Source organism: Trachymyrmex cornetzi, unplaced genomic scaffold (assembly GCF_001594075.2).
Source record: "Trachymyrmex cornetzi isolate Tcor2-1 unplaced genomic scaffold, Tcor1.1 scaffold78, whole genome shotgun sequence".
NCBI classification, from domain to species: Eukaryota; Metazoa; Arthropoda; class Insecta; order Hymenoptera; family Formicidae; genus Trachymyrmex; species Trachymyrmex cornetzi.
The window spans coordinates 200,190-339,831 of record NW_017300113.1 but is presented as its reverse complement, the minus strand read 5'-3'; the positions used below and the strand labels follow the sequence as shown (position 1 = coordinate 339,831).

The 139,642-nt window shown below is 33.1% G+C and overlaps 5 protein-coding genes and 1 non-coding gene across 14 annotated transcripts; 2 read left to right on the top strand and 4 right to left on the bottom strand.

Annotated features, from left to right (window-relative positions):
* Nucleotides 1–18,335: 18,335 nt before the first annotated feature.
* Nucleotides 18,336–46,126, top strand: LOC108768319 (uncharacterized). The gene is made up of 15 exons (XM_018518706.1): nucleotides 18,336–18,974; nucleotides 20,936–21,228; nucleotides 28,968–29,105; nucleotides 34,808–34,875; nucleotides 35,164–35,453; nucleotides 37,362–37,669; nucleotides 40,158–40,774; nucleotides 41,326–41,867; nucleotides 42,858–43,038; nucleotides 43,442–43,572; nucleotides 43,863–44,011; nucleotides 44,381–44,560; nucleotides 45,065–45,169; nucleotides 45,250–45,450; nucleotides 45,644–46,126. The coding sequence occupies exons 1-15, from the start codon at nucleotides 18,893–18,895 to the stop codon at nucleotides 45,803–45,805; spliced, it is 3,447 nt and encodes a 1,148-aa protein (XP_018374208.1). The 5' UTR covers nucleotides 18,336–18,892; the 3' UTR covers nucleotides 45,806–46,126.
* Nucleotides 46,127–51,126: 5,000 nt separating this feature from the next.
* On the bottom strand, nucleotides 51,127–55,401 carry LOC108768321 (MD-2-related lipid-recognition protein). The gene is made up of 4 exons (XM_018518708.1): nucleotides 55,230–55,401; nucleotides 52,422–52,550; nucleotides 51,541–51,707; nucleotides 51,127–51,280 (listed from the first exon to the last, which is right to left on the bottom strand). The coding sequence occupies exons 1-4, from the start codon at nucleotides 55,384–55,386 to the stop codon at nucleotides 51,197–51,199; spliced, it is 537 nt and encodes a 178-aa protein (XP_018374210.1). The 5' UTR covers nucleotides 55,387–55,401; the 3' UTR covers nucleotides 51,127–51,196.
* A 1,475-nt stretch (nucleotides 55,402–56,876) lies between these two features.
* Nucleotides 56,877–56,958, bottom strand: TRNAS-CGA (transfer RNA serine (anticodon CGA)). The gene has a single exon. It is a non-coding gene; the product is annotated as a tRNA-Ser (tRNA).
* A 4,316-nt stretch (nucleotides 56,959–61,274) lies between these two features.
* LOC108768323 (echinoderm microtubule-associated protein-like 2) lies at nucleotides 61,275–105,134 on the top strand. 8 transcript variants are annotated; one of them, XM_018518713.1, is made up of 19 exons: nucleotides 61,275–61,750; nucleotides 78,471–78,575; nucleotides 89,204–89,434; nucleotides 93,067–93,220; nucleotides 93,739–93,852; nucleotides 94,230–94,358; nucleotides 95,083–95,151; nucleotides 98,956–99,261; nucleotides 99,720–99,792; nucleotides 99,909–100,115; nucleotides 100,254–100,491; nucleotides 100,658–100,815; nucleotides 100,934–101,191; nucleotides 101,570–101,707; nucleotides 102,013–102,129; nucleotides 103,010–103,033; nucleotides 103,449–103,536; nucleotides 104,477–104,703; nucleotides 104,817–105,134. In XM_018518713.1, the coding sequence occupies exons 2-19, from the start codon at nucleotides 78,530–78,532 to the stop codon at nucleotides 104,940–104,942; spliced, it is 2,703 nt and encodes a 900-aa protein (XP_018374215.1). In that variant the 5' UTR covers nucleotides 61,275–61,750; nucleotides 78,471–78,529; the 3' UTR covers nucleotides 104,943–105,134. The 8 variants fall into 8 exon arrangements, with proteins under 8 accessions (XP_018374215.1, XP_018374213.1, XP_018374214.1 ...); XM_018518711.1 differs by lacking the exons at nucleotides 61,275–61,750; nucleotides 78,471–78,575 and adding exons at nucleotides 84,605–84,959; nucleotides 87,437–87,725; XM_018518712.1 differs by lacking the exons at nucleotides 61,275–61,750; nucleotides 78,471–78,575 and adding exons at nucleotides 84,605–85,291; nucleotides 87,437–87,725 and having other exon boundaries at nucleotides 93,742–93,852.
* LOC108768325 (gastrula zinc finger protein XlCGF8.2DB-like) lies at nucleotides 81,910–82,846 on the bottom strand. Its single transcript, XM_018518718.1, is given in 2 exon segments — nucleotides 81,910–82,264; nucleotides 82,266–82,846. Coding segments are annotated over 2 exon segments (879 nt in total). The 5' UTR covers nucleotides 82,790–82,846.
* Nucleotides 105,135–108,486: 3,352 nt separating the features above from the next.
* LOC108768294 (uncharacterized) lies at nucleotides 108,487–109,731 on the bottom strand. 2 transcript variants are annotated; one of them, XM_018518677.1, is made up of 4 exons: nucleotides 109,534–109,731; nucleotides 109,390–109,450; nucleotides 108,814–108,925; nucleotides 108,487–108,679 (listed from the first exon to the last, which is right to left on the bottom strand). In XM_018518677.1, exons 1-4 carry the CDS (start codon nucleotides 109,726–109,728, stop codon nucleotides 108,655–108,657), a joined length of 393 nt encoding a protein of 130 aa, XP_018374179.1. In that variant the 5' UTR covers nucleotides 109,729–109,731; the 3' UTR covers nucleotides 108,487–108,654. The 2 variants fall into 2 exon arrangements, with proteins under 2 accessions (XP_018374179.1, XP_018374180.1); XM_018518678.1 differs by having other exon boundaries at nucleotides 108,487–108,925; nucleotides 109,390–109,478; nucleotides 109,549–109,731.
* Between the last annotated feature and the right edge of the window lie 29,911 nt (nucleotides 109,732–139,642).

Below are 139,642 nucleotides of genomic sequence, written 5' to 3'. Positions count from 1 at the left end.
CCGGGGCCTCCGGGCTCCCCTCGCGACTCGCGACGCCACGACCCACGTTCGCACGGAACTCGCGACAACGGTAATCTGCATGCACGAACTAATTGTCTCTCCCGAAAGTGATTTTTATAAAATCGCAATCACATAATACTTTATACGGCACTTCCAATATTAACGCCGATATTAATAGCCGTGTACATCGCGCGGTTCTGCGAAATGTTCAACGTGTTTTAATAAACGATCCGCCGCCATTTACTTTTATACGATCCGGCGCTGTATATTCGTATATATTTATTCCGTTCTAATTTAGAAAGTCCGATACTGGACATATATTGCGAAGAAAAGCGCAACGCGAGAATTCGAAAAAAAGTAGTCGCTAAGAGAAAGAATAATCTAGAAAGAACGATATTGGACGTATTGTGCGTATCGACGAAGAAAAGCGCGACGCGAGAATTGAAATAGAAAAAAAAGGTAGGTCGCTAAAAGAAAGAATTCGCACGAAAATTACGGCACGATAAACTGAACTTCTCATTACGTAGCACACGGAAAAGCATAAACGACGGCGAGAGTTTAAAAATCGTAAAAATCTTGCATTCTCGGCTGTGATTGCAGTCGGTCGACTCGCTTATCGCTTGGAACGTGGCCATTTTTTCCTACGCCGCGTTTCTTGCCGTTTCGTACAGCGAATGAATAAATTACGCGGCGCGTCTGTTAATTCGGGTAAGAAGCCTCGATAAACTTACGTATCGTTAGGAGTGAGAGCCAATTAAGTTACCGCATGCGATATTATCTAATTTTGAGGAAGAATCGCGCCTCGAAAGGTAATAATGCGACGAGCACACGGAGCGAAGTGCAACGCTGCCGGCCTGCTCGAGCCTCGAGGCGAGAATGATAGCGTAGCTGCCGCGGCGACCTTCACACTGTACACACGACGTCACGACGCCAACGGTCGCACGCCCAACGGCTCGTCCGCGTCGTAAATACGAAACAAATATCTATCAAGGCTTTACGTTATTCGGCTTGTTAATTCTCGCTTCGAAATTTTCATTATGTGAAATAGATTTATGCGGAATATTCAGCTCCTCTTGGTTTCGAGCTTTGGTGAGTGGACTGTAAAATAACTACATAGTTTTTGGTTTCCGATGAGAGGCTTTTCTCGTTTTAAATGTAAGTATAAAATATTATGTGTGAAATTTCTCTCTCAAGTTACATGTACATATAATTACATATGTTTAAGCATATTATATGTATAATATATACATATATTTCTCTCCTGGCAATGTTGAACTTTAAAGGCACAGTCGAATCTTTTTTTTTGTAAAAGTCTGTGGTGTGGTGGATAAATTTTAGTTTAGAAAAAAACGTGAAGTACAACTCAACTTTTGTGATAGTAAAAACTCGTTGTTAAAGCTTTCACAAGAGTGTAAGAATTTTTTTCAAATTTTTATACAATCCTCGAAACAATATAAAAATTTGCACTAAAATTCGGAGACTCATGTTGAAGAATGAAAATTTTACATTGTCGAAAGAATATGTATGAAGAGTATTAAAGAGTGTTTATGATCTTGACTATACAAATACTTTTTATGCGTTCAAATGATACAATTTTTAATTTTTTAAATAATATAATAGTAAAATAATATATAAGAGAGAGAGGAGAGAGAGAAAGAGAGAGTTTAATTATTAGACTTTTAAAATAAAATAATTTTTAGAAATATACAATCTATTTTATTTTCTATTAGTGTAAAGTACTAATTAATGTTTAAAAATAAAGTATTTTAAAAGATATCTTTCTTATAAAAAATATTCGTACAATCAAGAAATTTAGCTTCTAAAATTATGAGACATTCTGTTGTTTATATTAGGACAAAATGTACTCATTGTATAAAATTTTTAATTAACGTTTCTTTTTTAAAAATAAAACTTTCTAAATAAAAATTTTTTCGATACGAATTTGCACTCACTGTTTATATTATATTTAGGAACATTAGGTACATTACGTTTTAAATTAATGTCGGTGGATGCGGTTTATTACCACTACATATTTCGTCAAAAGTAGCAATTAATTTCATTCGATTGCAAATTTTCAATAGAAAAGGATTAAACTATTTGTACGTAACAATTAAACTTAATTGAATTTCAAATTAGAAAGATCAATATTACGAGGAAATATTTTTACGTTCTATATTTAAGTCTATCGTATGTATATCTCAAGTGAGTGCATATTTAATTAATAGATGCCATGAAATGATACGTATATTGCATAAACATCGCATCTTATTCTGAGGCTGATATTTAACTATTTAATAGAACTTTTACCGAAGAACTCAGCCAAACCAGTTTTAATATGATTTGATAAACTTATTTTAAGAATTAATTTGATGTTTGTTATTCGCAATCGTAATTCTATTGAGGAACTCAAATAAAGTTTGTTTTGAGACACAAACTGAATTTTCTTTCTCGCGATTTAATATGAAATTGAAAAAAAAACCATATATATACATATATATAATAATAGCTTTTTAAATCTAACATTTTTCCAAAAATTATTTGAAAGAAATAATTGCTTAAATAAGTTTACTTAAATTAAGTGAAAAACTAGATTAAAATTTTTTCCAATAAATTTTTGAAGCGTTCAAATTGAAATTAATATTAACTGTAAACTATTATTCTCTATTATGACATTTTACGTATTATAATTTTAAATGTAATAGTTTTGTATTGTAAATTAACGTAGCAATTTCTCAGCTACTTTTAACATCGTATTTTAAAAGATAATTATGCGGAAATTATACGTGTCTACAAACATAGAAAAATATCTTTATTGTCTGTAAATCAAGTACATTTATTACGCTCTTATTAAAAAAAAAATTGCAAAGATTATTTTTTAAACGACAAACGTAATCTGCTAATAATTTATTCGGTTACGTGTGGAACGTTTCATACGAGCGATAATGTAGCATACTTCGAAACGAAGCAGCAAAATTGCTAACAGTGCCCACGGCGTCGATAAAGTGACGTTCTAAGCTTCGCAAAAGTCATTAGTTTCTCTATTCAATTAACTTCTTCGTTGGCGAAATTATTAACGTCGAAAATTTGCATTTTACTAGACAAACGTGCTTACGCGCTCATCCTCCGCGAATATAAGCGTAAAGGAGTAGTCGATGGAATTTTCATCCTACAATCTCTATTTATATCCTATTGTATTACTAACTATAGTTGAATGTATCTGATAAAAAATGGAGATTTTAAGGATATGGCTGGAAATGAATTTTGGACGGATTTAATTTATTCCTATAATATTTTCTATTATTATTAAAATTAAAAATGCACAAGTTAATGAATTTTTTCCGATCGAGTTTTTAACTAAGCAGCTTTTATTTCTGCTTGAGAATATTTCATATGAGTCATATTTAATATCGCATTTTAATATTACACACGCATTTTTGTGGAAAATATTATTTTATTTTTATTATTCTCTCTCTCTCTCTCTCTCTCTCGTGGCAGTATTATTTTTTATTATTCATTGCATTATTCTGTATTATATTACACGTTATTTCACTTCAACATTTTGAAAGTAAAAAAATGATATGATTCTGTATCTTTAAAGTAGAAGGAGGAGAATGTAATGTAAATTGAGCATAAAATATCCGTCTTTCCATGACCAGACCGCAGAATGACGTTCCAATTTCAAGAGAGAGATATTAAAATTCTCATATTCTTTTATAACGTGAATTTATACGAACATCATTCATTTTATATTAATTATTAGAATTAATAATTTCTTGTTTAGGCAATAATCTAAAATAATTTAAAAAATAATTAAAAAATAAAATAATTAAAAGAATAATTTAAAAAATATTTCTTAAAAATAGCTTCTTTAGATATTATCTTTTTACGCGTACTTCTTATACAATATAACTTATTTTTGTTACATCACATTATGCAAGTAACATTAAAATGTAAAGTTAAAATAATTATCTCAACAAAATTGCTAGAATACGTCTATTATTTTCTAATGTGATGTTGAAAAGCGGAGTATGTTTCTTAAGAATCCTGGTATGCATTATTCGTTTGTTCTACTTTCACGAGTGTGTCAACATTGAGTTACAAACGAGATAAAGTTTCAGAGATAATACGGAAACTCGCGCCTTCGTTTAACGTGATCATTAATTTCTTTACAATTTTCATACTAGGAATGTTACAGCGCTCCAAATGCCACGTGTATCGGAAAGAAACAGTCGGAGTGTAACGGCCGCTGATGATTTACCGCAAAATTTTATATCGAACGAGGCGAATTCACGCTGTCGTCGGTAGCGCTGGTTAAAGGGATCGTTAATTAACGTACTTCTTTAATGGTTGATCGATATTACTTTATAATTGGGGTTAATTTTCCCGCTTGTGGATTGTTGCTGCCAGCTATGGCGCAACTTCCGAAGGTAAAATATTAAGTAGGGACATGATTGAGGTGAGATTGCATGCTGGGAATACTTTTATAGTTCCCCCTGTACGATGTTCTTTTTATATTGTCGATTAATGCACCTTGTGTTTCAAGGTAATCCCGTTTTGGGATTATTACAGTCGATTGAAATTTATTCGTGTAACGCACGCGTAAAAATTACTACTAATTGATGCTTCTCTGCAGTGTAGTTTTACAATATTATTATTATATTATATATTCTCATTACGCATTAAAAAAGAAATAAGAAATGATTATCTTGTGAAACTACTTCTCTTTCTTTTCTTACTTATATCATTTTCTCTTTTATAATTCTGAGTGTTATATTTGAATCTGTAAACAAGAATTTGATTAAATAATATTAAATAAAACAGTATTTTGAATGATCAAAATTCTTCAAATTTTTAATAGATAAAAATTATTGTGATATGTACTTTATAACAAATAGATATATAATAATAATTTTGAAAAATTATATTACCATATATTTTCATATATTCTTTATATCATAATATATTTTACTCTTGTCTTGAATAATAATTTCGTAAAACGTGATCTCATACACTGAGAAAAATGGTCTGGTTGGATTAAACAGTAACTCTGGTGGAAAATGGATGAATCAGAATTTTCTGGTTATGTCTATTAGAATTCTAGTTGAGATAACTAGAATTCTGATTAATATAATTATTCTGGTAAAAATAAGAATTCTAGTAGATTTTACCAGAAATATATAGTATTAACCAGAATTCCGGTTATCTCAACTAGAATTCTAATAAATTTAACTAGAAATTTCTGATTCGTCCATTTTCAACCAGAAATTTTTTTCAGTGTACGTAACAAATATGAAAGATAATCAATAACTAATAACCATTGAACTGCGGCAGTTTTTGTGAATTCCGAACATCACATTCACTTTCGTTCGAATTTTACGGTATTGAGAGAACCGGCGAGATTAATTTTCATGGTTACTCGATGCGCTCGCGGATAGAACGAAGAATGAAAACCCCCGGTAAAACTAGTTGCTCGACAAAAACTAGACGCTATTCAAAGGCTGTTTGTAGCACTCAGCGGGACCGACGAGAGAGTAAGAGGACGGACGAGTTGCTCGCTCGCCTGCATTTCAGACTTCAAGAGTAGAATAGGAATAAAATAAAGCAGATGCGTGCGCTGGGCACGACTCGAAAGGTTCATTCCGTTCATTCCGACGAGAAAAGAATGAATATCAAGACAACCAGGGCAAAATAATTTTGCGAGGATAGACTGCACGGTAGTCGGCCTTAAGACCTTTTTTTTTTTATTAAATGTGACGCTCCTGCACTTAGAGAACGAAGTTCATCGCTGTGTTTACGTGCGAATCCTTGAAAATTGATATTATAGTTTTTTAAAGGTATATAATATGTTCGTAAAAAAGATTTGATGCTTTTAGTTTTTTGAAGAAAAGAAATATGCAGGACATGAATGGCCCAATCGTGTAGTGTTCTGAGGGTTTATACAGCCATTAAAGAATTGTGTATTTAGGAAGACTGCTGATTTTGAAGAAAATGATATTAATGTTCTCAAGGAAGATTTATGAAGTAAAAAATTAGCCTTTTTATGTCTGACTAATTTTCATCAGGTAACATCTGATCGGTATTAGTACTGCAAGTATATTTTTTTTAGATTATAATATTTTATTTATTAAATTATTTTATTCATTAAAAAGTCGGTTCTATAAAGAGATAAAAAAGTAAAACTGTTCAGGTGTATATTATCAGAAGTTTTTATTTTTATTTACAAAATGAAAATTGTGTTAAAAATCTTTGGATTAATTATTATGCGACATTGTTTTATGCACGCTCACATTATAATTGAATTATTCAAGGGGTGTTCCAATAATATATGTATTTTTCTGCATGCATTTATGAGAAATATATAAAATTGGATGAGTAATATTTTTTCACTACACATATCTGCCATGAAAAGCAAAATGCATATGCAAGTTCGTTACATTATATAAAAATACAAATAACGCGAAGGTTTATAAAAATAACTATATATAGGAATAATTTGCATTCTCTTCATGGTCCGTCATTTCTACCAGCACTTTCGCGATAATATTTGCCCGAAATAACACTGTTTCGAGGACGTCATAATCAGAACGCAAGGAGACCAGTTTATATAATTATAAATTAAATTGTAATATTATAACTTTGTAATATATGTAGAGTATATCGACGAATAGAGTAGCATTACGAAACGTGTTGTATTAATTAATCGTAAATTAAACAGGGCACGTATTGTTTGGAACAGATTCCGCTCGGAATTATTCCGTGTTTTCCTTAGGAAACATAATAAAAAAAAATTTTTTAAATAATGGAATAATTCCAATCGGAATCCATTAATTCGAATAATTACATAAATATACGTACTCAGAGCACAGTTTTAAAATGATCTTCGCGTGGATGCTGCGCGAGGCAATATCAGTCATCGTCGTTTTCGCAGCGACATTTGAATATACACGAGTTATTTAACCGGTTCGATAATACAGTAATATAACATAAAACAACGAGTCCAGATCCAGCTTGCGAGAAAACGCGTAGTTCTAGCAACCTATGTCTTGTCACGCTGCTTTTTAACTTTCGCGTCCACTCAATATGTCTCCTATCATCTTCGTACTCGCTATCGTCACACGCAATCTTGTTGATATGCTGAACGTCTTAATTATATCTCTACGGAATGCCAAAGACTCGCTGTTTCTTTTTCTGATAGAATCATTTACCAACCATAAAATTAATATTCTTATTTATATATTCCTCTTTCTAAATTGATTCTTCTTCTCTTGAAGAATCTTAAGAAGATCTATTTGGACGTTAATTTTGAATATCACGTTAAATATATATAAATTAAAATATCGCAAAAGTATATGTTAAATTTAATTTCAAGTGGTAAACGCATCGCGAGAATCTTACAATCGAGAATTTTTTGCGATGTTGCGATCTGCGTGGTCTAGCGGTAATTTAATTATCTCTTTGAGGGTATTTTCTCCCACATTGATAAAATGGTTACGATCGATACCTCGGCAAATCGTTATTGGCATCGTTACGGTCAGTTCGCCCGCCTTTAGTGCCTACTGATAGTATCGACACAGTTTCGTTCCTGCGGCGAAGAAAGACTGGGGCTTCGATTAACGATTGCACGAGTGCACCGTAGCGTGGAGCGATCTGTTTCCTCGAGCCAGCCCTGGCCTTCTTCCTCTTTGGCGGACTAATCATAAATCTCATATTTTCTTTTTGCCTCGATGCGTGTGTACTCACTTGTCGCATATTGCGCGATTGCGTGGTTGCGATAAGGGGGGGCGTGCGATGTTTCGAGAGAGGCAATAAATATCATAGAGAGAGACGAAGATAGAGAGAGGAATCAGCTTATTATTCCGAGGTAAATATCAGTTATATACAATAAGATGAAACGCGTTACAATAATAAAACAGTTACGCAGCATAAAAGATTCTTCAAAAATTTAGTTGATATTTAAAGAGCCATTAGGACAAAATGGTAAAGATAGATAAGCGAATTACTTATAACAAATATGCAAAGGATTAAAATATATCGTTTTGTACGTATTAATTAAAACATTTAAATGACACGTTAAATGTCATAATAGTAATAGTAGTATAATAATATATAAAATTTTATGTATATTGTATACGGCTTAAATTTGCTGAAGAAAAATGATATACATATAGTCATGCATCAGGAATATTTAAAAAGAACACGGAAAGAACGATTTTGCTGAAGCATCTAAAAATTTAGCTAGATATAGTAATCATGTAACTTTTTCCCTAAGGCGGAAACGAGAAAAGTGAACATTTTTATCATTGAAAGTAATGGAGAAATTTTTTCCTTTTTACATTTCTGCCCTAGGGGAAAAGTTACATAATCGCTATCCGGATCTGAAAATTATTTTATTGGGCTATGAAAACAATTATATAGGGTGCTCAAGCAAGTTCCTATGGAATATCAAAATTTTTTCAACGTTGCTTATATAGCTACAAATCTGCAAATTATTTTCAGATCTGTATCTATATAATTTTTAAATAATTATAGCGAAATTGTTCCTTTCGTATATCTCTTAAAAAATAATAAATGTTTCCTTTGTTAATACGCTGCGAGTGAATAAATTATTTTAATAAAATCGTAAAAAAGATGCAGAGATTCCTTAGGAAATAAAACCACCAGGAAAGTGCTTTTGTTGCGTCATCGCAGGTGTAAAACTATGTCAGAGCTGTCAGTATACGTAAAGGGTTAAAAACTGCTAGGGGTGGGCAATGAACCTTGGAGTTACAACCCCGTATGCGTGTTTTTTCTATCCCGGCGATTAGCGAGCGGGAAGATTGTTCTCCTATCTAGCCGTCTGTTTTGTTTCTTCTTTTTTTTCCACACATGCGCTCGCAGGACTCGTTTCGCGGCGAGCTTCCCTCAGCTCACCTGTGACGCTCGCGAGCGCGGGGAAGCACGCATGGTTGAGTCGTCTAAGTGCATCCATGGTGGAAGTCTAGTTCCTCTTGGTCGACCCACCTACCTACCACGTAAACTCTTCACCGTGACGCATCACACATCGGTTCCTCCGTTTCTTCCTCCTCCTCCTCCTCCTCTTCTTCTCCCTTCCTCTTCCACAACGTATTTTCTCACGGGCACCGTTGTGTGTCCACTGTCTCGTGTCCTCGGTCAATGAAATTTGCCCTCAAAGTGGACCCACCATTCGTTATTGCAAGCTATATCACTATCTTGTTTCCCATAGCGACGACGTACTTATGTGACCGCTATATTTCCCGGGTTTTGCGTGTTTCCTTTAGCGACTGTGTTACCGTTAGAAAAGCAGAGATGTAATTCGTAGATTTAATAGGATGTTATCCTAACGTGCACGCATGAGTCTCACGTTTATAATGGAAAGTGGCATTAGCACATTCTATTGATTTGAAAATCTGAAAAATTTTTTTTCGAAGCTCTATATATGATATACTTCATTCGATAAAAACAGGACAGTATAAACAAAATAGAGTCATTTTACAAAATATTTTTAAACAATTCATCTCTAGACTTAATACTCTTTAACACAGCTGATGCTAAAATCTGTAATTCACAGTTATTGACGTTAGGTCTTCACAACTGATTTAATTTATGTTAAATCAAGGCCAATAAAACGAGCAGAAATACATGTTTTAATATAAATAACGGTATATTCGATAAAATTTAATAGTGCAGACCTTGTCAATCTAACTAGGTCCTCATCAACCGCCAATATCAATTCAAATAAAACATAAAATTTTAATAACCGTAATATAAATATTATATAGGGAAACGCATAAATGACACTAAAGATCATCGGTTTTAAATTAATAAATTAAAAGATGTAGTAGCTGATACAGAGTTAATGATGTTGACCTAGTCAGGTTGAAACGTTCTGCATTAAATGCACTGTTATTAACATACCCATTTTTGTTTTTTTTTCTTTTTTTATTTTTTACAAAAAAAGCCACTTTAATTTTATTTAATTTATGTTAATTAAAAGAAGTAATTAATTAATTTCAAGAAACCAAAATGACATAAAAATGAATAAGTACTAAGTATATTTTAATAAGAATAATGCAAATTTGCAGTTGTAATAGAAATAAAAAATTAAATTATTTGACATTCTTGACAAAGAGATTTATAATTAAATGGGTCCAATAGACCCAGTTTCAGCTTCGGAGGATTAAATAGAGTTTCTAAAAATATCATTTTGATTTTCAAATTACGCGTATTATCACGAACGAAATGAAAGCCATCAGATCTCGCCGAATACAACTCCTCTGCCCACTCGGGAAATTTGTCGGGCGTTGCGGACGCCCACACGACGGTAACGACGAGAGTAAAGCCTAACTACAATAAAGCATCCTATCGATCCTCCAACGCAGCGAACGAAGCGACAGCGAGAACCGCGAGATACGAGACACGTAAAATCTGTCTCCGTGAAGCGTAATGCGACGTATTTTCGCGTCGTATAACGACAGCACTTTCTTTTCCCAACGTCGGATTATTATCTTCGCCAACGGACATTGGAACGACTGGTGAGTATGATCGCCTACATGAGTTTGCGACACAAGATTCGTAAACGGAGACTGTCTGTGTGACCATTGATGTGTGCAATGTGCACGATCAGGCATAGAGAATATAGCTGATGGTATACGCTGGTTTACGCTGCATAGCTAGGTATCTTTTTAAAAATTCCATGGCAACATTGTAAGGATTCCACAATCAATCTTTAAATAATTAACGTTAAGCTCTGTCTCTCGATGGTCCTCGTTAATCGTGTGAATCATCCTACACGACTTTAATGAGATTAAAGAAATTCCTGAATTCCAGGTGCTGCACCGCGTATCTTGTACGATCTCCATTATCATTTCTTTAATCCTGTGACCACTTCAAGTTTCCGAGCAAATTAACATTGTTCCTTCGACCACTAGCTCAATGAAGATCTTTTCGTATGATAAATTTGTTTCATTCTTGATAAACTTGTTTGTTCTTAAATTACAGAAATTAATTAATTAATTACAAAATGTTATTTTAGACTGACTCGAAATTGTGCATGTACAGCTAGGAAAATAAGGAAAAATGCAAATATAAATAACGTTAAGATAAAACAGATACCTTGGTGGTGCTTCATTATAGAGGACAAGAAGTATATCTGAAGACTGTGCTAAATTTATGGATGGAGGTTGCTCTATACTCTATAAGTATAAGCAACTTGCTTGTTATAACTTATCATAAGTATGATAATGAGACTACTGTTCCTTCTTTTTTGATAAAATAATGGCTTACTTTAACTTTCTAAAGACGTTCAATGAGCAAGAAGGGAATTTCGAGTAGAAAGTAAAGTTCATTACTGAGCACTGACTTAAAAATACAAATACCATTTAATCAGGATGTATATATTACGTATTTTTTAACAAAATTAAAAAATTATTAAAAATTACAGATTTTTTAATATTGTATCTGATATCTGAAAGTAATACAAAAAGTTTGGCAGCGATTTAGAACCTGAATCAAAAATTATTTTAATAAGTAGATATGTATTTTTAAAAAAATCATTAAGGTAAAATAAGGAAATTCTCATTTAAATTATAAAACTGTATTGTTAAATATAAATATTAATCTTATTAATTGTTTCATATGTATATAACATTTATTTTTATACGGAAAGAAAGAATTTCCAATTCCAGTTACTTTTTACAGAGACTATATATATCTAAAACATCTTTAATATATAAACAGTCTAAGATTTTCTTTCGAAGCATTTAATCGGAATTTTTTGATACACTAAAAAATATACTAAATATTAACAAATCATTTGTTTGAATAGTAATTGATTATTTAGTAAATATTAAAATATATTTATTTGATACAAAAACCATTAATTTGATTTAATAATAATTTTTTTACTAAGTAAATATTTATTGTGAGTAAATATTTAGTTGACATTATTCAAATATATATATATATATATTTATTAAAATTTAGCACATTTTTCTCAGTGTACGTTTATTCAATTTTCGTTCATGATAGCTGCATGTGTATAAAATTGGGTGATTATTTAAAATTTTTCCTTTATTCTTACAAGTGCTATCAATATTCCTCTATGTTTTAACCCTTAGTTTTCAGCATTGTGTATGCATCCGTGTCGCTTTTTCGAACTACGAGCGTCACGATGGAACGCAGACTGGCATTGGGAGTCGAGGTTTGCCGATAACTTCGACGTATAAAGTCAACATCAAACGCGACAGCATATAGTGGCGTCAAACGAATTCGCCATCCTAAAGCCTTCGCCATCCTAAACCGTCGACGTATATTTCCCACGTATTCGTCGTGCGTGCCGTGGTAACGAGCGGGCGATAAAGGACGAGAGGAGTGCGTAAAGCGTATAGAGAAGCGACCGACGACGACGGTGAGCGAGCAGCATAATGGGACGTCACGGCGGATCTTTCGATGACGTCGCATCGTCCGCTGATAGCGAACCGGTTAAATGGAACGCGAACGCTATTCCCGTGATATCTTGTAGGAATCAGGAAAGCCAGAATCTCGCGTAGGGTTTAATTCCAGCGATGCCCCGAAGAGAGAAGCGATACGGTGCGAAACTAACGGCAGTACCGATGCAAAGGATGCTAGGAATGTTGGGAGAATCGGTTTTGCATTAAGATCCGAATTAAAACTATTACACTTGCGTTTTAATGACGCGTTAATAAATCGGGAAACGAGAAGTGCGAAACTTATTGTTTTAAACGATATACAGCAGGATTTCCTGTACCCATTGTCTTGCCTTTTATTTAAGGATAATTTTGAATCATTTTTTTAATGTAGAGTTCAGGCTACCTTTTTTTTAATAATCTTTGAATTTTTATTATTGTTGCGCCGTTTTCTGATTCTTATTAAAATGCTCTTTGTTTTTAATTTATAACAAAAAAATATTTATTTCCCAACATTTTTATTAACAAAGACATGGATAAAAAATCTGCAAACAAATTTAATTCTAATTAACTGTAAACGGAATACTGTTAATTCTAATTAACAGTATTCTGATTAACAATTTGATGATACTATTTGCATTTCAAGAGAGATTACAACGTGAACACATTATAGCGATTATTAGCGATAACTTCTTCCATGATGAAGCACAAACAGCGAAACTTTGTGAGTGAAATGAAGAAATAACAGTACTAGGAAAGTTATATAAGGTCTGCATAATAACATGCTGCTATTATCGTGGAAAATGAAGCATTCTTGTCTGTTATAATATTCTTGTAATTTATATTCAAGGAAATGTAACATCGTATAACCGTACTGATGCTGAAAAACTTTTGTCATAAATATTTTTTTATTAGTAGTAGTGATTAGTATTGGAAAAAAACAAGATTAGTTTTAGTATATTTTACGTTATATTACACATATTTAACCTTTGACTAAAATTGATCATTTGAATCCAAAGCAAACATTTTTGACGATTGTATAGTCAGTACAATTGATACTATGAGATTCTAAAAAAATTGTAGGTAAAAAGAACGTTAAACTTTCCTTTCAATCGCTGTAAGGCGGAGGTTCATTCTGTATTTTAAACAGGAACATTATTCTGTATTTTAAACAGGACACTTTAGAACTTGGGTATAGTTTTTATGGCTGTAGTTGAGGATTAGCACAGTGTCAGACCGAGTTACTGCGCTCGAACTTGCCTTAGGAATATCTTCTGCTTGCATGTATAATGTCGGAGCACGTTTCACGCGCCTTCGCGCGAGCATAATCAGGCTCGATAGCAGAAATCGATAGTGGCTGCGAGCGGCCATCAAGTCGACCACGAAAGGGGTAAGCACGGCAGGTATATATGTGGTTTGTTAAAAATCTCAGATCGACAAGCATCGGCTGCGGAGTGGATATCGACTCGGCTATATTCGCTGCACTGAATCGTCGCTCGTCGAGGAACGGGTTCGCCGAGGAAAAGGAAGAGTCGAGAAAATAGGAAATGCGCGACTATAAAGCGCTTACGCGTGACGTCAGCTTTCTGCTCGACGCAACTTTCGATCGAATCACTCAAATCGATTCCTGTATAGCGGTACGTTATCATTCGACTTTACAACTCTATGCTAAATTCCGTATTTGAAGATAACGGCCGCCGGCAGGCCGGCATGATTCGCGCGTGTAAAAATCAACGTAATTATATACCATAGATCCCGGATCGAGCACGGTGAGCGAGAAAATTTATGTGAAAGGAAATTTTCAAAGTGCTTTAAATCGAAGCAACAGAATTGACAGGTGGGCGTAACTGAAATCCGCGTTCTACCAATAATACCCGCGAGTTCTTATCCGCTGATTGATCTCAGGAGCATCGAGAAGGAAGATGGTAATCCACGCCGTCGTGTCGAGGCGACGATCCATCACGGTGAGGTGGTTAAAACGTGACGGATAGGATAGAGCGAGTAGGTGGATAGTATGTGAAATTTTTCAGCCGCGGCAAGACTTTTATCTTTCTCGTTCTGTGAGTGAAGACGCAAATAACTGTTACGTTCCCTTGAGATGTCAGCTAGAAAATTAAATTACGCCACTGTATACCGTATATTGATCATCAGCATGTCACGCCAATAATCAAATTGCAAAAACAAGGTTGTTAGGAAGCTAGGTTGGAGCGAATAATTCTTTGCTAACATTGACTGATAAATAACACTCATTTATAAGCATTGAGAAAAATGCTTGGTATAAACTATTATTTTGCTGATATGTGTAAAATTTGGTTAGACTAATTAAATCAAATTTTTTTCATTAGAACAACATAAATTTTTAATTAAAAAATAAGAAAATTTTGTAAGTTACATTTAAAAAAATTGATTAGTCTCATGAAATTTTGATTAAAACAATACAATTTTTAAATTAAAAATAAAAAATTTTTGTAAATTACACAAAAAAATCATATCAAACATTTTTTTCAGTGATAGAAATTGATTATTTTTATTTCAAGCTCTCTGTTGAATCCTATTGGTCTGTTCACTGTTCAATATGATTAAAAAGCTCTAAGAAATAGCAAATAAAAAATTTTCACAATCTTGAATTAACAAATGAGATCAAATATTAGAGAAAAAATTTTTAATAAAATGCAAAAAAATAATAAATTACATTTTGGGTCAAATAGACACAGACCAGCAGGGTTAAATAATATCTTTAGATGCTATGAATGAATGGCTTATAAATCTTAAGACTGTGTTTAGAAAATCTGAACTATAAGAATCGACTATCATAGGACTATGAATATCGGGCAGATAACGAATAATGTGTGTTTCGTGAAATTACTAATTAAAATCTGTTATTTTCAATTGAAAAACATGAATTGTGATTGTGAGATCTACTTAATTCTGTATTATATAAATATACAATATAGAAATATATCGAGCGTGCAATGGGAATATGTTAAGCTATCTCACATAAAGACGATAATCAACAGCGTTTGGATATTGAGTTGCACGGCTTGATCAAGATAGAAATTAAACGAGTAGAATCAAGCTCTGTGATGCCTCTTCATCCTCGCCGGCTTTCCCTGATCACCGCGAAAGACCGCACGATTTGCTCTTATCTTCGCTGTGCCCCACATACCGATAATGATTCTACGCAATCGGCAACCACTAATCTGTGTTTCGATCCCGTCTTTTTTCTCCTCCCCGGCGTGTACCGCACCGTGTTATTACCGGCGGTGGAAATCTCGCCGAACGCATAAAGCAAGTGCTCGATGTTCAGACTTTTCCTTCTTTTCTTCCTTCGAATCAGGGGCTTTAATTCGCCCCGTCCTGCTATCTTGAATGCAAAGTTGTTCCCCATTCAAATTGTCGCTCGTAATTGATGCAAGTTTCGTTAATACAAGATCGTAAGAACGGAAGCGATGCGTTAAGTAAATGGGATCTTTATTTTACAATATGCAAAATAAAAAGTTTTAAATTGTTTTAAATTAGAACAATTCTGATCCTCTTTTTAAAAATATTTTTAATTTGTCGAGAGAGAAACCAACAATCGTTTTTATTTAAAAATTAAATAAGTTATCATTGCATTTTAAGTATGTCTGAGAATGATTAAACTTTGTCTAACTTCTTACGTTATGCTTCGTAACTTCGTTAAGTTATTAAGCTTACGAAAGGAATTATAAGAGAATTTCTCACAAACTCCTATTAATCCCTAAATCATAGCGAAATATGTTATAGCTAAGAAACTTTAGATCTCATCTCGATTTAATATAGGGAATATATTTAGAAAAGATGAATCGTTTAGTTGAGTTAAAATCACACATGCACTTCAATTCCATCACCAAGTCGTAACTGTACCGATCTCAAGTTCAGAAAATAAAAACTATATTTTCCTCTTCCTTACATATTCACGTAAAATAGAAAAAGATTATTAGTTCACTTGAAGAACACGATTGTCTGTGGTACTCAAGCGAACTCCAGGCACGAAAGGAACAAAAATTCGTCGTGGACGTTTGTTTCTCCAGTCTGCGGATCTAACGATCGGTGATCGAGAGATCTCGGTAGCGACGAGGCAGCTTGATATTCGTCGGATGCGCGTCGCGGAGCTCGGCCGCGTATGAGCACAGAATAAATTATCCCGGTCCGTCGGTCTGGTCCCTCCTGGTCCCTCCTGGTTCCTCCTGGTCTCTCCTGCGATCTCTCTTCGCCTCTCTCCCTTTTCACTACACGTCGTTCCCTCTCTCTCCTTCTCGACGTCTGACTATTTCATTCCGTCTGCTCCGGCAATCACTCCCCGTTGTCGTTCGTTCATCCCTCTCCGTCTCGCTCGCTCCCACCGCCGGAGTGTCTATAATGACTCCTCGTGGTGGGACGATACCGGAAGTGAAGTCAGGACGGCGGAACCACGACGTTCACTCAATGGAAAGTTTGAGCTCCACCGGCGCGAGCTGCTCTAAGGTGGCTACACATGCTCGTCTCTACTCCAGCGAGCGCGGAGGAAAATCCGCTTCTTTCGACCGGCGAGCCCGGCATTCGCGCGAACACGAGTCAAGCGCGAGCAGCTGCCGAGGAAAAGTCGCGAAGTGTCGATATTTCGTCCTCTCGGCGAGGATCGTTGAAAGTGCGACGTCTCTCGAGGAAAACTGATTGGATACTCGGAAGTAAAAGCTGCAGATTTAGGAATGTTAATATTCAGTTGAATATCTAGCACGAAAGGAAGATTAAGAGAAGAAGAATCGGGATAAAGTAATCCGAAGATTCAGGAATAATAATTTGAACTGATGAAGGACTGAATTACAAGTAGATTTGTACGACGTCAGTTCTAATTTAATGTGCCGTGTGTTGACTGACGGAATTTCATCGAGATCGATGAATAAGGAAGAAAATTCGACGTTCGCGGATTTGATTCGGAAGAATAAGTGAATGGTTGAATTCACTGATTGATTTCTGTTATAGTTATACACGCGAGACTTGTGTATGCCGATCGAAGAAATTTCGATCAAGTGATAGAGAGAATTTGAATGATAGATAGTTTAATCAGAAAGAAAATTTGCAGTTAAATTAATGAAGATAATAAAAAATCTAGGCATTCTTTGAAGTTGCATTATCGCGGCAAACAAAGTGCATTTTATTGTGAAGCACCGGAAGTCTCGGGGAGCAGCAAATAACATCGTCGAGTAATCAAGGCAGCGGTTGAATAAATTGGATCGGGGATATTACAAGAACCGTCGAGAGAGAAAAAGGGTGGAAGAAAAAGGACGCATAAGGAAAGTCGCCATTAAGCTATGGCAAAGAAAAAGCTTTCTCTCCGTGAAAAATAAGGGAAACGATAAATTGGCGAGAGACATTATACATTAACTCCCATTTCGGGAACGGTGCACGAATTTCAAAGTGTCGTATTTGTGATAAATTATTTGGAGTTTTATCTGGAAATTCAGAGAAAACGATCGACGTCGTTCTGTAATTTTCTTTTCGAAGCAAATACGCTGAAAATTTCGGTTCGTCAGCGCGAACTTTTTCGTGGAATACATAAAACTCACCGAACGAGGAAAGTTATTCCATAGCCGACTTCAAATGCGTTCTCTTTTCGTGCGCAACCGCATGAAAAATAGAGGAGTTTTCGCTGCGTCGAACAATAAGCATTTTCGCGTGAAAGTGACAAGATGATGACGGCTTTTGAGAAGAAAAAAAAAAGATCCATGTGATATTTTCGTGGGTGAAACAAAAGGTTGTCTGTGAAACGGAAGTCCGTCGTGTAGAAGAATGCTAATTAACCCAATTCCTACCAAAGTTGCGTTAACAAACTAGCATACATTTCAATTATGTTATCATCCTGAATTTCTTTAATTAAAGTGAAATCTTTGTCTGTGAATTACAAAAAAGGTGGGACCATAAATATAAATAAGTGTACCTTAACGAGTAAAGCGGTCACCGTTGCGAAGAAATTAGTGAAACTAATTTGAGATAAACTGTTGCAACGTCTTAATGGAGGAGAACTAATGAACTTTGTAATCTTGTAAAGTGCTCGGCATGTTCGTCGCGACAGCTGGCAGTCTGTCATCGCCGGGACTCCTTCTCGTGTAAAACAAAGAATTTGCTGATGTGCAACGAAAAGACTTTCAATTTGTACAAGAAATTGCGTCTTTGGTGGTCCCCAAACTTAAGTCGTCGTCAGTATAACATCTTTTCTCGTGATTAGTACGGTAGTATACTTTTTTATGATATGTCAGTTTAAATCTTAAATCATAGATTGACGATTATAGTAATCGGCCCCAACTATGGGTTGGAGGATTTCATCTAAGAATATCCATTATCCGAAGCCACACGCATTGAGTTGAGCAGACCCGGGGTCTGTCATTGTCGATAACTCGTTCGCTAGGGTGACCATCGAGGGTGAAAACAGGGGACTCGAAGTACATTTGTGAAAGTATTCGTCAGAGATGGTCAGCCAACACGCGATGGCCACTACCGTCCGTAAAGTTAAGCAGGAGAATCGTCTCAGGCGGCAGAATCAAAGCCAAGGTACACATAGACACGTGTTGATCTCATATTACTAGATGGTTCATGTTCCCTAAGAATATACATGAAAAAAAAGGTTTTGCTTCAGTATCTAAAAATTTAGCTAGATACATATCTAAAAATAGTTTTTGGATGATCAAAATAATTATGTAGGGGATGCTAGTTACTAGAATATCGAAATTTTTTGCAGCATTGATTATCATGCTTGAATTTTCTACATAATTATTTTAATATTATAGTTTAATAAAATTATATTTAGATCTGTATTTGATAAAAAAAGTTATTCATATAAGAACATATATAAAAATTACATATAATTATATGTAAACATAAAAGTATTCATGTAATTATGTACAAAATATGTTCATATATGTATTTCTTTCTTTTGCAAAATGAAATTATTTCTTGGTACAAAAAATAATAACAATACAACAAGAAGACATAAAAATGATTTAAAAAATTATTTTTGTGTTTTTTTTTCATAAAGGTCCAGTTTAAAAAATGAAAAGTTGCCCATACAGTATATATGTATATTTAATATATTTTAATTGTATATTTATATATATATAGAAATTTTTTTTCTCATTTTGTGTCAGACTTTGTATAAAAGAAACAATACAAAAAAATATCTGTTTAATTTTTCTATACGTTTTTGTTATTATTATTTTGCTTGCACCGCACAGAAATTTTATTAAAAAACATACATGGATACATTTTGTAATTATTTATTTTTATGTGTTTATATATATTTATATGTATATATTCTTACATAAAAACTTATTTTACTGGTGTATCTTCTTATATTTTTAGATACTTCAACAAATTCGTTCTTTTCATGTTGATTCATAATGTAACTTACACGTCCTTATCTCCAAGGGAAACCTTAATTACGATCTAGTTGCACCGAAATATATCACACCTCTTGTGGAATTAATGCGGACGTAGTTAGGACGTAGCAGGGATATAATATGACATTAATAATGCAGTACACATACGTGTGTAACTATAATATCATTACGATCGTTCTGTTGTAATTGCGTTGAAAATATTATGAGACTTTAGTGCATAAAATGTTGAAAACGAGGAATAAATTGAGTGAACGAGGAAAAATATATTAACAAATGTAGGTTTCAATTAACGCGCAATAAACTACTTTAATTAGTATCTTATTATTTTATTATCTTATTATCGAATGAACGATAGACTTACGTAAATATTACTGAACGAGCAATAGACTTACGTAAATATTACTGAACGAAATGATCTTTAACGTTCATGGTCTTTAAATGCAAGCAACTTATATTCTTTATTCACAAACAAATCTTCATCTATGATTACAAAATACCTTTAATACAGTTTTCAGTATACTTATGTATAATACATATAGCAATTTTCTCTCCTTAGGCGTCTTTCATTTGAATAATTTGTTTAACACATTCATGTCACAAGCTCAAGGATACTCCAGGATGCGCCGTGGCGATGAATATATTATCTACTACTTATTTCATATTTTTAATATGTACACATTGCACGTACATACATATTTTCTTCGCCGATTTAATTTTACGCCAAAGTATTACACGAAAAATTCACAATGTGTGTTAGGAAGATGTTTTTTTTATAATTATATTTATGATTATATATTCTATTTTGTGACTTATTTATTTTAATTTGACTAAAAAACAGTTTGAATGATCATTACCCATTATCATTACGTTTTAAAATTAAAATGGTTTTTTTATTTGACATTTTTTTATTATTTATCGTAACTTTTTTTTTCAGTAATGCTAATTATTATGCTGTATGAAAAAAGAAGTAAATGTTTACCATTACAATGTATAATTATACAAGTCGCTGCATTTGCATTCGTAATTTCTTTTTAAATACATTAAAAAAATTTTTAATTAATAAATTAACTTATATCGCAGTTAAAATATTAAAAGAGCGATTATGTATTTCTGCAGATGAAGAGGGGCCTTACAAACCAGTGCCACCACCGAAACCGGTGTCGAATAATCAGAAGAATCAAGACGTTCAGCAGGACGAACACCGGGAGCAGTCGGTAGCCGAGCGGCCGTCATTGCGAACGACTTCCGGTCCGGAAAGGACCAACGTCGCAGAGGACGGGCAGGTTCGAAGCGCAGCCGGGCAGCCCTTTGCACCGGAATACAGGATGCCACCCTTGTACGGGGAGGAGCAGAGTTCGGGTCAGGCTCAACAGGCGGCCAGTTTGCAGACTCACAGCAGCAAGTTCCCGGTAAGTGCGATAATGCACGTGAACGCTGAAATTATAGCACCATTATTCTTATCAATCACTTCCTCGCCGTGATTTTTGCCGTTTTTCCGGAAAACTACAAAGTAATTACAAAGTGTCTGGCTTTTTTATTATTTAATCTATCTGTCTTTCTTTTCTCATTTTTCATGTTTAGTAAGCAATAATTAAAACAGAATACATTCGTGCAAAAATATATTATGGAATCATTTTTACTATATAAATCTTATATTATATTTTAAAATTTAAAAAGTATGACGTTCAAATGTACTTGATAATAATCGATATGAAAATGTAAGATAATGATCATTATTGATATAAATAAAACTAAAAATAGATAAAACTCCGATTGAGGTAGATAAAATGGATACAATTTATTGACGTCGTCAACATTTTTCACTATTTTGATAAAGATGTAGCATTATAATATAAAATATTGATCAAATTACGATAGATATATATCTTCCTTCCTTTTAACGAGATAATTATGCAATATGGAAATTAACGTGCCATTAAGATTATGAAATTGAGACATAAAATGCTCTTAATATTATTAAAAATTAATGAAAATTCATAACTTTTTTTAGTTGGTTTAATTTTGCAAATTATAAAAAGAAATGTATTTTATATTGTCGCGTAAAATTTCTTTATAAATAAACAAAAGTTAATTCTACTTGTATGTACAATAAACGTTAAAAGTCATCGAAACCGTACAGGTTAAAATCTCTCTCTGCGTAGAAAGCTTCTTTATTCAGTTTTGGAGCTTACCGGGGTTAGTGCACCTTCGCTAAACGAACAGGTCACTAATTATCCTACGAGGGCGAGTGTGACACCTTGCTCGTTTCGTGTCGCCTCGTATATACTAGGAACAATGAGACGAAAAAGAACCGAGCGACGCCGCAACGCATAATGCAGACAGTGGTGGTCCTAAATCTTTGCTTTCCCGCAACGTTCATTTATTTTGTGCTTCTACCGAATGCATCTTCTCATATTCTAGTCATGTTTCTGCATTCTGTAATAATTTTTTTTCTTTCTGCCATACTCGCTTTCGATGGTTTTTTTAATCCTGCTAAAATTTTTATTAAAACTGATACACCGTCATGGCTGACGCGTTCACTTGTTTTAAACGTTGAAAAATTAAAGCGTTTATTTGAAGAATATCGTATATGTTGCTTTTGATAAATTAAATTTCGCGTCTGGTAAATAGAGGTAAAATTTCATTATTGTTCTTATAACTCTCCAGTTAATTATATTTATTTGTATAACAGATCACATATTATTTTTTTATAAAAATAATATCGACGACAATGATATACAATATCTCTTGGAATGGCGTTTTCAATTATTTACTGTATTGAATAGCCTGAATTGTGGTAATTTATATTAAACTGTCCCAAAAGTTTTTTTCATTTTTTTACTTCATGAATGACACAATTTACTGAAGTATACAAACCGTTCTACCATTTTTTCTAGCTCTCTAGGAGCCATTTTTTAAAAGTTTCTTTGATTTATTAGTAAAATGCTGATTGAGGTAGTTTTTTATATTATTTAAAGACCTTTATTTATCACGAAAAGAATTTTTTAGAGGTAGTAGGCAGAAGAGACAAAGTCTAAAAAGCAAGAAGGATGGAGCAGAACATCTCAATCAATCGCCAGCAACTTATTTTGAATGATTAAAGAGCGCATGTCTTTGGTTGTTCGAAACAAATTGGTGGTATTTGATTAGGATGTTTTACCCACATCCTCTTCATTCTTCGGATTAATCATCTTCCGATTACCATCTGTGTGTTGTTCCTTTTTCTAAAAAAATTCAGCTTTTTAAACGACTTTAAAAAAATGTTTCAATTAATATTTTTTACTTTGATAAATCAAAAAACTTTGAAAAAAAGATATTGTAAAGAAAAAGTCGTACTTTTTCTCATAATTATTGAAGTATTTACGAGTCATTGTGTACAATATTGTGTCATTCATGAAGTAAAAAGATGAGAAGAACTTTTAGGACAACCTAATATACATATAGTTATGCAAGTTAATTATTATAAACAATCATATTAATTTTAAATATAATCAGAGTTGATAAAAACTGATCAGAAGACTTGAATGTTTTTAAACTTAAATACATGTTTGCAAAAACTGTATAAAATTTAAGATAAAGGGTTTTAAAGTTTAAAAACTCTATTTGTTTACAAATTTAAAAGGCCAATTTTTTTATGAAAATAGAGAATATTTAGAAAATCATAGAATTATTAAAAATAATGAAATAATAATTTGTTTAACGGTATTATAAAATTAGTACAATAATAAAATACAGTACAAATTTAATACAATATACTATCTTATAGAAAATACACTGTTTAAATAAATCTTAATTCTAAAAAAAAAACTTTAATTTAGAACTTAATCATATCAGAATGTATTAAATATAGTAGATGACTATTTCTTTTGAAGCTCTCTAAGGAGAAAATCACTTGAGACTTGTTAATAAATTTGTTATTAAAACGAAAGTAACAGATTCTAGGACACCTAATACACGTCTGCGATAGTAAGTTAGACTTTCTTTCTTTCGAACGTTATATTTATAGCTATATCGTCGCTTGCGCTTTTGATTGGACACTCGTTAATTGTAGAAACTTTGGTAGTGTCAGGCAATTTCCCGCTGATGATTTCTTGTAATTATCAACCTGCTGCGCGCAGATGACACTACGGACACGGCTTTCTGAATAAGGAGATTCTACGCGTGCGTTTCGAAGCGTCTTCTTAGAGTTAAGTACAACGAGAAGGAACGAGTACAATTCACGCTTTATTCGGTATAAACGGTTAAGCTTTCTAGAATTATACTAGATTTCTTGGACACGACAAACCGGGCTCAATTATAATTCCATCACTAGAAACGTCGAAAAGAAATTTTATCGACAGACAGTTTTATACTTGTAACGAGATGAAATATCTATACACTATAGTTTAGTTTAAACGAATATTCAGTCACACATTTTTCCATCAATATAAATCTGGAAGCAATTAAGTTCTGCATTTGAGATTTTTTTTAAGATTGCATTATCTCGTGTTTTATCTCGGCCGACAATTATTATCGCGTTATTATCTCTCCATTGAGGCTCGTATACATTTTTTATTTCTAATTTTCTCCATTGTCTATCAAGATTTATCCTTTGATTCTCGTCGCCTGACCTTAGTCAATTCCGTCTAATTAGCTGAGCGTAATCACGCGGTACAAATGGCGCGCGTTGATCTTCCGTGTTTGGCGTTAAGAATTAGCACGCGGTCCATAGAGAAATCTTCGGTAACAGTTCGTTGTACGCTAGTTACGTTGTTCTTGGGAAGGTTCTCAGAGGTTCTCCATCAAGACAAAGGGGGCATCATACGCGCGTACCGTTCGCCGGAAGTCGGGTAAGGGGGCTTTATTCGCGATAGCCGTTTAGATACACACCACATTTCTCTGCAAGAATCGGCACAACCGCAGGTGAGAATAAATCGGGGCAATCCAGCGTTTTATAGTCTTTGCCATTTCAGCCAGCGCTTTTATCACCAATTCTTCATACCACGCACCGGCATGACGTCAAACATACGTACGCACGTACGCATACGGGCTCGCTTGATCGAAGAGGAAAATTTTAAAAGCGACACGGCCTATCGCGTTTATCGATTACGATAGCTGATCGCGAATCAATGTTAATTAACCCTTTTTTGTTAAATATTGTCACGTTGCGATCGATTCTCCTACAGCATTTTAATTATCGTGGCATAAAAGCCTGTGGACTCTGTGCGAATTAAATCTCCTTTGACAGAGGAAGAGTGACTACTACATTCTCATGTTTGAAATTATTGTTTTGTGCTTTTTAACAAAAACTCAATTAAAATACTGAGAATTCTGTCTAATGAAGCTATGATTTTTATTAAGAATCCTTTATCTTTTTATTTTATTTTAAACAGTATTAAATAAAAATATTGATAAATTTATTTTAGATTAATTTAATGTAATTGACTTAATTTCATTTAATTAACTACAGGATATCTCTAATGCGACACATAATACACATATATATTTAGTTGAGACTTTAAGATGTATTATAAGATTGAAGGATCCGGTCCACATGCGAACAACAATAGCGATTATGTTCGAGATTATTACCACTAAAAGAACCATCCTTAAAAGACCTCTATCAAAGATTCAATGTCTCTTAAGTGCTAGGTGCAAGAGCTATAGTTAAGGGAATCTAATATCAGGTGCAGTTGTGTTCGGGGTTCTATCACATCCTATTTTAACAAAAACTCAATTAAAGTACTGAGAATTCTGTCTAATGAACTAAGAGATGAAGCTATGATTTTTATTAAGAATCCTTTATCTTTTTATTTTATTTTAAACAGTATTAAATAAAAATATTGATAAATTTATTTTAGATTAATTTAATGTAATTGACTTAATTTCATTTAATTAACTACAGGATATCTCTAATGCGACACATAATACATATATATATTTAGTTGAGACTTTAAGATGTATTATAAGATTGAAGGATCCGGTCCACATGCGAACAACAATAGCGATTATGTTCGAGATTATTACCACTAAAAGAACCATCCTTAAAAGACCTCTATCAAAGATTCAATGTCTCTTAAGTGCTAGGTGCAAGAGCTATAGTTAAGGGAATCTAATATCAGGTGCAGTTGTGTTCGGGGTTCTATCACATCCTATTATCATCCCCGGAAGGCGCGAATCGATCGGTATTTTTATTCGCGAGCTTACGCCTCGACGCACCGCGTTACGCGCGTTCTCGTGACGCCGTTCCTCTATTAGCACGCTTTATTTCTTCCGCAAAACATCGTACCACTCCGTTGTACCTCGAGCTTTTTTTATAATCCAGCTTTATGACGCAATAAGTACACCGCCGCGCGTATGCGTGTGTGCGTGTGCGCTTGTCGACGAGTGACGTCACTGTCGACTACCCTGAGCAAGATGCCGATGTAACTACTAGGTCTTTTTCGAAAAAGAAAAATACGCAATCAAAGCAAAGCAAAGAAAGCAAGCAAAGAATGTAGCATGTTGTAAAAAGAAATTGCCATATCAAGAAAATTACATTGCGCTATTATACTTTCCAAGTTTTTCGATAAATCTTTTGGTCTTGTATTTTTGCTACGCGTTTTATGTTAAATATTGTCACTTTATTCCCATTATCTTTGGTCCAAACAATCCAAAGTCATATTTACTATTAAATGCGGAAATTACAAGCTTTTAACAAATATATGTCGTTATTATCTATTTATTTTATTAGTACAATTGGAAACTATTTTTGATATTGATTCACAAATTAAGTCTTATATAGAGTCATCTGACCCATTTTCTTCTTTAAATAACACATGAACTGTATATTTAAACAAGCAGATTTATCTATAAATTATTCACAAGAGAATTGAATAACTTATCTTCACATACCTATATTTGTATTCTTGTTAAAACCAGTCCTTGTTAAAACTTTTATGTTGAATTTTTAATATACACGAGTATATTAATTTAACATAATATGATTATGTTATTTGAATGTTTTGCATTTAATTCAGTATTCAACATTTCTTAATGTTAAAATAATTCATTAATAAGTAAAAAAATAATATAAAACATAAAATAAATATAATGTAAAACGTACATCGTAAGATAAATGAATAAAACGTATGTAATTAATTTAATATAAACTTTTCTTAACATAATTTAACATTAAATTTATATAAATGTTAATTTTATCGAAGAAATATACTTTCATAATTAATTTTCAAATTGTACCAAATTGTTATTTTTGTGTTAACTTTTTATATAATAATTGTGTTTATTTTTAATATATTTATCTTGTGTTAAATTAGTATAAAAACTTGAGAGGATCGTTTACGGAGATATGTGAAATGTGTTCAATTTAATACAAATGTTTCATTTGCGTAGTGAAACATCAATCACGGTAAATTGTCACCTTATCTTTTACATCATAACTATAGATAAATCATGAGAAAACCAGGCGAGTTGTATTTTACGATACATTCATAGACGAATGCATATATCATGTTTATTCGCTTTATTATACATTCATACATGATAAAAATACATTGGTATATCACCGTCAGAGAATCGCATATTTATGGATACCGGTGATGTTCGAAGCAAATGAATATATCAACATTCGGAGCGTGGTATTCCCTGCGAACGCTCATGTTCTTTCACACTCCTCTCTTCGGTTTCTCACAAAAATTCGTAACCGCACGTCCAAGGCTGGACGTCGCAAGAACGATTAACAATCAAATACCGTGCTTATCTCGTACGAGAAAATCGTGATCGTTAAAAGGACTTGTCATGCGTTTTCCGACGCGTTTTCAGCGAACGGGAGTCGAGAGTCTCGGGGAAGTAAATCTCGTACTTGTGCACGTACGCGAACGTAGTTATGTTATCCGCAAGCGTGATTATGCTCGGGGCTTACCTATCCGCATGCATTTATTTTCCGCGGCAGTAGCTCGTTTCATCACGCTTGCTTTCTTCCGAGCGCGATGCCCGGCGATGTTGCAGCCAGTTTAGTTCAGTGACACCTACTCCGCAGCGCGTTATTACGCGCACGCAACGAACGCACACGTCGCGGCCGCGCCGTGCACGCACTTTGCGTATCATCGTGCCGTGCGTGCGAACTCGCCTTCGACACGGACATGCCTCCGCCTGACGTGGACGCGGCCGAGAAAGCCGCACGGAAAATCTCTCGGCGCACGATGGCCGTCTGCATATCATCCATCTGTTTTTGCTCTGTTTACCTATGTAGGTGCATACAGGGCGCCTCTCAGGACGCGCTCGGTTGCGCGCGAGCTAAGAAAAGAAGTTTATCAGCGGATTAATTTGCTTTAACGCGTTAATTATCCTTTGAAAAGCAATTTGAACAAATTGCGAGATTAAAAATTAGAGTATAAAAATTGAAAATAAGATATATTGCTAAAAGAAATAGATAGAACGTAATTCCATTTATGCGTGAGCTCAGAAAATGTAATTAATAATATACGATATGATAATTTACTTTAATATATATTAAGCCGATACTTTTTTTTAATTGAAGTAATTTTATAAAAATTTTGCACGTTTGAAATAGCTATAGTATAGCGTTAAGAAAATTTTAAATTGATAACTAATAAAGTTTACATGATAAGAAGCAAGTGAGCGATTTAATTATAATTATATTATCTAATTATAATAATTTATGCTAAATCTTTCGGTTCTGTTAATTAGTTCGTATTAATTAGCTATTTGGAAATTATCGATGAATGAACAAGCAATTTATTCGTAATATTCGAAATATATTTGGTGAATCTTTCCTGAGTAATGTCACCCTGTGCAGGAAAAAAATTTAGTGAAAAATTTCAGCAAAACTTTAATTGAGGCAATTTTGAACAGCAATCAAATATTTTGTTTGTACAATAAAATATTTAGTTACTTCCGTATGAAATACATTTTTCCTGTAAATAAAAAAAATATTTGTTTATACCAATTAAACAATTTAATTTGCATAAAATTACAGTTCCGCTCAATATATTAAAACAGTTTTTGTTCCGTACATTTTAAACAAATTTTTGTTGGCAGCAAAATTTTGATTTATAGAACAAAATATTTTTTCTAGTATACGTCTCTAGCAAGATTGGAAAGATAACTATTTTGAGCAAACGATAATTTCTGTCTCTTCCAATTGCAGATAGAACGCGAGTTGATCCTGTCGTCGGGAGATAAGAATTCTAAGATCCCTATTCTTCACGAGTACAAGCAGAGGACCGCCGGAAGAGTCGCCATCGCGCCGGATGCGCCGATCAAGCAACAGGCCTGGGTTCAAGAGGTAAGTCCGATCTTACTTGATAATTCACGGTGGATAAACCGCGCTGATTACTTTGCGTCTTTTCTTCCGGACAATAGCGGCTAGCGTAACGAGATACTTGGGTCACTTGTTAGGTCCAGTTTCACAATTAACTCTTAACCGAGGTTCAACTTATTCATTATCTAATTCTAGAATTGGAAAGAGATACTGAATAAGTTGAACCTGGGTTAAGAGTTAACCGTAAGTTGTGAAACTGGGCGTTAGTGCATTCTCTTCCTTTTCGTATTTCTCGCATATCTGCGTTCTCTTGTTATTTAAAGTATGTAAGCAATATACATTCTTCGAGTAAATATAAGTTTAGTAATCTAAAAATCTAAATAAATCGTAACGTTCATCGAAGTTAAACTTCTGACGGTAGCCAGAGTGAGGAAGTTTTTGTCCTACTTTGAGGACAGGTTCTATTGTCTGGCGATTATTACGAAATCCCTCGATTAATCGGTCGTCACGTGTGTGCAACATATACACGTGCCACCTACGCGAGCGTCAGTAGGCGTCAGAAATATATGTTTCAGACGTTCTTTTTTCCGGTTTTATACCTACTGATATCTTAAGGCATAAGGGAAGGATGTAGAATATAATTGTTGCGGTGATTGTTAAATGTTCTATCTTTGATTTGTATATTATCATATTTAATTCCTTGTTCTTTTATTAAATATATTTTATTCTATTTATTTTCTTGCTTTCCTATATTTTTCTATTTTCTCTATTTTATCAAGGCTTAGCAAATATTTCATATATGCTTAGCAAATATGAAATATTTATAGAGAATATAAGAGAAATATGTAAATTTTCTTGAAAAATACACGGAAATATTTTACTGAAGAATCTAAAATTTTAGCTAAATATAAATTTGAAAATAATTTTGTTGGACCATGAAAATAATTATGTAGGATGCTCAAACTAATGGTTAGATTGTAAAAACTTTTTGTGGCATAACTTATCATGCTTGAGATTTCTATAAAATTATTTCAATAGTCCAATAAAATTATTTTCAGATCTATATTTAATTAAATATTTAGATACTTTAGAAAAATCGTTCTTTTTATATAACTTTTTTTACAAGTTACATTTTTCTATTAATATCAGCATAACATACATAATAGCAATTTAGTTTCTTCAATCAAAAGTCATATTTTTTTATTTCATATTTCTAAGTTTGGGTTCGTTGCTAATTAGGAACGTCTTCGTACTACCGTGATCGTACTACCGGAGTAAATTACATCCTGCACGATCATCACTGGTGAGATTTGCGTTAACGATGTACCATGAGAAAGAGAGATGACATTGCTGTGTAGTATGACATTCCCGTGTACGTTACAAAAACAAGGTGATCTTAAGTTACAGCTATAGTACACTAGGTATAAGTATTTACACTGTGAATGGGTCTCTTCTGTTTAGAAGATTACGCGCTGGGTAAATTGCAGTTATTGGTCCTTGGGTAGTCGTTGGCCGGTTACATTGATCCTAGAATCGTGCTCGTTTATGGAATTCTTCAGATATTCAGTTCTAAAACAGTGATGATGCAATTCGCGTGCACTGCGTGTATCAACGTCGTAACAAAATAGAAATACTCTCTCTGTATATGCACCTATCTTATGACTGTTCTTTAGTCAACTTTTTTCTTGAAATGACCCGGTTTGTGCGAAAAAAATTAATAAATTTTTCATTTAATTTCTCAGAAGTTCTTTAAATTCTTATAATGGTAACTTTTTTATTATATTTTTAAACGTAAACGTTTAAGTTATTTTTTTTTCATTGGACTGTGTAGAAGTCGTAAGATTAACACAAAAATATTATTACGTACTAATATCTGTTTTGATCAGAAAAAATGATTTTGCCACAAAGTATTTAAAAATTTAACTAGATACACATACAGATTTGAAAATAATTTTGTTGGACCATCAAAATAATTATGTAACATTTCATATTGATGACAATATTGCAAAAAGTTTTAACATTCTATCAACTAGTTTAAACATTCTACATAATTATTTTCATAGTTCAAATAAAATTATTTTTAGCTCTAGCTAGATTTTAGATACTTCAGCAAAACTGTTCTTTCGTGTGAATATAGCCTTCTCCTTTATCTGTTGAAGATTTCTCGATTTTTACTTACTATTGTTTTTATAGAGAGGTTATATTTTTTTTCATTATACAATAACGTTACGGAGAGTGCCGCTGTTGAATTTGGTGAAGGCGAGGAAGGACTCGTAGATTACGATACAAAATATCATGCGAGTGCACTGAAGAGATCACCTTTCCGTAATTTCGCACGCAGCCGACGAACTCGATACGCTCCGACGTGCAGAATGGCCAACTTTCGTTGCCTTTCGAATTACTTAAATCTACTTTACATAATATATATATACACATCATCGTGCGAGACGACACTTAATCAGGGTCGAATATGTTCGCAGCATGTCGTGGCGCGCGGAAGATACACCATCCGCGCCGTAGAGACTCACGTAGCTCGTAAACTTATTTCCAGCGCTCTCAGAAACCCTGGGTGTTGCTAACTTCGAGGATTCCGCATAAGTAAATTTTTCCCTACTTTTGTGGAAGCCACGTGCTACAGCTTTCAGCCTTGTTTTCTCTTTTTAACGTCACGTACGGCTATGCTCTACGGCTGCGCTTTAGAGCAGTTTTGCTGTGAAAGTTCTTCTTTCAATGTGGAAATACTATGAATTGAAAAGTTCGACCAAAAAAGAGCGCGCGTACATATAGGTATAGAAGATGCAGAATGCAACATTATTTTCCATTTTATCTTTTTATTTATTTTTTTTTTTTATTTTCAAGTGAAACAACTTTCTGAAAAGGCTACATTTTTATACATGTACTTTACATCACAATTTCTTCTGAAAAATACAAACAAAGATTTGTAGATTTACAATTATTCTCAATTGATATAAGAGACGAATGGACAGTCTATTAGCGAATTCGAATGGACACTGATTTAATCTATATATATAAAAGTAACATGCAAATTAAATATAAAATACAGAATTATAAAATACAGATTCTATGTAACAGCACGATAAAATGTATTGCGGATTTCATGGTTTAATCCGTTTTTATATTAAACATATATTTTTATGTCAATTTGTATGTTTTAATGTGCATCAGTACGCACTGAGTGCATTCAATCGAATTCACTCATATATATTTATAGATATCGCGCTTATAGGTATATTTTCTCAATTTTGATATAAGCTGTTTTTTTTTCATTATAAAATATACACAAGAATATAATTGGATTCGTCCTTTATCTTCTTCAATTTTGCACCTCCTCTTGCAGATATAAAAGGCATTCAAATACGTTATCGGGGTGTCGTGTCTTTTTCGAAGTGTAGCGCGCCGAGTATGAAAAACTTCGCTTTTATCTTCGGTACGGCTGTAATCCCGGCACGGTATCAGCGTGGCCATAAGTCAGAGAGCCTTTTCCGTATGCGCGATGCGTGTCCGCAGGGCCCTACGTATCCGTTGTTATTCCAGGCGCATCTCTCTTCCCGAGAACCGTAGGATTCAGTACGTTAACTTTAAAATTGCCGAGGCAACGCACGCCGGTCACCGTGGCCGTTAGCCGATGTCTGATGTCCTCCTTCGAAGGGAATAGTATTCGGACCTGGAAGGTCGATAACATATTATTTTATTTTACGACCACCGCTGTCATTATATAGCCGAATAGAATCATATCCTAGCCACATCCCGTCGCTTCGCGTCACTGTATTCTTAATCACCCGCGTGTTGTGACACGAGTTTACCATATTAATTTAACGACTTTACTACTTCAGGGAGATAGAGATAGGAGATCGTCAATATGGTAGAAAGTTTATAGTGTACAATTTACGATGACTAATTAAGATTGTTGATTTCTTGACTACACATATAAACATAAATCTTACTGATCTCTCGTATAATTAATTCCATACATAAGTACGTTTTAGAAAATTTAAACTAAATATATTTTATCTGATTTAATACTGCACGTTCTTTTTGCTATTTTGAAAGATTAAAATTCTTCTGCAGGACTGGAAAGAAGTTTTAATTACCTTCTTAATTACTGATAAAATATCAGAATTATTTATTTTCGTGGAATTGTTGTTTTTATGGTTACTAATAAATAAAACAGTCACTCTTTTTTCTTCTCTATTACGTGGAAACTTTAATAATATTTTGCGTTTATCCTGCCTTTTCCAATCTTTTAATTTGCTTTGGCCGACTGTATGTATATAATCTTATATCTTTATAAAATTTTCATCTTAACGTTTCGTTCGCTAGAAGAGCGTACGGTTTATCGAAACATTCCTCTTTGCGAGAAAAGATAAATCCCGAGAATTGCATTTCAACAATATTCGTTTAAACTATGAATCCTTTCTACGGCCATAACGTAATGGTTGACTTCTTGCTTGTGTGTGAGATTATGTACCCGAGATAGTTTGACTTTACATAATTTCGCGGCAGCTGGTCCCGAACTATAATCGTTAAAACTGTGAGGGCTTATTTCACTGAAGTCGCCGCTTTTATTAAACGATTCTCAGCGAGAAAGCACGTTTTTTGGAACAAACTTTAAATGAATTCCGCTCACTGGAAGTTAGATGACTTGGGACACTACTTAAGTGTCATAAGTGCACGCTTCATGCTATGAATTGCTTCCCGAAGAGAATCACTTCTGACGAACTGTACGCGAAATTAAGATGTCGTCATGTCTCGGACTCACGCTCCGTATTGTTCAATTTCCTGTGACATAAAAAAGAGAAAAGAAATGATACTGTTATATATTTTTTCCAATTTACTCACAGTAATGATCTAAGTGGTTAGTTATCGTCTCTTAAACATTTTTTTGTAGTATAAAATGAATAGTTAACTTCTAACGATTTTATAACAATTATTTATAATTAAAAAATGTTTCAAAAATAATTATTTTGATTGGCATTAAGTCTAAAAAAGATTTTAAGTTAATAATAAAATTAAAAAAATAAAAAAACATTTTAATAAATTAAAAAAATAAAAATTTGTTAGCACTGATTCATCTTTAACGCAACGCAATATTCTTAATATGTTCTTTTCTGAATCTAAAGCTTGCACTGGAAAAAGAATCTGATTACATTGATGATGATTGATCAGAATCTTCTGGCTTGTTCATTTTCTACCAGAAGTTTTTTCCGGTGTTGTAGTCGCTTTTTCTTATGGAAAAAGTTTAATGTATTTTCCTCATTGCTTTTTGACGCACAAACTACGTAAACAACTTTCCTCTAACAGATTAATGTATGCTCGTGCCTGGCGAATAATTTAATATATCAACTCGCTAACAACGGGGCGACGAACTTATTCAATTTTAATTAAACTTCATTTTCTCTCGCGTTTAGGTGGTTTTTAATCGAAAGATAAGTTTCATCGATGCCTAAGTTGGTGAGTGCCAACTTTGCGAGATGCTCGTTTTTGATGCTGCCGATGTGTAATTACATACTCTTCGTTTAACAGTTTAATGGGACGCATCTAACGAAACCGCCCGTGCCGCTCCGTTACGGAATTAATGGACTAATTTACATAGGACGTTATACGTTCCATAATTTACGCGTTTATAGAGGATATTTTATTAACGACGTGTGCCGATCATTAACAATGTGCGCTCACCAGGCGAATGCGTTTCTTCTTTTTTTCAGGGAACTCAGATGCAGGAAGTAAGGCAGGACGGCCAAGCGAGAAACTACCAGTCACAGGACGCCTACTCGTAATTACTTCATGCTTATTTCACACTTACATTAAATTACGGTTCTTCTGTAAAGATTCAAGAGAGAGGCCTGTGTGCCTATTGTTTGATCTCAGATATAATTTCTTTCTTTCACTCTTGCATTTATCTCGTTTGTTATACAATCGATGCCAAGTGAAATAAATTGTTTCTCTATCATTAACAGTGATATTATATGCATGAGCAGTATTATCCTACCTGCGGCACATATTATAATAATAACGCTTTAATACCCTCGAGAGATTAAACTTCCTATTGTACTGTATTCAGATCGTCTAGTGGAGCGGTGCCAAGGGCGACAAAGATTGACGAGGAAAAGACAAAGTCACTCTCTAGAACATATCACACGATTAAGGACATGATCTCGAGTCGTTTCGGACCTAGTCGCAAAGACGTCGAACCGGAACCGGAAGCCAGTCTGAACAACGTCACGGAGGAGCTGCGAAAGTCGAGCAGGAGCATCGACGATGACGAGACCAGGAAGAAGGAAGGGATTTACGGAAAACCTCGCGCACAGGAGCCGTCGGTTAATGTGCAACAATATTCAAAGAATGCTTACGGTAAGTTGGATGCGACTGAGCAAGATACTAGTCGGGCAATTAGGCGCGTTAAGGCGCGATGCTCAGCGAGGTGCCGTTAATTAGCTCATAAATGTTGATGAATTAATTTGAGGAAAGCCTGTTGAGCGGAACGTTAAATGGCGGAGTTGCATGTTTTATAAATATGAAACGGTGTGTGCAAGCGTGCATAGCAACACAGGCCTTTCCGCTCCTAGAAGAGCACCACTTGAGCTCTATATTTGCAAAAAATAGTTAACATTATGAAGTTCGTTGCAGAAGAAATATTTCGTAACGTTTATTCATTAATTTGTCTACACAAAGTGGTATTAATTAATTAATTATCACGTAGCTGGGAGTGTAAATAATTAACCATAACAAATTCATAAAGTGTACGCAGAAAAAAAACTATTCTTAAATCAACCATATTATATTCATATATATAAGCAAAAATATTATAATCTTACTTCAAAGATATCAATCTTGATTTGATTAAATTTGTTTTGATGCAAGTATTATTTTGCACTTAATTCAAGACTTGCTCAATTAAAAATCTTATATCAATACAAATAAATCTTATATCAAGACTAAAATTTTTAAAGCAAGATTACAATATTTTTGCTTATATATGAATATATTATGGTTGATTTAAGAATAGTCTTTTTTTCTGTGTAGAAATACATTAAATCTTACTATGTAGCAATTGATACAATTTAAAAATGGAAAGTTGCGAAAGTTTCATTCGTAATCTTCGTAATTATATTTAAATAACTACAGTCAAGGTAACATTATTTGTCACAGCTCCTGATTGAAAATTTATTAGATTACACATCTCCGATTTTTATTTAATAAGTGAGCTCACCTTGCTGCTCGTAACTTATAACTTGTCACTTACAAGTGCACGCGACGTGTGTGACTTTCCTCCTTTTTGCGCGGCGTATTATTCGCATTCGCTCGTTGTGCAAACCTGTAAATTCACAGCGTACGAAGACGAGAGTCTCGCACGCGCAATATCGCCGCTATTATTTCGCAATCTACCGTAAGCTTTAATACACGAGTAATACCTTTCCGTTTAATCGTTCACTTAAATCGAGATTAGCGGTCGATGAACATTAAATTTCTATGAACGGATGTAAAATTAATGATTCACCATTTTAACCGTCAAATAAAATGAAGGAATAATTTTAAAGTCTTTTATGAGACGAAAGGACGAATAAGTTGGTAAGAAAAAAATTACGGTCGTCGAGTCGTTGAATATTTCAAAGATGATACAACATATATGTTGAAGAAGATCGATGAAATCGACTATAAGATTGCATATAGCTCATTCGACTATTTCTGACGATTGTTTTTATGCAAAGTTTTTTCCTTAATATCTCAAATTTCATTACGCCATATATATCCTTATATATATCTTTTAGCGTTTAAAAGTTTTTCTCTGTAATTTTCCTGTCCTTAGCGTTTTGCTCTCCTTTATAATTTCTATAACCATAATAATGATTCGTTCGCACCATACGTGTGCTTCAACGTATGTAGTTGGCACATAAATGGAGGAGAAACTTTCCTTTTAATTAACTTCAGAGTAGTGCGCATTGCATATTCATACATTTTAGCATTCCTGATAGCGTTCAGAACGAGCATGTACGTATATGATGCAACGTTTCAGTTACACTTCAATACTTGCGTGTGTATATTGAAACAATTACTTCAAATCTTCACATAATACACATAGATGCATTTTTAATATGTAAATTTAACTAGAAATATAACAAGCTTAACGGAAAGATAATACATTTAACAAAGGAAAATAACGTTTATTTAAATCACATACAGTGTACAATTTGTGCCGGTATTAATTAATCTTCTTTGTGTAACGATTAGAAATAACATAGAATATTTGCTCTCGTTCAGGTCAGTATGGTCACTCATACGGTTATCAAAGCAATCAGCAAAATGTACCTCTACCAGGCCAACTGCAGCCGACCGCGACTATTCAGCCGAATTTACCAGGGCAAAGCGCTCAGCTTCACGTGACCCACCATACTCCACCAGGAGGAATTCAAACAGTTCATCAAACTCAAGTTCCTGCTTTTGGCCAAACCGCGACAGGTGCGCAGCAGGTGCAAAATGTTACGAGAGAGTACATGGTTCAGACATCGGGCGGTATGACCGGACAACAAATACATCAAGGAATCCATCAGAATCCCACGCAAGCACAGGTACATTACAAGATTAAGATGAGAAATGTTCATGTCGATATCTGATTTCGATAAAACTTACTGGTGAATAAATGATGCGAAAATTTGACGTTAACAGTTTCTGTGTTTTCCTGTCTTTCAGAAGTCAAACTGATCAGTTCGTGTGATATTCGAATAGAAAAATGATGAAATTATGAATTAATTGTGTAATACTAAAATTAAGGAAATTATTAAAGGTAGAGTTGATCACAGTTTGTCTTCTGAGAGTCGCAAAAAAGAGCGTGACAATTCAATGAAATTTTTTAAATTATAAATAATATAAATTAAAAGAATATAAAAATATCTATACAGATTTTTATCTTATTTCTTTAATAAATTAATAACATTGATAAAATTAATGTTATAACGCTATAAAATAAGATGTTGGTTTATTATTATTTCATAAAATTAGCGGAATTTTTTAACATCGTTTTCTCTTTTAAGCTCTTCTTCCAAGGATGCGATATTATTCGAGATATTTTGTCTTACATCGAAATATCCTTAAATAAAAAATAATTTTCTCGCCTTCCTCCGCGTGTTCTCTTAAGCTCTGATTTATTAAAGTACAATTAATTTCATTTAAACGTTTCTTTAAGATAAATTTAGATTGTTTTTTTTTAATGAAAAGTATAATTTATTTCATTTAAACTTTTCTTCAAGACAAATTTAAATTGTTTTCTGATAAGGAAAGATAGATATATACGTTTGAACGAAATACTATTCGCGAATACATTTTTGTGACGTTGTTCCATAATATCGACATTCTTACGAGGGTGTGGATATTTGTTGCGTGCAGGAAACAGAGACTCACTGGCGAATGAAAAAATATGTCTCATAGCTTGTCACCTGTCTCTTCATGACGTCTCTTTCATATAAATTTGAATAAAGTAACTACGTAGCCACATATAGTCAAGTAACAACTAATTATGTTTCGTATAAAGACTGATATACGCGGTGCATTAAACGACATAATGTAATATTCGAATGATAACGTAGCTTTGACACGGCTTGCAGGAATGTTCCGTCTATAGTATAATGATTGATACTTGCTCGGCAGCGCGCTAACATTTTAGTTTGTTAAATAACGGTTGGTATAATGATAGTGAACGCGTGCAACACGGCGCTACGGAGCGCTAAATCACCGACGAACAGTGCGCGTATATTACTCATAATGACGCATCTCAACAACTTTCTATGCTGTTGCGTACACGATGGGAAAGATTCGTAAAGAAGTCTGTAAAATTTACATAACCACGCTGAAAATTGTACGGGATTACTTTTTTTTATAATCCGATCTTTTTTATAATGCAATAACGACGATCAATGTTGATGCATAATAGCGTTGTGGTAGTTAGAATAAGAAAAACCACAAAAGAGAGTCTCAACATGAAAAATAACAAATATAAGTAAAATTCACAAAATCTTTTATGTATAAAATTATAAAATATTGTTTATATAATAATTATTAAGTTAAAATAAAATAAAATTGTAAAATAATAATAATATTCATCTACAAAATAATAATTAAAAATTTAATATTTTTTAATTTTAAAATTAAATTTTAATATTTTGAAATTTAATAATTAAAAAAATATTATTATAGGACTCCAAAAATAAATTTAATACAAGTAAAATGTCTATGTGAGCCTCCGCGTATGTTGATGCGTAAATTATTTCTAACAGATAGATATAATTCGTAGTCAATTAGATACTTATCAAACGAAGTTAAAGTAACCTGAACGTTTCGATTCTGAATTTGAGTCTTCTTCAGATCAAATACAAATACACATTACTATAGTAATGTAAGTACAAACTATAGTTTGTACTTGACTTCTACAACCGAAGAGAATTGAAATTCAGAGTCGAAACGTTTGCATTTATACTTTGACTTAATTTGGTAAATACGTTTTAATTGATTAGTTGATGTATGACATGTATGTGCCCGTGTGTGTGTATATGTATATGATGCGAATTGTATCTATTATATTATAAATATATAATTTATGCCCCACCATCCGCGAAAGCTCATATATGTGCATTTTACTCATATTATGATAAAATTATTATATTTATTATAATAATTGTTTAAACATTATCAATTTGCGACAAAAAGCATATAGGCCAATTATACATTTAACAATAAATTATTGTTGACATCCCGATTAAACAATTTGAGAATAGGATACCGCAAGCGTTGTTAGAAATAAATATTTCTGCTTGTAGAATAAAATTACGTAATGCAGTAATTAAACTCTAAAAACCAGTGAATTTACTAATAATAATAAAATAATAATAATTTATCGTGCCGACGCGCGTCTGTAACAGTTATATATATATATATATATATATATACATATATATAATTTAAGCTTAACTAAAGTAGATTTCCACTATGATATTAATTCTATAAAAAGCAAATAGGCGTTCACGATTTAACGGTTATTGTTAACGAGCCGGTTGGTTGGTTTAGGGACAAAGCACGCAAGTGCAAAAACCGCACGGTCTATCCGTGCAACAGCATCAAGTGGGCAATGCGATGCCGACGACGAGTCCAAGCTTCCAGAGTCCTCAGCAGTTGCTTCATCAGAATCAGAACCATCACCAGAGTCCGCGGTTCGCACAGCAGCATGCTCAGAACATGCATCAGCGTCAGCAATTAATCCAGCAGATGCACCAGCAAATGGCCGGTCAGCAGGGCTCGCAAACTGCAAGTGCGCGAAATATGCAGCAGTCATATTTTCCCAATAGCGTCTCTTATCAGCAGTATCAGCAGGCGCGACAGGCGATGTCGAGGTCGCAGATCGATCTTCCAAGCACGTCAAGACAAGCGCAAGAGCTCCGAGTATCGGGCCAAGAGGTTTACTACCATTATGCTCAAGGAAGACCTCGTTATGGCGTTCCTCAGGTGTACATGAAGACTGAGAGTAATCAGGAAACGGAATTTCAGAGGCGAAACTCTGCAAAGGGTATTGAGAAAGCAGCCTCACAGCCGCAACTTTGTTATGAAGACGAGCGAAATACCGAGGTTTTGAAGAATCCCGGAGAGAATATGAAGAATTTAACAATAGATCCGTTGGATAAGGAGAGGTAAGACTTAAAGAAAATGATTGTACTATATACAAGGTTTCTATAGCAAATTTAACTGACGTAAGATTTTTATAGATATAACAAATGTAAAAAGTATAATATGTCGAAGGGAGATGGAGTGTGCTGAGAAAAAGATAATGCTCGTATTCAGAACGCGCTTTTATCGATAAGTGCGCGCTTTTATTTCTGAAATTCTATAGTATGTGTAACATAAACTATATGCTAAATGCGCGCTAACATCGTTATAAGCGCGTTCTGAATACGAGCCATAGGCGATAGCAAAACTATGTAGGTGACAACTGTACAAGTTTTAGGTATATGTAGAATTAATACACATAACTGCATAAACTTTATAGTTACTACAGCTATAAAATGATTTATTAAATATAATATGAATTATATAAAATATCAATATATTTAGCTATATACATTAATTATACATAACATAAAATTATAAAACTTGTATAGTTGTCACACTATGTTTTCCTTTGAGTGTGCAGTGTACTAGAGTTTTTAAAACCTTAGTTCTCTAAGAATACTATACATTTTAGATATGAGATTACGGTGGAAGATCGAAGTCAGTGTGAGCCCGGAAGAAATGGATTACAAAGGAATGAGGAGTATCGACCGGAAACTAGCTTCGGTATTCGAAGAGACGAGACACGAACATCAAAGAGAGAGCAAGAACAAGGATCGTCGGGTCAAGAGGGAGGTCAGAATTCGGTAGAGGGAAATTCTGTGCAGAAGAGGATCGAAGAGTTGCAGAAGAGAACGGAGCAGGAGGGTCATTTAAACTCCAAGTCACCGAAGGATGATGCGGACGGCTTAAGGATCGGTCTAGCTACGAAAATGATCGGCGAGCCATCAAAAAGGCTCGATAGTGGACAATATAGCGGGAAGGAGTCCGTTGTGAAATCAGATAGGAAAGACGATCTGGAGCAGGGTATCGGCCGATTGAAGATCCAGAATCAAGGTTCAGGCTCAGATTACGACAAGGCCGGCCAGAGTTCTTCGAATGTCGATTCAGGAAGGGGCTCCGCAGTCTATTCGAGCGGAAGACGTCCGCCGCCCGATGATCAAACTTTAGCACAAGGTAAGAATCGACTTTCTGATTTTACCTTGAACTTTTTGGTTGTAGTTTTCTTATTACATACATACACACACATACATGCTTTTGGACTACTTTTTCCAGCGTCAGCTGTTTCCTATGAAAGGGCCAATCGATTACTCAGTCTTAGACTTTCACTCTTAGTAGTCAAACAATAATAATAATAAAAAATATATTTTACGATTTTTTAATAATATGTTATTTTAATCTTATAAAATTTAATTTCTGTTATGATAAAATTCCATTTTTCTCTTTTTGTTGTGAGATGTTATTTCTCTCATTTGTTAAGAAAAAGTTATTAACCCGACGTCATTGTGGCTAGGTCGAGACATTTTTAAACATCTGTATTTTCTTACATACTTCGTAGATTTTAACTAACCGCCCTGTAGCTGGAGCTAAAACTTTCTAAAACCATTGTTGACATTGCGAGAATAGACAAAAAAAATATTCGGGTTATCATGATCCAACTCAACGGCCGTGTAACATTTTAGCACCACAATGACGCCGGGTTAATATTTGCTTGCTACTTAGTGTTTGCAAAAATATTAATTTACAAAAGTAGTTATATGTTTTACAAAAGATAAACTTTTTATTATACATTTGTTATTTTATTTTAAACAGATCAAAAAATGATACAAATTACTGTATTTTTTAAAAAAAATCTTATAATTATATATATAATTGCCTTATTTATTTATATAATATTGTATAAATTGCATTTGATTGTAATTGATTACCATGCATTATTTTAATTAATAATAAAAAACAAGTGGGCGCTATTTTAATTAATTATATCTTAAAAATAATGGTACCTACTTATCTTTATATGTATCATTTTTTATTCGTATGTATTATTTCGTGATTTATTAGTTGCAATTTATTAGTCGTAATTTATTTTTCTTTCGAAAAGTTTGAATTGGTATTAATTGTTCTGTCGGAGTATGTGATTTGTATCTCTTTGTTTATCTTTCTTAGTACAAGATTCCGAATGGGTGGACATAGTGGAGTCAGAGCTGAGGAGTATTTTGGAACCCAGGGACGTTCCAGCCATGGCGCACTCCACTCTGTCCGAAAGTGTATCCTCGGTAACACCGCCTCTACCACCATTGTCACCCCATGACAGCCCACGTACGCCGAGAAATCGATACTCAACGAGGTAACGCAACTTCAAACAGGTCTTTCTTCTTCATGCAACCGGTGTTACTTCCGGTCACCGCCTCGAGTCACTTCCGATTCTGTTACCTTCCTCGTATATCGAAATTCCGATATCGATGTCTGGCCGAAAAGTGGCCTCTACAATATTGAAAATAAACGCCTCTCTGTTGCAACTTTATAAATTGTTAGTTACGCGAGACTCGGATGCAAGATGTTAATTTGAAACGTCAATCTTTAATTATTCTTTCATTATTCTTAAAAAAATAATCTCATATGATTTTTTAATACAATATTTTTACAAAGCAATCTTTGATTACACAAAGGAATTTAATTTTTATGTAATGTTTTGCTATTATTTCAAATATGAGTGCTTTTATAGTACTAATAGATATGTCTTTCTTTAGTTTACCGTACGGATCAAAACCAAATTATAACGATTATAGCAAGGCTATGGAAAAGAGAGGTTTTCCGAGCAGCACAAAACATCGTGGCGCTTCGACGTCTAAAAAGGAAGCTGCGAAAAAGTTTTCTCACCGTGAGTATTTCTTTAAATATAAAATTTTTTATGTAAATTTTTTTTAATATTAATCTTATTATATATTTTTTTAAACACGTAATGCATATAGAATTTGTTACCTTTATATAGAAAGAAATATAATTGTATAAAAATTTTATAATTAATTATTATAAATAACATTAAATTTTTTATGACTAAATTCATATTAATAATTCCAAAACGGTTAATACTTAATTTTTATACTTACTGTGAGTTTCAATTTTTGAAATTTAATACTTCTGTAATATTAATATTTATACTTTTTTTAGTTTTTGGAGTAGAAGCTGCTGATTTAACATCCACCACAACAGGACTTGATTTAGATTCCATGTTAGACAGAAGCGATTCCGATCTCAGTACCACTGATGCAAGAACAATTAGGAAACAATTGGAAGGATTAGAAAATATGTACAGTGAAGTAAGTATGATACTATTTTAATAAAATCATTCGTTGTGTATGTATTATTGCGTTTTTTCTTCTACGAGAATAAGGATGCATAAATTAAAAAAAAAGACGCATTACTCTTTCATTCTTTTGAAATTAAAAATAAATGTGTTACCAAATTAAAAAAAAATTTTATTAACATAATTCAAGAAGCAAGATGTGATATTTTGTATTTATCTTCCATTGCAAGTTAAAAAACATTAAACATATTGCTTTTTCTAGTCGTAAAGAAATGGCAGTGTATGTTAAAGTTAACGAAGATGTCGTACGCGCACGTTGAAAAGGGTTCAGGATGAGCATTATTGAATTTATTTTAATTTGCATGCGAAAAAATTGTCGCAGGTACTTAAATTACTCGGCGGGAGCGTAAAAAAGAGACGGAAGGCGAGAGGACTTACTAGCTATGGTTCAGTTTCGTCGTTACCGACATCCTCCGTGTCATCAAGGCCTGTTACGAGGCATCACGACAAACGTAGATCTCACGTGATTGACGATAGAATGAAGAAAGCCAAAGATATAAAGGTGGGTGAGATTTATTTATATACAATAAAACTTTGTTTATTCTCAAACTTTTGGAGGATAAGACAGTTCTGACAACTGAATGATACGGATAATAGAGTTTCTCTATCTTTCTCCTTTATCAGTATTTATTAGTTCCGATAATAGGAACTGACGTTCAGAAAACTGAAGTCGAATACGACGAGCTGCTATTATCCAAAATACGCCGGCGTCATTCGGATAATGGGAACTATTAATGGGAGTATAAATAGAATGTAGGCAAACGAAGTTTTACTGTACACATATTTGGCGTTAATTTTAATTAATTTATTTAATAATTCCATAATTTTCGTTAAGATTTATTCTCTCATATAATACTCTACTCAATCCTTTCACAGAAAGATTTAAAATATGAAACGTACTGCATTTTTGCTAATGTCGCTAAATAAATGTCTTGTACAAAGAAAATTATTAGTTTAAAATAGTTATTATTACGAAATCACGGTGAAACGTATTTTGATTATTTAGAGCATCAACAAGCGTTTTCAGCGACTGGAGTCGCACGTAGTGACACTGGCAAGATCAGTGGCTCACCTGAGTTCGGAGATGAGGACCCAACATCTGATGATACAGGTGAGAAAACCAGTTAACAACACTTACGGTATAAAACGAGCTGGAATTTCCAAGATTCTACTACTATCAGGTTTTCGCAGGAAATGGAGAGCATAAAGTGCGAGATCGCAGCCCTCAGAACTCAAACGAGCATGGCGATGGTGAGATCGCAGTCGCAGCCCCTAATCAAGGATTCGGAATTGCCGGCACTTTCGAATCCCTCGAGAGTGAAGAAACTGACCAAGTTTTTCGGCACGGAACCCCCCCTCATCAGACTGTTCCTGAGGGAACTTGGGTATGAGGTATGTGTCCCACATTCGTTTGCTACGTCATGCCGGTTTTGCGAAGAAAAGCGACTGATTTCTCGATCAATCTAAAATAGCTTTTTCTTAGATGAAGATATCGATATGATTCATCTGAATCATAAATTTTTTAACTAATGGAACTGTACACTATTCTTTGATTGAAATTTCTGTCTTCAAATTACAATTTTAGAAATACGCAACCGCTTTCGAGAAAGAGAAAGTCGGGATGGTGGAGTTGCCTTACCTGAGCGAGGAGAGACTTCAAAAGATGGGGGTTCCCTTAGGTCCAAGGTTAAGAATCCTCCAGGAAGCAAGAATCTCGGTGTGCAAGGATCCAATTTATGTAGTATGAATCCTGTAAACGGTGCAAAAACGTTTTGCAACGCGAGCAGACGGAATTGCGGAAAAAATCCAGATAAAGAGGAAAGAACAAAGCTCAAACGGGGGATATTCGTTTTGTGCCGTTGACCGATGAACGCATTAGAACGTTCCTCGAGGCGTTTCTCGTAAACGAGCTCGAGAGCTCGAAACAGTTCGTTTGAGCGACAGCTCTTTTCCCCGTTTCAATCAATAGCCGTCTGAAAGCTACGCTCTTCGAAACGTTGAAATTGTTTCACGTCTTTAGGTTGACAGATTTGTTCTATTGTAAGTTCACCGCTGCACATTTTCTGGAGAAAAAGATCCGACAATATGTAGTCAATTCGTAAAATAATAACTTAATCAATGTAAAAGCGCTTTTGTTTGAGATAGATTAAAATTTGAAGAATTAATTTTGAGTACACATTTGCGCGTTTAAATAAATAAAAACTTAGCATAAAAAACGCTGTAAGTACGAAAAATTGAAATATCTAAAGAGAATATTTAAAATAATATATTGTTTATATCGTTATATCATAAATGATATTACAAATCTTTATAATATTAATAGTCTTCGTATATATCGTCTTTTCGAACGAATTTTTCGAAAGTACGCTACATATTGATCGTTTCAGCTAATTTCAAACATATTTGTTTCGGATATATTTATATAACCCAGATATCATCGTAATCATTCCTGGAATATTTCGCATTTTCTCGTTATCGTAAATCGATAATGCGTTTGGCTTGCGATGGAAGTTATGCTGGGATTAAAACAGAGACTTAAAAAACATTGACTTTGAATTATGAACTTTAAATTATGTACTTAATGTTGTTTATATACTTTTCTTGTTGCATTAAAGAGTTAATAATGAATGAGCATCAAGGAAGAATGACAGTACTCGAATGTAAAATTATAATATATAATTTTTAGATAAAAAATAAATCACTGTTTACGAGGGAAAATCAATCAAAATGTAAATACGATACTACTGATAAATTATCGGTAGTGCTAGGAGATTTATACCATTCTTGTATTTCTATACAAGAAGAGTAGAGATATAAAGAGGATCCACGAGGATCTCATCGAACTCGATAAATAATGAGATTACTACGTACATTTAGATTATATGTGCGGGTTGAAAGCCGATGTTACGGCCTTACCGTGTGCGGTTAGCCGTATTCGTGGCGCTGATAAAGTCGATGATTATATATAAACGCGAGAAAAGCTGCGCACATTGGGAACAACACAATCTCACACAAGTATGTTTGCCAAAGAGACGTACATCGTCGAAGTGGTATATGGCCGAGATTTTTTCATTATACACATTCCAATATTACAATATCTTTTTTCAATAACATTGCATAAATATCAATTATTTTCAATTATTACATTGCATTACATTGCAAAAGTCTATATCCAATTCTATGAGAAGTGGTGGTATTTTCTGCCAATTTTGAAATATCGCATATAAACGTTTTGTAGAACGTTCAGTTTTTTATGTAAAACATAAAAAAATGAGACTATGAAATTTTTTATTATCGAATGTATTATTTTAAAGATTCTGTTTACCTTAAGATAGATATAGATAATTTATGCGGAACAGTTAGATTTGGTATAAAATGAAGTTTTTGCGATATACTTTTGTTCCCCTCATATTTTTACTACCCGAAATTTCGGTCGCATGGCAGCATGCGCCGCGTTATGTCGATACCAAAGAATCGATACCTGTTCCCTTGTCGCAACGACAACAATAATCGCTGCTTGTGATCGCAGGTCACAGGAACGAAAAGACACGCCACTATAATACGAGTAAAAGAACTCTGTATTCTCGAAAGAATTCTCATTCGAGAATACATAGACTGTATGTAAGAGAGTGTAGAGTTATTAAAAAATAATGTGCATCATTAATGTACTGTTTATAAATTTGATTGTACTTCCAGCAATTAGCTCTGATTAATATATTAAGAACGATAGACAAATTAAGAGTTTCTAGCTGGTGCTACGTGTCTCCATTTTCACTTTTTCTTCTGACGATATACTTATTAAGTATTGTACAGTTAATTAGTTTTCTGTAAGTGTTTCTATTATTATATTATTATTATTATTGTATTATTAATATTATTTTCCTTTTAATATTTGTATTATTATTAATATAATGATAATAATTACTATATCACGTGTTTTGTTAAATTTTGTATTTAATAAATGATATTATTGCAGGTAAAACTCTCTTCTAGGATTTATTTAATACCAATAAATGTTCATTAGTTGCATAATGTTAAGCGGCTTACAAAGCTGCTTTAATAATGCAGCAACTGGAAATACCAGAATTGATGGGACGTTTGTACATAGCATTGTTCCTTGCTTCACGTACAATTAGAATCAATGCTTGTTAGCAGAAATATAGAAACATTAATAGTTTCAGAATTGAAAATTATGATATTTTTAAATCACATACCGTATTTTTTGTTACTATTAGAATTTGTTATCGATATAACAATTCTTTGCTTCTTTTTATCGTCGTCGGTGAAAATTCGTGTGCAAAAATTTACACGATGTGCTTTCTGAACTTTTTGCCGCGGCCAGTTCCTGCGTGAATCAACCAACCGCTTTCAATTGAATAATTGCGCATTAACTGTTACAACGTATGCCGTACGAGTCGGGCCAAGTGATCTGTTATTATGACCCCTGACCTCGGGCCATGCCGAGCTGCGCTCGGACGATAATTATTTCATTTACGGTTATCTTCGATCGATTGTAACAAGGACCGGAAGCGCATCCTTCGTGCAATGAGATTTTTAACAATTGGTTTATTATTACACGTGCATCTGACAATGACATTGCGATCGCCGCGCTAATCGTCGCGTTAATTGTAACTTCTGACGGTAGAAATGTCTCAATGAGTGGATTTGCGAAAGTGAGATAACAATACATTTCATTGAAACTTCAGAGATATTTTATCTTGTGTAATATTCTAACGTTAATGGTGAGATTTCTCTCAGTTTAGCATTACAGGTAGATAGATAATTAATTTTGTTTAAAGTACTTGAGACATATATTACGCAAATTATTGTGACGTTAATTTTAACTGAAGCCAATTAGATTTGAAAGAGTTAAACGATATTCTATCTAAACTCTGTTCTGATATAGAAATAGCTATTTTTTTAATAATTAATATATTTAATTGTTTAATTGTTAATATTGAATCAACAATGATAAGTTAAATTAAGAAAGCGAGTTTAAAATCTTTTTTTTTTAGTTTGGAAAATTATAGACTACAAAATATCAAAATAAATAGTAGCTTCCAAAATTTATACTTCAATCAGTATTGCAATATTTCTGAATACCACTTTGCAATCAAACAATAAGTAACATTGAAATATCAATCTTCTGTCTTGGCGCCATTAATCTAATCTAACTCGGTCGGTCGCTCATTTGTTCGTGTACCCTAGTCTGACTCTACTGTACAACCCACGAATATAATTATCGCAGGCGCCACTGGATGTAACATTATGAAGATAAATGAAACTGATACGATCGATATACCAACGACAAATTTATAAATACGAGAAACAATTAAAGAAACAATTGTGAAAGGAACAATAATAGACATTGAACGAATAAAAATCGTTTGATCGATGAACTTAACGGTCGGATGAAAAATAATGTTTCCGATTATGTTCGACGGATGACCCATATTCCTACTTTCCTTCGTTGAAGACAAAAAAATCAAAGTTGATTGAGTTTAAAATGATCTAAAGGACCGCGAGTCAGATGAGCTCGCACGTCGTTACTTGGCGCGTATTGTAAATTTCGACAGAATCGACGGCGAGACCGTCTTCCGGCCACTTTTATCAGGAAATGCACAATTTAACAATTGTGGCCAATTATTTTTCTAGCAGTCTCGTCTTTGATTGGACATCTGAGGCCGCGTTACATTGTGGGCCTTTACATCGCACGGTGTGTCACCGTGTGTGACTGAACGAACGATCGTCTATTGTGTCGTCTATTGTGTCTCTCTTATGTTTGTCCAAGGATGTTTTGCATATACAGATCGAATCACACGGTCGTTGTATTATATTTAGTAACTTATTATTGCTAATGTATGAGTGAATAGCAATATTAACTTGAATTTGAAAAATGATTTTGAATTATAAATACATGCATTAGAAAATCATGTACGTTTAAAATAAAATGAGCACGAATAAAATTCTTTTTTATTACATGCAAAAAAAACATTTTTATTAATATATAAATAAAATTAATATATATTGTGTTATACTTGATATACATATATAATAAAAAAATATCTGATATATATTTCTTTAAATGAATAATATATTTTTAACAATTTTTGTTGGACAAAAATAGGTCATTAAAATATATTATCAATTCAATTTCTTGCAATGTATATGTATGTGTATTCATAAATCTAATTGGTTTCCGTAGATAAATCATTTCGGAAATAGCAAAATTAAAACTCGTGTGATTTTTTAATTTATGTCTAAAGACATATAGACTTCACTGATCACATTTCAAATATAAACGCGTTTCACTTGAAACATTTAGAAAGTAAGTAACGCCTGGCTAGTATAAAAATGGATTTACTTTTTAACGTAGCATAAAGGCTCGTATTTGCAAGTCTATTCTTAAATTTAAAACCGTCTTAAGATGTCCTAAACCAGTCGCAGAACCGTATATAGCATTTGATTGATGAGACATTACTCATAAAGGTAATCTTGAAATAAAAACGGAATATGAATATCAGTTACAGAGATTTCTTCATTTCTTCCATGCGGTATTCATCTATTATAAATTATAATGGCTTTACTTCGATTGCAAAAGGAATTATCTCGTGGCGGTAACGTCAATATTATCTCTGATTAATGAGTTTTATTTGTAATTACTAGATTCTCTCTCTCTCTCTCTCTCTCTCTCTCTGATTTGATTTCACATTTTAGAACGTACATATGTATATGCATATATATATATAAATAACACAAGGTATAATAATTTTAAAAATCCAATATGGATTCCGTAAATCTATAATAAGCTTATACTTAAAATATTTAAAATAAAATTATGAAACATCCCGAAAAAAAAATCAAATAGATTTTTAATACAATTTCTACGAAATATTTTCATGTATTTGTTGAGAATCGTTAATTGATTATAATAATTATATATATTTTTATAAAGCTGTTTAATTATTATTATTATTATTCTGATATTTATTGTATTTGAAATACATATATGACACAGAGATGGGTGTAATGGAACGCAATGTTATTGATATGAATATCATTTATTTCACTAAATTATTGATTGGCGAATTATAATCATTGCGAAGAATGATACATTGAAAATTTAAGAACAACAATTTCATTTTACCAATTTAATTTGGAACATAAAACAGCACTGGTTTTCTTGTTCATTCCACAACTTCCATTTGAGATCATATGTTCGCTGTAATAAAAGAAGAGAAGACATTCTTTAGAAAAACATTTTAAGATCAATTTACTCGTTTTTTATTTCAGAAACACTTATGTGTTGTACATAAATCTTCTTTCTGCATTTTGAATTACGTTTAAATTTCATGTTTCTACATCGATTTGGCGTCTCAATATTTGACTAGATTTCAATGTAAAAAGTAACTATACGGGATGTCAACAAACTTGTGGAGAGATTTACGTAAGAATCAGAATGGAGATCGAAGCATCACTTACCGTAGGGAATTTCTTAGAGATAGGCAATACCACTGAATACGTTTGCTTTTGACCAGGCGAAGCTGGGCAAGTGGTGGATAGGCAGGCATCGATTGGCATACCTAAGAATGGCAAATCTACGATCTCAGAAGCCCAGTATGCCCTACTAAATAACGAGCCATTGAATTCTGAAACAAGAAAAAATATATATATCGTTAATAATCACGCATGATCGCTTGAATCCCAAAACTGATATGTTTTGGAGAGAAAGTAAAAAATATCTTTTTATTTAAAAATAAAAATGAAAGTATAAATCAAGAACATTTTTAATTTATTTTATATAAATGGTTTTTCATCTTTATCACGACCAATTAATTTTATTATTCGCTATTGTAGTATCCAGTAAATACCAACTAACAGTAATATAACATCAATATTATAATTTCACATTCAACAATATAAATGTAATATAAGACATATAGTACGTAACAGTTATATTGATATAAATACGAAATTATATAAAGTTGTATATTATGTTCCGTTAATTGGTGTTTACTGAGTATTAAAGCTATTTGAATTTTTACTCCTTTTACGTAATATAATTATTTTATTGGTATTTCTCACTGGTAGCATTCCAAAAATTATTCTGTTTTATGTTTGACTCAAAACATATCAATATGATTTACAATAATTTCTTACAATCATTAATTGTTACATTTTATTTTCCAATTTCTTGTATAAATATCAAACTGAATATAAAATATTTAATTATATACATAAAAATGTGATCTATTTAATTTTATTTCTAATCACAAATTCACAAAGTTGAAAATGTGTTCTTATTCATTATTATTCATTATTATATATACGTTAAACACGCATGATATTTTAAATACACTTACGGGGGATGAAGTCAAAACTTATGCTTGCATCTTGACCCTTCTTTAAAGAACAGGGCTTTCTTTCTTCGGCTTCTCTGCATGGATTAACGCGTACTTCGTGAATGGTACATTGTACAGTATTTTCTTCGGCTGAAACGTAATAAGATTTCATAAAGAATTTACTTGTACATTTAAAGTAGATTAAAAATTTTTATTCTTATGAGACAGAAAGAAAGGAAAAATCTAATAAATCAATATAAAAATTGTATTACCTATGTTAGTTTTGTTGACTCATTCTACGATTAATTCTAATAAAAAATATATTGTAAGATCTCTCTTTTAAATTAACTATCTTATTCTAGCGTTCTTTTATTTTTTATCTTTTAAATGTATTGTTTATCAGTATACAACACATCATTAATTTACATGAATCAATTCAGAGTAAAGTATTTCTTAGATGTTAATTTATATTTTCCTATGCTAAGCAAAATATATGCTGCGTAAGAAAATTTTACTTGCGCAACGTTTCTCATGAATCAAATCAATATCTTATTTTTAGTATATCTACATAACTCATAAAAATTTTGTTTTTCTTCCGTAATCTGTAAGGAATGCTGAGATAAGTGTAAGTAGTGAACTTCGACAAAAGGAAATATAAGTACAACGACACGGTACGTATCATTGACGTTAGAATCTCGACAGATCAATGTAAACTAATTCGAAACTGCGAAGTTTCTGCTTGACGAGATATAAGTATTTTAATATTTTTCCTGCAAAATATATTGGATATCTGATTCATCCTTCGCGCCTCGCGGATGACTCGATCATAAATTATAAGAGCAAGCGTTGGAAAAACTTTCTCGAATATTCGATAAATGTAAAAAATTTATAAAACGTAAAATACCTCGTACATGTTTCTCCTATGTCGAAGTTTTACCGCTTCATTGATTCAACATATTCCTCTTCGAGAGATATTTTATTCAAGAAGTTTATCTGTTCTCTCTTTTTCATGATTTGATATTACTCATCTATAATAATTCTTTTTGTCTAATAATTCTTTTTTTTCTCTCTTCTTTCCCCCCCCCCCCCTCTCTCTCTCTCTCTCTCTCTATATATATATATATATATAGCTACACATACATATATATACATATAAAGAAAGAAAGAGCTTTTCTGTTATTTCATCATTTAACACGTTTCTACTTCTAACTAAACATTATTTTGTCATCGTATTTTAGTAGTATTTTGTTGCAAATTAAATTTGAATTAAACAAATTGTGTATCATCTGATTAATCAAATTTATCCAACAAGGTTGAAGCGTATTATAAATATTGAACTTTCCAAAATATATTCTTGACCGATCTTTGAACGTATAATTTGATGGCACTATGTTGGCTAATAATAATGATTTTCTTTTGTGGTATTTAAAATTAATTTTTTACGAAATTAAGAATTTTTATATTATTATATTTTTTTAGATAGGAAGCGATATAAAATTCGAAAAACATGCGAAATTCACTACTCAATAGCTTGCGAAGGAAAAAGTTTGTAATGAGTTTATAATGATCTTGTGTTCTATAGACGATTCATAATCCACGTGACAAGTGAGAGAGAAAGATAAAAACAATGTTATTTCAGTCTTGCAATTTCTTCTTTTGTTTCCATAGAAAGAAGTATTATTACTTCAATCTCAATCTTTCTTTCTCGCTAGCATAGTTTATGAATCATTTATAGTTTACAATAGCTCTGCTAACTGCAAGAATACTTAGCATGCATTAATAAAAATACTGGCTTGTATTAAAATCCTACAATAAGTAATTTATTATTACCATTCAAAATTTTGTGATCTTATATAGATTTAATTAAATGGATGGTCCGCAATACTTTTTATTCTTTGGCCAAGAATTATAAAAATATAGTTAATACAGGTGCATAAAAGCTAATTCGCAGAATGTACATGCATATTAAACAGTTTTTGTGTACATAAAACAATAGATGTTTCAACCTCATATTAAGTCATCATCAATATTCATATAAATTTTCAAATTATATATTGGAACTTAGATATATTGATAATACTATGATTAAGTATTGTGATTCATTAATGCGTGGTGTTACAAAAATTTTCGTCCTGTTTAATTTGAATAACATAACTTGTCATTTTCTTTTCCTTGTTGAAGTGATACAGTATATTATTCTTTAAGATCCTTTTTAATACAGAAGAGTTGCTTCTTTCTTTCTTACGACGATGTTCGATCAAATAAATCATATATTTGATCGTCACGTTGTCTTAAGAAAGAGATCATCTCAATAAAATTTGATACGATCAATAAACATTTATTGAAATGAATAAGCAGAATACTTCACAACGGCGATGATGCGTCAGACTCGGAAATAACCTCACCTCTTCGAAACATACGTTCGATAACTGTATCGAAGTTGGAAATAAAATGTGCAAATAAAAGTTGTCGCCAACCCATTTTTGTTTCAGATACGTCCGGCTTATTTATATGCGCTACCGCGACGTTGCAATAACGTTAAACGAAAGTTCATCGTTCCAATGGCAATAAAAAACATGCTATTAATCATGTTTACCGAACAGTACAACTTAGTCCAATTTTTTTTCCAACTTCCGTTGATTACGCCGTCGAGCATGAGCAAAGGATCGCCAACGACATCACAAGCGAAAAACGTGTTGTCACTTCCTTAGGGAGCTCGCTACTAGATCTCCTTCGAGATAACATCGCTAGCGTCGTTTAATTAAGCAGATCGCGATTTCTAATTAAAATAGGATCAAAGAGGATATATATATATATATATATACTTACAATTAGATGGACACGGCGTCCAATGTACTACTTCCGCGTAGACCGTGGATAGGGCCAGGATTAGGACGACAACGAGAGTGATATTCCGGTTCATCTTCGATGGTCGGTGGTTCGTAGCCAAGTGAAAGAAGGTCGACATGAGGGTCGATCCACACATAACGCAAATACAGAGCGGAGAAACTGTGGGAGGGTGGGGCCATAGGTCAATTGAGATAACGTCTTTATCACGATGGAACCTATGCGCGCGACGATCTCCTTCTCCGAGAAATCGTGACACAGAATTTCGTTCCGATGACTAAATGGTCAGATGATTTTGTGATAACCTTGAATATTCCGGATGTTAACGAATATTACAACGTCCTCATTATATCATTTTTTATTCATGAAGATCGAACTCATCTTATGTCGACATGTTTCCTTTTGGCATGGATTAATATTATCTCCGCACGTTATCGCGTGGATTTACTCCAAAATATCTTTTGTCAATTTAAAATGAATTATATTGTATGATTTAATATCTGTTTTATCACAATTACTAAAATATATAAAAAATTTTTTATGTGATAAAAGTGATGAAGAAGTCCGAGGTGAACAAATAATTAGGCCAAGAAATAAAAACTAATTTATTAAAACATTAAAATCAAAGAAAGAATTAAAGATTAAAATTAGTTTTTCAACAATAAATAATGTATGAAATTTTTTAATAATTTCTGGTCAAAAAATAAAAAATAATCCTCAATTTATATATATGTATATATATATATATATATATATATCTTAGACAAGATGAGGAAAGCTACATATAATAATACCTATTTTAACTCTGTTCATAGATTATTAGATTTATTGTAAAAAATTCTTTTATAATTTTTGAGCAAAAAATAAAAAATGATTCCCGATTGATGTTAAACGATGATATTATAATGAGCAATATTAAAAAGGGAATTAATAATAATATAATAACGTTGTTTTAATTGAAATGAAAGAATACTAAGAATATTATACGTTCTTACATCATAGTTTTAACTATATAAAGAAATTATAGAAATTATAGAAAATATTAGAAATTAGAACGATGCGTAAGAAATTTTTTATAAGTTTTGTCCAAGAAAAAAATTATTTCTAATTAATATTAAACAGTAAGCAATATTAAGAAAAAAGTAGTTAGTATATGGACTGTAATCTGATATACAATATTTTTAAAAACCTATATATGTAATATGAATCGTAAATATTTACTAGTCTATATATGATAATGTTTGTTTTAAATGTGATAAAAAACTACGACTTATGAAACTAATATCTTATGTATTCTTACATCAGTCTAATAAAAAATTTTTCACATAAGGACAAATACTGTTAGAAAAAGCAGCCAATTTTATGTATATATAGTGATTATGAATTATATGTAAAAAATTTGTTATATTTTTTGGGCTAAGAATAAAAAATAATTTCCGATTAATGTTAAATATATAATGCGAGATTAGAAAAAGCTATACAGCTACGCGACGCGGCGATGATCCGGAGTGTCAAGCGATAAAAATTTATAATGTTAGAAAAATACATATTTTTATAATGTTTATAATATCAAGATTATATAAATGTCGCATGTAAAGAAACGAAAAGAATATTTAATAAAAAAAAGATCGCTGCGGACAGGATTCGAACCTGTGCGGGCAAAGCCCATTGGATTTCGAGTCCAACTCCTTAACCACTCGGACACCGCAGCTGATGCTAACACGACTACGTACAATCATAGATAACCAGTTCAGGTCATCCAGACACCAATATTAAGTTAATCGAAAAGAGATATTGAGATGATATTACATACAAAAACTATATTTGCTTAATAATAACATAAAACAAATCTTATAATAACTTTTTTTAAATAAATTAATTCTATCAAAAAATATAAAGCATATATTTAAATATAAAATTCTGAAATGCACATAATATAATTATTATTTCTACAATAAAATTTTTATTGTATAATACAAATATAAATAATATTATATAATAATAAAAAAAAAACATTATTTTATAAAAAATCAAAATTAAAAAATTAACATAAATTAAATATGAATAATAATTATCTCATATTTTTTCTTTATTTTTTTATCAATGAATTTGTCAATTGTTTATTTATTTAATGATTCCAAAAATTCAATAATGTACCACAGAGAATCTGCCAAGATGGCGTCATCTGTTGGCCAGCTATTAATAAATGACAGCATTTCTTCTCGTCAAACTCTATCGGTAAAGTGTAATACAAATAATATGTACATTATACGTACGTAATATACTTTACTGATATTATTCAATAATTTTTTGAATAATTTATTTCTATAAACCTTATTTGTTATTACAATATAAAATGTACTTATTTTATTATTATAAACACAATTTAGGGGAATAATTAATATACAATTTTAAAAAATTATATTTTAAATAAAAAATATTTAAAAAAATTTATGTATCTCTAATTATTTTTGTCATTTCTATCTTACATTTGTAGATATCATTTTTTGCTTCTTATTTCTACTATAATTTTAAATAATAAAATTTTTATTTTATGTTATTATTTCAATTTTAAGTTTACTATTTTGAGTATCTAAAATTTCAGATCAACAGATACCTTTTTTTATGTACAGAAGATATTCTAGCTGTTCAACGTAATCTTTATTATTTTCGCTACGCGAATAATTTGCGAATTGTACTATCTATGAGATTATGAGCTATTTATGCGACAAGTATGCGGAATTTATCAATGGGACAAGTCGGTGAATAATTATGTAAAAAGTGTTTCGAGGATCGATAAGATCGAGTGAATTTCGCATTATTCGCAAGAGACAATGCGATTAATAATTAATGAAAATGTAAATGCAAAAAGATTCCACATATTTTATACTAAAAAGTCATAATTGAAGATGTGGCGTGCTAATTTTGGTTTTTCTACATAAAAATTACAGAACGGTTTTTTATTTTTATAAGGAACTGTAGAATAATAAAAAGTAGTATTGTGGAACTGTCAGTATTTTTTTTTATGTTAATAGAATGTCCACAAATCGATACATCTTGACGTGCAAAGAATCCGATTATCTAAACATTTACATACGTCTCATTAAAAAACGCACGCGGCGCTATGCTCAAACGCAGAAAGAGACCTATTCCCACGACAAAAAAAAATATGACGATCTTCGCACTTCGTTTGCGTCTTGCGGCGTAGTATAATCACCGCAGGAAGCAGAAACGACTCGTGAGATTATACAGAAGGTGTAGGCGGATTGATCGGAGGATCCACTTGGGAGATAATAATAAAGCGATGGTTCTCGGGAATGCGAAATCGGCTGGATGATTTGAATGAGAATGTTGTGCAAAAGCGGCCGGCCACGCGCGACGCCTCTCGCATCAGCACTTTTACTTCGCACGAGAAGGAAAGCCTCTAAAGGAAGTGGCGAATGTTAGGTGAGCGAATGTGTAACCTACATTCAATACGACTTTCGTTCATTGTGATATACTTGATCTGTTTTCGCCCCCGTCATTTTTACTCACGTCTTTTAAATTAAAATATATCTTCCTGCGTATACATTTTGATATGGAAGATAACGCCATATGCTGCTTTCCTCCTAGCTTTATATTTTCAAGATGAATACTCTGTGTGTGTGTGTGTGTGTTAAACTCTATTTGTAAAAAATAATCGTTTATTAGCAATTTATTAATAACGTGAATATTGTCCTGATATAAAGAAAAAAAATTCGTAAAAAAGACGGTTTATTATCTTACAATTAAAAGTTAAATTTTTCGATTGTATGAATACTCTTTATGGCGAATAATACTTTCATTTTTCCTTATTATTAGAATAATATGTTTTAATCATCTTTTAAAATACAATTTTTTTTTTAGGAATGTACAATCTATTTTATTTTTGCTAATAAATTGTTAATTAATGTTTACTTTCTAAAGATCTTTTAAAAAGATATCTCCCTTGTTGTATAAATATTTTCTGCACTTACTGTACATAATGTTTTTATTAAACTCATAATTTATGTGTTAAATAATATTTAGGTACGTATAATAGATAAATCAAAACTATCGTAAACGTCAAAAGATTGGAATAATTAAAAAATAGTATGTTTATTATATAATTTTTTATAATTTTAATGATAATTTAAATTGCATTATGTCTTTATTTTAAAGTTAATTTAATCAAATTAAACAGAATTTATGCGTTTAAAGCATGTGAACATTAATCTTTTACTATTTAAAAAATTCCATCCGCACCTTTCACGGAGCATTAATGACAGATCACGATGTGGCTATAATGTATATAATGAGGCAGTAGTCAATGCGTGTTAGATGAACTATAGACTATGTATATTAATAAGAAACTCAATTGCTCGCATTTCTCATCACCTTTAAAGCAGTTGGGCAATATGCCTTCATGCATATAAATATAAATCGTGATTTTCGGATAAGCACGCAACAGTAATAAAGTAATATCGACTTATACTATTGTTATTGTAAAATAAAAATTTGCTTAATTTAAATTTAAGTGCTTTATAACAGCATAATAAATCATTACGAGCGATAGAAGATTGATGATGGTAAATGGAGATTGATGAAGTATGTTACAATTTAAATTTAAAAAAATGAAAAGTTTGATGATGATGCAGAGAAAAGTAAAGAAAACGTAAACATAACGTTTCGTTAACAACATTTCTATGATTTTGCTTCGTCCTTTTTACTTTCAGCGATTGTTTTTTCACGAAAAATGCATGTCGCGCATTTTCGCGCGAATATAAAGTACGTGTGTCATATAAAAATGCGGATGCAGAAGGTTCATGTCGGAAACCGCGATCGTCGATATTTATGAGAACCGCCGGAGCGTCAGTGAATTATCCGGCAACATTTGTTCTCGACATATGTTTCTTCCGGATTCGGAGAGAACCGGTTTTCTTCCATAAAGCTCTATAACTTAATTCAAGAGCGATTCAATAGGAGTATCAATTAAACATTTCATTATGCACAGTTACTAGATATTTCTCTGGATGCTGTTCTTTATATTCTTATCTATTGTTTCTTACGTTCAAATTTTGGTACAATAATTGTCATTTATATTGCGCAAATTTAATCATAATTAAATAACACAATTAATTCTTTAATAAATAATATCTTTTGAAGAAAAAAGTAACATCAGACAAAGTGTTAGCTTTTGATTATTTATTTATAAGCTCAATTATATCGTCTCATATATATCTTATATTTTGTTAGAAAACGATATAAGAAACAAGAGGGCATAGAAAATCATTATCTGTGGAAGAACTGTTTTGTTAACATCTTGTAAACTTTACAGTTTCATAATGAAAGTTGTTTAAAATTTCAGAATCATTTTTTTATCACACCAAGATCTAATGTTATGAATGAAACCTGGCGCGTTACAAATGAGATGTCTAGCTTTTTCTAATATTAATTGTATATTCTCTTTTAATCAAATATTCGAACAAAATTATTAAAAAATGAATTGCATTGGAAACTGCATTGCAAATATTTGCAGATTAATCCATAACTCATTTTTAAAAAATGTTAACCGATGCTGATTATAAAACTGTTTTCTGATACTGAAGCGATTGAAGGAGTTGAAATTCCAAAGTACAATTGTTTAAACGCGAAGCAGTAACAAAGATTCATTCAATCGTAGACTGCATAAATATGAGTGTATTTATTTAATTTATCTTAAATAAACACATTTCATACTGCTTCAGATTTCTTTTTGAAAAGTAAGCCTTTGAACGTGCACGTCTCTGCTTCTCAGATTTAGATGTAGAGCTTCCGAACGAACAATGTCTTCTCGTGCTTTTATCAAACTGATTGTAAGCAGCTGGTAACAGATAAGCAGCAAATGACAGACGAAGTAGCAAGTTACGCTCCTGGCATCTGCGTCGTCACACCTGTTGCCCTCGGCAGGATACCAATGTGATACGCCACTGGCCGTAAACCGCTGGCACGGCTCACCTGTTGGCCTCAGCAGTACTTGCTGGGTTCTCGACCGCGCGGCACCTTTCGCCCGACGAAGCTGCTGACGAAGCGAACGGACTTTCCGTTCTCCACGTATTCTTCGTGTCCGGCGAATTCTCTCTCTCGCGCGCGTACGTCTCCAAGAGACGAGTTTGCCGTTTCTCCGGTTGGTCCTCGTCGATCGGGGTATCCACATCCGGTATTGGAAAGAGAAACCGGAAGGAAGGGACTGCTCAAAGTGGGGCCTTCGCCTTCGACCTGGAGGAACGCGACGCGTCGCACCGGACGAACGAAGAAGAGGGAAGGCAGGCGGAGAAGCTAACCGGTCGGCCGCTTTCCGCGGATTCCTCAACCGCCGTCGGCCCCCGTCTCCGGATTGTATGCAAATACCTTGCGGAAACATCCTCGCGCGGGTTGCTGCCGGCCAGGAAAGCGCGGTCACCCCTTCTCGAGGAGGCTAGGAGAAGCCCATCTCCTCGCGTAGAATTTTTGTGTCCGCAACCCAGGTATGCATGTGAAGTTCGCATATCTTCGTCATCACGCACGTATGCGATATTTTCGCGATAAACAAAGTCCAACAGTCGCGCAAACTCGGTTACTGGTGTAACGATTCATTCATCAGAATATTTGAAATGAGAGAGTTGCTGAAGGAATTCGCCTTTGGCGCGTTTATGAAAGCAAAATTCGAAGACTTGAAGCCTTGGAGTCGATTCTATTTTGCGTTAATTTAGATTTAAAAATAATTTAAAAAATTATTTATTGAGTGAGTAATACATATAGATAATATATTATAAGTGTTTACTTTCTCTTGTGAGACAAATTTTTTGAAATCTGGAGTAGATAATTTTCAGTGAAAATTTAATTGGAATCTGTTACTAAATACAATTCAATTTTTATTTATTATACATAATATTTCATTAGTTAATAGTCCTCCCAGTGACAAACTCTTTGATAAATTTGGAGTTAATTTCTTTTAAGCAAAAATATAATTGACATAAATATGTAGTAATGTAATTATTGAGTATCTCTCTTACTAATAAATTGCAAATTAAATTTTTATTAAAATATATTTGAATAAAATTAAAACAAAAAGTTATTTTCAAATCGATATGTAATTTAAAAAATCATTTAAATGCTATTTCCGATACATCCAATATCCAATCAAAGATTAATCTCGGTAATGACATAATTTGCTGGAGGCATTAGAAAATCTAAGTACCTTTAGTCATATTTAAAGATCCAATATTTCTTCTACGATTGACGAGAAATCTCAAGAAGCAATATCGTGTACATAGATAATGTGTCGGCGAAAATGCTTTGAACTAGCAAAGTGGATCGTATCGCTTGATTAAAAGCGTTTCAACTTTTTACAAAATTGCTTTTCCAATAATCGTCCGTTATCATAGACTAGGTGTAAGCAGATTGCCAATATATGTCGAAATCATATTTAACATAATTGATAAATATCGTTTAAATGCGTCTTTTGAATCAACTTCTTGAGAGAGATAAACAAGATTTCTAAAAAATATAAATAACTTAATTTATTCTTCTAATTATAATTATTCAATAACGTATTTAAAAATATCGTATGTCAAAATTTTATTTTTCTATGTATAATTACTTTAAACACATTTATATACATAAATCATCTGTGTAAGAAAATTGATAAAGAAACAAAATATTACAAAATTTATCAATATTCAGATTATTCACATTTTACGTATGTCGGACCTCAACGCATTGGAATTTTAAAGTTTGTTACATATTGTCGAGATACGATAATAAGTTTGATAAGATCGAGGAGAAAACTTTGTTGCTCACGCGAGCGTTTTGAAATGCTTTACAGGAAACAATAACCTTCCTTTAATAATTATTCCGCTAACGTTCCGGTAGAATATAAAAGTGAACCCTTTCTGCGTAAGGTAAACGTATAAAACTTTATCCATAAATTATTTACGACGTAATAAACGCCTCTTAAACGCTACTTAAAAAAATTTTTCATAGAAAAATTGAAAAATCATAATAAAACAAAAATTATTTATTTTCAGCACTGAAAAAAATGCATATAATTTTACATAGAAATTACATGTCTATGACTGGAAAATTACCTAAATATGATTGGAAATTTATAATTTCCAGTAAATTTTCAATCATATTTATGTAATTTAAGTAATTTTTCAGTCATAAACATATAATTTCCATGTAAAATTACATGCATTTTTTTTCTGTGTACGGCTGTGACAAAATTATCTCATTTCTTAACACGTAAGTGCTAAAACAAAATGTAAACGACCCGTGCAAAGTGTGAGTGATGTCAGTGCAATAAAATTTTTGTTTTTACGGAATTCATGTTATAAGCAAATGTTCTTTTTTCTGTTATCTAATTGCGCACAAAGGAAAAACGCGTACAATTATTCTAGTCTAACTTGCAGTTCAAGGTGCCGGAAGGTGTTGAGCAATAACGTATTACTCTTTGGCACTTCTTCAATGTGTAAAAATAGAGAGGGTAAAATCAAGGGGAGGGGGTTGTTTTTTAGCAAAACCGCGCACGTTTCCGCTTCGTACGTAACGTACGCTCGCGTATTTGGACACAGGATGAGACGATCAAAGATCTCGAGCACCGTCGCCAATTACACGACCTGTTCCAACAATGTGAGCCAACGGCGCGCACAGCCGAGTTTCTCACGACATTCACCGGCGTAATTTCTCTCGCCATTGTCTAAGTCGTGAGTCGGCGTATAGAGAGTGTGACTCCCATGAGCGCGCGACGAAAAAGCGGAGCATAACGGTGCTGACGGAAAAATTTCGCGCGCTCCACGTCCTCGACAAGGAAGCCCCCGATTTTCGTTATCGACGACGCGCGACGGAAATAGGTATCTCGTCATTGCGCGTGGAGACGTAATCACGGTCGATTATCCGCGCTTCCGCGCGAGATAACGCGACGAGCAAAACGACTAATTATAGCCGGCGAACGTACAAATGACTAGGAAACACATCCTCGTATCATGTTATTCACGTGAATAAAATACTTGAACGCGCGAGTAACAACATGTTTATGACGTTTACGAGCCTTACGAGGTCGGAAAAGAAATAATTAAGACGCGAAATGTTCCAGTTGTATCTTAACTCACAATTCTGAAAGGAAATTTTAGGAAAGATTTATTTTTTAATTATTTTGACGAGATTGGTATTCGCGACACGTTTTGACAAAATGCCAACGTTAATAATAGTGCGGAAATTTTGCCCCCTTTGGAGGACGTCTTATTTAGGAAATCTTTCAGAAGATTCTGAAAACATTTCTCTTCTCTTTTATCAAACTATATATGTGTATTAAAATTGAAAGAATTTTTATTCTTTATTCCGTTTTCTTTTTGCACCCTTTCAGGTCGCTCCGGCGACTCTGTTTATTGTCTGTCGGCGCTCGGAGGTAAACTAGACTTCCACGGTACCCTGTTCACAACCTGAACTCACATGCATTGGCGAACACATGCAGAACCATTATATATAGACCTTCTTAGTATAAGAAAAGAAATTTTCACTGCCCGTCAGTGGTTCTCTATTTCAACTGTTCTATATACGCGCGATATACGGGATTGTATGCCAAATCGGCATTTGGATTAAATAGATGTGAACAGTCTGATTCTATTATTGTACAGGTAAATTTGGACCATTCAAGAAAACATCATTATGTCTCAATAAATCAAATGTATCTCGTACAGCCGAAATGTCGAAATTATATCATAAGGACAGCCTAAACATATATCACAATGTTTATAGAATATTTGTATGATGTATTCGGGATATTTTTGTTATGTGTGTAAAAGCACATCTCTATTAAAGCCAATCGTGTCGATCAGCATACTAACGTCAACGCGATGTTTTCTAAGCCATTTTAACCCTTATCCTACTAAGGGAAGTCATTAATTTTACCGAGCGATTCCTGTTCGTGCAAGTTTCTTTGCGTCTTTCGGTAATTATAAATTATACTACATTTTATTATTTTCCAAAATGAAGTGCCAATATTTATTCTAGAAAGTTGAAAGTATGTTGGTGAATTTTTAAAGATTTTTTGAATCATGCTAAATAGGTGAAAAAATGGACGGATTCTAATGTTCCTTAGTATGGATGAGGCACCAAATTGTACCTAGTAGGATAAGGGTTAAGTTTACTTGTTCCATCTAATAATAGAAATATCAGTCTCGAAGTTCGTATTCAATTAATTTTAACATTGCGTCCTGTACATTGCATCTTAATAAAGAAAAAAGAAGTTAGTTTATCGACACGATCGGTTTCAATGCAAGCGAGCACCTAATTAATAACGGTAAGAGAAAGTTACTGAATGCGTATTATGGTCATTTAAATCATACTTCACCAATATTATATTCAATATAACCAACAATACAATTATTATTTAATGTAAACAACACTTAGACAAAAATATGAAATAATTGGGAAATGAATAAAATAAACATAAATTTAACGTTTCGTGTACTAACACATTTAAAAAACTCAAGTATAATTGATGTTAATTTTTTCTTGTTAATATATATAGCTAATATGAATGTAATTATGCAATTTTATTCTGAATTTTTATAATTTTATAAAAGAAAGTTTATTGTAAAATATTTTACATTTATTGTATATACATATTTGTGTTTGAAGATTAAATCAATATTTATATTTAAAAAATCTACCAAGTTTCTTAAATCATATTATTATAAGATAAAAAGTAATAATTGACAATACTAAAACTATTAATTAATACTGAATAAAATAAATATATTATTCTAAATAATAAAAATATAATAAAAAAAGGTTTATTGGTATGCATTTGGCAAATCTCCTCTATTCATCTGCATTTCTCTATGAATCCGGTCCGAGCTAAAAAAGCAAAGAATGAATGAATTCACTGTCGTTACCTTAAAGCTGAATATACAATAGCGGTTTGTAAGGACGCTCCACCCTCTTAATGGGCTTCGCTACCTGCGCTAATGTATTTCAGACACTCAAAATGAATGCTCTGCGAATACTGATTTGAGTTTTTGAATATATTTCGATTATGTGCGACATAGTCTTCGTAATGATTTCAGGTCGATAGCGGCTTCAGTAAATTTATTTTTGCGTTTTAAAACCGTAATGAGAGATATCGTGTAATATATCTCTCAACTTTCTAGCCTTACACAATAGCTCTCAGAGGTGGAAAATAAATTTTCACTTAAAACCGCATGTTTTTTTAATGAGAGAATTATGGACAGAAAATTTTTTTGAAAATGATAAAAATGTTAATCGACATTAGCGCAAAATGCAATTACATAAAATATAGTATTTAAAAGTCAGATAAAAAGAGAAAGTGAAAAGAAGATATGAAAATAGGTTCCTGTAAAAACTACTTATTCATCGTAATATCTTCACGTAATCTTTAAATCTGTATAATTATAGGCAGGGTTCATCAAAATTCTTAAGACATAAAACATATTAATAGACAGTCACGAAGATTTTCATCAGTTTACCACGCTGCATGCTCATTCTGCCTTCACGTAGGGAGATACCATTCTGTTAAATTTTATCGCACGAAGTATAGACGGAGGAATAAAGCATAGTATGCGCACGTTAAGAATAAATAATAAATAAAATATCTATAAACGCGCAGCAAGCGCAACGACGTACGAGATAAGAATTTAGTTTCTCTGACAGTTGTTGCGCGCAGCGGGCTTTAAGTGTAGTCTATAACGAAATTTATTTTGCGGGAGTGTAGGGTGCAGAGGTTCCCACGGGATTGCTATTAGCTCGGCGGTTATGAGGAAATCGTGGCTTCGTATCGTGCTTCCTTATCGTCCGCAGGGGGAATTTAAAACGAACAGGGGTACATTCTCGTGTCGAGGCTCATTATTTGTTTGCGATAAGTGTCAAGGCCACCGACTGTCAAAGTCCGTGGCACTTAATTATTACCGTTTTTAGGTGTTAACCTTGAAAAATGTTTCGCGTTCGAAGAAATATAAAATACTTTAATTTCTTTATATCTGATAATGAAAGAATTAAGATGATACTGTTAAGAAAAGTATCGACTTTTGGCAAGGTTTTCCTGATCGCTCTTGCCTCGATTAAATATAACGATTATACTTTAACGTTCGACCCTGACTACTAACAAGAACTTCTGCGCTTTTATTTTCTTCTGCTATGAAATTCTTGCTGATACACAACACCGCTCACCTTTGGGCTGACTACGGTCTCCGACGGAAACAGAATATCCACAGAAATTCCGAGCACGAATCACCATTTTAACGTTCGCTTTCATCACGTTGAAATATTATACATATACATATATAAAGTATCATATACAAAATAATTTTATTTGTAAAAAAAACATGATAAATAATAGTGTCCGATTAAAGAAAAGAAACTCTTCAGTTCAGTAAATACTATAAAGATCATTCTATTAATTTCATTAACACTGGGTATGTTAATTATATCAAATAAAAGAAAAATCTCCTAGTCTTCAAGTGAAGTTGATCTTGGTTCAGTTTACGATTGCGTTTCAAGTCCGACAAATCAGCACGCAGTTTACAAAACAGAAAAATGTGGATTTATCAATCTACATATAAATATAGATATATTATTAAACATCAAGAACCAGATTTTAAAATACTTTGAAAATATAATTCCTCATCTTATTATTTATTTGATTTATTCTTATCAGTCTAATTTCCACTTGTTATTAATATTGTTTATATTATTATATATATTATCACAACAATTATAAGGTGGCTCATTGTCAGTAGGATTGAAAAACTCAATTGTTTACTATGTTTTCTCGTTGTAATCGCATTTGAATTGGTGTTGATGATATAATATATAGTAGTAGAATGTAGAATTTAGATTTCACGCGCGAATTACTGGCACAAGTTCGATAGGTGCCACCTATCCTACCGCCATTGCTACGCGCTTAGTGGACATCGAGGTCAATCAACTGCAACGCGATGTAAGGTATGCGTTTGCATGCGCGGAATTGACACGTAAACCTTTCCTACGCAACTCCCGCGACTTTCTTGTTATTACCATTCGAATTAGCAATAAACTGAATAAATAACAGTTCGATGCGTCATTTAGATTTCACGCGCCAAGGAAACGTATCTTATTAAAATGTTATTTCCTCAACTTTAATCTCTATTAATACATAGACAATTTCAGTTTTTAGAATATATTAACAATATTTATAATAGGTAGAAAACATTAATATATATTCTATTAATATACTCTATTAATAATTAAAAGAAAACACACAATAAATTATTAAAAAATATATATAAATTAGCTTCATCTCGAAACAAAAACGTTGTTGTGTATTTTGAACCAATGTTCTCGAAATTTGCAAATATTAAAATTAAAAGAAAAAATTTAGCGTAAAGATTTATTTATATAGTAAAGCTATTATTTTTAAAACATTATATTAAATTGTTATACAGATCTGTAATGAAAACTATTAATTATATAAAATTAATAAAAACAATAATAGAGCCATTGGAGTCAGTGCAGAATTCAATACGTGAAAATAAAACTCGTTCTTTTTATTTAGATCAAAGACATAAGTGTAAAGTCATGATAATCAACTAATCTATAAATCAAAATTAATTAAAATTCTTAAGTGTTTTGCAACGTATAAATTAATAACGTGATATTAAATATTTACCCTTTGTACAGAAGCATTGACTATATAATTTCGAATGCAGAATACAACTGAGATTAACTAATGGATACATATTACTTATCAATATATTAACATGCAACATAACGCGGCGGATGGTACGAAAAGGTATGAAAAGTAAAGTGGATTAAAATTCCGTATCAGTTTATCAAGAAAAATGTAATGACTGACCACATGATAACTACGTGTTTCGCTATAAAAGATGATATACAGTCATTTCCATGAACACAGTTATAATTAGATACGGTTAGACAAGTTTTCTGTTTCATTCTGTTTCATTGTACGTATTAATTAAGATTATCTGACGTTTTAAATTGGTTCATCTATCTTTTTCTACAAATAGGTCCAGATAGTGAATCGGTTAAGCCACAATTAAATTAAACTAATATTTATTGAAGTGAATAGAAGTTCAAGTGAATGGAAATAAGTATATGAGCGAGTTTGTAATTTTAAATTTGATTTACTTTCTCGTCCATTCACCTGCGATTACAAGAAGTTCCATTCCAGAATAAACGTTATACAGCCTTGGCATTAGAATATTATATGCGAGAAGTTCATCTAAAGGAAATTATTGCAGATTTACTTATCGAATTCACTGTTGCAAAGAATAAGGCATATCGGATACTTCGCTATCTTATCATTTTAGAAAACAAACACGTAAGACGTAATGCGACTTAATATCGTGAACTTGCATAAGAATCGACGTTTAATATAAACTCAATCTGCGAGTATTATTCACAGAAATACGTTTATCTTCGTCAATTAATAATGTTTGCTGCGCAATTCGCGTATAAGATAAAAGAAGGATGTACCTGCTCCGCGAATGCTAATTTGCATAAAGGATACAGCGCCATATTTTCTGCGTAACGTCCTGTTGCAACTTGTTATCTAGATTAAGATTTCAGTCCAGAAATGAAGAGACTCTCTCCGGAATCTCGTGGCCGGTAATATTATCGATCGACGTCGTCCTTATAAATCAAAACAGGTCTTGCAGTCTTCGTCATTGGAATCATAAAACAACTACAGAAGATATTTAAATAATTTAGTAAACAAGTTAAAAATTGAAAAAATTATTGTACGATTAGAAAACGTAATTAAATATGCAATTATTAAATAATAACTGTGTTAAAATAGTTGTAGACTCTTTTATTATTAATTAATTTAATGTGTTTAATTACTATTTTACTATTCCTTGTTTTTTCAGTGTGACTATAGCTATACTTGGATATGTGATGGGATATATTTGATCTCACATTCATCCACACAGTTCGTGTCTTGTTCCTATTTATTTATCTTCACGCCAGTCGCATGCCTTCACGATCGCGCCATTAACGCGAAGGATGCTACACCAAAATTTGCATAACACCCACCTACGCCTTGTTAACTGGAAACAGCTCTAAACACAAGACGCGAATGATTTAACGTCATTTCCTAGTGATTGCTACAGTGGCGTAATGTTTGCTGATCGAGTGAAATCATTAACTTTCGTTACATTGCATGACATTATTGCTTTCGAAAGTATTATCTCTAAGTACTTAATTTTAAAATTTTAGTAATTATACAATTGCCATAACTAAAATTACATTTTGATGTTAGAAGCTTTAAAGTGCAGTCGTAAACTGTATTTTTTAAAAAATTTCTATTAAAATGTTAACTCTTAAAAATATTAATAAATAATTAGAGATTATATAATTACTATGAGAAACATAAAAAAATATATATATACAATATAATACTCTTACAAATATAAAAAAGATTCAAGTCTTATTTTCTCTTAATGCAATCTTTTTGAGACATAAACATCAAGAATAGTGTTATTATACTTAAAAATATTTACGATAGCTAATTAAAAATCGTATACAAATTTAATTCGTATAAATATGATATTGTTTAATTGTATAGAAAAAATTATATATTTTATAAAATGCATTGTCAAGTTTAGGGTCGTGTCGCGATTACAGTCTAGCGATTCTCCTCGAGGATGCAACGTGCGTAAAAGGGAAATGCGTGATTAGAAACTATAAACGAGAGAGACGTGGATTGCTCATAGCTATTTTATTTAGCGCTGACTATGCGAGCGGCTATTAGCGCTTTAGATAAGCCACCGAAATTTACATAACACCCACCTATTGCTGCCTAAAGGGAGATTTCAATAAGTATGCCGAAGAGATCATTTTACCGGCACTCGATGGTAAATTATTACGTAATATTATAATGAACGAAGAAGAATAATCTCATAAAATATTTGTGGTTGTAATATCAATTTGGGCGAAAAGCTTCATTATATTTTAGTAACATTCACAATCCATCCATAATTTTGCGGAAATTAATTATATCCGAAATTATTATAAAATTATATCCGAGAAAAATTTAGTTGATATAATTACAATTCTGATGAGCACGATTAAAATATTCTGGTTCGTCCATCTTCAAGCAAATATTTTCTCAGTATATAAGATAATAATATCGTACGTTTATATAATTAAATTTTATCATGTATTATTAAAAGCACGACTTTTTATGCATATTTTACGAGCTTTATCTAATTAATCTTAGAAGCTATGAATAAATTGTGTAATATTGCCCACATTATGATAAATGGCGAAGAATAATCTCATAAAATTTGTGTGGTCGTAATATCAATTTTAGCTACATGCATTGCGTATACTGATCTAATAATATCTTTAAATAACTTCAGGTTCTTTTTATTAGATATAGTTATTACGTGTAAAAAATAAAAGATTAAAGTGTAACAAATTACATTACTGCGGAAATTGAATTTTATATGGCTCGACGAAATTATTATTACTAGGTCAGTTAAAGTCGAGGCTGTAATGGATCGATTAGTCGTGTTCTGAGCGTAATTTGCGTCCTTGTTTCTACGTATACCAATATTTGACGAGTTATTTCCTTAACATAGCGTTGATTACGTATTTGCAACAACACGAAGTTGCTACAAATAGTACTGTAGTATACATTTTGTATGCATTCCGTTGTATGCTAATAATAGAGCGATTCGACAAACAGGGGAATATTTATACACTTTGCTATACTTGAAATTAGAATTGCAAGCTATATTTTTTATAGTTTTCTTTAAATTATGTGATTTATTTTTGTCATTAACTATTTGTACTTCTTCTTGATTTTAGTAGTAGGTTTTATTATTTTATGTATCTCTCATTAAACATTGTAATGTTACATGAAACTATATAACATCTAACGGATTATTCGTGAACTGAAGAAAGGAATGTTTGGCTGGAAAGTGTATTGCACGTTGAAATAATAACGTTACCGTAAGATGGGAAATTCTATTCTTTTACATCGTCATGAGAAAGTCTGTTTTGCAATTGAATGTCTCCACAACTTCAAGACATGTTGCACGCGTATTTATTTATATTAAGATTTAGATAACCATAATTTTCCACTTCTTTAATGTTGTAATACTAAAATAGGTGTATGAAATAGATGTATCCCAGCAAACACGAATATAACTGTTATATAACATATATAACGTAAATATATATATATATCTATGTTATGTAATAGTTATATTCATGATTTACTGGTATATATTTTAATTTTTAGAGCGTAGAAGATTTACTTTTAAAATTTTACATCTTTTTCTTGAGTAAGATTTGTTAGAATTCATTATTTCATTGTATTTCTTGTCTTAAAATATAATACTGTTTTAGTGCCACTACAGTAATTTTCTTGTTCTGTGAAGGTTAACGTTCGCATTCCATTTTGCGGAATGTGCATATAAATTCAGTTTTCATTTTATCCCATTCCATTTCATTTACACATGTAATTCGATTGTAATTATTTAATATTATACTGAAATAATATGTACAGTTTTATGTTTTTAAAATTTTTGAGTGACACTTGAGTAGAATGAGATATACAAGTGCAAGGTTTACAAGTTTGCTGAGACTAAACAGAGATTGATGAGATTCTTGTTGGAGATATTTGATGTTTTCTTAATCGTATTTTCTTCGTTGAAAATTACATGCTGCCATTCTCGAGGAGGCTAATTGTGAATGTTCAACTTGATGGAGTCATATCGCTTGCTTACATAAGATGTCCCAGATTAATTAAGAAGTCGCTTTATTAGCCGTGATATATCAATATTTTATGCCGATTCGTTAAATTATATTACAATTGTGAAAGATATATAAAAAGCTATATAATACTCAAGCTATATTTCGTAAAAAATTAATGATTAATAATCCACATGAAATGTGTGATTCGCTTTTTACACGTCTTCGTCAAGATTATATATTACGAAACTTTGTAGCTAACTTGATAATAATGCAGCATTACAACAAATGCCGTCTTAACTAGATTTATGACTTTTACTTTGAACATAAAGTAGCTAAACGCTATAGAACCTCAAGCAATTCTAACACCATAAATTCAACGTTGGTCCACTTTCGTCAGCAGATTGTCTATTAACTACCAACTATATTTAACGAGTCTCATTCGAGCCAACTAAACTTCATCACCGCCCCGACGTCGCCATTCGCCGTCTCGCAGCATCAATTCGCGTATATGCAAATTCGTTTCGCATTGTCATAGTGCGCGAAACGCACAATCGCCCTCACCTACGAAACGCATTCTTTGCAATCTTTGCTTGCTGCTATTTCGATTCGCATGTCCTTATTAGTTGTTTTGCTGCGAGCGCAGTGCATATTCGGTTAAGCTAATGTAGCTGCATAAATTTTCCCACAATAGAAAGTTCAGTTTGCTCTTTACACATATATGCAACTTATGTCGTAAGCTTTGCAATACGCATAGCGTATTTTACCTAATACATTTGTATGTCAATATAATTAATAATTAATACCGTTCTAATTATTTAATATAAAATTTAATTAACTAAATAATATAAAATATATTAATTATGTATTTGTCGTGATTTTTTACAATTACTGTTTTTCACAATGTATCATTCAATGTAGGTATTCTAAAGTTGAATATACAATGAATAATATTGCAAAAAGCAACTGTAAAGAAATTACAATGAATGCATAATTTATGTTATTTTATTATTTAGCTAATTAAATTTTATATTAAATAATTTTAACGTTTTAAAAAAGTCTTTTTATCTTACAATTTATCAAAATATGTTAAAAGATAATGCAGTTAGACATATGTAAATTGTCGGAACGCTATAAAAGTTGAAAGCCGTTTTATTTCTCAGTCATGCATTATGTATTTGTAGATCTCGATCGTAACTCATAATACACAATTTTTATTTTGTGTGATTTTTGCAATTTATTAAATAGCAAATCAATCTAACGCAGTAACGTTTCGCTAGTCTGTTCAATTATCGCGAAATGATTTGACGAGGTTTAAATCAATCTGCCTGTACAGATGGTGAAAGAAATATCGTAAAACGCAATACGGAGATCATAGGCGCGGCTATTCATGTAAACCTAATGTCACTTGAAATATAAGAGTCCTAAACGTACGTTAGTTCAACAGCGCGGGGCTGCCTACGAACATAGAACGTTGAACCAATTATCCATGTCGTGTATAATACGTATATAAGATTGCATATATGGCGGTGCACGGCAAACACGCGTTCAGTGTGCACAACGAGATCTTGTAAAATAAGCACCGTGGGGTTCGGCCTTATGCACCAATAAGGCAGCATTCTGGCCGGGTCAATGCTTACTGGTTTTGTATTTCGATTCAAGCTCCTGCCTTCGCTCTCCTGTTTCCTCGCCTTTTCCTTTGCTGCTAATAATAAATCATTTTTCTTGAAAAAATGGAAATACTAGGATATTAAACTGGAAACGAGCTACTTATTATTGATGCCAGAATATATTTACATATAACTTACAATAAATTTTCATTTTTTATCTATTCAATTTTTATAATTTTATTAAATTAGGAATTATAATTTTATTAATTTTCTAAAAAATTGTATACAAATGCAAAAAATATAAAATATTAATCAGTTGATGTATTTAGATCATCTGAAAGTTTTGAATTTTAGAAATGCCTGGAATTTAGAAATCTTTATATAAGAACGTAATAGAAGGATATCAAGAATAATATTTACATAAGAGATATTTTTTATAGTAATTCTTATATTTTAGATTTTCTAAAATTTAATAAAAGTAATTAAGAATTATCGGCACTTAAGAATCGGCTTTCTTTATATTAAATTATCTTAGAATAAATAGTTTAGTTTTTGTGTCATGTGTAAACAAATTGCTTTGAGGAATTTTATCGTTCTCAGACTTAAATATGCACATTATGGACTGCATTGTCTGCACAACCTGGAGTCAAAGTTGTAGTAGCTTCTTTGATTCAAGAGACGAGTGTCGGCATCAGGTTGCTTGAAGTGAGATTGTAAACCACTGAGTCTGGCACGTATTCTGACCATATTCGCCGAGTAATATACTCACCGTGTCCCAGTTCGCGATAATGCACTTCAGATCTCTTTGCGTTTCCGACATACATTCGCTCGAGCCGAAGTGGATATCGATAGTCGCGAACGAGCGCGCAAAAGCGGAGTACCGTGAGACGCAAAAATGGAGCCGGTTACAATGATGACGACGACAAGATGAGTCGATGTCTCGAAGGATTGAGAAATCGCGCGAAAGCGGAACGCAGCAAAAGATGTGCAAAAGGATGCCGAAAAATTTATATCAGCGTGTGATATTCATATTCCTGTTCTACGGGGCGTCGAAGATTTCATGTATTCAAGGATGTATTTTTTCGGCAGTCTTCTATACGATCGTAAATAATCAAGGACGTATTTCTTGAGCATCCTTTTACATATAGGCTGGCATTCGGTTCTTAATTTAAGATCATCTTAATCCTTAAATGCCACATGTCGAAAAAATCACGCAGATACCACACGGGGTTAATTAGGCCCCAATGTGAAAAAGTGTATACTATTCCTAGAGTTTTCAATATTTTGCTTTGAAAATTTGTTTGGATATACCTCGAAGCTTCTAAAACAAAATGTAATTGCAGTTATGGTGAAATTTTACTGTAAATATACTAAAAAAATTAGTTAAAATTTAAAAAGCATACTCTTTAACAAATAAACAAATTTTTTTTTAATTTTTAATTTTTAAGCCAGAAGTTCGATTTATAACGGGATCATAGAATATATACGATTGAAAAAGCCTTGGGGTCTTTTGGACCCCCCGTGGCATTTAAGAGTCAAGTAACATCTTAACCGCTAATGCGGCTCTCTGATTGGTTCACGACATCTTAAGATTGTATTTAAGAAAGCCTTAAATATAAGAATTAACTGCAGATACCGGCCATAGTCGTAATCAAGAACATCATTTTCGAATTATGATCCATTTCGTTCGGTACCTGGTTCATCTAGACCAATATTTTTTAATCTTTTTTTTCAATTCACGGTACATTAAATATGTCAAATTTGTCAAGGTACCTCATTAAGTGCACACGCTTCAGCGCTCAACAGTCTTTTATCAAATACTGCTGACATTTAGAAGTGAGCCGTGAAGAAGGTTCAAAGTTTTTTTTTATTGTATTAAAAGTGATGTCATTGCGCAATGACGATATCATTTTGATTAAAATAAGAGTAAACACCATACAATTTAGGTGATCTCCACAATTTTTAAAATATTTTTTACTTACTCGCTTTTTCTGTTATTTCTACATTTCTTCGCTTCTTTTTACCTTTTCAAAAATTTTCGCAACACATCAGTGTGTCGCGGTATACCAGTTAGAATAGCCTGATCTAGAATATAATGATCTTTTAATGTTGTTTGAAAGAAGTGTATTATGCTTCGAATCCCGCGAGTGTTTCACAAAAAATGTGCTATTGCATATCTTTAACATACTTAAAGTAATTGAAGGCTATCGTACTTGTAATCATACTTGCAACAGCATCCATACATAAAGCATGAATCTCACTTGTAGTTGCAGCATCCTATATAAAAATCCGCAGTATGCACTTTCTTCTTACAGTCACTGTAAACACGAAAGGTGCAACGTGTCCTACATTCCCTTGATGATTCTTTATGCACGCACACTATCGCGTATCGCCATTCGTTTTCATTGGCCAAGGTCATTATACGTTGATGTTTCTTCTTTCGAGCGGAATTGTCGGCGATTCATGCTCCTGGGCAAAAACGAGGTGCGGAAAAACACGTGCGCGTTTAAAAGTTACGAGATTTTGTTGTTCATGGCTGCTTACGTAAAGGTCCGACATGCCCGTAAGTCCTTTTGCCCGAGAAATCTATATTGATTGTGAGAAGCGATTTGCATCTAGATATATGGAAAAATTCATATAAAAGTTTTAATGTGTGCAATATTTATAAAAATTAATTTAAATATGGAAAATATTGGAATTTTACCGACATATACTTCTACAAAAATTTTAAATGTATTTATTATATTATATTATATTATTTATATAATATACGTACCGTACCTCTTCAAAGTTTCAATAAATAGCAAAATGTGTAGAATAAACGGAAAAAAAAGAAAAATTGTTTTTATTTTATATTAAATATTTGTTAACTTAAATCAATATTTTTTGTACATTTTTAAAAAGTAAAATACAATATTCAAATTCTCAGAATTGCGTCATAATGAATTAACGCTACGTTAAAGCATGTTAATCAGAGTGTTTATTTGAGCACTAGTACACTATATCACTTGTTTTTGAAACCTGTATCTTCCACTCTTCCTTAACAACCGATAATTGTAGAATATGAATGCTTTCTGTTTAGTGACACAAGTCGACACAAACATCGTTTTATCTTTCATGACATTCCAGTGAGTAACAACGATAGAACAACATTTATATTGATTACAACTGGAAAGTACCCTGTAATACGTTACTTGCTTATAATTTTTAACCTGTAACTAAATATTTAATTACTAGTGCCTGTTTTTTTATTTCTTTCTTTATTTCATACAAACTAAATTAAAATGTAATACGCGTCAACACTTCTTTGGCTCAAATATAAAAAGAGCCGAGTCAAAAGACAAACGCATTTAACCAACAATTAGTTCATCTTTTTACAGAAGCAGTACTGAAAGCAGTATTGAAAACTTTGAGCGGTACTATAAGTTAATTAAGGGAATAACAACTTTTAAAACATGCATTTTTTAATTATAATTTCGAATTTTATATTTTATGCAATATATTATACGACCATAATTCTATGAATTAACGAGCATCAAGTAAAAGACAGAATACCGTCTATGTAATTGTTATCTAACCATCACTGACCTTCGGTTTACTAGGTCGATTTCCTCTGGACACCTAGCAAAGTTTAAAATAATCGTTTTTATACTAGATAATTTCAACCATCGGTAATTTTTCCGTACGGTATCCTTAGTTAAGACCATTGTCTTTGAACAATGATTTCGCACAATGGCAGGCCCTGTTCCGGTAATTATGGAAACAATTAATAGGAAGACACGATCGGAAGTGGTGCGTGCGATATTCCGTTGTACCGCGATTTCACGCGCGCGCAATGCAAGTGCATATAATAAATATTGTTCTGTTCTTCTTACAGAGGCGGGATCTTCAATCAAGGCGCTGTATAAGTATGAAAAGGAAAGTTCGGAGTCGACGATGCGCGTAAACGGGCATTCGGAACAGAGTGCGAGGCAAGAAATGGGTAAGCTTTTTACAGTAATAGTGCTATCGTGACGAATTATTTATTGAAAATTGCAACAAAGTTAAGTCGTTCCCTCTACCGCAATAATTGGAGTGTATTTCCAGTTAAACATCTCAATTATAGTAACTGGAACTCACAAAATGTTTCAAAACAAAGAAAATTAATAATTAAAAAATTATCAATAATAATTAATGATTCAAAAAAAGAATTTAAAAGATTGGAAATTAAAGAAATTAAGAAGGTATTTTCTGAAAAAATGTGTATGCGTTAAAATAAAAGTAATATAATTGCAAATGAAATGATTCAAACAATGTTCTCGTTGACCTGTGTGTCATTGATTTCTAGCAGAATGCTAAATTGTGTCTGGTCGAATTATATATAGTCTCTATTATATATGTAGAATTCGATAGAATCCTCGCGCGCAAGGACGCATTCCGATTAAAAAATGACGACGATTCGATACAATGTGCACGCTTGCACACGCGTCACGTAACGCATTGTCTACGGCGCGATGGCACTCGTTACATAAGCCATTCAAGGTGGTATGATGACGTTATTTGAAGGTGCGTCCATAGTGCTCATCCTGTTCTTTCATTAATAACGATCTACCGATTCTGAAGCGTAGCTAACGGTGCCTTCTGGAATTTCGCGAAATTCTTCGCCTCCTCCTTTGCCTGAACTTTCTGCACAGCGGAATATCTTCTCAATTCGCTTGTCGCAGAATTATGATGCCTGCATTGCGTCTCTCGAAGAAAACTCTGATCGGTTTTCCTCGAGAAGAAAAATCTCTCCATCAAACGCACGATTGCTTTCCAAACCTATTTTCGTCATCGTCGTGAAAAATTGATTTTAAATCTGATACTGATAGAGTATATAGACGTGATTGAATAAGACAAAATGAATTTTTTATGTTCGATTACACCGCGAGAAAAAAATATTCTAAATTTCAATAAATATTTTTATTTGAAGTACCAACTACATATTTATTAAACATAAAAATATATATTTATTTGGTACAAAAATATTAATTTGATTTAACAGTCACTTCTTTTTATTAAGTAAATTTATTTATTGTAAGTAAATGTTTAGTTGGCAGTATTCAAATAAATATTTATTTAAACTTAGGCTATTTTTTCTCAGTGTAGCTTGAAAAGTAAAAATATGAATAGAAGTTTATACGAGCAAATAAATTTTTAAAAAAGAACAAGAAAAAAGAAATTGTAAATATTAAACATTAAAAATTAAAACTCACGTAATATATCTGCAAAGCAGATTGTTTAAACATAAAAAATGAAATAATAAATAAATCCAGAAATTTAATAGGTCGGAAAAATGAAATAGTAACTGTACATCATCATTGTTAGGCTAGATTGGATTCTGTAAAAACTCGTTTAGCATCAATATCTTATTGACGTAACGCGGAAGTGTGAGATGGGTGTAATTTATGTGTAACGATCATCAATTGAGTTCGTTCCGTTGTTAACGTTATTTGCTTAATTGAGCGACAGTGAAGCAGTTACGCCCACATATCGACTTACGGATTCTATCTAAAAATATATCGTCGATAACCAACCTGCAGTCGATTACTTTCACATCAGCTCTGTTTTGGAGACGTAGGGTACAAAATACGATGAAAATCGGTAAACGTTATTTTTATAGATATACGATATATATATATATATATATATATTAATATAATATATAATATATAATATATAATATATAATATATAATATATAATATGTAATATATATTAAAAAAATATTTAACCTAAAAAATATTTAAAATCACATAATTTAAAAAACGTGATATAGGGAATGTTAAAATTTAAATATAAAATATAAATCTTTGTTACAAGTTTAAATTTAAAATTTATAATTTTAGGCATACTAGTTAAAAAGTTCTTTCTTTATAAAAAATATATCATCTAATTTTGCTGTTTATTGTTATTTTTGTGATGATGTATGCAATCGTTATACAATCTGAAAGTTTGTGAAAGCCAACTGAGAGAGAGAGAGAGAGAGAGAGAGAAACAATTAGAATGCTAGTGTGTAACACGATGTAATTAAGATCGCATTGTCTTCGACGTAATTTATTATTCCGAAAGTTTCAGAGTAATCCTAGAAGCGAAATTTGCGTCGTCGCTTTACGTTGCAGTGTTTCAATATCTTCACCAGAATTCTCGAAGAATTATATAACGCTAATGTTTTTAATATAAATTATTAGTTAAATAACTCATGCAGCACGTTATCAATTTTTATAATAATAATAAAAAATATTGGCGCTGTAATAGTTGCTCCCCTGTTTCAATACTTTTAAGTCGCTGCAATTGTAGTTATGCGATATGGAAGTCGATTCACTCCCCTTGTTTCCGCCTTTCATCTATCAATTCTTTCCGAATGTAGTGCAATTTTATAACAATGGCCCGAGCCCCACCCAGCGATATATCGCGTTGATTTATTGGCGAGCATCATGCCTAGGGATGATGTAACGTGTGTTTTTAATATCTCCTTCTTCTTCTACTTAAACTAAATCAGTGAAAATTTTATCGATGATTAAAACAGAGTAATATAAAACTTCACTGAGAATCAACAAGTGTTTCATTTATTTTAATATAGATATTCATACTTTGCTCTTCTACCTTATCTCACTGATCATGACTAAGAAAAGTGAAATTAACAGTAGTCATACATATCCGTGTTATATTTATTACATTAATTTGTTGTGTAAAATGATTTGCACCACAAGCATTGTATATATTATTTATAACGATTTTTATGAAAATGAAGTTGGTGAATAAGTTTTTCTTATCACCTATTTTATTATTTGACAAGTCTTTGGCATTATTAATCGCAATATCCCTGTATTCATAAAAAATGATATGTCTTAGAATGACTTAGAAGATCTTTGCTGACAATTGATTAATCATTATCCTGTGACAAAGTTCGTGAATACAATTTCTTTTATTAAAAATGGCCTGTGGGGTAGATTGATCAAAATGAGACAAGGTTAATGACAATTAATCTTAATATCTTTAGATAACATATTTTTAGAGTACATTTAGAGAAATATACACTTATAAATATATTATATTTCACATAAATATATATTTTTCATTTTTCATGAAACTACGGAGTAGTCTTATAATATAAGTACTTTCACCAGTTATTTTATTAAAACGCTTATCGATTTGTGTAGATTGCAAAGTACCTGGTTATTTATATCTATTCTTTGCATCTTCTGCTCATATCACCTACGCTGATGAAACATAAGAGAAATAAACAAGCTTGATTACATAAAAAAAAGTATAGAATCTAAGCAATCACTGCCCTAACTACAACATTATAGTGACCGTTTCGTACGGCAATAATTCCTTTCCCTGTGTTTGCGAACTTTCTTGCTGCTGTTGTTGCTGTCGAGCGTTTCGTTTCGCGTGCATTTTCAAGTGCAAGTTCAGCAACACTTTTGTAGTAAACGATTTGTAACAGTACATGCAAGGAAAAAGTCGATCACTTATGTGCCTTCGTAGATGTATTATCAACGAACATTGAGCAAATCTTTTTTTACAATAAGTGCATTGCTTCTCGCCCATGCGACAATGTTTGGATAGGTACTTCTTCGAAATAAAGCTTTTCCCACAAATGTCGCAAGCATAAGGCCTCTCGCCGGTGTGTCTGCGTTGGTGCATAGAGAAAATACTTGATGGATATGGACTTGCCACATATCGTGCACACGTACTTGTTTTCCACGTCGTGGATCTTCATGTGCGTCAGCAACCCTTGTCTCTGAGAAAAACGTTTGTTGCACAGCTTGCAGAGGTGTTCACTTTGTGACTGTACATAGTCCGGTTGACGTATCTTCGAGTGCGATCATAGACCTTCGGGGTGGCGAAATGTGACGTTACACACGTCGCACTGAATCAACTTTTTACTCGTATGCGACAACAGATGTAGCAGGCAGTTGCTCTTGCTCTGGAATTGTTCGCCGCATTTCTCGCACTGATACTTATAATTGATACTTATAATTGAAGACACATTGTGACACTTCTGATGGGTGATTAAGTTCTTTTTGTGGGAGGTCACGTAGTCGCAGTTAAAATCCTTGGCAACGTGTTTCTTCTGATGCTCACGCAGCTCCGGCATCGTCATGAAGCCACAGTTACAATTCTCGCCCTGTTGCGGCTGCACTTGTTCTTCTGAATGAGACTCGTGCATCTTCAAATACAAATTAAAAGCCTGTTCACAGATGAAATTGCCGCCACAGAATTCGCATTACAGATTACAGCTGGACCCGCATTGTTGTCGATCCCGAGACAGTGTGAGTTTTGACACAAAATATATGGAAAGAAGAGACACACAAACGGAAGTCAATCAGTGCCTGTTCCTCGCTGTTTCTTTCATTGCCTTAACCAGGTCCTACGTGGCAAGCGAGATATGTACAGGATGATCAGCTAAACTCGTGCTCGATTGTACGGAAGTTGTAGGTCAATAATAAAACGCCTCACTTGTGATTTCCAGTATTCTCTTTATTAAGGGCTCCGCACAATAAAAGGAACAAGGAACAGAAAACAGAGAATAAGAATTTCAACTTGTGTCAGAAACTGTGTATTCCACAATACATGATTTCTGATAGGTTGAAATTCTTATTCTCTATTCCCTGTTCCTTTTATTGTGCGGAGTCCCTTACGTATCCATCTTTCTTCACGTCGTCTTCTATACTATTCGTTATACTTGCAACCTTGCTTACATGATCTTATAGCATACAAAATTCGCAACTACAAAATACCTTTTATATTCTATGCTTTCTTAATACTAATGTTGTGTTTATATTGTGTTCGTTAATAAAATGCGGTCGTTTTAATAATACTAATTATATTATATTGTCTCTGCTGCGAATATTAGCAAATAATGTATATCCAGTAAATCAATCAGTAAAAGAGAAGTTTAAAATAATTAAGAATACTAATTATATTAACAATCATACAATTATATAACAATCATACCATATTATTTTTTAAAATAATCTCACTATTTTTTGCTTAGAAGAAGAAGAAGTTTTTAATGTATTAGTTTGATATATATATAGGCAATATAGGATAGAACTCATTTCGAAGAATTGCGAGGGTGCGCCGTTAGACAGGATACAATCATCGTTTATTTAGGTTGATCGCAAAAGAAAAATTGTACACATCAAAAATTCAAAGATAATTCGTTCACAAAATTATCTGATGTTGCGAATATTAGCAAATAATCACAAAATAATCTCCAATAAATCAATCAGTAAAAGAGAAGTTTGAAATAATTAAGAAACATGAACAATAATTAATATGGGTATATAAATATAATATAAAATTAAAGTATGAATGAGATTTTTAATTAAACGGTATAAGTGAATTTTTAATTAATAAATGAAAATTTCTGCAAAATATATCGAACATAATTAAAACAGAAAAATAAAACAATTTGAAATTTACTTTGTTTTAAGAAAAAACAGGAAATTGAAGGCAACATTAAGACGCTAAAAAAACTCATCCCTTTAGAAATAGTTAAATTGGAAATTATGCTCTAAAAATTTATTTAAAATTTATGTCATAAAATACATATACATTTAGACGACTCTCTTAATAAATAAGAATCAGGAGATATAATCACAAAGAAAATAAGAATTAAAGTTAAAAATTAAAATTAAAATATAAAAAGGCTCCAAAGATTAAATTAGTAAAGGAGCGTAAAGCCAATGAGAGTCGACACCAGTTGTACGTGTGTAATTAAAATAATATATGTCAATCACCAATTACAGATGTTTCGACCATAAGATTAAGTCCTCTTCAGAAAATAAGAGTTTAAATATTCTATTGTAAATCTACTAAAAATCAGAATCTAATTGACACCATTTTACAATAAAGCGACAATTAATTTAAGTATTTTTTCCTGGCGATTAAACTTACCGTTTATATCACCGATGCAAATCTCGCTACTACGTACGTTCTATCCACAGTTAATGGCACGCCGTGGCGTGGCCCGTCGTCATCTGAATCATCTCGACTATCTAGACCGTATTGATCGCGGCCTAAGCAGCTGGAGTCGGTCTGACAGTAACGTTGGGGCGGCCGCACGGAAAACACACGTGTTACACGAGCAGCGCGGCACGATGGAGTCGAACTTGGCGTCCCTCACGAGGGTCGGACGAGGTCGTTGAAATTTGAAATCGTGTAGTCACACCGGTCGTGCGGATCTCACGGATGACTTCCGATTTTCGTTTCCCCGAGACGGAAGCGTCGTTTCCCGACGCAGCGCTTCCGTCGCTCGCGAAACGTGTTGCAGAAATTCCCGCCGTCAGAAGATTCGATGAATCCCGCCCGATCAATTGTTTTCACTGTGGAACGTGTGTGGAAATAAAAATCTTGCTTGACTAAACCAGTCACGCTCGTTTTATCCCTTTTACGCTCTTCCCGACCGTGTGCAAAGTGAAAGGTTTTCATGGTGATAGGGTTGATTCCGTTGTGTCACTTGGAAATGGCTTTGTCGTAGCACATTTTGTTGTTTCTGGAAATTGTTGGATACATCCGTGTGTCAATTACATTGAGTTTACTCTGCTCGTTTAACGTGAAACTAGTCTTCGTACTCATGTTTACCGTACGTGATATCGCGTTGCACAATTTGCAAGATATTGTTAAATTTTTGTAAATCCTGTGATCGTTGTTCGGGAAATTATTGGTAAGTGGAGTGATATTACAGCATGAATAATTTTATCGGTACCCACACCTGTCACAAAATGTATTTCCTGATACATATTTACATTCGGAACTAATTAAGTAAAAATATTACAGCACACGTGTGCATGAGTTCAGTGCATAAAATTGTAATAAATTTCGATAAAATTTTACCTTAATCGCAAATATGGAAGGAAACTCCGTGCTGTAAATAGTCCAATTTTCGTGCTTTGTGCCGAGAATATTTACCCCAATAGAAATTTTCATCGTTGTTATATCCCTTGTCATAAGGAAAAAAAGAGTCGCTTCCGCGTTAGTACCTTATCGATCACAGGCGCTTTTTCTGAAAAGCGTTGGAGATACGAGACACAAAGAGGCAGTCGTGTAAGTGCGAGGGTAAAGAGCCTATGGTCGATTATCGTTCATCTCGTCGAGTGGTTATCGCATCTTCTAGTGGGGAAAGCATTGACGCGGAGGAAGGGAGGAACAGAAATTCCATGTTTCCTTTCCTCGGGCTCTCTACGAAACGCGCGAGGAAGTTACGATATGCGCGCGTTTATGTAACTTCGACTATATTCTCACAAATATCACACGCGGTTCGTGAAACGCGCTTTGGATCGTTACGCACGATTTGCTTTTAAACATTTCTTCACCGCTGTTATCATTATATCGGAGGGCAAAAGTCATACACTTGCAACACATCGTTCGTTATTATATGGAAAGAATGGTTTTGCTGAAGTATTTAAAAATTTGGCTAAATGTAAATCTGAAAATAATTTTGTTAGATTATCAAAATAATTATAGTTAAGGACACTCAAGCTAAAATGGAATTTTTTACAACATTGATCATTATGCTTGTGACTGTCCTATATAATTAGTTTAACAAAATTATTTTCAGATCTATACACTGAGAGAAAAATATATTAAAATTAAATAATAAGGTAAATAAAAATAAGAGTTAAATCACACAGATTAATGGTTCTTGTACTAAATAAATATATATTTATATTTAATAAAACGAGTATTATTTAAACAAGTATTTATTAAAATTTAATACATTCTTGTCTCAGTGTATTCAAATTTTTCGATATTTTAGCAAAGTCGTTTTTTTCGTGTACAGTAAATTATTCGTTACGCTTCTTCGCGTTTCTTGCAAATCACAATTTAATTTGGGATTGATTACTATATCTTTAAATCCAAACTGATCAAAGAATTCGCAACCGAGAGGAAACCTGACAATTCCGCGACAACATATGTTTACATGCTTGTAATTGTATATTTATAGATGTCAGAGAAACGCGGCATAAATACATTTACATAAGATCATACACATGAATGTCAATTTTTATTTTACTTTTAAAATACGTCTGTTTAACATATGAACCGTTAACGGCCAATATGGCATTTGACTTGAAGAACGTCACTGAGTAACGTCTGCTTGCTAAGTCCACGTGACACAGCTTGGCATTCGAATTCTCACCATTCGCGATCGCGTTTCAGTTTCGATAATATCGGCGGGAGGAAATAACGTTCCGTTTAACGTTCGTTTCGCCTTGTATTACGAATAATTTCTTCTTTTTTCTTGTCTGTATTAAATTTACGAAAGGAGTGTGCTAATTCAATAACTCTTCCATGTATTAATTGCAAAACACTAATTGGTACTCATATTAATGACAATGAGTGACGTTTGTGATGAAATTGTTCTTCATTGTGTAACGTTTGTAAAAAGTCCACTATAAATAATTTTCTACGAATTGCATCAATTTTCTTCAAATAAGATATAAATATATTTAGTGGATTAATTTTATAATTTTTGATCTTGAAGTGCTTCCTGAGTAAGAATATAAAAAATTGTATATTCAAATATAATTCATAGTTTCTATATCCTATTGAAATTATAGATAATGCAAAAAGATAATGAGGTAAAATTATCCAATAATTAATTTTACGGAGACAGGACGTTTCACCTTTGTTTGAAAGCGATTGTTAACGTCGTAGAACTTCCGTGACCAAACTCATCACAATTAACGTGTGCCTAATGCGTTTAGAGGCGAAAGACATTCTTCTCATCGTCTCGTTTCTCTTGTCCTTGTATCACATGACTCCAACTTTTTTATAAATCTTATTTTGACTTTCTGTTTACTGACAGATATGCAAGTACAGTTAGTTACTTTAGTCCCGGACGAACAAGCTGACTTGTCAAACGAGAAAAAAAATTAGAAAATTGCTCTAAGTGAACTTTGGATATTAGTATCGATGAAGAGAATTGTTACGAGTGCGGCGAAAGATATGTTGGTGGAGAGTGCGTTGGCTCTGTTTGCGCTTGTTAATCAGTTCAATTGAATAACGTATTAATACTCCGGGGTCATCGTGAGAATTAATCGCAATGTCCACGCCGGACACGATGGATACCATCGACGAAGCGGAACAAGCGTGGCGTGAGTACAGAAATAATTCGTCGACATTTTTTTAGATGCCACCTCGTCGAGTCGTGAAAAATCGTACACGACCTTGTGACACATTCTCAGACGAATATTTTTAATAGGAATTCAGTCTGTTAATATAATATGTGTATTAATATAAATTCTACACGGTTCTCTTGGCTTTCAAAATGTTTTAAAAAATGCTGTAAAAATAAGTTTTTTGAAACATCGTTAATGCGGATGCAGTAAAAAATATTTAAAGATTATTTTAATAAAAAGCTACAATGCTACTTTAAATATTTTAGTAGAATTGTTTTCTTTGTGGAAGCAATTCAGCTCTGTAAACCGTTTCGTCAGACTGATTTGCATTTATTGTAATACAATGATAATGTTGTTTTGTTAGATAATGTTACAATGCAAAATGATGATTTATCGGAATTCAAATGCTGATTTTCGTTCAATATATTCCATGAATTGTAAATTGCATGGCCGGCGAGACGGTAAATCGTGCGACAGCGTTTCTTCTTATTACTCGTATTGTTCGCGGATATGCAATACGAAAGATTCGGCCGATAGGCATGTAAAATTAAACGCTCGGCACACGCATGCACAATTCATGAGTCGATACGCGGTTCGCTCGACACTGAGGAAAGAGTTCAATTTTTATCTTGACAGCGCGTAGAAAACCGTGACCTAGTTCGAGCTATTTCTGTATGAAGAAGTTCGTAAATGGATATTTTTTTGACATGTTGGATAATTAAATACATCGCGTGTATCTTAGCTTCCAGCTGAACTGTATCAAAAGTATCAAAACGTCATAATATTTAGATCTAGCTTACATATACGACTATTATAAAGTATACTATTGTAAAGTAGAGATGTTATCACGCTAGAGCCGTAGGGTTTGGTTAGTGTGTCTATCGTGCAATTGATAAGAATGATATTAAAGTGAGTTTAATGACGTCATATTCACTACTCAATAAATAGTAATGCTATATATAAGGGAAATATATGTGTCATACTTACAACAATCATATCATATCTTAATTTTTTATATTTCTGTTATTGATATTACAGAACGATAAATATATATATATATAGAATATATAAATATAAATATATCCATATAAAGTAAAAATTATTATATATTATGTTGCAGTGATTTTTTTAATGTATTATTAATGTTATATGTCGGTTTTATTTGCGAGATTACCAAGTCCCATTTAATTTCCTGTCACTCTATAAAACTATTTGTTTTATTATTAACAAAAATTTGTACTTGTATAAGTATGTATGTAAATATATTCAACATAAATATTATTCCTATTAAATCTTTGTTCTGTGTAACATAGAATCGTATTTTTAATTTTGTCAATAAAAATCAATTCTGAGAAATTCTGATAAAAAGTGAAAGAAGGTCAGAGATCAAAAGACGAAATTCAAGTAGAGTCAAGTAACGGGTACCTAAACGGAATTTCTTTTTACGTTCCCAGATGAGATGCTGGAGTGTGAGACCGGGTCCCTTTTAGGCAGAGTGGCGGATCTCGAAAGGCAATCCTTGGCGCAGAGGGACGAGATAGTTTGTCTTCGCGCCACTTTGGCGGACGCGTTAAGGCGAATCGCTCAGCTCGAGGCAAGAGAAAAGCGGGAGGATGACAGGAATGAGAGGAGAAACGAGAGGATGGTGTCCTCGCCTTTAAGGAACGGCCATGTACCTCTCAGAAGTAAGTTGGCAAAGTTGCACATTGATCATGGAAGCCCACTAATGACCGATGCCTAGATGCTTCATAATTTGAAATATCATTCTCTGTATATAAAGCACTACCGGAGCAAAGCAATAATAAATTGATAACAAATATTAACTAATAGAGATTGTTAAATAATTTTATTTTTAAACGACAGCACAATATTATTGATATTTAATTTTTGTGCAGTTATATATTAAATTGTTTATTTATTGGAATGAATTCTATTTCTCTCGATTACTTATATTTATACCTTTTTCTGTTATAATTTTGTTAAAAAGCATTTGTTATAAATGTTCCATTTATGACAATGGAAGCATATAATAAAATTAATACGAAAAAAAGTTAATTGTTAATTTCTCGATGATCACGCACAGTTCAAATTTCACGATAATAAACCTGGATCGATAATTGATTGACACGACTAAGATCATATCTTTTCGTTTGTGATAACGAAAGGAAAGCTGATTCGATTGATCGATGTGAGACCTGTAATGTAAACAATCGTCGGATTTGCCGCACCTTCGCTGGTAATCAAGCCGCAAATGCATACCCTATTTCTCCTCATAATCGCCTTTGAATATTTCAATTGTTCAGTTATTTCATCAGTTATTGCATTATAATGTAATCATACAATAATGAAAATCATGTATATATCAATATTGACAAATTTGATACGATTACATATACTTATATATGTCGTTTTTATTTTTTATTTCTTTGATTGAATATCAAATCATTATTTTTAATAATTAAATATAATTCTTAGCATAATTGAAAGTTTCCGTCCTTCTTTATATCTTACAATTAAAATTCGTCCCCTGCTATTTTACTATCAGAATACAAATGACAACATGTTTTTATGAAACATGTTTCTTCTCCTATTTGAAGCATTGATCGCACATATATCTACAGCGAAAATATACATTTTATCCTGACACGTAATATCACATCGTAAAATAGCGGCAAGAATTCATCACAGTATTGCAAGGCGCAAATTAATACGTCGACGTAAGTGCGAGTGGCGATCATGCACGACATGCAACCTAAGTCAAGCGTGCATTTCCGGCGAACTCGTGCGCGGATACCTCTAGAGTAGTCTAGAGTTTCGTACGTTACGATAGAAATTGCGGATGCGAGGAAGCCTCGCGAGATCGCTAGTGTTCGAACGTTTGGAAATGAAGCTCGAGCTGGGTGTTGTACCTGTTGGCACGCGACGGCTTTAAGGTCACGTTTAGTTTGCAATCGAGAAACCCACTCGCGAATGTGAATGGATTCACGTAATTGTTCGTCGGTCTTCAGCATTCGTGCAGACCTTGGGAGAGAATTCTTTATTCTGCACGAGAATTCGGGAGTGATTGAAGCGAATACTGGAACGCTGACAGAATGAAAGGAAGTCATATAACCTATTGTCGTACATTTAGATATTGTAAAATATTAAGAATAATGATCTTTCGTTCATTTTAACTGTTATTAAATTATGTCTCTGTGGAATATACATGGAAAGAATGATTTTATTGATGTATTTAAGAATTTAGCTAGAATTGAAAATAATTTTGTTGAAGCATAAAAATAATTATATAGAAAACTCAAGCATAATGAACAATGCTACCAGAAATCTTGACATTCCATCAATCATCTTGAGCGTTTTACATAATTATTTTGATAGCGTCTAATAAACTTATTTTCAGATCCATATTTTTTTGACTAAATTTTTAAATACTTCACCAAAACTTTCCGTGTAGAAATGTCATAATTCGATCGCTCTTTTTATTTTGTCACATGTACGTACATTTTAATCGTTACTTATTAAATCTAATTTCGTTGCCATAATTATTTTACGGAGAAAGTAACGTAATTAACGGAAACACCCTTGTCTCACGCTCGTTAATTATCTCGTGCAATCGAGGTGTCAGCTTGCGAACACGAATAATTTTCTAATTGTTTTCTTTATGTTCCCGTGATTGAAAGCATGCGAATATTCCTTTGGCTCCTGTCAGACAAACTGCAGGAAATGAAAACCAGAATCGCGCTGACGTGCATAAATTATTGCGCCGAGAGCATCCTTAGCTCTTAGCAATTGATGAACATAGGAAAGATGTAATACATCGTGGAAGGCGTTATAAATATCGTGCACCGTTATTGAAACCCAATCAAGCAGCTTATACATTTCGCGCGTTATTTATGCAATATCCGAAGTTTAACGCAAAAAGCAGGATCTTGTTACAATTGAAATGCTGTATTTAACGATAAAACAACCGATGCCTTTTTGGCTTCACTAATCATTTCAATTTTTTCCTTTTTGTATTGAGTGCGAACGTGGCGTAGCAGGTAGCGCACGAGACTGCTCTGTCAGAGATCCCGGGCTCAATCCCAGGCAGAACCGAGAAATTTTTTCAAACGCTCGTAACTCCTCTCGGCAGGCAATGGCAAACCACCGAGAGTATTCTTGCCAAGTTCTCTAAAGCCCCAGCTACATCTATCGTAATGTTTATCGTAAGCTCCTTACGATTCTTACGATAGCCAATTAGAAATATCAATGTGTATTGTAACGCTTTTGATTGGCTATCGCAAGGATCGTAAGAAGCTTACGATAAACATTACGATAGATGTAGCTGGGCCTTAATAAAATTTCGTCGTTCGAAATTTTTCGTCGTTCGGAACCGACGTTAAACTGGTAGGTCCCATATGACTCTGTACTCCGAGAAATTTTTTCAAACGCTCGTAACTCCTCTCGGCAGGCAATGGCAAACCACCGAGAGTATCCTTGCCAAGTTCTCTAATAAAATTTTGTCATTCGCAACCGACGTTAAACTGGTAGGTCCCATATGACTCTGTACAACCAGCGTGCGCTACCACAGGCATATGAGAGAAATCATCAGGCTCGGCCACGAGCAATAGGACTGATTGTGAGATGATGAAACTATGTATATTAAGTCAATAAGTGTAAATCAATGTTGTCCCACGACTGTCATATTTTCAGGGTAAATTTTAAAAGAAAATTCTCTCCGTGCAGCGTGCGCTACCACAGGCATATGAGAGAAGTCATCAGGCTCGGCCACGAGCAATAGGACTGATTGTGAGATGATGAAACTATTATATTAAGTCAATAAGTGTATTCTGTAAATACTTATGATTATCGTAACACAAGCAATAATATTTTACTATGAGCGGTTGAGTATTGTTTAAGTACAGTATTTACAAATAATTATTTTATCGATATAATTAATTACCATTATAAAATAAATAACTTGTATACTACTATTAATAACTTTTTATAATACTAAAAAATATTGAAAATAGATGAATGCAATACAAATAATTAAATAATTCTGACTAATTTTTTTCATTACCAGAATTCTCTAAATTCTTTGAAGTGAAATCTCACTCTAAAGAATGAAATTGAGCCAATTTTAAAAAAGAGTGGTTCAATTTTCAATCTAAAAGTTTTAGAGAAAAACAAAGATAGGCAAATAGTATCAACTTGGTATTTTCAGCGTTTAAGCGAGATGTCATCGACGGCTCTAGTGTTAAAGTAGATTAGTATCCGATACAGAATATTTTTTTCGTTTGTTTAAAATATTTCGAATAAGAGAAAAAGTTATTTTTAGGTCAAAATTCGGTGCCACAAAAGGACTTGAGGCTGCGTCAGACCGGTGGTCTCAGAAATTCTTCTTCTTCAGGATCGTCGCAGGACGTTCGTGATGCGACGTCCAGTCCGAGACGGCCTGCCAGTTACGTGCATCCCTCCCAACTTCCTCAAAGGTAAGATTCATGAAAACTAACACTGTAAATTGTGTTTAATATTAACAAAGAGAAATCTAAAACTGAACGGTCAGTTTCTTAGGTTGGCAAACAGAAGGGCAGCTGCTTCAGGACAGTTTGCTGAAGTATCTAAAAATTTAGCTATAATACAGATACAGACCTGAATTGTTGGGCCATCAAAATAATGATGTAGGACGCTCAAACTGGTTGCTAGAATGTCAAAACTTTTTATAGCATTGCTCATCATTGAAATTCTTACGTAATTATTTTAATTTAGCAAAATTATTTTCAGATCGGTATCTAATTCTTTTAGATACTGCAGAAAAATTATTCTTTATATGTAGATAAAGATTTTATATCATTTTAATGTAATTTTATACAGAGTGTCCAAATGTCGGATATTCTTCTAGTTGCATTCGAGCTTTCTCTCCTTATTTGACTTTGTTTTATATTCTAGAGCTATACTTTTAAATAATTTGTGCTTCGTCTTTGTTTTAGTTAATTACTTTTTGTTTCAGGAGATCTGTCCACTATCAGTCAACGGGCTCTTTACATTCCGATAGTCCGAGTAGTAGTAGTGTTTCTCCGGTGCCATCGCCAAGCCCTAGAGCTACGCCACTGCCTGTAGCCAGGTAGGAAATCTAAACTATAATTTAATGTAAAATAAACCGTAAATTAAATTGTCGCAATTTATGTCGCAAAATAGAAACCCAAACTATGGAAATTATAAATATTAATTTTAAATATGTATATACTTTTGAATCCAAAAATCGATTTTCCGTCCCAATTGCAAGAACATAGATTATTCTCGTTGTATATTGTTAATTGTGTGTTGCGTGTATGATTGCGCATGTATGTTCTCTCTTTAGTGTTATCGCCACGTTAATGAACGCTCGCTGTTTAATTAGTAGCGATATATTTCAATGTTCTTAGAGCGTCATTACGACGTTATGCGATGCGTGTATATATGCATGATGCTGTTGTACGAGAATTGAATTCGATGTCTTAGATCGCCCACGGCAAGATCAAACGGACCGCCACAAAGTAGCCTAAGAAGAGCGAAGAGATGGTCGTCCACCGGCGATTTTACACATTCTCCGCAAAACCAGGGAAGCAATTCCCAGCTCGTCGGTACCAGGTTAGCTCGCAGCTAATAACGTAACAGTAAAACGCACCGTTTGTCTGCTATTTGTGATTTTGTTCACATTTCACTGATCACACGAGTTTAACTTTTTGTTATCACCGCCACTGTTTTTCTTGTTTCCTCTCTCATAAGCGATCGAGCGCGTTTTCCCGTCGAGAAGACGCCGTCTCTCGCGTTCTATTGGTCAGAAAATTACTATTGCTTCGTCTTTTATACACTGTTATGTTTTTTCTTACATTATATCTGCACAGGTACATTAAACTTAATTGAATGTTACTTTTCCTTCTCGTTAATCATACCACTACAATTTGAAAAAAAAAACTTATAAAAAGTAAAGCTTACAAATGGATCGCAAGAAATAGGAGATTCAGCATTAAATTATAGACTTCAGCGTGCAAAAATGAGATAAAAAATCTGTAATGTTTAAAGTCTATTTTACGAGTACTTATTAAGTTGGATCTAAAGTAGATTTTAAAAATTATGGCTGAGTCGAATTTTATTTGGAAAGAAAAGATCCTGTTCTATCCTCTCTTTTAAAATTATACTTGGAGCGCATCGAATCGACGAAGAATCTCTTTGTAGACGTATCTTTGTAAACCTTCAAGTACGCGGGAAACACGCCGATCGCACATTAGAGACGGTTCTCCGTTTCTTTTCTTTTTCTTCCCTGTATTGTTTCGCACCGCATGGTTTTCGTTTGCATTTTCGTTCATTATAGATTGTCTGCGTCCACCAAGTCCCTGTTCAACCTGTTCAAGCCACCGGCGATGAACAACGTCAAGCACGGGTAAATAATATACCAGAGTACTTTACACAACTTACTGTCGTATCTGGCTTCTCCGTGGCCGTGTTTAGACGACCCGCCGCGCGGTGATCGCGAGGTCGCACGTGCACACGCTTCTTCGATGCACGTGCGCGCCGAACGGTCTTTACGATGCAATTTCGTCCCTCCGCAGGTGAGCGCGCACGGTAAAGACCTCGCTTTAAACACGGGCGTTAAACGCACGTGTAGAATTTCCTGTGGGTTATCGCCGTGATATATATCTGCATGACACACGATCTGCGGGATACGCGATCGAGAAGGCGATTGATCCCGATCTTGTGTAGATTACGGATCGAATTTGCTTATCTCTTTACAAGTGAATAATCGGTGGAATATTGAAAGAGAGGCTTCACTAATTTTTAAATAGCGCTAATTATTTAACAAACATCTTGATTATTTTTTAATTAATTTTAATTTTAATACTTTGATTCTTTGACAGATATTTTACAGAAATTGTAAGAGATACCTGCCGTAGAATTCATTAAAAAATTTTATTAAAATTTCCTTAAAATCGTAACATTCTACAATAAGCCATACTTAGACTTTGAAAGTTTTAGTAAGAAATTGACCAATTACAGTCGAATGTGAGAAGAATAATCGACTGTGACTGGTTAATTTCTTATGGCTTAAGATTTAGAGTTTAGGTAATGGCTTGTTGTAGAAAGTCCATAATGCTTTACATGGCACTATTAGTGCCACACGTATTATGATTTGTAAACAGATAAAAAGATAATGTAAGGATAAACCAATCTCCAGAAATAATATAAGGCTAAATCAACCTTACACCCCAAAAAAAATAATTTTAATATTAGCAGAAACCGCTAAATTTTAGAGGATTTTATTCTTATATACGGCCTCAAGAGGAATCTTCTGAAATCAAGAAGAAAATATGCTAAGCACAATATTCTTACAGTTAGAGTACTTTCGTTTTGCATCTGCAGTAAAAATCTTGCTGTTCCTAATATAATTTACTCGTAAGAGGGCACTCCGCTTTCAGTAAATATATTCCTCTTCATACAATAGGAAAACTGTTAGAATAATTTCCAATACATTTTTGACGAATAGTCCAGTGCATTGGAAGAGGAATACTCTTTCTGTAAAAGTTTCTGCTTAGAATATGAGGTTACCGGAAATTTTACTTTACAATTAGATTATCTTTTTTTGGGTGTATTGCACTTATAATTTTTATAACATAGCAAAAAAGAATTCGCTTCGTGCTAACGAGTACTAATTTTTAACGTTTGCCGATTCGTCGATCGGTATCGCAATGAATAACCGTTAAACGGGAAGTTATCGTGCCGCATGCGTTTGCACGTAGCACAGCACGTACATATTATCACCGCATTGGCACGCCGTTAATTATTGCAATACACGTTACTGTTCCGACCTTCGATCTAGCATGCAAATGTCATGCACAGATTTTTTTAAGGCTGTGGAACTTCCAGCTTGGCAGAAGTGCAGTTCCAAGGGGCGTGCATACCTGATGTGATACTGTACGAGATGTAAAAGCTACGTTTTAGATTTAAATGTCACGCCTGGGATTGTTTTGCATCGTTACTTGGATCACGGTCAACATTAATTGCACGTTTTAATTGCGTTCTCATAGAAACTGTGTGATTATTTGTTTTGAAACTGATACGCATAGCGGAAAGCCTCTTATCGCATCTACTTCTCGCGCTAATAAATTGAATTGAAAGAATGAAATTATACATTTTGTACTTTACGCTGTGAGAGCGATTTAACAGTAATTGTGTGCAATAGTGCAGTACTACTATAATATGATCTTGTAATATAAATATAGAAGATAGTGTATTCCATGATGTCACATAGTCAGAAGACAAGTAAGTGGTATCATCTGCGTAGGTATTCATTTTAGTCGTACAAATAAATGTTATTAATTTGGCAAAGTAGATATTTTATAATTGGATATTATGATTGTCTATCTATTGTAAACAAAAAGGTAGCTGAAAAGTCGTTTAGAAGACGCTTTCAGGCAGCGTTATTTTTTTTGCCGACGTTTCCGGCGTGTTCGTGATACCATGACGTCGTGCACACCAGGAAACACAGTATGCATGGGTTGTGCAACATCAAGAGGAATTGCGATTCACTTTCTTCGGTAACGCAATGGCGCGCTTCGCACTAGGACGTTAAATGAGCCGTTAACCACGTGGTCCTCTTTCCATACCTGTTGCCTTCTCGCATCATTCAACGTCAAAAATGCAGTCGGAAGTGCTTTACCCTTGCCTGCTCCTTGCATTGTTATGAGTTACTTCATTTGAATTTATTGATCAGACGAAGTAAATAATAGTATGGTATGAGAATATGTAAATAAGTTATCACTGGATAGCGTGACGATCTGTAATCATTTCTGTGTGCACTCACTTTTTTATGTAGAAAAATATTTTTTTACATAGAAAGTTTTTATGTAGGAAAATATGCTTACTTGTAAAAGTAGAATGATTCAATATAAGGCTTTAATTAGTAAATATAATTTAAGTTTTCCTTGTACAAAAGATTTTTATAAGGAATCTCGAATACTAACTGAGACAATTATAAATCGAAATTAGACCCCGATGAGAGACTAAATTAATTGATAGAAATAATCCTACTTTTGGTCTTAGTGCTTAATAATGTTAAGTGCAAATTTTTGCAAATATGTTATTTCAGTTTTTATAAACCGCGCATCTATACGGCTTATCAGACTTGAAATTTATTAATTAAAATTCGTGAATGTGACAATAAACGTGAAAGCAAAAGCGAAGGTCCCGATTTCGAATTACACGAAGAATTTGGTCAAGGCTACATACAATTCTTCGCTACCTTGTTCTGCATCATATTGATTCGCTTTTGCTCGGCATTTATTTATTGCATGCATCTTTTATTATGCAATTTTATGCTACATACAAGGATACATTAAAAAATCGAAATCCTTATCGCTAAGATATAAATCATGAAATCGGTGCAGTTTTGTTGAAACACGTTTTATGATCTGAAAGATTGAAGTTTGTACGTCGTTTACGCGTTGCTTTATGAAGCAGCTCTCCTCGTCCTTAATCGTGTAAATGAGATTAAAACAAATTTAAGAACCTTGATCGAACCTAGGATGAGAAAATAGTTCGTGCACAATAATGTGATATCAGAAAGAACAAAAATAGAAAAAATAAAAATTGACGTAACAGCTCACATGTTACTTCGATCGCGGAATAATAAAGCCGACTCATTATTCGCGTGAGTCATTCGTCGCGGTTACCAGACCTCATCGACACAGAAAGCCTGGCGAATTCGTTCAGTATAGTGCGAACAGTGCGATCGGAGAGTACGTCAGTCGACGAGCAGGATCGAGCTTACAAGCTTTTTGTAGTTCATACAAAGTGAAAAAAAATCGTCGTTATTATCGATTTGCAACACGTAAGAAAAACTCTATTTAATGCAGCTATAATTGATCGGTTTTAATCGATCATAAGATATAAAATTGTCTCAAATATAGGCACTAAATAAATGATATTTTAAGAAAGATAAGAGAGAGAATTTTTGAGAAGAAAATATGAAGAAACTTTTTTTATAAAATTTAGATGTGTAGGAAATAAAGAAAATAATATGTCGCCAGCAGAAAAAATTTATCGATTAGATCGTTCGAATGCATTTTTATTCGTCTTGTAAAAATAAGTTTCGTTTACATTTTGGATTTCTGAAATGTAAGATTCAGTTGGAAAATAAAGTTAACGATAAGAACGAATAAGCAAACATAAACGAGCAATTTCCTTATAGCACTAGAGACATGCAGTATAACGAGGAGGAAGGCACCGTCCGCATGTATCTACGCGGTCGGCCAGTCGTTCTTTACGTCCCCACATCCATGATGGAATCCTACGACCTTCACAAAGTTAGTACGCCGCCGCAGAGCAAATTGAAGCTCGACTGGGTCTACGGTTACCGCGGCCGCGATTGCCGTAGCAATTTACACCTGCTGCCAACCGGCGAAATCGTATATTTCGTCGCGGCAGTCGTTGTTCTGTATAACATGGAAGAACACAACCAGAGACATTACCTAGGTCATACAGACGATGTCAAATGGTAAGTGAAAAAATGGAAAAAAGATGTGATTAGAGTTTTTGTGAAGAAAAATATCGCAGCAATTAAATGTCTGATGAGTAATTATTTAATCGTTAATAATTTAATGAATGTATTGAACTCATTGATGCAAATATATATTATATATTATATATATAATAATTAATTATATGTTATATATAAATCCTGGATATTTCATGCCTTTCATATTCTTGATAAGCCTATTTAATACAGAATTTTAATACAATAAAGTTTTAATATTTAAAAAAAAGACAGAAATGAATTTAATTAATTTCTTTATAAAATAAAAAAAAGTTAGAACGATTATAAAATATTCTTTAATCATTTATATATAAATATATTATAATAAATTATGGAAAATTATATTAGATAATATAATATCAATTAATATAATATCAATTAATTAATTAAATAATTAATTTAATATTTTTTTCATACAGCATAGCTATTCATCCAAACAAATTGGTTGTCGCAACAGGACAGGTGTGCGGAACGGATCGACGGGATGCTATGGTAAAATTACAAAATACAAAAATATATAAAATAAAAAAAATAAAACGTCATTCTAACTATACAATCAAATGTAACAAATAAATTACAAAATACTATCTTGGTATCTTGGATTTTAGCCGCACATTAGAATATGGAACTCCGTGAGCTTGACGACTCTCAGCGTAATCGGAAATGGCGAATTTGATGGATCGATTTGCTGCTTGTCATTCTCCAAGGCCGACGGCGGAAATTATTTGTGCGCCATCGACGAGACTTCCGATCACAATATATCGATCTGGGATTGGCAAAAGAGCGATCGTGGCACCAAAGTAACCGAAACGAAGGTATGCGGCGATAATCTGACAAATGCGTAATTACGCAAATTAAAATATATTGCAACATATATCTATAATGTTGTAAATGATTCGCGTATATGCCGGCCGGAAGCAGGCCATTTAACGGCCGATGACTGCCGATTGCAGTGCTCTGTCGACACGGTGGTTTGCGCCGAGTGGCATCCGCTGGAACGTAACCAGATCGTCTCTTGCGGGAAAGGACACGTGTCTTTTTGGTCCCTGGACAACGGCGGCATGCTATATAAACGTATGGGCATCTTCGAGAGCAGGGATAAACCCAGGTATGTTACCTGTGTCGCTTTCAATCAAAACGGCGACGTCCTCACTGGCGACAGCAATGGCAACATCATCGTTTGGGCTCGAGGTAGTCTCTTTAGCAATAATTATGATACCTTGTAATAATCTTTGTTAAATTTTTACAAGAAACAAATTATCTTTGCCTCACACCATTAATTAAAAAATCGATTATAACGATCAAATTAATTCATTTTTGAAATAAAAAAATATTATTTGTCTCTTTTTAATTTCAGGTACTAACACAATCTCAAGGCTAGTGAGGAATCTCCATGAAGGATCGATTTTTTCTATATGTGTTCTAAAAAATGGCAACATTATCACGGGAGGCGGGAAAGACGGCAAGATTTTGTATTTTGATGCCTCTTTGAATCTAACGGGAGAAGAAGCCCAGGCAAGTCAGGGAAACTTAAATTTAATGCAAAATTTATTTGCATAGTTTTTTTCAATTTTATTGATATATTTTTCGATACTAAAAGAAATTTCGATACTAAATGAAATTTGTTTGATAGATCGAGGATCATTTCGGCGGAATTCGAACGCTCTCAGAAGGAAGGGGGACTCAGTTATTAATTGGCACAACAAGAAACTGCATTCTTGTTGGCGAGAATGATATGGGTTTCAATCCTGCAATGCTGGGTCACGCTGAAGAAGTTTGGGGACTTGCGGCCCATCCGACTTTACCTCAATTTGCCACCGCGGGACATGACAGATTGTTGCAGATGTGGGACAGTTTGAGTCATACCGTCGTGTGGAGCAAAGACATTGGGGTATATATAGTATTTATTTATCTAGTAGCACACTGTTCCTGTCATCTTGCCAAAAAAGCAAATACATTTTAAGAAATATAAAGATTTTAACACATAAATTTTAATTAATTAAATAAATTGTAGAAATTAAGAAGGTAATTAAGATGAACAATGTGTTTCTGATTTTGATTACTTTCGAGAAAAATGTACGGAAGCAATATTTAATTTACATTATTGATTTCCATTTCTAGATATTAAAGAAATATTTAAAGATATATAGCGTTGATTGATAAAATAAAACACGATTTAATCAATTAAAATAAATAATATCTTTTCTATTTATGAAAATGAAATGTAAAATAAAAAATAAAAATTTATCGACTTTTATGTATTGTTTAGGAGCAAGCACAAAGTATCACCTTTTCACCGGATGGTAATATCATAGTCGTCGGTTGTGTGTCCGGGAAATGGTTGGCAATTGATAGCGAGACGCGAGAATTGTACACACACCATAGCGATGGTTCCGAACCTATTCAGGTATGTTTACGTAATGCTAACTTATGTAATTATAGCTTTAAAATGAATCAAAATAAAATTTTATAAAATTAATTCAGTCGTATAATTCGATCATATTTGATAAAATAATTAAATCTATATAACGTAAAACAATAAATAATCTCAATCCCCCGCAACTCGTGGTTTCGCGTAAAGTAGCCACGGTAATGTCGCTGCGCGTGTCTTAGCTCCGAGACACTATCAGTGTCTCCAGATAGAAATTTATATTGAAAAATTGTTTTTGCACCTTACTTCATACTTTATTATATTGTGCTCATGAATTTTAGGTCGTTCAATTTTCGCCCGATGGTTCCTTGCTTGCTCTCGGCTCCAGAGATAATTATATTTATATTTACCAAGTGAACGAGGACGCGACCAAGTATAGTCGAGTCGGACGATGCATGGTAAGTTGTTATATACACTATATTATCTTATTACAACATCATTAAAATTATATCTTTTATATGTGTGTGTGTGTGTGTGCGTGTGTTGTGTGGTTTGAATAGAATTATATTTTTATAAACTTAACCTTATATATATCTTATCAAATATATTTTTCACGTTCTTGATATCATGTCACAAACTTTGTCATTATATTATAAATTATTATATTGGATTAAAATTCTTTTACATAATTTTATTTAAAAATTGTAAATTTATTTTATTGTAATATACTTGATATTATTTCTTTATACGTTGCTGTAAATAGCAAACAAACTTGTGTAAAATTTTTACTTCTATAATGTACATATGTATATAATTAATAATTAATCACGAATAGCATTCATTAATAATTCAATGGTTTAAAGTCTATATTCACACTTCACTTTTATCGATAAATGCGCACATTTATAATTTACATTATACATACTGTAGTATTTCAGAAATAAATGTGCACATCTATATCAAAGTGAAATATTAGTAAGGATCTAAATTTGTGATAAAAGTAATTGCTTTACCAGCAATAAAAAAATATGACATTTATCATTTATTAAGTTCGTTTTCAACTTTTTAAAAAAGATCTAAGCTATTTTTTTTATATTATATTGTGTAAAATATTATATAATTATTAAAAAACAATTATTTAGATAATTCGTTTGAAATAATTGAGAAGTGTAAATAATTGTAAATAATTCAAAAAATTATTTGTAAATACGTAATTTAAATATGTAATTTAAATAGTTTCATCAAATGATACAAGTATAACGAAATATGTTTTATTAGCAATACCTCTAAACATTCTTAAGCTTAACCATACTCAATACAATTCTTTTCCATTTCTAGCCAAAGCGGATTCGAAGGCACGGAGTAAGACTTGTGTTTAGGACACTCGGAAACGTAGGAGGAACGTCGTGTTGCGCACGAGAAATTATTTAATATATTTAACTTTTCATACAATTAAAAACGCAACGCGACGTACCTCGCTTTATTTTCATCATAGAATACCATTATAATTACGTAGCTAAATTCCTATTTAACTTTTTAGCACCCGCACGCACAATTAAATATTGCTTGCAAAGTACTGTAATTACAATGTGATAGATGATAGAATTGTCTTGTTAATTTGTATTATGACACACTGATTTAACATGACACACTGATTAAATTTAATATTTTATAGCTAACGACAAGAACGCAAGATCTGCAACAGCTTATTGTTAATAACACTTATTAATAATGAGTGTACGTATTGTGTGAACATATGGACTTTTCTTTATTTCAGGGACATTCCAGTTTTATAACTCATTTGGATTGGTCCGTAGACGGTCAATATTTGCGCAGCAACAGTGGAGATTACGAGTTGCTTTATTGTGAGTAAAATTATCCTTAATAATTTAATCGACTTAAGAATAAAATAACTTGCAACAAATCGAGAAGAAGAAAAAGGAAAAATAGCAAACTGTTACTGGAAAGAATCAAGAAAGGATGTCCGTGACATGTTAAACATTGTCATTAGTATGTTGCTATTGAATACTAAAGCAAACGGAAAATACCGGTCCTAAAAGACTGTAAAAATATGACGTGAACCTTGAGGTTGTGTCTTCTTTAGTCTTTCAATTCTTTGTATTCCTTTCACTCTCAAGAACCAGCTGAATATTAATACACGTTTGGCAATATTTTCTAAGGATCTCTAAGATCATTGTTTTATTTCTAAAAATTGATCGAGTCGAAAATATATAATTTATGACGATATTTATTTTCTCGGGGATATAAGAACTTAGTAGTTTCTTTAATGAGTTGTTTATTTTCTCGGAATTTTTTACTTGGATTTCTGTACATTTTAATTGCGGAACTAGCAAATTTTTTTCGTTAGAAAGATTTTATCTTTCAATGCTAATTTGTTATGTTATTAAAGGATTACATCTCAAAGAGAAATTCAAAGTTTTTAATCTTTATATTCGTACTCTGTCCCCTGTGAATTCTCGCCATCTGGGAAATTTAAATTTTCGAAGAGAATTCAACATTTTTAATCTTTTCTATGTTTCCTCTCTATGTCATAAATCTTGGAAAGGACTTATTTTTCCCACTTATGTTTCCTTTAGCTTTAAAAAACAAATTGCTTTTTTAGAAACTACCCTAAAATCTCATCAACAAAGTAATTACTTGACATGCGTTCTGCTCATTTCTCTCGCATCTTAGAGACTTCAAATTGCATAAATAAAAGGAAAAAATCGTGAAGCTCTTCTTATAAGATACATCTTATAAGAGACATACTTATAAGAGACATACATGACTTTCTCGAATTTTCAGGGAATCCTGGTGTGTGCCGCCAAATTCCACAATCTTCTATGTTGAGGAATGTTGATTGGGCAACTCATACCTGCGTGATATCTTTCGAGACAATAGGCATTTGGCCGGAGGGCGCCGATGGAACTGACGTGAATAATTGCACGCGAAGTGGTGATGGTAAGCTTTTAGCTACCGGTGATGATTTTGGAAAAGTCAAATTGTTCTCTCATCCGGTATGCCAACCGAAGGTAATTTAAACTACTTTAAATTATTTTATACTGTACTGAACTTTTAAATTTTTTTTAAATTGTTACGGATGCATATTAAGGTGTATATTAAAATCTTGTAAAATTTTTTTCAGTCACTATACCATTCCTATAGCGGCCATTCGAGTCACGTAACAAACGTCTCATTCTTACAAGATGATTCTCGATTGGTATCGACCGGCGGCGCCGATACCAGTGTTCTTCAGTGGATAGTAAACTAAACGAGTCATTTTCAAACGAGTGATTTTTAAAAGTGCACTTCAAGTTTGAATTAAAAAGATAAAAGAGTGTCAGCATCACGTCGTTTAAAAAATAAAGATATTGCACGATTTACTTAATTGCGACTAAGTATTATGGCTTCTACTGAAAGAATTGACGACGGAATCATTCTAACATCTCAAGTTCCCGATATCAAAACACGATTTGCCGCAAGATGTATTTAATCATGATGAACATTATGAATGTTCTTAAGCGGATTCCTCTTGTTTAAGAGTGAAAAATCAAATTGGCGCCTCGATTTCTCAACGATACGTTTATCATCAGGCGCAAGATATTCATAAACTCGAATATATACTCTCGTACGTAAAGCAACTCAATGCACCGTGTGTGCGAACGTGTTTCCTTCTCGTATCAGTATATGTGATAGCACCGATGTAATCTTTTCTTACCATTGTGTCCAATATGCACAATATTAATGGAGAAGCGCTTGACAAGCGATCTATATGAACTATGAACAAGTGATTGACATAATTACTCTGAGAATAACTTTCGACAATATATTTCTTGTTGATTACATTTACTATTTATGTTAACATTATTAATCCAAGAAATTAATATTTTATACGGCGCCTTTCTGTAATACATCTGTTTGTTTATTTTCTAATTTTTGCAAATGTATTCCAGTATTTTTGTAAGTTTTTTTTTTTAGGTAAATAGACGATTAATAGTAATCGCGAAAATCATCAATTAAATTGAAAAGAATTTAATTTAATTTTTTTTTAGTTGATTCAAACGTACACAAAAAGCTCTACGAGTGATCTTTATATATTCTCGAATAATATGAATGTATTTTTTTATTTTTGGGAAAATATTGTAATGCGTGTTGCGCGTACACAGTATATTGTGTATCAATTAACAAACATAGATTTCACAAAAAAAGACTGTTATATAATCAAACAAATGGAGAGTAAAATAATTACTCTCTGATATATTATATATTATATTTTATAATGTGCGTACCTAGACAGCACAGAATATTTATGATAAATATTTGTGATAAATACTTATCAATATTTATTTTTTGAAATATTACATAGATATTTCATACATATTTTATATAAAGCTCTATTCAAAATATTATTAAAATATAGACTAAATATTTTATCTAATATTTATGATAAATATAAATAAATATTTCATAATATTTATAATAAATGTTTATAATCTGTGCAATCTAAGACCACACAAATATTTATAAAATATTTAAAATAAATCTTACAAATATTTATAAATATTTTGTAAACATTTTATAAATATTGTGTGCTGTCTGGATATAAATATTACACTACATAGTTGAATTTTGTTCAAACAAAGTCAAATATTTGGTATCTTTTTAAGATATACAGAGCTTCTATTTTACTTCAGTTATTAAGCAAGCATAATATAATTTATATATTATGCTACTTCAAGAAAGAATTAAATTACATTCATTTATTTAAAAAATTTGGACGTATTGATACATAAATGAACAATATGTTGTACATGCATACGCATAGATACGTTCTGAGTACGATAACGCAGTATCGCGAGAGATCTAAGGACGAATCTCGAACAGAGAAGTTTCGCACACTTTTGCGAAGAAAAAACGTATTGAAAACTCGTCGTGGAGGAAAAACCAAGATTTTTTACGGTCAGAAAGATGAAAATGGAAAAAGCTAAAAGGAAAAGCCTCTAAACTCGCGAAGAGCCCGATTGCGTGAAAAAAAGCGAACTCACAGTGCCGTAATATGCCGTCCAATAGAAAAGTACGTAGCATAATTCGCAATTTGACGAGTGTGCTTTCGATACGACGGATTTTGTCACGACGAAGAAACAAGTAAGATGAGAGAAACGGACGATGAAAGAAATACTTTTCGAATATGTACGCCTATGGTGAATGTATATATGAGAGAGCTGGGATCACATAGCGTCCCTTCGACGCGTTTCATATACATATATGCCTTCTGTCCTTTACCTCTCTTTTGGCATGAAGTATTTTACCAAAGTCTAACAGAACAAGGATAATCACTTTATTTTCACTCATCGTCAAAACGTGTAAGATATATCTATATATTTTATTTATGTCACGGTAACGTGTATGCGTATATATCATATGTATGTACTTTCTATAGATAATAAATCATCTTTAAAATAACATCACGCAATGATATGAATTCATTGTATAGCTATAGTATTTTTTAATGTACAATAGTATGATAAGAACTAGTAAAATGTAAAAAAAATTGAAAAAATTAATTCAGCTAGGAAATTGTTTGCAATATTAAAAAATTTAGCGATAAATTCGAGAAATAAATTGCAACAAATTGGCATTAACTACATTAGTATCAAGTTTACGTTGTAAAGGTTACAGACACATGACGACAGACTGATAGTAGAAGTCAAACAGATCTGCTATTTTGTAATCATTTCAACGGCTATCGTTTTACATTACTTTTGCTCATATTTAAATGCTGGAAATAATTTCGTTATCTTATTGCATTGTTTTGCAAAGTTTTCATAAGAAAACTGTTTAATTTTTCTGTTATTTTTTTAATAATTAGATACTCTCTTTCTTCATTATTTTTGTTACAAGAAGATGACAAGATACAAAAGTCATTAAAATTACAGAGCGCATCAAATTTTGGTTTTATCAATACAGACAGTCCAATGCCATAAGCCGAATGATATGAAGAATTGCACATAGCGGAAACGATAGTCAAAATCTTGTGCCACTAAACGAAAGTGCTACAAAGACAATTTTATCATTTCATTAATATTCCTATGAAACCAATATTATTAAAAAAACAATGCTTCCTCAATTTCCCATTATGTAACCCTAATCATCTAATACTAAAAATAAACTAATAAATTATGATTATAATATTAAATAATAATTAATCATAACTGTAATATATTAAATATATAGATTTTTGTTTATATTTATAATCTATGGAATTACATCATATGGATTTCTATTTATATACATATATATGTATATAGAATTATATGTTTCCATTAAAGAAATATAAAACAAAAACTGGCATCTAATCGTTGCTCTTTTTCCGTAATGTTAATCAGTCATTTCAATTCATATCGTATTTCATATCGTAAACAATTGTCACCGTATGTTTTGACTATTCATATAATGAACAGTTTTCGTGTTGATAAAAATTAACAGCTCATTAATTTTAACTTAAGAATTAAGATTGACTAATTAAATTTTAAGTTAAACTTGAAAAAATTTTTTTAATTTACATATTTTAGTAGTTAAATCTTAAAAACATCAACTTTGTAAATATAAAATCTATAAATTTTTTAAAATATATTACTAAACTTTCAGAATTAAATAAATTGAAATGATTTGATTACAAATTTTATAGAGAAACAATAATAATCAACCTTCTAAATAAAAATATTGTTCCATTAATAAAATTTTTAATTAAGTTAAAACAAAATATTTAAAACACATTCAGAAATTTCAATTTTTATATTATCGATTGCGTTTAAATCATGTTCATGAGCGAGTAATTTAATGTTTCATCGATATTTCTTTATCGATGTAGAAAAATATTTTACAGACGTTCGAATGACTATTTTTATGACAACATGTTTGGAAAGACGGCGCCAAACTCGATTTAAATCGAAAGCGGTGAAAGTGCAGACGTTTAATCCTGATTAAACTTCAAGGTCGTAAGCAGGACTGAAAGAAATACGACAAAAATGTCAAGGTTGCGTGGGAATGAAAGCGTATCCTAGTTCACGAAGAGAATTTTCCAAATCGATCGCGTCACATTTAAAAAGCTGTCTCAATCGAGCTCTTTTCGCATCGAGCACCTCTTTCCGACTGGGTTTACTTCCTGAAGATGTGACATTCTTCGAACAATGTTGAATTTTTGAGACGCATACAGTATCAATAACCACTTTCGCTTCGCTCGCTTTCTTTGGCCTACAATCGAAGATTGATAATACTTTTAAAGTTACAATATTATTATTAGTTTTTGTAGATATTTAAAATAAATAAGTCAGTCATATACTTCATAGAAGAACAATGGGAGCATTAAATATAGAATTTAAACAAAAGTGCAATTAAGTTAAACTTAATGTGTCTGCAAGCTGAGAGAGAAAAGAAATTGCGAAAAAAGTGCAATTATAATTTCTCCTGTTTAAACAGATGTCAAGTTAGCAAATATTAATTCGCCAAATTCTTTTAGTTCGTTATGTGTATCATTTGCCCTCCACATTTCATAAATATTCGAATAAGCGGAGCTAAATATAAATATGATAAAAATATTTTTACAATCGCTGTAAAAATTATGTGCCGCCAGGAAAACGAGATAACCTCGGGACAGCGCGGCAAGACCAAGACGGCCACGATCGTAAAATTTACGTTCACGCGAAAGAGAAACTTACAATATTGTCGGTGTAACGATCGGTGCTCGGAACCGCTCGCAGGAGGCGTTGGTCGACATTTCTTTTCACGTGATTACGAAAATAAATTTCTAACAGTGACACGAGAGAGTTTGAAAAAGCTTGAGAGAATCAGGGGGGGTTTACTTCGATGCGTTTCTCGACAGGGTCCCCGAAGTCACTTTCGAAAATAACTTCGTTTACGAGAAGCGGCAGGATCGAATTCGTTCGCTTTATAAATAATCTCGCTTTGTTGGACGACGCGTGCGTTGCCGACAGCCATGAATGAACGTAAACTCGCGAGCTGTTCTCTTCGTTCGTTGGAGCGCCGTGTGTTGTCATTGCCGTTCACTTTGCTCAACGACGGGTGTCTGATAAATTAATCCTTCGCGTGAGAAATGTGTAAAAAGTACACGTACGCAAAAATTCTTAATCGATCATGAAACAATTTTCCTAAACATAGGGGTTATTCAAAATAATTTTTTTATAATAACCATCTAATTATATAAAATTATATTTTATTTTTAGATATTTAGCTTTAATTTGTTACCGATAATAATCCAAGCAATCATAAAGCAGAAAATGTAAAAATGTTCACAAATCACTAGTTGCTAAAATATTCGATAAAAAATATTATTAAAACTGTTTATTATGCACTCAACGTGCCTCAAAAACAACTTCTACATAACGTTTATTGCATAATGTTATTTTCGGTTGAATAGTTATCAGTCTGATGTAATAATTATATTGAATACAGTCTGGGAATGAATGGGCAACAAAATGAAATTCGGATTCGTTATACCAATAAAGATCATTTATTTTCTGATCGAGGCGAACGAGATTGCATTCTAAAAAATGACGACAACGTCGTTATACTTCTCAGATTTAATTCGAGCCGATCGAAGCGGTCTGTCGAACAGTTTTGAAACAACACATTGCCGTCTCGCCGAGCAGTTAAGCACTTCTGGATCCGCTTGGCCACTCGGTCGTTCGAGTCATCGATCATGCTTAATTGCATCGTCCGCATCGCCGATATCACCCTGTCATGCGCTAATACATTATGCACGTCTAGCGATCGAGATCCAAATAACGTAGCAAAAAGAAATATACAGAGAGAGAGAGAGAGAGAGAGAGAGAGAGAGAAGCGAGAGGAAGAGGGAGGATAAATGTTCAAGAAAAATTCAAGAGTCATTTATCGATGGCGGCTGTTCCAATTTAGAGAAGTGAAATTAATCAATGTATTGCGAAAGAAGTGCAATAAAAAAGTCCCACCAAAAATGACGTCATGATGCACCGATTTAAATGTACAAGTTTCACTCACAATAATTCGTATTCAGAGGTGATTATCGCGCAGGTATTCTTTTGCTTCATATCGCGTAACGTTTTAGTAGGATTCGCAATTATATAAGCGAACGCATCGTGTTTCTTATTGTCTTCGAATAGATTTACCAACGATTGGAAATCCCGATAAGGCTATTTTGAGATCGCTACACAAAAACATAGTTCATCTCATTAAAATGTTTATAAAAATGTTATTTAATGATTTGCAAAACGAAGTTGCCTTGCAAAGTTCTCACAAAAAAAAATTGTTAAATTTTCTATTATTTTAATTATTGTAATAATTATACTTTTTTTTTGTTATAAGCAAATTATATAATTAATATGATGTAAGAATCATTGGAATTATAAATTATTTTGAAATTTTAATTTTATCGTACAGAGAAACTCGAAAAGAACATATGTGTGTTTAAATTCATATCAGCATAATATGATGTTTCGCTTTCCTCAATTCATTTACTAAGATTTGGAAGGAGGTAGTTAATAGCACACAGGTTGAGCGATAAAAATAGTTTCTCATGTGAAGTTGTGTTCAGCCAGTCGGAAGGAAAAGTAACTGTTTCCCACGAAACGAAGGGTCGATTACATCGAATCCGCTCGAGCTTTAAAGCAATTCTCGTTCTCGCCTCGTACGTGTTTACTCACTATCACGCGTGCCAGCGCGTGTACATACACATTTACAATGAATCTTAAGGGTATATTCACAGTAAGAAATCTTCTCTTCATTAACTGTCTCCTTAATTTGTTCATATATCCTATCTTCTTCAAATATAAAAGTATAGATAATAATAAAAATAAATACAGACGCGAATTTATATTTCCTCAAGAATTTCACATTTAATTTTAAAAATTACGCGAGAATTGTGATATATGTATATTACGTTCTCTAAAAGTAGAAGAATTGCAATTAAACGTTGATAAAATTATTTCAATATCTTCAATAATACTTTTCTTCTATTTGATCTAAATTCTCTTCATCTTCAAGGCTTAATTTTTTTTTATTATTATTAAAAATTCACTTCTTTTGTATCATTCTCGAATTTGTCAGAACGGATTTCGCTTAAGGAACGAGTCGAGCAATCTACTCAGGGAAAGTGCTGTCCTACTTGTGTATCCACCACCATCGTACAGACTGATACAGCACTCACTACAGTGCGCTGCCATTGCTAATGTGGGTAGTACTACTCTACACAGCGAGACTGATAGTTGCAACGTCATGAGCGAACGCACCTATGCGAAGCACTCGTTCGGGACGCCTTTATGTAATCGAGCGTGTAACGTGGCGCGAGCGTGTCGCAAGATTTCATGAATGAATCACACGACTCCATACCTCGAAACCGATCGACAATAGCGAAAAACGAATTACGTATCTTGTGTATTGACAAATTCGCGAAAATAACAGAGCATGTAGTATAAATGTACCAATAAATGACCCAATGCCAAAATTCTCCAGAAGTAAATTAACGTTGGCTCTAACGTTGATTACTGCACATGATTGTCTAGAATAATGCAATTTTACTTCTTTGAAATTGTATCGTATTTTTAATTACGATTTTTAATTTCTTTTGTTCTGAAGAAAGCCTCCACGGAGAAAAAGGTTTCAGTAATTTTTACCTTACAAGATTAGTAAAAGTATTCTAGGTATTTTTGCCGAATTCATAATAAATTTTATTTGTCTGCAAAAAATATCAGAGACGTAAAAAGTACATTATTATAATAAATTAAATTCAAACAGTAAGGTAAATCAAGATTTTACACACTCGTATTTTTCACTGAGCAGTAAAGTAAATTTTGTCAACGTTAAAGTAAAAAAATACTCGATAAATTATATTTATAATGTATGTAATTTATTATTAGATTTACTTTACGAAATGTAAAAAGTATCTTACAGTATGACTATGATGGTCGCTCATTTATCAGAAAAGTGAAGTAAATTTTACGTAAGTGGACCTGCCAATTCCGTAAAATTTATTAAAAGTTTAGCCCATATTTCTTTACATTTTTCTCCGTGTTGAATCCTCTTATCTCTTCTTATAACTTTTGCCAATTATATACATATATTGCTTTCTATGTTATATACATTTACTCTACAATATTTACATTTCATGTAAATAGCAGAATGTTAACGCATATGTATAATTAATATGTAAGTGTACTTGTCAAATCTACTTTTTTTTAAAACTAAATACTGAAAATCACATCTTACATGACTATAATTTTACTATTGATATCATTAATCACCTGAAAAATATTGCTATCGATTTTCCGAATTGCAGTATAATTAGATATTACAGCTTTCAAATAATTTGAAATTATTAAGCATTCAATTACAGTGTCCATAAACACAGTATTTAATATCTCTAATTAAAACCACGTGTGTGCGATACGCTATTCAGAGATACGTCTCGAGATCTTTCCCGCAATCTTCTCGTTACGTTTCCGCGATGCAACTAGCCTTTGTATCGGAACAACACGCGATTATCGCTACTCTAATCGCAGGTCACTATGAGTCATGTAATCAGATATTCGTCCCGCAGTGCAAAATATTTTATGAATTAATGCATGAGTGGGTTCGCTGGTTGTAATGAATGTACATACGTTTTCGCCATGGGCCCTCTCGTTCCGCTCGAGCTTAATTTTAAACCGCAGAACTTGTGAAACGTCGCGGAGACACGGTCGCCGCTTTCCCGGGAATGCGGCGATTAGCTTCTTGCCTTTTATTCCAGGAAGATCTGTGTACGTGGAATAGAACAAAAAAAATTTTCGGAGGCAGGAAAGCGCAAACGGAGAAATCCCGGTTAATTGGTCGAGAGCCGGACGAGACCATTCGTTAGCTCTCAGTTAAACATATTCATGTATTCTGAACACCGAATCACGGAATCAACCGTCGCAATTTCCAGAGACGATAATTATATTTATATTATTTATTATACTATTTTTTAAGATACGCAGCGTCTTTCATCTCAAACGTGCTTTCTTTCTCTTTAAAAGCAAAAGATTATCAGAAGATCAAGAAGGCTGTCATTATTCAGAAAAAAATTTAATCGGTTTAAAATTAAAAGTTTTTTAAAATCGATATCAAAATTTCTTTTTGATTTATTTGTTGGAGTTACTATCTTTTTTAAAGTTTGTAAAATTTCTTTCATTATTTTTCTTTGTTTTCTTATATAACTTTATTACATTCTTAGATGTACGACTTCAATAGCTGGCGTAAAAAGTTACGTACATTTAACTGTGAATCTCGACGTCGCCATCTTTTCTGTTACGTAAATCTATATAAGTTCATGCGTAATTATCGATAAATATTGACAGGCAAAATAATCGATCGATCCAGAACTAATTACAACAATACTAACCGATTACTTTTTAATCAATCGAGTTACAAAAAATAGAATGGGTCACGATTTTAGTCGGTATAACGTAATCGTTCGTAAACGAACAGATATTAAAGACGTTAATTCCCCGTTTGTGTATTTATAAATATTCAGTCTTTAATGTATATCATTAGCGCTTAACGGCACAGATCTCGCGACGTGTATTGAATACATAAAACGTTAATAAAGCTTTAATATGCTCCTCTTTTTTTCGCTCGTCATAAAGTTATTGCATATTACCGCATAAGCAAGCGGCAACTCGATCGTTTTGCAGCGCGGCATGCATATTTACGCGAAATGCAGGACAAAATTGACGCAGCAATTAAGCAGCTCCTTTCTCCGTGATGCAGACGGATTAACTGTATACTGTAAAGCCCGCGATAATTATGGAGTACGGACAGGCGAAACGTTGAGTTTCACGTGCGAAATGTCGAATCGCGTGCGACTCCTGCTACATCTCCATCTTGACACTTTCTTCGTCGCGGTTTATGCAATCGCGGTAGTTTTCGTCCGGGGATTCGGCAGGAATGAGCTGTTGTTCTCGCAATCAACGCAATTAGCACGTTTAATTACATGAAGAACGCGTCTATTATATACGGCGAAATAGATATTTTACAGAATATATTACGGCAATATCGCTTTCTCAAAGAGATAATGGATACACACCGTGTTTTAGACTTAACCCTGCTATTCTGTTCTATTTAACTCAAATTGTAGTTTATTTTCTTGCTAATATTATATTTAAAAACTTTTTTTTGATGATTTGGTGATTTCATCTATTATTAAATATGTAAGATCTTTTTATGGTAAACGTCTTTTATTTTTTAGAGCTTTTTGACGGTAAATTTGAACAGAACAAGATTAACGTCATTTATCTCGATAAGTTAGAAAACCATAAAAGAGTATTTTCACGGTGACAAGAAATTAATAATTTATAATATACACAAACCAATAAAATTCAAAGTTTTTAAAATGATTAATCAAAATTAAACAAATTCGAACTTATAGTATAGAAACTTATAACAATATTATTACGATGTTTGAAATATTACTACAATATTACTGAAACTTTGCAACATTGTTACAATATTGTTGGAATAATCTGTACTATATGGGAGAAGATATAGAAAAATATTTGATGATGGATATTTCATTAAGTAACATTCTATAGCAGCGTTTTTTTACACAAATCTTACACAAATAAATTTGTCTGGTAAACTGGACTTTCTGTTTATCCAAAGTTAATTTTTTAAAATCCACGCAAAAAATTATTCCATGTCATCCTTGGACTTTAAAATTAATCTTTTTATTGCTGCTGCTCAGCGGGGGCGACATTTTTAACTGTGCGAAGCGAGGGGAAGCCATCGAGCCAATTAGAGGAAAGCCCCGTGTGTCGCGAGGGTAAATATAAATCTCATGGGATGTACATTGCAACCACCGGAACGGTAGCAGGCAACGCCCTTAAAAGCGGAGCGAAACCGACGGCGATGGCGACGGCGCGGCGAGAGAGGTCCTCTCCGAGTGGAAAAGGACGCTACGGCGGGTGGGATGCGGATCGTGGCAGAGGGGAAGCGTAAAGATAAAGAAAAAACGAAGGAGGATACACTCTTGGCTTCAAATCAAGGCCCAGACGAACCGGTCTACCCCGTCCGCGGGATGCGTCGTATTTTTTTTTCCAGCCTCCTTTTTCCCCCGAGCGTATCCTTCCTTTTTCTCCCTCCCCTCCCACCCCTTCCCTCCTCCCCGACCCCATTGGCCCCCTTCGACCCCTCTTTTCATCTCCTGGTTGGATCCTCGCAGGTGTCCAAGGCAAGAGATGCCCAAAAGTCACGGCTAGGATGGACCAGATTCAAGACCCTCGCGTTTTGTTATCCTAGGGTGGGAGGAGAGAAGAAAGATTGAGAAATCCAGTCTCTCGCTGGACGATTTACCAGAATTTATTCGTTTGATGCGACGTAGCGAGATTCGATTGACGCAGAGGGAATGTACGATGTCTTATACTTTCCTGATAAATTTCTTGATAAAACCATTTACTTCGCGTTTACTGAATTCTGATATTCGTAATTATAGATACCTTGCCGTGAAGTTAAAGCAACACGTACAAAACGAATAAGGAAATTGAACGAGATTATCAATATCGATATAATGTTATTTTAGAACCTTGCCAATAATATACGAATCGTCTTTTTGCGAGATATGAAATTTCCAACACTATCATTATTAACATGACATATATTGTACTCACGTTCTGCGGATACAATTATACGTTTTACAATAGATTATTATATTCTTCGAAACACAAACAGTCTCTCAGAAAACCTAATTTTCTTTAATAACACCTCCTGTCACGTTGTCCTGTTTCGGTTGAATATTCGCTGCACGCCCACTTAAAAGGACAATTTCCCCGATCGTGAGAGTCTTGTGGCGAAGCTCGCCTTATTTCTTTTGCGAATCGCAACGCGCGCTCAGGTGATCGAACTCCGTCAAGGGTCGCGCGAGGATCCTCAAGGAGAAGGAAGAGAGGAACGCCTCTCCCGTGAGCGCTTTTTGCTCCGCGAAGGACCGCCTCTCGCGCAAACTTTTTATCCCTCCCTTATGACTCGGTAATTTAAATTTTCGAAGCCACTTCTTCTCGAGACGAAGAGAGAAAGCGAGAGAGAGAATCTTTTTGCGGTGCATGAGACTCACGCGCGCGTCTTTTACCTCGTCGCGCGACATGTTCTCCAGGAGTTCTTTCCACTGTCTTTTCCACTGCGATCGATCAGGATTGCGAGCTAGAATCTACTTTGGAAACCTTCGCCCGAAGGAAATCGTACGACGTTCGAAAGCGTACGAGAGGAATAACTAAAGAGCAGTATCTTCAATTCGAATGCGAGACTGCAGCGCAAAAGACGAAGCGATTCATCGACAGTCTTTCCTCTCCCGATGTATATAATTTTATTCTATTCGCGCAAATATATACCAGGAAACGCATTTAATTTTAACGATGATTCCTTAAACTATTTAAAATTATTCTCTTCTCTAATGTTAACATAGAAAGAATGATTTTGTTGAAATATTTAAAAATTTAGCTGGATACAACGAAAGCTAGATCTAAAAATAATTTTGTTGGATCTTCAAAATAACTACATAGAACACTCAAGCATTGATGACAATGTTGCAAGAAAGTTTTAACGTTCTAGCAATTAGTTTCAGCATCCTACATAATTATTTTGATGGTCTGAATAAAATTATTTTCACATCTACAAGTAACTAAATTTTTAGATATTTTAGTATATAAAATAATTCTTTGGTGAAATTATAGGGATAATTTTAAAAGCAAATAAGATTTTTTTTTAATCTAAGCTTTACGACAGGCCTGTCTAATTTGAGTTTCGGAGCCATTGACGCAAAAAATTCAATGTGAATAAGATTTCAGGGATTGTAGTATTGATAAACGTCGCTTAAGCACGTATTACCACTTTACGGTCCCCGAAACCTTACCCTTAGTTTGATTATTTTTGCATCAATAGTTTTGTTTTGGCTTCGAGGCTCAAATTGGACAGGCCTGTTTTATGATGTCTAATTAAACAATAAAGTCTTTATGTCACATGAATTTCGATGAAACTTTCTTTCTCAGAATTTTAATTCCCTTTGTAAATCTTGGTCAAGCTCTAGATATGATACGGGATATGATACGGTCTATCGCGCACGACCTTTGACAATCGGTCGTGTCATGTAGCTGTTTATTATCAACAACGCGGAAGCAACTTCCGGCCGGTCGAGGCGTTTCCTTCCGGTTGGGAATATTATTCGAAGAGTGCGCGTCTCTCATCGTCAATGACAAAATCGCGTGAAACAGCGACTACAATTTTTTTTTAAGCAAGAAAAGGCGGAAAGAGAAAATGTGTAGACACACGACGTGTTATTTACCAACGTTTGCAATCGTGTATTCAGTGTCCGTCGCATTGTAATGCATCTCGCTGATACATACCGATCGCCCGCACGGCGATGGCGTAACGGTGCGCATGCAAATATTTATTGTTACTTTTTAAAGGAAGAACACACAGCAGCATCGAAAACGAGCAACATTTCATGAGAAGTACAAGGTCTCGAGAATAATGCAACCTTGAACCTACAAGGAAGACGAAAGTGAAATCGCTTCTACGGACTGAATTAATTAATATGTCTTTCGTAAATAGTTGTCCAAATAAAACAAGGTCTTCTTATTTCTTTTTCCTTGTAAGGCTACTACTTCGAGTTATGTTAATAAGTAGTGGTTTTTTCTATAATTTGTGTCAGTAATAGACAAACGTGCCTGTCGTGATTACAACTATACTTTGATGCAATCGTTGGACTTTAGCTCGAAGCAATTTTTCTGTTACTAAAATAATTGTCGTTTCCGCGAAATGTATTCAGTGTATAAATATATCTTATTTTCTTGTAAGTAAAGCTCAATTTCGATGATCTATAGTTCGTATCGGCAAAATCAGGATTTATATTTATAATTTCAGATAATATGCAGTATAAAAGAAGATTTCAAGGAATTAAAATACATATTATTGGACTATCAAGATAATTATATAGAATACTCAAGTTGGTTGCTAGAAAATTTTTACAGCATTGGTCATTATATATATTTGACTTTTCTATATAATTATATTAATAATTCAACAAAATTACTTTCAGATCTATATCTAGTTTTAGATATTTCAGCAAAATCGCTTTTTTTTATAGATACGTATAAAATATACGTACATGAAAATGATATGTATATCAGTGTATGTAGCGTATAAAATTATAAAAATCATTCTATTATAAAATCTATAATATAATTTGTAAATCATTTTATCATGGTGGATTTAAATTAGAGTTTTCGAAAATATTTTCATTTCCTTATGAAAAACGTGTTAAATATTTTGCACAATTTATTGATATTTATTTAACGCGAAGTAAAGAAGTACATTTTTAAAAATCTTTTAAAATGTTTAACATAAACATAAGCTCATTTATCGCGTTTATGTAAAACAGATGCACACGTGTCTGTTTCTCAACGTGCATAATAGTGCGCGTGCGATTAAATAATCGACACGGCATTTCTGAAGACAAAAATAATGCTCCCGTCATAAAAATCAGTTGTCTACGCGCTACAGGGAACCTTGACGCGGCTGCACCTGTTGTGTTTAATGGACTTTCACCCAGTTTTCAGGCTGGTGTGTAACGAGAAATTGCTACGTGTAATCTAGCATAAACGCAAATTGTCGGGTACGTCGGTCGGGTACACGTACTTCGCGATGCCGACCGTGTCTCTCCCGATGTGCGTAACTGCGTAATGCCCGCGTAGCGCTTCGGAGCTGCGTAGACCCGGGTGAAACGCCTCTATCTACTTTGGAGCAATTTGTGCCAATTCAACACGCAGCCTGTATTTACGTTTCATACGTGTCTTTACGATTGTTATCGTTTGTCACCCAGTCCTACATTTCACACCTTTCAAAAACAGCAGTAACACGTTCACGTAATTTTTGAAACTACATATTTAACAAAGTCATCATTGCCCTCCTTTATAAAACAAAAATAATAAATGTTATACAATATATGCAGTAATTAGAATAATAATAGAACAATTGCGACATTTAATAATTAAAGTAATCGTATAAGAAGCAGCAAAAAGTTGACTGAATCATTTTTCAAAAAAATTTTCACTATATTGTATAATTGATATTATTTCATAATTCAATACAATATACTGTAAATGTAATAAAGTACTGATATTAATTTGATAAATATATTAATAAATAGGTTAACAATAATTATAAAAAATGATATGATTTCTCTTATTTTTTCTTATTTGTAATAATTAACATAATTATATGTTTCGCACTTTGATGTATTTTATAATCTGCAAGGATTTATTCCATTGTTCTTAATGGATGTTTTTATTACTGTATTATCGTATATGTTTCCATTGTCTGTTTCACTGTCATTTTTCTAAAGATAAGACGGCAATTATTTATATAAAGTGCTAGTGAGATATGATTATTCCTTCGTTGGCGGTTGGCCGAGCTGCTAGTCCGTAAATTAACAATTATGTAAGAAGGAGGAGTTTTTGCAATTAACTTCGATATCACGGTAGATAAACAGGTAAATAAAGCGTCGAGATGTGCGCATATCGTAGAAGCATCTCGGTCTAATTAAACGCTTATCGCGACTCGGCGATTGCTTGCGGAAAGTCGATCGCCGACGATCGCGTTTGCGAATCGCGCGCTCGGATTCCTCGCTGCAGGAGACACGCGCGAAAATCCGATATCTCTACGCTCGCGCAAAATGTAGCCATAGCCGCTGAACGTGCACGCGAAACCGGAAATCGCGTGGACGACGGACTTTTCTACATTTGCAGCGCGCGAGCGAGCGGGCGCTCGTTGAAGCATCGCGGTGTTTAACACGAAAGATCGCGGAGGGGCCTCCGTCTAAAAAGGCCAGCAAGAAACGACCCCTGCGGGCCAGGAGAACCCGTTTTACGACTCTTACTTCTTCCCTCGCGGCCCTCAGCATCACCGGACCCCGAGCGTCTCTCCTCTTCTTTTTATTTTCTTTCTTCTTTCTTTACTCCTCCTCTTTACTCCCTCGGCACCGGCTTTCGTTGCGGCGCGTTTTCGAGGATTCGAGCCCCGGTGAATTCGCGAAATCCTCACGCGATTACTTCGTACGGCTTGATACATTCGTCAGGATGTGCATGCTTATCGCACCCGTAAATCGTACAAACGAATCGTCGAAAATTGACGCTCGTATAACGAGAAGAGGACACGAGGATCACGTAACCATAATCAACGAGAAACGAAGTTGAGACTAAATAATGTTCTCGGCATGTTTGTCTTTTCTCATTTGTTTTTTTATATCTCAAGAATGCATGTATAACTTTACTTTTTATGTCGATTTAACATATTTTTGATATTCTCCGATTTCTTCGGAATCATTCGAATCGTAATACGGCTGGTTCCTTTTGCCATTATAACACAAGAGTTTAATGTACTATGTTATATATAGTCTGTTCATTTTTTTCAGATTAATTTCTTATGTCCCGTATTGTACATAATTCACAAAAATATCGTTGCAGATAAATATTATTACAAAAAACCCTCTAAAACTCTAAATAAAAAAAAACAAGATACATAATATATTATAATTAATGTTAAAATATTATAATATATTAATACAATGTCATTCAAAATACATGTTTATAGCCGATAAAATGCTCTTCACCATATATATTATAGAATTTATAGAATATTATATATCACCGTAATCAATATAATTTGTGGTGTTATTTCCAGTTTCAAGTTCGACAAACCGAATCGGCGCGCAATTTACAGAACCGAAAAATGTATTTGGAAATTTGCGTATAAATATTATTAAGCACCAAAACTCACTTCAAAAATAGGATGTTTAATTCTATGATCAGAATATCATATATAAATACGTAAAAGCTTTTGTCAATTCTCTCTCTATTACTTAATCAATAAAAGAACTAAAGAATTATCATTTTCCTATAAAATATAATGAGAATAATAATGCACGGCGATTAATAAATACGTTACATATCTCTAACGTTTCGAAAGACATTTTAATTTCCTTCAGTAATGCACCGAATAGACACAGAAAAATAGTTTACATATCTCTAACGTTTCGAAAGACATTTTAATTTCCTTCAGTAATGCACCGAATAGACACACTGAGAAAAATGTCCGTTCAAAAAATAACAAACGGATATTTCCGATTGATTTTGATCGAATTTATAACACTATCCGATCAAATTTGTTGGATTTATAGGATAGAAAAATGTCCGTTCAAAAAGTAACAAACGGATATTTCCGATTGATTTTGATCGAATTTATAAAACTATTCGATCAAATTTGTTGGATTTATAGGAATAGCGATAAATTTGATCGGATAGTCTTATAAATCCGATCAAAATCAATCGGAAATATCCGTTTGTTACTTTTTGAACGGATAAAGCCCGGAAATTTTTCTCAGTGCATATACGTGTAAAGTCATATAGCATCGCGACAGTACGTGGCAAAACACTCTTATCGGCCTCCGTCAGTACGCGGCAATTTATACCAATTGAGAGGAGCCCGTATGTCAGCAACACGCGACCTGGTCGTCTGGTACTGCGACATTAATGTAACTTAAGGGTAGCCTCGTTGACGGGGCGCGGATGGAGCAGGCAATTTCCGAATCGTATTTGAATGGGGTGGCGCCGTCATGCGGGTTGTAATAATAATAGGGAATCGGAGAAAACGAAAGGATCAACGTTTTTCATGTGCGACGTGAATCCCGATCGAATTGCTTTCCCAGATTCTCACGAGAGTCTCATGATGGTGGCCGCGTGTGCTTCAATTCAATGTGTACATTGTGGCAAGAAGAGTAGATATCAAGAGCCTACTTCAAATCTAGGGAATCATTGTTTATTAATTTGCCGTATGAATGTACGATGTAGGTACTTTTTCGTATAATCTATTGGAAATAGAATTATTTATAATGTATATTTTATTTATTCATAATGTATATATTAATTGTTTATAATATAAAGTAATAAATTTTGCAGTAATATAAAAAATTTTATATTTTGTAAAAAAATAATTTTAATTTTTTAAATAAAATAGTGTTTCATTGCTTTTAAAGCACGTTCAGGAATTTTTATAATATCATTTCTCATTACTTAATTATCTTCGATTACTACAATTGTCTGTCATAAATTTCCAACAATTTTGCAATAATTATTATCCCGCCCGTTGAATTGCGGAATAATTATATTCTTTTTCTTCTGCTTGCAACAGTAATGAAATATAATTACGATAATAAAAGATTGAATTAATAGATACCGATATAAATATGTACAGCGAAATGGCAAAGCGACATTTAGAAATTTTCTACTTTAATCCTTAAACGCAGTCTTATAAACGTTTATTTCATTTCCTTTTTATAATTACCCAATTTTGCACTAATTAAAATAATTATTTATTGAACTTGGTTTCGTTTTAGCATGATATATTATTAATATTAAATGAACTTGTATTAATTGCGTAATATTTTTAACTCCTTATTTTAATGTAAGTTTTATAACAATTAAATTGTTATAAATAATTTCTTTACAATAGAAATTATTTTCTTTATGAAAAATTAGTCGCATTAGAGATTTCGTATCCAAACTTTACACCTAAATAGACAGATTAACATTTTATTACACAAATATTTAATTATTAGAAAGAATTAGATTTGCGTGTAATAAGATACGTATTATAAATTCATTCTTCATTAATTAGTCATACATTGAATATATATATGATACACATACAAGGTCAAAGCGTTATAAATTAAAAACTTCCTTCCATTTAATTGGACAACAATGTTATTAGCATTAATTAAATTTTTACTTGGATATAAAAAATAAAAGATTGCTATATATCATATATAAAAAAAGATATTTTTATTTTTTAGTCAAAGTTATTTTAATAGAGCAGGTACAACTTTTTATTTAAGATATTTTTGATTTCGTTATTGCCATACACATGCGACTTTTTTATTTCTTATTGCTTTTATTTATATATGAATTATTCGGAATCCAAAAATATTCATGCAAATAGTATGATTTATAGAAAACTCACAAGAGAGATAAAGAAATTTTTATTCTCTAGCAGTTATTTCTTTAAATTAATATTTAAATTAACTCGATGAAAAAGTTGACATTATTTATTTGCATATGTTCAAAACAATATTAATTTATTTAAACAGTTAAATTATGCTCTACTAATATATTCCTATTACTAAAAATTTTATTACTCTTAATAATTGCGCTAAAAATCTTTAACAATGCAGCGATCGAATTTGATGTTTTTCAAATAAAAAAAATTAAATAAGTAAGAAAATGCCAAATACAGTTTAAAGGTATTTTGTCTAATAATATTTCTATGTAAATTTTACGTACATTATTCAGTTGTATGAACTATGCGCCGATTGCTTCAGTCACTGTTTAACATTGTTAGCGGTTATCGCTATAATAATTTGTAATAGTCCAAATGATAGTCTCAAGCTTCGCCTTGAAGATAAAACCAAGCAATTAATAGTTGACACAGAATTGTAATTAGACGTTTAGGTCATTAGCGTTTAGACGAGCGTCATTATCGATCGATGATGCATTGACGTTGATCATTCTCATGATCGAAAAGCTGATTCCTCGGCATTTATTGGCTGCGGCCATCCGCATTTCACAAGTCGCTTGCCGAAGCATCGCACGACTGGTTCGTTTAATCCGACGTGTCGTTATTTATCAGCACACATCCGCCGGCCGCATATCATTACACGGAACAGGATCGGATACGCGTTCGTGTATCCCCTCGTAAGTATGATTGAGTAAACAGCCGGGCGAGTTTTCAGCACGGTCCGCCATTCCAGTTCGCCTTGGATCCGCCGCGGAGTTTCTTAACTTCCGTGGACCAGGCGGATCGCGCGTGTCCACGGATATTTACTTCGTTTTCTGTTTAATCTGGTTGCGAGAGGAAGTTGCAGAAATGTCGCGTATTCACTGGCGTCAATGAGACTGCGGCAGCTCGTTACTCGCCGCGAGTTAGAACCAAGCAAAGATTAAAACCTTTTTTCTTTCACTATTGTAATTTTTTTCATTTTCTTGCTTTATAAATAAAATCAATCAACCTTAACGTAAATAAAATTAATGAAGGCTAATTCCTTAATAATTAAAAACATATTTCGCATTTAAAAATAAATAAAAAATTTAAAATAATGATAGCTCCGTAAGCAAGTTAACTAACTTTTAATGGTAAAGTTGGGGTTGGATGTGACGTAGATGGAGGAAATTATAGGGTTTCGTTAATCAGTTTGTTATTTTACTGCAATTATTTAAAGTCAGTTAGTAAACTTAATTGTATTTTTTCTATCTAAATAAACAGGGGAAGAGACTTCATGTGTTATTATTTACTTTTTCCTATTTTGTATATTGATTAGCTGGAAAATACCTATAGATCCAACCTCACTTGTTTGGATACATTCTAAAAATCCACCCTACCATTAAAAGGTTAATAAAATACTGTCAGCTTGAATGATAAATTTTTCATAAATTTTCATCTTTATGAATCATATATATCACCCAGGGTTGGGTAGTGCCAAGTTAAAAAGCTAAAAGTTAAGTTAAAAAGTTGAAAAGTTAAATAATTTTAACTTAACTTAGTTACATTTTAGACTCTTAACTGTTTAACTTTATTTAGTTACATTTTATCGATAACTATTAACTTTTTATTTAAATTTGTTGAAGTTAAGTCTCAGACTCAAACATATACTTCATTTAGAACATACTCTATATTTTACTTAAAAGTTTTGTTTGTATACATTATTTACATTATGTATTGATTTCAATCTAGCAAAAACCGTATATTTTAATGTATCTAGTTTTTGATAGGTAGAAATCTATATATATATAACAGTACATATATAAACAAAAAGTTTAAATAAAATATAAAGTATATTCTAAATGAAGTATATGTTTGTCATTTCCGTTATTTGTAAGACTCTGAAATCATAAAATAGAAAAAAATTTAACTTTTAATTTTTCAATTACTTTTTTTTATTAACTTAACTTTTAATTCAATTAATTTCATTATACATTAACTTGTATCTTAACTAAGTTAAATTTTCAAGGTTGTTAACTTTAACTTAACTTAGTTAAAAGAAAAAAGTAACTTACCCAACCCTGATATCACCACATTATCTTATCTGCATTCAACAAATACGTTTTAATTACGTTTTAATGAAGCTACAAATTTTATGAAAGTCTAAACTAGGAATTGTTTTTATAGGACATTTTTATATCGTCTAGAGTTCCTTAACCTCTCGAGTTATGGTAAAAAATCTATCGTGGCGACTTCCTTTACCATAAAAGAGCTCTTTATAATGCATGATGGCGAAGAACATACGCCACAGCATTTCAATCACATCGCCTGCACATTGCGATCGTAACTATTGTGAATGTAGATATTTTTATTATTTAATTACTCAGTATTGCCGATATTTTGCACGTGCGTTGTTACAAGCGAGACGCATCGTAATATTTTAGAATATTTAATAAGATAAAATATTGTCTTCTTGGCTAGGCTTTACTCGACGACGATACAGACAAGCGAGCTTACAGATTAAGTTAAAAATTCGTTTGCTTATACCGGAAACGAGCAACTGCCGAAAACTTAGCCTAAAGCTTGTGATATGCAATTGTTTCTACTAGATTGCTCGCGATTTAATAAATTACTAGAAATTCTGCATTCTAAATGGAGCAGCTCTAGTGATTTATTAAATCGTGAACAATCCAGTAGAAAAAATCGCACCGTCTGCTGCAGGCTTAAGCTCAATTAAGATGGATCTTCATTTTTTGAACAAGTAATTTTTTGTCAAAATGATTATAACTAAATAATACAACGTGTCTTGGTATTAAAAATAAAGATTTTGAAACGATTTGAAAATTTAGAATTTTCATAAAAAGATAGATAAGTCTTATTAAAATTATTTCCTATCCAAGATTGTGATACAATAAAAGATCTAATAGATATACCTATACATACACTGTTAAAAATGTAACCACGAGCTTCCTTGTAATGTAAATGAAGTTGGTGGTTATGAACGAAATTAAAAGTAATGAATGATTTAACTAAAAATTAAGTTACAGTAGTTACTTAAATGTAATGAACGTGTACATTAAATTTATGAAATTTAATGTACACGTGTACTTTTAATAAAATTTTATGAAAAGTACATTAAATTTCATAAATTTTCATGAAAAATACATTAAATTTAATGTAATGTCATGAAATTAAATTCAAATTAAATTCAATTATGTAACTTAAAAGTTAATGAAATTTAAGAACATTTCTAATTGTATATATATATATACCTATACATTATATTAAGGATATTCATTATCCTGAATATAATTATTTTGTAGAACATTATTTCATCGCGTGAATCATCTAATATTATTAAAGATATCATAAGACCTATATAAGACTATTGATCGTGAATCATTCTCGGAAAAGTTTCAAAACTATCAATAATCTAAAATTTTACAAAGATAGTTAGGCCCGACAGCGCACGTGGAAAGATATTAAAGAGTTTTTGCAATACCGTTTATCCAGATATGGTGAACGCTAAGGTCAGGTTATCTTCTTCTTAACAACTAATTAAGAAAAGGATAACATGACTTTAGCGTTCACCGTATCTGAATTCACAAACTGTGACTTAACAATTGCGTAAGTTTGTTACAAAAATTCCCTATTGTTCTTATCATTCCTCGTATCACAAACTTACGCAATTGTAAAGTCACAGTTGTAAAAAGGAAGCACGGAAGAAATTTGAAGTCAGCGATATCTGAATGATCTTTCCGCAGTGATTCGATAAGCGTTCCCACCCTTCCGAGGCAGAATCTTTAATCTTGTGGGTTGTAGAGGCGCAAACGAGAAACCGATTAAGCTGAGATTTGAAGTTGACCGATGCTACTTCTATCTTCCGCATTAGCATCACTTTTGCTCGTACGAACGGCATAAAGATAAAGTGAACCGCGGTTCACCAACGCGATTACAGATCTAACGGGTCGCACGCCACGCCACGCCGCGCTGCGTCGCGGCGCGGGGTTTTTCGCCGATTGCTTTTACGACTCGCTTGATGTAACGGTCACCCGCAGCGGACTTTGTAAGTAGTCAGTTGTTAGCCGGCAATTTTCAACAGCAGGCGCTTGTCATTAAACGTCAGCGTCACTCTTAACCACTTGAGGCCATCACGCTTAAAGCGAATCGGCCAATCGCGGCCTGTAAATACGATCGTCGTCCTGGCCGGAGGTCTACACCGCGAGTTGCACGCGGCTAATTCTCTAAATGCGGCGCGCGTACACGCTCATCTTGGCCGCGGTTTATGCACATATGGTATTCTTAATAAACGGTAAAAGTCTTTTTTCCCTCTGTCGCGCGACTAATTGCTCTTCGGCAATTATTCTTCAAATTATTATTTTTTTTTTTTCGCGGCTTTATTATTCGAAATGCTCGCGCCGATCGTAAACAATTACGCTGAATGATTAAGTCTCGATCACACGCGGACAAACGCTATTCGATATTCTCATCCGTGCAGTCTGTCGCCACCAGGTATTAGATTGGTAGACTGCTCGAGTATGCAGTGCAAGTATATAGCTGCTTCCTGGATTTTCTCCGCGTGAATGATTTTGTACGTCTAACGTCTCGTCACTATGTTTATATTTGCTGTAAATTATATGTTACGTGTACTAATAACAAGCTTCAAACTGCCCCATAATGAAACGCATTGTAAATCAGATTTATGCACGCTTGTACTAGTCGAAGAGATAAATATGCTTGTAAACATTTTATGCTTCAAATTATACATATTATTTATTTTACTTTGTAAGCTAATTAAGGAATAAATGGCTGTAATCTTTGAAATAGATGACTATAATAAAAGATTTTTTAACTCCAAAAAGATATCTTCGACATTAATAGCATATTCAATTAATTGCTGTCATCACGTTTTTTAATGTTTTAACAAAGTAACTTCAGCAACTATGAGATCAATTATTATACGTAAACGACAAAATGTGTTATTTTTCAGCTAATGTTAAATGAAGATTGATAACTTCTTCAAGAAAAATTATCAATATATTCAAATGGAAAGAACGATTTTATTAAAATACCTAAAAATATAGAAAAAGATTAGAAAAGTGCTAAAAGTATGTTCTCCTAAAAAAAACTGTTGGCACCAAATTAAAAAGTAAAATCCAAATGGTACTATATCTTTCCATTGAAGGTCTTCGAATTTCAACTAAAAAAAATGGTAGCTTTAATTCTCCTTCAAAATTATTATATAAAAATTATTATATTAGAAAATGTACTTTACACAATTCAAATGATGTGTTTCATTCGTGTAGCTACCTTAAATACAAAAGACAGCACGATATTTAGAGAGAAAAATGATTCTACAGTTCTTTATAAAGATACAAAAGTTCCGCATTTTTTATACTAAAGAACCAAATTGAAAATATGATTAATTTCGCAAATTTTTCATGACACGTCTACTTTAAAGTACAAGAAAAAGATATTATAAGTTTCCACTTTTAGCTTCAGTTCCCATTAATATTATTCGAGTTGTATCAATACATGTAATTTGAAAACAAAATTCCAATAATTACCAATTTTAATATACCTTAAATATAAAAAACAGCATGACACTTGAAGAACAAGTAAGTAATCAAGTTGTTGAAATATCAAAACTTTCTGCAGCACTGCATTGTGTTTGAATTTCTTACATAATTATTTTTGTGGTTAATTAAAATTATTCTTAGATCTGTATCTACCTAAATTTTTAGATCCTTTAATAATATTTTTCAACTATTCTCAGAATCAAAAAAATTATCCGAAATGTTATCGTCCAAATAAATACTAAGAGAAAAATCACTTTGATTTTTAAGAGGAAAAGTAAATTTTACTTATCGAATACCTAAAAATACCTAAGAACGCACATATTCCCAACCATCATATATGAACAACTACAGAAAAATTGCTCAAATTTCTGCATCTATATTAAATATTTTTTCACTATCAGGTTTTTCCTGCTTGCTGAAATGTAGAGATAAATGCTTACAAATAGGATGAAGTCATAGCGAAACTCGTATACGAGCAGGGTGAACTCCACCTGTCGGCTGCCTTCTACATTCCGGCACGCAATTTCATTCATTTCGATTCGCATTTAAGTTTTCAGTCGCCAATGCCCGATATAGATCGCGTTATGAATAGTGCAACGTCGTTCCTGGGGCGTTCAGTATCGTAGCCCTGCAGAGTATCGTAATTCTCTTTATCGCATCGTGTCTGCAGTCTCGCCGCTCACTCGTGTATATCAATGCGATACGGACGAATGCAGCCGCGCATACATGCATACATGCATGCATGCATACGATGTACACGCGTGCATTGCGCACGAGGAAAATCGCGACCGGGGCCGATAAGAAGAAATCCAAGAGCGACGTGCATCCTCTCGCGCGAATACAAGTCTTTCATTTTTTGCAAACGGAGCAGTATTTTGCAAAATATTATCTAATCTTCTTCCGGGAACGGAAAAACAGGTGTTGAAAAATATTTTTAAAAATCTAAACAATCTAAAGAAGAATCTAAATAAATAAAAAGACATTACAATTTCATTAAGAAAAATTTTTCAACGATGTGAAAGTTGCAGTATTTATACTACACTCATATTGACAGTATCTGTTATCATACATGCTCTTACACTGAAAAAAAAGTCTGGTAATAGCTATCAAATGTTGTGAAATAATTTCTATCAAATATTCGGTCAATATAACTGAAAATAATTTTATTTTTCCAAACATTAATATAATCAACCATTTGATAATACTTATATACTAAATATTTAGAAAAGTAAAATTATTTTGGGTTATATTAAATTAAATTAAATTACAATTATATTAACGGGACATTTAATTAGAATTATTTCATTCGACATTTGGTAGCTATTATCAGACTTTTTTCAGTGTATCAATCCTTTAACAATCTTCGAAAGTATAATACTGATAGAATTCGCTTCTATCCAAACGGAACAAAGAGTCATAATGACATTAAAATAGCATCGAATGATTCTTAAATGATTAATAAAAATCACCTTTCGATCGATCATAATTCATTTGTAATTGAGTCATTTGAGATGTTATTGTAAGTAAAGTCCATCTTAATTTATAATACGCATTCCGAGAAAATGAGAATAATCAAGTTATAATAAAAATAAAAATTGAAATATTCGTCTTCTTTATTAGTTCTTTCGACATTTTATATCAATATGTTTCGAAACCTACGCATAATCGTTTCATCAGATAGAAAAAGAAATGGGCGTATCATAATCTCGCGGAAAATTTTCTGCTACACGATGCACGCACACAACCACGTTTCTACTTCGATAAACAAACAACGTATCGTCATTCGTTTAGCGATACGCTCATCTCATGTTATAACGTGCTGGTTATTTATAAATATGTATAAACAACTGATTAAAAGTGAAGAATCATCATGATATTATATCGCGCCGAGGGTTTTGAGATGAATGCTCGTTACACTCGTGGCAACTAAAAATAACGAAAGTATTATTGTACACTAATGACACATATTCGAAAGATAATTTCAGATCTAGCCCATATACGCCCGCCTCGTATATTTACGTTTACCAAGCGAATCAATTGTGCAATATAAAATTCTTAGCAATAAGTAACTTATAAAAGTATTTATAATAACAAAGCGCATACATTTGAATAATAATACTTTATAATATAAAATGCTACGTAACAGTTTTATTCATAAAAGATATATTTTGATTGCTTATTAATGTACAGATATTTATGAATAGACGTTCAAGGCTGCTCGTTAAAAGTTTTTAAGTAGATAACACAGATGGAAATTCTGTTAATTGTAAAAAACAAGATTTTATTTTATGATTTATGAATATATTCTTTTTTTACTCCTTATTATCTATGTTATCTTGTATGAGAATATATTAAGCAGGAATAGGAAGCATTATATTCTGTTTATTCCGTTTATATTCTGCTTGAGGCTCCGCAAGATCTTAATCCAACTTTAGTAATAGCAGACATTTGACATACAGTTCTGTTGCTGCAACAAGGAATCAACGTGTTCTATCCGCTTTTAATGATGATACCTAGATAGAAAATCATTTTTCTCGAGTCGCAAGCATTTTGCACCGGACCGTCGATTTGCATACATAAATTCTAGCGCAAAGAAAGAGAACAAGATGTGAACTGTCTTATTACTCGCTTCCATCTGCCTGTCGTGTTAAATCAGGAAAATGAACGCGGCGTCTAATTTCCTTGAGGGCAGTGTCGCCATTACAAAGCTCGCATCGTATTATAAACTCTGAATTCCTACAAAAGCGATTTATCTCAATGATGCACAAAGAAAAAAGGAAAATGCAGTACAGAGTATTCAAAAGAGTTACGATTGTCTCTTAAAATCATATGCATTTGTGATAAAAATAAAGAGAAATTATATAAACGTCGAGAAAAAATTAAATTAGCTTTAAATCAATTTAATTTTTTTTTTATTACAAACAAATAATTAAAGTTGAATTTTTCCGTCTCGTTAGAGTTAAATTTCCGTTTCTCTATTTCCATCAAAAGGAACAATACATCTCAATAACATCCAAAAAGTTGTTTGCAAAACAATATAAATTAATCGAGCTCTTAATATTAAAAACAATATTATAAAAACAATAGGCAACTAAGAGCAAGTACATAGCTATTGTTAATATACATTACAATTCTTCTTTATTCTTTACCTGTACATATATTTCCGACGTTTCGACTGCTTCTTCAACCATCTTCATAGTATAACATTAGGCTTAATAATCCAAATCTTGACTTGTTAAAAAGAGCCGTTCACATGATCAAATCGAAAATAATGGCCGCAGCACAGACTCTTGCATAACGCATAATGCATAGTGCATAATGGAATCAACCAATCGAAATTCTTCTTTTCCATGGAATGAGAGGAAAGGAAAGCTTCTGATTAGTTGATTCGCTTATGCACTATGCGTTATGCGTTATGCAAAAGCTTGTGTCTGGGCCCTAAAGCGGGGAGCACAGACTCTTGCATAACGCATAACACGTAATGCATAAGAATATGTACCAATCGAAGTTCTCCGTTTCTTTCCCTTCCATGTAATAGAGAACTCTGGTTGGTTCAATTTCTTATGCCTCATGTGTTATGCGTTATGCAAGAGTCTGTGCTCTCCGCTTTACTCTGGTTAGTTGATTCGCTTATGCACTATGCGTTATGCGTTATGCAAAAGCTTGTGTCTGGGCCCTTACTCTGGGTTGACTAATTGCGCCTACATTCAAAACAATTGCATTTAAATTTTTGGATTATTAAGCCTAATGTTATACCATGAAGATGGCTGAAAAAAGCAGTTGAAACGTCGGAAATATATGTACAGGTGAAGAATAAAGAGGAATTGTAAAGCCAGAATCAGACGCATTGACGAATGAGATTGAAGATTGAAAGATTGAAGTTTGACCAATCAGAACAAAAGGAACCAAAATTTCTTTGTCCTCATTAGTGAAATTTCAATCTTTAATCTTTAATCCCAATCTTCAATGCACAGTTTGATTCCGGCCTAACGTACATTAATAATAACTGTGTACTAGCTCTTAGTGGCCTATTGTTTCTGTAATATTGTTTTTGTTTGCAAAAGTTTTTTCTTATTTCAAGATTTATGTTCGCGAACGCTTTTCAGCACGAAAATGATATATATTTCTGAGATTCGATCGTACCTTTCTTGAACACTCCGTATTATAATCCGTTCTCTCGCGAGCGCGACTTCACGCGAATGCAGCTGGAAAAGGAAGGAATATTTTTGCAGCCGTGAGTCTTGTCATTTGCAGTCGCCGCGGCTATTCCCGATGCGACTCTGCGGATTCAATAAGCCGCCGGTCCCAGTCTTGTCTTCTTGTTCTCCTCCTTGTCGACAACAACCGCGCGTATCCGCCGCTGGGCTTTACAACGCAGGATGTCCCGTTTAAGAATATAAATGTGGGCTTGTTCCGCGTGTGAGCGCGTATCCTTCATAGTTTATGAGAAAACGGTTTTTATGAAATGCGTGTATCATAATGAGCATTAAGCTCGTGATGCATATACCCTGTTATTCAACCTCCAAACGATGAAATGATTGATTCCATTTATGCATTAATTTTTTTAACGAATTCAGATTATTCGATAATTTTAGTAACATCTCGTGAATGACTCTTTTTTTAAGCGTGGAAGATAATCAGTTAAACTTATATTTCTAGCAAAGCAAAAAATAATAACTCTTTAAAAAATTTCCTAAAGGCTTCTTTCATCAACTCCGATTAACGCTAATCGATGATTAATTCAATCATCACGATTGAGAACTAAACACAGTTTATCTCAAAAGAGGAAACGTTCTGATACATTAAACTACTGTTGGCACTTCTGATCGACGATTAATTTAACCAGAAGTTGGTGAAAGAAATCCTAAGTGTAAATTTTATGTCATCTCAATTAATGTGTCATTTAATTGCTGGCAATAAAATGTTTAGAGAAGTTTGGTAAATGAATGTTTCACATCGATTTTATGTCCAGAACTTTATAAATGTATTCATCGTAGAATTATGACACTAGTGTATATGTATCTGATATACACATTATATGGCTATAGAAACGACTCGTAAACGTTACTTTAAGAAGTTGTTATTATTAACCCTTATCGTATCATGTACAATTTGGTGCCTCATCCATACTATCAAGGATCACTAGAAACTCTTCGTTTTTTCACCTCTTTAAAATAATTTAAAAAATCTCTAAAAATTCACCAACATACTTTCAACTTTCTAGAATAAATATTGACTCTTTAATAAATCATGAAATATGTAATACAGACAATAGGAGTCGACGCTGGTTATCAATTAGCGCAATTTTTCTTAATACTAAAAATGTAAACCTTAACTTTGAACGTTTCCACTCATGGTTTGAGTCATCAGCAATTTTTCCCCCTAGCGCAACGATTGGAGTATTGCATGACAAAATGATATCTCCAACGTTTTTCATCTCAAAAGATTGCTGATGAAGACTCAAATCATGAGTGGAAATGTTTAAAGTTAAGGTTTACATTTTTAGTATTAAGAAAAATTGCGCTAATTGATAACCAGCGTTGACTCCTATTGCCTGTATTACATATTTCATGATTTTATTAATTGTTCTAATTAAAGGAGTCTGTAAAAACTTATTAGTTTTTTCGTTAATTTGTGATTTATCATTAACTCTTCATTTTGAAAAATAATAAAATGTAGTATAATTTATAATTACCGAAAGACTCAAAGAAACTTGCACGAACAGGAATCGCTCGGTCACTAGTTATCCATATTGGTACGGTAAGGGTTAACTTGTTAAACTATTGCTAATTCATATTAATTTTTTGCATTAAACTATTTGTTCGATTCCTCGTTTCATTTGCCTGCGTTACTTGTGTTTTTTCGGCTTAAATATTGCCCTTACGTTAAATGCCCATGTGCATAACGGTGAAAAGAACGAAGAGCCGGTCAAAGAACGTATGCGTTTCTTCCCTCGCGCGCACTTTTCTTATAATGGAAGGCGCACTTGTCAGCAAGACTGTACCTTGCCCGAGTCGCTTTGAAAGCCCGTGTTCGTGCTGCTCGATTGTGTCGGTGAGGAGCTCGCGTGTGAGACTTAATTTGTGGTTTTTGTGATGTGTGCACGTACGCGCACGTACACGTAGAACGGCGATAGCGCGGTGCGCGTGTGAATGGGTCGAAGACTCACCTTGAAAAGGAGTGAGTATCGAAAGAGAGTCTTGTGCGTGCCGCTGCTGGCCAGCACTGCGGTATAACGTGTGCGACAAATGCGTGCACACCGCGGCCGTTGGACGCGAAACGAACGAGACGCATTTTTACAGACGCGAAACCGTTAGAGCACGTTATTGTGATGAACGGCGATTGAAAGTGCGACTAGACCACCGTCAGATCGCCATCAGACGATCGTCTCGATGACCAAGGGATTTTAAACATTATCCGGTCCTTATCTGGTCAAGGTGGTCTATTGTCGAGTTTTGAATAAAGTTCCCCTAAATCTGGAGTCTTCAGTTAGATGACTTTTATCGAATGAAGTTCAATTGTCTGTTTGCAACAGATTTTGAACTACAGGATGTAAATCAAATAAGTAAGGAAAAGGCCAATATGATCTTGGTACCCAATAATATTTTATATATAAATTCTAAGTACATTTTTCAGTTATTACCTATGTAACCTGCGTGCCGTTTACTATTAGACTTAAAACGCAATCATAAATTGAAGTTGAAATAATAAAGTCACAATTAAATTGATCATCGACTTTATAATAATGTAATTAGCCCTCTTAAAACACTGTAAAGGACTTATTACGAAAAATATTGCCTCAGCTGGGAGTTGAATGTAGAACCTCTCAATTATTTATAACGAATATCTTTTTCAATTCGACGAAGTTATAAGATGAACCTTGAAAGTCCCAATTTTCAAAGTATACGAATTTTATATATTTGAATAATTTTACAAAATTTTTCGAGTTTTTTTATTGATGTCGATAAATATAATCCAAAATATAGATTAATAACCAAATAATTTGATATTTTTATTGCATATTTAGATACTTATACATATGCAGAAGTTGAGTATTCGTTCTTACAATCATTTGAAAGATAAGCTACGTTAGTTAAAAAATAAGAGATACTATAAAGAGATTTAACGATAAAAGACGTAGAAAATAATATATGACCGTGAGATATTGATTGAGAATCGTCGAGGCGCAGATGGCACAAAATGTAATTACTCTCGAAGGTAATGAAAGTCGCGATGGTCTTGTTTCTGATCGCGGGGATAATAACGTGCACGAACGTATCGTCTGTTGTTCGTGAAAATGTGGGTACAATCTTATACGAGGAGATGCGCACGCCAAGTGGATTTACAGCCCGACACAGGGAGACGGGATGTAAATTTGTAGAGGAATTAGTAGACGCAGCATACAGATCGTTCGCGAGTACCGACTTGTTACATGCTCGTGTGTATCATGTTTGCGTCTCTTGGACTACTTCATTATACATCATGCTTTGTTAGATACTATTGGATTGAAAAAAAAACATTTTTCCACATTTTTCGTCATCTATTCTTTTGTCTGTGAAAACAGACACATCGTACGACGTACGTTCGTCAGAGCAAGAAAGAGTTCAGATCGTACGTGACGCTCGTTTTGCTTACGAGACTAGCCCTTTATAACGATTCACCGTAAAAGTATTATGTAGAAAAGCATGTGTTATATACACAAGCGCATAATCCTGTTTTATAGAAAACTCGATATAAGTATTCCGGATTCCGTGAGAAGGATCGCCGTGGCGGGACCGAAAGTTAGGTATTCAGGAAAGCGCGCGGTTCATAGGAAGTCTGCTACGTGACGGCGCTGTCAACCCAGGGTGAAGAAACGAGAAATGATAATAATAATAATAAAAAAAGCAGGGGGAGAGGAACGCAGTGGAAAGAAACGGCGATGAAGACGAGGCGACGAGACGTTCGACCGTTTCGTCTCTCGCATATGTAATGCATCCTTAAGGAACTTTTTTTTGCCTTCAACAGGCGCTGCTATGCTGTCTTTTACGCGGAAAATAATTACATTGGAAATGCATTTTTTTTTAAACGTTTTTCAACTAGTGTGATGCGATCAATCTTGTCCTGAATGTAATATTTTTTGTACTGTTTTCTTAATATTCTTATAATTTTCTACACAATGCTATTACGACAGCAGATAATATAATACAACGATCTTTGTTTTTTCCTCTCTCTCTCTCTCTCTCTCTCTCTCTCTCTCTGAATGTTACATTGCTATGCTAATCATTTCTTAAAATTATCATTGAACAATTGCTAATCTCAAGAAAGATCGTCGATGCGACAGAAACATGTTCTTTCAACCGTGCGATATTTATAGACCGAACAAAGAGTCATACAGAGGACGCGGCCTTTTGATCTCTAGAATTATTATACTTTACAACAATGTACGTCCATACATTGCTACCTGTCGACTTTTAAAAAAAAATTTAAATGCAAAGTATTTGACCATTTACTGTATAAATAATTAATGTCGAGACATTACCGTATGTCTCCCAATAATAACAATAGTAATAATAATAATAATAATAATAATAAATCTGCCGAACATATCATTTGTTTCTATACTTTTTAAAAACGTTTTAAAAAGGTCATCACAATATTCTCCGAACAAATTGGCTGAGTAGTGATTCTTCAATATAAAAAATAACCTATTGAGAAAATAATCTATATTGTGACAAATGTCTAAATTGTCCAATTTTTTTCTTTTGTTACGATCTTTTTAGTTTCTCGTATGTAATCAACAGTAAAGGATCTTCCAGACGATATAGCCAATGTATACTTCAACTTTGCACATATTTGCTAAATATTGACTACATGGATAATTATATATGTCACGTATGTGTATATTTGCTAATGTTGGCATACGTTGGTCATATCGTCTGAAAGCCCTATAGAGAAAGCCTCCAAAGTTCCATTTTTCTAGTATTGTTCTACATTTGACAAAAGCTTTGTTTAGAAATATTGGAAATGACTCTTTAAAGAATTGTACTCGTGTTTTGAAAGAAAATCACGAATAAAATTGCTTAGCAATTTGGTGAGCAAATAAACTTAAACTTCTAACTTGCATTGTTGAGATCATACAAATATTAAATAAACGGCTGATATTTTGGAGGCGAAGTGACGTCATGGTCGACGCCAACGAGGGTTGGTACATTATGACAAGAAGGGACCATTTGACCCCACTCATTGTTTCTAATCCCACAATAAATTGAAGCAGCTGTACTGGCAATTGATACAAATTTACGTACAGTCCGACTCATAAGGCGCGAATCTTACTTGTTGCTACGTTGTTGTGACTTAGTCTCCGAACGCATAACTCGTTTATTAAATTGTATTTCGTTCTGTATTTTACATATAAATCATCTCTTTGATTGTGATGAATCATAAGCTATTAAGAACAATATGAACGTCATAGCTTCTATATCATCAAAATAAGACATAAACGTAAGACATGGAATTGCAATTGCTGATTTAACATCATATGGAATTATTGTTATAAAAAGATAAGATTTATAAGAGATTTATAATCTCTTTACGGCATGTATATATAAATCTAAAACTATACATATAATAAAAATATTAAATTGACATATTTGTAATAAATGATTTACATATATTTTAGAGATTATATTTATAATGACATCAGCAAAGACTTGGAAAATTTTGTGAAATATTCGAGTGTATAAAATTCCCTGATATAATTTTCATTCATAATTCCAGAATTAATAATTCTAATTAAATTTCAATTATTTATAATAGATAAAGTATTCTATAATTCAAGCGAAAATTTTATTTTTTAGAAATAATTTTTAAGATGGTATTTATGTAAAAGAGGGAGAATAAGTTTTATTAATCTGTATATAAGTAAGTTTGTAAATTTGAAATGAATTTATCATCCCACATCAAAGCGAATAATCATTTACAAAAATACCTGTCATCATTTCCTCGATGAGAAAATGATATCGTCGTCATAAAGACGTAGAAAAATTCGATTTTTGTTGCAGACAATTCACGTCACCATGATGGTTCCTGACTGCCACAAAGATAACGGATTGACGTAGGCGGAGTGTGCGATAACACAGTCGTCGATTTTTTTTAGTCAGTTAAAAAGTTATCGGCCAGCCTCCGAAGGGGTCGAGTTGGAGTTCGACTTCGCTTATACAATCATTGCTTCTCTTCTTCCATGCACGCAGGATAATCCTGATGTGCGGTCATCTTTTTGCCTGGCCGACTGTAAAATGTCAGAAAAGGCCGGTGCGAGAATACA

What these genes read in the sequence shown, in the direction of transcription:
- LOC108768319 (XM_018518706.1), top strand. Translation starts at nt 18,893, where the DNA reads ATGGTCAGCCAACACGCGATGGCCACTACCGTCCGTAAAGTTAAGCAG. An exon ending in ATATTCAAAGAATGCTTACG is followed by an intron (nt 35,454 to 37,361) that starts GTAAGTTGGATG and finishes GCTCTCGTTCAG; the next exon opens with GTCAGTATGGTCACTCATAC. An exon ending in AGAAAGCCAAAGATATAAAG is followed by an intron (nt 44,561 to 45,064) that starts GTGGGTGAGATT and finishes TTGATTATTTAG; the next exon opens with AGCATCAACAAGCGTTTTCA.
- LOC108768321 (XM_018518708.1), bottom strand. Translation starts at nt 55,386, where the DNA reads ATGTGTGGATCGACCCTCATGTCGACCTTCTTTCACTTGGCTACGAAC. An exon ending in GACGCCGTGTCCATCTAATT is followed by an intron (nt 52,551 to 55,229) that starts GTAAGTATATAT and finishes ATTACGTTTCAG; the next exon opens with CCGAAGAAAATACTGTACAA. An exon ending in TCTCTAAGAAATTCCCTACG is followed by an intron (nt 51,281 to 51,540) that starts GTAAGTGATGCT and finishes CTTTTATTACAG; the next exon opens with CGAACATATGATCTCAAATG.
- LOC108768323 (XM_018518711.1), top strand. Translation starts at nt 87,674, where the DNA reads ATGTCCACGCCGGACACGATGGATACCATCGACGAAGCGGAACAAGCG. An exon ending in ACGCCACTGCCTGTAGCCAG is followed by an intron (nt 93,853 to 94,229) that starts GTAGGAAATCTA and finishes TCGATGTCTTAG; the next exon opens with ATCGCCCACGGCAAGATCAA. An exon ending in AGATTACGAGTTGCTTTATT is followed by an intron (nt 103,537 to 104,476) that starts GTGAGTAAAATT and finishes TCGAATTTTCAG; the next exon opens with GGAATCCTGGTGTGTGCCGC.
- LOC108768294 (XM_018518677.1), bottom strand. Translation starts at nt 109,728, where the DNA reads ATGACAACACACGGCGCTCCAACGAACGAAGAGAACAGCTCGCGAGTT. An exon ending in CTGTCGAGAAACGCATCGAA is followed by an intron (nt 109,451 to 109,533) that starts GTAAACCCCCCC and finishes TCACGTGAAAAG; the next exon opens with AAATGTCGACCAACGCCTCC. An exon ending in GTAAACCCAGTCGGAAAGAG is followed by an intron (nt 108,680 to 108,813) that starts GTGCTCGATGCG and finishes TATTTCTTTCAG; the next exon opens with TCCTGCTTACGACCTTGAAG.